Source organism: Parasteatoda tepidariorum, chromosome 6, assembly GCF_982258835.1.
Source record: "Parasteatoda tepidariorum strain Cologne lab strain chromosome 6, Ptep-v5.0, whole genome shotgun sequence".
Classification (NCBI taxonomy): Eukaryota; Metazoa; Arthropoda; class Arachnida; order Araneae; family Theridiidae; genus Parasteatoda; species Parasteatoda tepidariorum.
Genome location: NC_141760.1, coordinates 72,252,739 through 72,396,917, shown reverse-complemented (window position 1 = coordinate 72,396,917; position 144,179 = coordinate 72,252,739). Strand labels below are relative to the sequence as shown.

At 34.2% G+C, this 144,179-nt stretch overlaps 10 protein-coding genes across 13 annotated transcripts; 4 read left to right on the top strand and 6 right to left on the bottom strand.

The window, feature by feature from the left end:
- Window positions 1–2,648: 2,648 nt before the first annotated feature.
- LOC107453613 (uncharacterized) lies at window positions 2,649–7,144 on the bottom strand. The gene is made up of 4 exons (XM_087166880.1): window positions 7,082–7,144; window positions 6,547–6,789; window positions 3,651–6,086; window positions 2,649–3,509 (listed from the first exon to the last, which is right to left on the bottom strand). The coding sequence occupies exons 1-4, from the start codon at window positions 7,142–7,144 to the stop codon at window positions 2,649–2,651; spliced, it is 3,603 nt and encodes a 1,200-aa protein (XP_087023006.1).
- A 3,185-nt stretch (window positions 7,145–10,329) lies between these two features.
- On the bottom strand, window positions 10,330–11,637 carry LOC147808107 (uncharacterized protein F54H12.2-like). The gene has a single exon (XM_087166879.1). It carries the CDS (start codon window positions 11,635–11,637, stop codon window positions 10,330–10,332), a length of 1,308 nt encoding a protein of 435 aa, XP_087023005.1.
- A 27,771-nt stretch (window positions 11,638–39,408) lies between these two features.
- LOC107454342 (protein CLP1 homolog) lies at window positions 39,409–40,641 on the top strand. Its single transcript, XM_016071504.4, has one exon. The coding sequence runs from the start codon at window positions 39,409–39,411 to the stop codon at window positions 40,639–40,641; it is 1,233 nt and encodes a 410-aa protein (XP_015926990.3).
- Window positions 40,642–48,101: 7,460 nt separating this feature from the next.
- On the top strand, window positions 48,102–94,477 carry LOC107454343 (serine/threonine-protein phosphatase PGAM5, mitochondrial). 4 transcript variants are annotated; one of them, XM_016071505.4, is made up of 6 exons: window positions 48,102–48,461; window positions 50,081–50,262; window positions 54,987–55,153; window positions 72,132–72,346; window positions 88,503–88,633; window positions 94,130–94,477. In XM_016071505.4, exons 2-6 carry the CDS (start codon window positions 50,108–50,110, stop codon window positions 94,278–94,280), a joined length of 819 nt encoding a protein of 272 aa, XP_015926991.1. In that variant the 5' UTR covers window positions 48,102–48,461; window positions 50,081–50,107; the 3' UTR covers window positions 94,281–94,477. The 4 variants fall into 4 exon arrangements, with proteins under 4 accessions (XP_015926991.1, XP_015926992.1, XP_071034614.1 ...); XM_016071506.5 differs by having other exon boundaries at window positions 48,453–48,740; XM_071178513.2 differs by having other exon boundaries at window positions 48,453–48,769.
- LOC147808106 (uncharacterized) lies at window positions 63,074–67,986 on the top strand. The gene has a single exon (XM_087166593.1). It carries the CDS (start codon window positions 66,772–66,774, stop codon window positions 67,984–67,986), a length of 1,215 nt encoding a protein of 404 aa, XP_087022719.1. The 5' UTR covers window positions 63,074–66,771.
- LOC122268794 (uncharacterized) lies at window positions 72,849–75,867 on the bottom strand. The gene is made up of 2 exons (XM_087166592.1): window positions 73,194–75,867; window positions 72,849–73,109 (listed from the first exon to the last, which is right to left on the bottom strand). The coding sequence occupies exons 1-2, from the start codon at window positions 74,920–74,922 to the stop codon at window positions 72,889–72,891; spliced, it is 1,950 nt and encodes a 649-aa protein (XP_087022718.1). The 5' UTR covers window positions 74,923–75,867; the 3' UTR covers window positions 72,849–72,888.
- A 1,224-nt stretch (window positions 94,478–95,701) lies between the features above and the next one.
- LOC139425230 (protein FAM200C) lies at window positions 95,702–96,370 on the bottom strand. The gene has a single exon (XM_071179173.1). It carries the CDS (start codon window positions 96,368–96,370, stop codon window positions 95,702–95,704), a length of 669 nt encoding a protein of 222 aa, XP_071035274.1.
- A 22-nt stretch (window positions 96,371–96,392) lies between these two features.
- On the bottom strand, window positions 96,393–96,737 carry LOC139425232 (zinc finger BED domain-containing protein 5). Its single transcript, XM_071179174.2, has one exon. It carries the CDS (start codon window positions 96,735–96,737, stop codon window positions 96,393–96,395), a length of 345 nt encoding a protein of 114 aa, XP_071035275.2.
- Window positions 96,738–116,745: 20,008 nt separating this feature from the next.
- LOC107454337 (uncharacterized) lies at window positions 116,746–117,486 on the bottom strand. Its single transcript, XM_016071498.4, has one exon. The coding sequence runs from the start codon at window positions 117,484–117,486 to the stop codon at window positions 116,746–116,748; it is 741 nt and encodes a 246-aa protein (XP_015926984.4).
- A 648-nt stretch (window positions 117,487–118,134) lies between these two features.
- LOC122268789 (uncharacterized) lies at window positions 118,135–119,063 on the top strand. The gene is made up of 2 exons (XM_043039121.3): window positions 118,135–118,265; window positions 118,492–119,063. The coding sequence occupies exons 1-2, from the start codon at window positions 118,151–118,153 to the stop codon at window positions 119,031–119,033; spliced, it is 657 nt and encodes a 218-aa protein (XP_042895055.2). The 5' UTR covers window positions 118,135–118,150; the 3' UTR covers window positions 119,034–119,063.
- Window positions 119,064–144,179: the final 25,116 nt, after the last annotated feature.

Genomic DNA, 144,179 nt, shown 5'->3' with positions numbered 1-144,179 from the left:
GTGCTTGGATGAGCCCGAAGTTTTAGGGCAAATCCTCTACAGTACCGAATTAAACGACTCGTTCTGATTTTGTGTCTTTCCTGAAAGACACTTTTTTAGTAAATCCGGTGAGGCTAGGTCTGCAAATTTTTAACCTCGTTTTAGGAGTGTATAGCCAAATCATAGATCTTACTCCAAAAATATACAACATTTACTCACTTTACTGTGTAAGAGGAACAATTTTTTTTTCTCAGAGGCATTGAAGCTTTGTCCATGATATATAAAAAAAAGTTTTCAAAATATACGCAGCACAGAAGAAAAAAATATTGTTGCGAAAACGCAACATCTGTCGTTTATCATTCATGGATGAAGTTCATAAGTTTATCATTCATGGCTGGAGAAGCTATTCTTTCAATATTTTCGCCAGACACATTTTTGAGAACACTGCATGTCGTGTGTTGTTTGAATAGTTCATTTAACTGCATGGCATTGTGATCTAAGTTAATATAATTACAATTAACTTTGTTGCGTTTTTGACCGAATTATGACCATTGCGTAAAATCTATTGCTATAGCAGATTTATAGATTCGACCGTTTCGAAACTGATACTCATGAGATATTGTAAAATATTTATCCTCTCGAATTTGGGCGTAGTAGGTATCTCTTTCTTGCTGTTCCGAAGCATCTAATTTCATATTCATGTTAACGATATCCATGAGTGGTACTGACCTCGGAAAAAAAAAATCCTGAACTAAATTCAAGACTTGAAGGCTAAGCGTTCTTTTGACTAATGAATTAATCATATACACTGCTGGCTATTAAAATTGCTACACCAGGAAGGAATGCAAATAACAGAATGATATTTATTGAGCGCAAGTAGGGGAAAAAAGGGGGTTCAGCCGCAGCAGGAGGGGTACAACTCAACATTTCAGATTCGGCTACTGCCGCAGCAGGAGAAATACAACTCAACGAACTATGACGTCAGAGGTTTTTCTGAGAGTGTGAGATCCCTACTGTAGATAAGGTTTTATCTAGAGGGTTGTTTTTATCTCTTCTGTAGAAAGTGAAGGAATTATTTTCATTTTCGGGACTTAGAAATTTTTCGTACCCAAGTGTATTTTATTAAGTTTTCAATATTTAAATTAATATACCAATTATTATTTTCTCATTTAAGCATTATATTTTATTCTATTCCTAATATTTAAATTAATATTTTAAATAAATAATTTTTCTTTATAATGCTTACGATTTACTTTGATTACTAAAATGGAGTGACATTTTTATTAATTACAAATTATATGTTTACCAGTTTTAATCTAAGATTTTTGTTCTTGTCCAATACTCGTGGTCCCATCTAGTGAGTAAAATAAATACTAATTTTATAAAACACATAGGAAAAAAAGTTTTGTACGAGAAATACTCATGCTGCCATCTATTGGAGGAAGTTTCAACACTGTTTCTACGTAACTTTAACAGAATCACTTCTGAAGTAATATATAAATAAAGTGTTTAAACTTAGGATTCGAACCAACAATCTCATATTAACAAAATGTTTTCATGGTACAACGGTTTCAACCGACGCGCTAACCGTTGTGCCATGAACACATACGCATACAACGAGAATATAAGATTTTATAAAAGTGTGAAGGAAATGTTTTCACTCACCCTTTGTAATAGAATATTTTTTTAAGTTTAATTTTCAATTTATTTTAAAATCAAAATGAAAAGGAAGTTAAATTATAAGTTCATCAAAACTATATTTGAAAAGCGTACACTATTAATTTATTTTTACAAGTCGCGTAAAATGAAATATTCGCGTTGAGACTAAGGAGAAAATCTCAAACATCTTTCATTCTATGTAACTTACACAAAAAATATGTTACACTAATATTCAGGGGAGGGCGAGCTTTCAAACATAGGATTCAAACCATCAATTTCTCAACTATAAAAAATTTTGAATAACACAACGTTCTCGATGAGATGCAAACTGTTGAACTAAAAAGAAATATTCATTTTACACGAATAAAAAGTTGTTGTTGTTGTTTTTTTTTTCTATGTCACTGTAGAAAGATTTTCTAACATAATCTCCATGAAAAAAGTATAATAAATTTTAAATTTTACTGCGATACATTTTCAAATTTAATTTATGTATATTATTATGATCTCTTTAGATTAAATATGAAAATCGTTTAAAATTGAAATTAACAAAACTATGATTCAGAGGAAAGATATAAAATAATATTGACAAATACACAAAATAAGATAAAAAAAACAATCTTTATTCAATAAATTTTTAAGAAGATGAACAATATATAATACAAAATTTCCCGCTACACAATAATGTTCTACTTCATTGGAAATTTAAATAGGAACGTATGGAACAATTAACATTCAAATATCGTGAAGATATGCAAATTGTTTTACAATCAATGTGAAAAACTCTCCTTAACATAAATGACGAGAGTGAAAAATTAGAGTACATTTTCATAGTGAGATACATGTAATGACATAAAAGTTAATTGTGCCTTTGGGATTTTTTTCTCTTTCATTTTGAATAAATCAAAACACAATTTTATGTGTAAAAATGAATAAAATTAATTCAATAAATTAATTCAATAAATATATAAATAAAATTAAAAGAGTTAACGTGAATAAAATGTATATCTAAATTAAACATTGTTAATTCTAAAGTGACCGTGTGCAAATGTGTCACATCCATTTTCTAAAATGTAACGCTTATCATCTAGAGGACAAAGGGCTAATTTGTTTGTTGTAACAGAATACAGTTGATGATTTTTTGAGATGATAGTTTTCATTTTCTCTCTAACTCTGGAATTTTCGAAAAGACATTTGATATAACTACTGTGTTTCAGTTTTTTGTTTCGTACGCTCTTCACCACTCCCTTTGCTGCTTTTTTTCCCCCATCTTCACTCAATATAGAGTATAATTTAGAGCGCAGTCCTACAAATTCAACCACTACTACCCCATTTAATTCATCTTTCATTTTCCCGAGAACTTTTTTGTTGACTTCGCTGTGTAAAAAATGATGCTTCGGATAATCAGATGTGTCATAGAGATCGATATTTTCTCTCATGTCGTGGTAAATATCTTCTGTTTCAATGTGATAGCACAACGAATCAGTGTCCGTGAATAATAATTTTGCCTTCTCACCATACTTATTTCTTATATGGTTATAATGAAATTCGTACATAAATATCTTGCTGATATCTAAGACGGTAAATCCCGTGTATACGGGACGGTTTAAAACTAAAGATGTTACATGACGTGAAATAATTACAAGGTTATCATCTATGATATTAAAACTGTTGAAGGAGGGGGAAGCTATTAATTTTAACGCTTTTTTCTTATCTACTACAATGTCGATATTTTCCCGTTGACGCAAATTTTCTAATGTTTTCCCAAACATACTGTTATTCATAAGCTTATAGAAATCTTTATCGAAAGAATTCGTTGCCTTTTTTCGCATCTCTGTGTTGAAATTTATAAATGGCTGTAGCCAAGCTTCTTGCTTAAAAAGTAAAATTTTGTATATTTTTTTCATTTTCAACCCTAATTTTAAATATAATTTTAAGTTTCTATAATGAAGCACATATCTATTTTTATCGCGTAAATTAGGTATTAGTTTCGAAACGTTGGAGGGGTCACTCACACTTAATTCTGATGCTACTCTTTGTGAATAGGGGGAAAGCATGTCTGAAGAAACTTTTAATTGTTCAGGGGCTACAGGTAAATCGCTATGTAAATCATGAATTTCAGTGGGATACTCCAAGTCCACTTCGATAATCATTCCCTCTTCCTGTTCATCCGACATATTCAATATGTCATCTGCACTTAATTCTAAATTTTCACTCCATCGAAAGTCTTTCGTGGGTAGATGACTCATCATCGCAGTACCATAGAGGTTATTTTTATCTAAATATATAATGTAGGAAGAGGGAACGTTAGCGTCGTAACCACCAGTCATGTATTTGTTGTTTGCGCGGGCATATCTATTAGATATCATTGACACACCTCCCCGCACTCCTTTCTCAATAAACAAATGCATTGTAGGATCAGTTAAAAGATGTAATTGCACCTTCGTCATTTTTAAGCATGCATTCCATGCTAAACCGGGGGCGGTGAATACATGCGCAGGATCAATTTCATAATGCGATAGGCATAAACTTCTGAATTTTTCAAAGACATCTGCGAGAAGGAGTGTGTCGGTTTTGACATATAAGTTGTGATAATCTTTTAATGTTTCCATGTTAAAATTTTGAAAAACAGTACGTGCGTGACTATAATCCGATTCGCTCACATCTTCTTCATTTAAACTATTGTAAAAACATTCACGTGGAGGTAATTCGATTTCGTTAAATTTACTCATTGAATTAAAATATTCGTAAGGGTAAACACCCTTGCGTTTTAAAAGAGGGAGTTGATCGGGAGAAAATTGCGAAGATAATACATGGAATTCATCTTCTCCTAAATTCGAGACGAGCTTATCAAGGGAGGCGGGTATGAATTGAAAAGAGTCTAAAAATTGTAAGTGTCCGATCGAGAAAGTAATAAACTGTTCTGCATTAGTACCAATGCACGATATTCGTTTATTTCCGATTTTGCTCATCGTTTTTATTATATGATGACTATCATAACCTTTTAAATTATGAAACACTACGGGTATCTTTTTTGTCAACTTAAAGTTCAAATTACAGCTCGAATGTAAAGCACCGCGATACTTAGATGTTAAATGGCAATGATCTCTTACTCTATCATTTCCTAATACTTCATTACAAACATAGCAATGCGTTGCATTCGAAAAGGCTTCTTCTTCCTCTCTAGTTAATTGCATAGGTTTTTGAACCCTAAGTAAATCTAAAATAAGTTTTTCCTCCCCTAACAAGCTGTGTATGAAATGTTCCGCCGCGTTTTCCCCATGATAAACAACTGGTGGTTTCAAACACTTCCCTTCGTAATCAATGATAACATATGAATATCCGCACGGAATGTGCTGTGCATTAATTTGCGTATTAGACCCTAAATTTGTTGACTTTTGTTCCAAAATGCACTCAAAATCAGCATAAATAATGTACGGAATTTTATGTTGCATATGAAAAGAACTAAATTTTAAAATGCGGTCATTCTCGCTCGGCATCGTTATTTTTTGTATCTTATGCTCCTTACAATATGTTACATGATCATCACGGTTATTTCTAGTATAAAACCGATGAAGGCAAAAATTACAATAAAATGTGGCCGCTCTATGTTCAGTTAGATGTGAAAGTAATCTACTCATATCACAAATGAGGCAAAAATGTTGCTTTTCACCTTTAGATATCAGCAAGAGATTTACATGGTGAACACCGGCTCGGTTAGATGAAAGATGTAATGGGAAAATATCTTTATTTTCACAACCGAAGACATTAATTGAGAGATTATTAATCTTTTCAAACTTAGAAATTTGATTCAATTTCATGGGAAATGTTATCCCGCTTAAAGCTAACTCATTTTCAAATTCGCGATACTTGTTTACTCGATTAGCACTTTTACGGTCACTACAAGGGTGAAGAGCGGCTAGCACTGACCAGAGAAAACATTTGTTGTCACTGTTACGTATGTTTAAAACAGCTTTTTTTTTTACTATTTCAGGGGGAAGTGGGATAAACGAAGAACCATTTAAAGGGATGTATTTCGCTGTATTTAGCTCAAGGTAATTTACCTCATCCAGAGTCCACCCACTGCCCCTGTTCACGAATTCGTCAAAAGATAGAATAATTTTCCCAAAGGCACAATTAATTTGCTCTTCTAAATTGTTAAAATTTAAAGATATTGCGTTGCAACTGCGAAAAAAAGAGGTGGCTATTTCTCGCTCACCGTCCTGGGCGGTTCTTGAAAAAAGAGCTTTGACACAAATATACCACTTCGTACCCGATGCATCAATGTCAGCTTGAAGAATGTGTGATAGGTTGTCTTTTAAGTCATTTAAGAAAAGTAATAAATCGTTTTTCTTACTACTGTAGAGGGTGCGACTCCTGAACGCTCCATCCAATGCACTCCTGTGCAGCTGGGTACTTTCTTCTACTTCCCTCTGTTTAGCCGTAGAAGTCTGTGAAAGAGATAAGATTAGAATATAAGTGAAACTATTGGGAATTAGAGAACTGTTACAAAACACCTTTACTCCTTAATGTAATTTATAGTTTTATTTGCTACTTTATTCAAATGTTATTTGTATATTCCTCTGAATCAATTAGCTTAAAGATCAAACGCTTAAGAAACAGATATCCATTCGTTAATTATTTTATTTAAATTAAATGCAATTCTTTTAAAGAAAAAAAAAATAAGACTTCAAGAAACATTAAAAAGGGATTGAAATGATTTTTTCGCTTCTTCTAACATTAATAAAATTAGCCATATTAATTTACTCATTACAAAACAATAACCTTCTGTTATTTTAATAAAGAAGTAAACATTCTTAAATCACATTATTATATTTAAATATAATCCCTTTTAAAAGAAATGTAATAATATAGTTTTAACTAAAAGAGTGTAAGAATTAACTTACTCACGCTAGGAGAAAACAAAGTCTCTTCATTTAGGATGTCAGACGAAACATTTTTAATAACCTCATCTGCATACGAGTCATCCATGCAATCATCGTCATCATCAGAGGAGGAAACAATTCTCTGCACCCTTCTTGCTCGTTTCTTTCCATTCTTTACGGAATCGTCACTAGTAGAGAAACGTCTCTTCCGTCCACTAGATTGTGTTGTAGAGCTAGGAAACTCTCTGCTGAGTCGAACTAACACCTCCTAAAGTAATAATAATAAATTGTATTAGAATATAATACATAAGATCGTAAAAAAAAAAAAGAAAAAAAAATGTATGTAAAGAAAATTTACATCATTTTACGATTATTTTTTTAAAAAATGTAAACCTATTATATTTTTAAAAAATAAGAAAATAAAGATAACTAATTAGTAAATTAAAATTTAACCTGCTAAATATAAAAAATATTTTCGTCAACATTAATTATGTATAATGCTTTAAAAAAGTGGTCAAATAAAAAATAAATAAAATGAAATTCAAATGAAGGATACTTACTTCTGAGACATCTCTTATTGTCTGATCAGCCTCGGCATCGTCCATAGTCCATTGTTTATCCATAGTTGACCCGCACGCGGCTGGATGGAATGATGAGAACTGACAACGATGTACGAAAAAGTACCCTTTTTATATTGGTGAATAATCGGTGATAGAAAACTAAACAACAACAGAAAAAGAAAATAGTTTCTACGAATTGCAAACAGCACTTTTCTTTACATAACTATCTTCGTCGAGATTTATCTTTAAAAAATTAAAAGCATTCTTAAAAAGATAAAAGCGGGGATGTTTTCATGAAAATAAGAGTGAATACTTGTTTTATGATTCGATAATTCTTCCAGACGAGACAATTTATCGATAAATGAAAACATTTTCTATCGGAAATCGCTTACAGATTATATAACTATGTAAGGTAATGGGAAAATGTTTTAACTCTCACTCCCCTTTCACGGTAATTTCTTATCCCCTCGTAAATACGGCGTTTCAATTCACTCTTTGTCCGCTACCTGTATTATTGCTTACGTTCATTGTCTGAAAAGCTGCGACGACGCTTATTTTTCTCTGGCCATTGTATTTTAAATCTAATGTATCATTGCAAATGGAAAAAGAGATGTTATCCGAAATTGAGATTCCATCACTTAAACATAAGTCTACCGCATTATGTTTGTTTAAAATATTGAAAGTAAAAAGTATTACGTTTATCGCAATAAAACAGCAGAGAGAGATGACTCGACTGTCGAATGGCATAATGGATTCTGCATTAGTGGAGAATGTGTAAGCGATAGTTAAAGGAATGCGATTATCTATCGTATGACGTTGTAACTCGTATTAATTCTCGCAGGATTATAATCACGCCGATTAGACGTGACTATTGCGCGAGCCGGTGCGCGAGAGAGAGACCGCCCGTCCGCCCGCCGCCGCCGCCCCGCTCTCGCCCGTCGCGCGAAAATAACGGGTTCTATAAATTAAAATTTGAATATAATCGAAAAAAAAAAAAAAAGAATGACGCGTAAAATAAAGAAAAAAGTGTGTTTCTTTCAATCATTTTTTATTAATACTTTTTATTGTTTTACATATATTCTGTAACTACATTTGCAACCACTGATATGGTTTTTTCTTTTGAATTTTCTTTAATTTGGGGGCGAGAGAAGAACCTTTTTGCAAAACATAAGACTCATTCTTTATAAAAGTGCGAGGTAAATTAATGTCCTTGATTATTTCGCGAAACTCTTCTTGTCCTGTTATGAAAGTGTTATTCTTCTTTTTTCTCATCATGTTGTTCAATAAATCTACGATATTAGAATTTTTCACGACTTCGCCTTTGTGAACGAGCTCTCCCCGAGGTGTCCAAGATACGACATCGTTGTTTTTCTTTAAAAATTCGAGAACGTTCTTCGTGTTTGAAGTAAACTGCTTTGGCATTGAAGATAGCATTAAACTTTCTATATAATTTTCTTCCTCCTTTATTTCCGGTTTCTCGTCCGGCACTTCATCTGATTGGATTTCTTTATTTGATATGGGAGAATTTAATGAATCTAATTTAATTCTCTTTAACAATACTTGATTATACATTTTTATTTTCTCATCTTCATCCATTTGTGAAAGTAATATTTGCTTCATCTCACGATCTAATTCGCTGAGTTTTTCATCCGGTAGAACATGGCGGGAAACTAGATGTTCGGGTACTAAAATCATCTTCTTAGCATATTCCATTTTTATTCTTAAACTTATTTAGTCAAGTAATTGCTAAGAATACTTATAGCTATAGGTAAGAGACCGTAAAGAAACCCTCCTTTTTGAATGATAAGCTTGCGTTTCTTTTTGAAAGATACTTTTTTGTCGGAGAGTTTTCTCAGTGTATGTTTATGTCGAGCTAACTTTCTTTTCTGATGCGCTGTGATTGGTATATTTCCTTTTAAAGTGTTTAAGCAACACTCGGAGATGCATTTGATTGTTGATTTAGGAAGTTTTTTTAATAACACTTTTAACGATTTTTTTGGACAAATTAATATTAGTCTCAGTCTTTGTACATCCTCCTTTGTAGCAACCATGATGGGGAATGATCACACTCTTTTAAAGACATCACATTTATTTCATTTGATACACGCACATTTCTTCACCTGGTAATATTTTTGTTCGCAAGCGTAAGTTTTCATCCGTTTCAGATCTTAAATCCACCATTAAGTAAGTGAAGGGTTTTTTAGTCGCATCTTCAAAGACTTCGAGAAAAAATTTCAAGTTCCTAGGGTATAACTGTCTCCCTAAATGAGATATCTGACTCACATCTCGTCTAGATTTAAATAGAAACAAATAATGAGAATTTAAGGATATTTCTCTAAATTCTTTTCCTTTATGAAATATGTTCTGACTGACTGTGATAATTGATATATTCATGTGATGCGATCCTCGGGTGTACAAATCAGTGATTCTTTTGTTATTTCCACATTCAGACATTAAATCGTCTAAAATAAATAAAGTATTTTTTCCTAAATAATTATTGAAATTTTCGGGTATCCCTTCTACAAAAGTGACATCTGGAATTTCATCATATAAATCTTGATATATACCGTAAAACCAAACGACTTTATCAATTTTGGGATAGATTAATTCACTATGATATTTTAAAAAATTCTTTAAAAAGTAACTCTTCCCCGAGGAAGTTGGACCGCAAATCAAAGCTGTGAAAGAGGGCTTTAATCTCAGTGACTCCATCACGATAAATGAAAGAACATAGCAGACGTTAAGCTTATTTATACATCAAACTCTTTATTATGAAATATAAAATGGTACATATTCATTATAAAGCTTTTTTTTAACAAAGTTATACACACGTTTATCATTTTGCATAGAATTTAATTGTAGTGAATCAATAATAAATTTCATTGAACGATTTCTACATCGAAAATACAAATAATAGATACAATACTGTCCACATACAGCAGTCGAATCACTTTGAAGAGAGACGTCATTGTAAGTGACGTGCGAGTAATTCTTAAAATAATTACTAATGTAACGATTGAAAAAGTTAGGTGAGTGTCCGTAGGAATCGAAAAATTCTGCTGAGTTAGGTGAGTTCACATAAAATGCCATCCAGTGAGTTCCAGATTTGTAGTGTGGGTCAGTATTAACCACAAATGCAGATGGAAATCTTGTAATTCGTTTAGGAATTCTATCACTCGGATAAACGCCAATAAAAATTCTGTGGGTGGACACATCTTTTTTCAATACTTTCTCTATTTGTAGAACATTCATACTGAGAAATCACATATAACAGAACGACTCTTCGTCACCTCGATAATAGAATTAAACTCGCTATAAACAAATAACGATATAGTTTTAGGAAGAGGTTTTGAAAACTTCAGTTCAATTCTTAAATTTCCCTGACGAATTAAGTTAAGATAACTCCCGTCACATAAGTCTGGAGAGAGATCAAAGGAATACAATGTATATCCTTTTGAAAATTCGTCTCTATTTATGTAAATTCCTTTATTGCTACTTAATCTCTCACTTCCTAAGAGTAAACTGTTGTAAGAACGAATGTACTGATCATCTTCGTAATTCGGAGTTAAAGGTTTGTGACACACAGGATTTCCGTCAACGTAAACACCTATGAAATTCACATCATTGTGTTTAAAATTAAAAGGGTTAGTAGTATAAGTGCCGTTGAATGCGTCGTTATCCACACAGGCTAAAACCAATCTTTTCGGAAGCTGTCCTAGGAAAACGTTGTCTTGAGAAAAGGAAAATGAGCCAGCAGGAATAGAGTACATTTTACATAGTACTCTGTCTATAGGATATTTAGCTGTTGTTTTTTCTAAGGCTTTTGCATGACCTAATAACACACCTGGACTAACTTTAACTTTACGCACAAACAAAGATGCATGCTCGATAGCTATTTGATACTTTGCATTTTCGGGAGATATGAGACAAAACTCCGGTTTATTTCTAATGAGCTTCAGTTTTAGATCAATCATGTTTAATAACAGTCTGTCTTGATAGAAAAGATCGCAATGTAAGTTTCCGATCATTTCTAATACCTTTCCCTTAGCAATCATTGAGGAACGCTTTTTCAATCCTTCGTTTTCTTTTGATGGGTCGGTCTCGTCGAGATGACCAGCGGTATCTTTGTAACAGCATTCAGAGGTTAAAAAACTTTTCTTATAGTCTGAACCATAATTTAATAAAGTTTCGATGTAAGATCTATATGCATAAGTATTACTCGAAGAAGTGATAGTACGATCATTCAACATTACATCCACTTGAGAAAAAAGAGAATGGAAAAATAAATTGCACGGGGAAATTTTCTCATTCTCGGGTAGAGGATTATTATCTTTCAAAACTTTTACTTTAACATACAGTTGTGTAGCACTTAAATCCAAATACTCCTCTGAAGTCCCCGATATATTAAATTCGATTGGGAGGCCATCATGAATGTTCGATATGGGGTGATACTCTGACCACTGTCCTTTTTCTATAGCAGTTTGTGTTGGAGGCTTGAGAAATAAATCAAGTTCCGATTTAACAGAAGGGAAAGAATCATTTCTTATTAAAGCCATGCTAGCTGAAAATATCTGGTGTGCACACTTTGCGATACTTCTTACTACTAGTAGATTTTCGGTTTTTGCGTTTCCTTTTATGCCCTCCAACCATGGTTTTCACTTTATCCGCTGCTTTATTTGTGAGTATTTTAGTCGCCTCCTTTATACGTTGTTTTGAAGCATCCCTTATATCTTTTCCTTGCATATAATCGTTAGCTATGTCAACTCCCGATTTGAGAGCTTGTTTTCCTACGGCCTTTGCTCCTGATTTGAATAAAGGTAAAACCATTCGAAACATACTTTTAAAAATTCCACCTAAACCGCTTCCTTTTTGAAGTGATACTCCTTTATAATAAGATAATCCATTCCCTGCTTGATTTGAGTAATAATCTTCGAAAGATTTTGTACAACAATGGTAGTTTTGATACATTTTGAGAAAAATTTGTTCTATAATGTTTTCAACCGAAAGTGAAGTTTCACTATCAACTTCCCCCTTTCGAATGACACGTAACGTCCTGCGTGAGTTCTTATAACTATTTCGATTGACTCAATATTTTTTCTAGACAAAGGTAAATAGTGCGGTCTTTCAAACTGAGCATGAATCATTTCTCCATCTTTCCCACTCACGGTTAAAATTCGTAAAAGGGGGGCTACTACATCCCCAACCATTTCAGGTTGTATAATATCGGCATAGATATATAACAAGTGTAAATCGACATTAGGATCTGCTACAAAAGGACTCTCAATAGATAGTGTACCTGGAGGTATGACGTTTTCGCCTAACGTTTCATCATGAGGAAAACCTAAACTTTCCGCTAATCCTTTCGATAAACGAAGTGTGGCACCGTTTGTCAGCTGAAGTTTTACTTTTTTCGAGAATTTATTATATCCTAATTTAATTCTTATATTTTTTTCAAACTGATCGATAATTTCATTTACTGAGTCGTAAAAACCACTCGGAATCGAGTTTTTCTTTTTTACACCGTTACCTAAATTATACTCATACGAATTTCCATCTTCCGTTATGTTATTCCACATTCTCGGATAAATTATTTCTACTAAGCCTACTTCCCATTCTCCCAAAAGTTCGAGACGTTTTGGGAGTTTCGTAGAAAAATGGGACATGGTATTGTCGAGAAAAATATGCATGGAAGCATCACTTGGTAGTGTTATGTAGAAACTCATCGTGACAAATGATGAGATTGTAGAATGTGAAATTACTTTTATAAGACGAATAAATCATTAGAGGGAAGCCAAGCATTAAATTTACTGGGATAACCTTTGAATTTAACTAAGTATTCCAACTTATTCTCATGAAATCGTTTTTTTAAGATTTTTTCGACTGGAAACGTTTCAGGGAGAATAACTCTTTGCAATTCTTGGGTATAAAATGTTCCTTTAATTTCTTCACCCATCAAATCTTTAATTTTGTATACTGGGGGGATTCTAGAAATACAATGGTTGATGATGAATATTTCTTCAGACCAATTGTTTTCATAACCTTTCTCGAAAACCATTTTCGACTTTGATATGCGTACAGCTTCCCCAATTTTAAATGTACACTTAAAACGTTTCTGATTAGGCAAGTTTTGATATAAATTATTGAAAACTTGTTTTTCGTTTTCTTTTGTAACTTTAGCAGGCTCCATTTTAATGCTAGTGTGATAGGTGTTATTATAACTCTTCATTATATCTTCTAAAACGTCAATGTACCTAAAAGTGTTTTTAGCAGTGAAATACTTCCAAAGCTTTGTTTTCAAAGTACGATTAAACCTCTCAACAATAGAACTTTTAGTGTGATTGAATGTGAAGAAAAAGTGAACTCCAGCTTTTTTTAAATAGGATTGAAAATTCTTATTAAGAAATTCTTTCCCTTGATCTGTTTGTAATTTTATAGGTTTTCTCTCTTTGAATATTTCTTTAAAGGAAGATATAATGCTAGAGCTGTCCTTTCGTTTCAGTGGGAAAGCCCATGCGTATTTTGAAAAGACGTCGATGCACGTTAAGATATATCGATAGTCATCGTTGAAATTTACAATCCCCTTTAAATCCGCTATGTCCGCCTGAAATTGAATACTCATTCCACTCACCATGACTCTATTTCGTGAAAAATTATTTCTCACACCCTTATGGAGAGTATACGAATTTTGGGTAGATAACCAATTTCTTATCTCTTTACGAGAAACTCTTCCCTTCATCGATCGGTACAAAGCTTCCACCCCACCGAAACTTCCAGGTTGTGCGGGATCATTATGTAAATCGTCCAATTGCATTCTAACACAGCTGAAAAATAAATATGTCACCTTCTGAAAGAGTATATCAAAAATGACAGTAACTTAAAAATGAAAGTAATTTATAAATGAAAACAAAAAATAAATGGAAAAAAAAAATTTATTCAAATTGAAAATTGTCATTAAGAATATACACTTGTTACATACAGAAATAAACAATATGTACATAACTATAAATACATAAAATTTTAAAGAAAATATATTTAAGGTGAGTATACGAACACTATATGTTTAAACAGCGAAATCACTAACATGGAATTATAACTCTACATAAAATTCGAAAGATCTGGATCTGAAGTAATATAAAGTTCTTTTGCATTCCTTATCAAATTTGAAACATTTAATTTCGAAAAAAAATTCTTATTTATGTAGTTAGTAATCAGTGCATTCGTTTCAAGAAAATCATGAGCTAATTGTACTAAGTCAAAGTGTGAGAATATTAAATCACCACATCTTAACAGTTTCAGTTCATGACTTAGCGTCATGCATTCATGACCCAGTTGGTTTTCATAGTTTTCTTCACATCCGAAACAGTTGAAAATAACTTTTATACTCGATGCAATATTCACTCTCACAAGTTCTAGCAAGGAAGTTGTCAGCATTATATCGACATCTGAAGATTCTATTACCGGAAGAGGTGATGGAGGGGGACGTTTCTTTACTTCTTCAAGCACAATGTGAGGGAAGTTATGTTGAAAAAGCAAAGTTGCTATGCTAGCTGAAACTTTTTCTTGAAAGAGCTTGTCAGTTGCGAGTGTGGAAAACTCAGTATCGGAGAGTGTACACATTGACTTTGTAAACTCACGTGTGAAATTTTTTCGAAGGAAATATTTTTGAAAAGTGACATGAGGTCCGATATCCAGATCAGCTTTTGCGATTAGTAGACTGTCTTCAAGAATGAGCACAGGAGCCTCCATCGCTGATTCATTTTCGAATTTCTTTACGAAAGAAAGCCACAAAGAAGGAGTAAGAGTAATTCCCTTTTTGGTTGGGATTAGAGCATTGTTTTCTCCAGTGAGATATTCCCTCAAATGGATCAACACCCGATTAACGTAGAAGGTGACAGCAACATAGTTCACTCCTCCAAGATGGTAGTGATGGTCAGGCAAAATTTTAACACTTTCATCAGAGGTAGATGGTGAAAGGTTACTAGAGGTATCCTCCATCATATCGAAAGAACGTTTCATGGTTAAGAGTGAGAAAATTTCGTGTAACGCTGCTAGGGAAGTTTTCAAAAGTAGAAATGGTAAGCAAACTGCAGAGCTTTTGAAGCTTTCAACAACCAATCAGAAGAGTTTTGGTGCTCAGTAAAATAAAAAAAAAAAAAAAAAATAAAAAAAAAACGAGACGCACTTATCGTCAATTCAATTTCTAAAGTAATGTCAAGAGTTTACTTAACATTCCTCGGTTAATGGTGGAGACGCCAGTATTTTATCAATGTTTTTTTCCTAAAATTTTCTTAATCAAATGAATGTTAGCGAAAAAATGTTAATGGATAATGATTACACTATATCATCAATAACGTAAAAGCACCACCATCAAGTTATGCATACATCATCTTATTTAGCTAAACACGTAGAGTAGACTCCTCAAATGATTATTACATATTTGATGTAATAACTAATTACATATAGAATATATAAAACTTTTTCATCGCTTTTGAATTATTTGACATATCATATTAAATTAACAAAACAGTAATGTCTAAGGAATGGTTCATTTAGAAATTAAATCTACGAAGTTATAAAGCATTAATGTGTAAATAATAATAACAATAACATTATAATAATAACATTAATTTAAATATTGAAAACTTTATAAAATACACTTGGGTACGAAAAATTTCTAAGTCCCGAAAATGAAAATAATTCCTTCACTTTCTACAGAAGAGATAAAAACAACCCTCTAGATAAAACCTTATCTACAGTAGGGATCTCACACTCTCAGAAAAACCTCTGACGTCATAGTTCGTTGAGTTGTATTTCTCCTGCTGCGGCAGTAGCCGAATCTGAAATGTTGAGTTGTACCCCTCCTGCTGCGGCTGAACCCCCTTTTTTCCCCTACTAGCGCATACATTATAGTTGGAAGAACACGTGATTACATTTTCAGGATATTTGGATGTATAGGTCCTGAGGAATCAGTATTTAGAGCAGCCTCCCCGGCAGCAATAACAGCAGTTATTCTCCTGGGCATCGAGTCGAACAGAGATTGGATAGCATGGACAGGTGCAGCATTCCATGCAGCCTCAACATTATGCCACAATTTATCGACCATAGTGACTGACGAGTCGTGGCGTGCCAGTCGTTCGGCAACTATTGACCAGACGTTTTCAATTATTGAGAGACCAAGCCTGCCATTGAGACAGGAGAACGTGCTGTTCAGGGCAACAAGCGAACATATTCTGTGTCAAGGAAGGTCTGGACAGTGCGGGCAACATGCATACCTGCCAACTTTTGATCCGTTCCATTATGTTTTTTCTCAGTGGTAGTGGAATAGAATCAAAATTTCAATTGTAAGCAAAAACTTTGTTGTATTTTAAAAGACTTTAGCTGACCACCGTGGATAATAACGCATATTAATATATATGCTTATTTTTTTTTAAGAATAGTGGTGATCAAAAACATTTAAAAAGTAAGTTTATTAAAGAAAAAAGTAGTATATGTTTACTACCACTTTAAATATAAAAATAAAATTTTACGCCAAATGCGTAAAAGTTGGCAGGTATGAACATGCGGTTGTGCAGAAACGTAGCGAAGATAAGGCAGAGAAACTGGCTCTAACACATCAGAAATGTAACGGCTGCTGTTCCAAGTGCCGGCAATACGAACAAGAGGTGATCGAGACGTGTATCTAATGGCAACCCATACCCTTACTACAGGTGATAGGTCAGTGTGACGATGTCAAATGCAAGCTGCCAATCCGTGTGTGCATCCGTGTTTGGCGTTTGTGTGACGATGTCAAATGCAAGCTGCCAATCCGTGTGTGCATCCGTGTTTGGCGACATCGTGGAGAACGCCCGTTCTCCACGATGTCGCCAAACACGGATGCGGCCATCCTGATGCTGTATACAGAACCTAGATTCGTCTGCAAAGACGACGTCATGACATTCCTGCTTCCAGGCTCGTCGTTGATCACACCAACATGTAATAATTAAAACATGCAATAATTTTGACAAATTTGAACACATTTTGAATTCTCTGAAAATTTAATACACGTAAAATTTAACATTTTCAAGATATTTATTATTTAAAAAAATTTGAGATGGTAACCAGCCGTAATCGCAATAACTAAATGAACAAAAATAAAGATATAACCACCTTGGCAAAATAAAAACCTTTAATAATTATTTTAAACAAATTTTGCGAGCTTTTTTATTCGCAAATTCTTTGATTATTTCGTCAAATTCGATAGTCATTAGCACATCACTTTCAATTGCACATCAGACATAGCCAGTTCAAGCGTAGCTGTCCCATAGCGCTGCGTAATTGATTTTTTATCATTTTAAGCTGAGAAAACGACCGTTCTCCGGTACCATTTGTAATCATCATGAACAAAATAATTCTTAATGCTATTTCAATGCTGGGAAATAAATACAGTAGTTTGACCTTGAGATCGACTTTTAACCAAGTTCCTGGTGCAGTATAGCCATTTCTGGCCCTTGTGCCAATAAAACCCAACCAACCAATGCTGGGAAATATCGATTTTATGTAATGCGGGAAGTTCAAAACTATTTTCTTCTGAATTTAAAAAAATGTTTAAAATGGATTGCCCTGTTACGGTTGGGTATAAAATAAAAAAAGGAATGAAAAGTTGCTAACAAGCAAGTGATAACAATTTAAAAAAGAAAAATAAAAATTAATGGCCGGGTGAAAAAATATAGTGGTACATTTTTGAAGTTGTGTTGCAAATTTTACAACCCAGAAGGAATCTTAATTTTTAAAGTCCCAGAAAATAACAAATATATTCTACAAAAAGACATACCTCCTCTCCATAGAAGCTATCCACACCTATGAAGAAAACAACAACAAAACCAGTCAAAATGAAGTAGTCCAGTTCTTTTTACTAAATCTTTGTTGTTTATTGGAGATTACTAGGCAAACATCTTAAAAATTATCACAGTGAGGCACAACATCTTAAAAATATCATCAATGGCACAACATCTTAAAATATCATCAATGGCACAACATCTTAAAAATGTGGGTACTATTGGTAGCTGGAGACCGAACTATCCCAAGCTAGTGCGTCATAAAGAAGAGTATTCAATCAAAAAGAATTCTTGATAAAAGGATTAAATCATAAAATTTTCAAAAGGGAACAGCTGCCGATATTTTGAGTTTTTTTTTGAAAAGTTAAAACAGCATTACAATAAAGCTAGAAATGGCTGTGAAGGAGTCCATCAATGGCGGTGTCTGGGCAGCGGATGCGTCCCATAAATATCCAACATGTTGATGGCAGCCTATTTCCTTTATTTTTGTCATAAAGTCCCATATAATCATATTAAAAGCAGGAGATACACAATCAGGAATTTACTTAGTAGACATTAAATCAGAGAAAAAAGAAAGCACAGCAGATTGACTTGCCAACATGGCGGTAGACGTGACGCCATACCAAAAGATGTTCTCTTCCTCTAGAAGAAGAGGAAGGGGGAACGTCCTGCCAGGGAGCAGCGTGACGTTGGGGTGATGAAAAGATTCGAATGCCACGAGCATCTCCCGCGCTCTGGCTTTTATAGCAAAAGGGAAAAAAAACCGAGTTGAGTACTCAAGGTACTGAAAGTATGAGTTAAAGAACTAAAATTTTAAGTTGAGATGTATTATCAATATTATTTTTAAGTGTTATTCTCACCTTCAGATTGACGTTGCAAAGCTAAGTTTCAGTCGACTTCAAATTCTCGTGCTACATCAAACGACGCCGACAGCTTTTTCCACGAAAAGGAGTGTCTGAGGAATGTGCAAGGAACTTCCTGGGGAAAATGTCCTCATTGCGCTAACGCGTTAAGGGGCGAGAAGAAAAAGATGAAGAAAAAAATTGTATCATAAAATTATAAATAAAGCCGAAAAAAATAAGTGTTTTGATTAACAAAACAGGATATTTAGAAATTAGGCTGTGACTTAATGTCACATGGATGCATTCATTTAATATGTCATCGTAATCTAAATCATTCTTGTACGTATTTACTAGATTTTTGAGTTTATTGAATTCAATGTTCATTAATCTTCTGTTATACCTTAAGGACATTGGATTTTATAACTCAATTTAATTTTACCTTTTATTTAAACCAAGCACATGGTGCGGTATAGACATTTCTGGCTCTTGCGCCAAAAACACTAAATAACTAACTCAATGTTCATTAAATTACTTAAAAAGTGAAAATTTGCCACTATATTTTCCTACGCTTCTCCACGTTTACTTATTTTAGTTATTAACGAGTCTAAAGAAGGTAGAAATGCCTCCACTTTAAACTTATCACTTCCACTGAATTTCCTTTTCCGGACCATCATGCCTTGTCGATGCAAGTGTTCTTTTAGATGTCGTCACCTAGATGAAGAAAGCTGCTTTACTTTGAACTGTAAAAAGATGTAATATCATTTCTTCTCTTGGGGGGTTGGGGATTCTTCGGAGTTGAAATTCTCCATATGGCTTTTGATGATTCTTTGACTGATCCAGATGCGGTGGTGAACTTTAGAATGAATATTTATTGCGACACAATCTTTTTCTATGGTTGTATTTCGACTTTCCCAGGCGATAAAGTTCCTTTTTTTTTGTTGATTTGACGACCCACTTGCATATTTTTCTATTTACTTCTTTTGCGGTAGGAACTATACGGAATTCAGCTTTTTCACCCCATGCATCGGAACTTGTTGACTTATTTGTTGTTTCTTTTCATCTTCTTTTTCGGAAGGTAATATATATTCCTCTAATCTTTTCCTTGAAGAGAAACGATGGATATGTTCTTTGCTGTTTATTCCTGGGGCCATTATTCCCAAACAAATTACTTGCGACTGCCGGCTTGTCATGTTATGTCTTTAAAGGCTAGATAATTGAAGAGACTTACGCGGCTTCTGTTAAAAAGGCATTTTATTTCGTTAGATGGGGTATTGCACACATTATGCGTGGGATATTTACATCAGGTTTCCCCCTTTGCAGGGATTGTTTGGCGTTGGCCCAGCTTTATCTAGCCATTGAAAATATGAAAAAGACACGCAATTTGGCCTGTCCTGAGCTTTTAAAATGAGATTCTGAGAGGGCGTGGTTGCAAGCATCTTCTTATCTCAATGAAACGTCATTCAATTTATAAAATTTAAAGGTTTTGATTCGCTAAAAGTATCTCGCCACTCTGACGGTGGGAACTTTCTGGGACTATCTTCATTGATGAATTATTGCCGATTAACTTCAGAACATAATCTTTTATCTGGCCTTATCTGGTTCATCTTGACTTTTTATGGCTCTTTGTGAGAGACCGACTTCTACATCTTAAACTTGATAAGAAACATATGTTTTAAGCTTACCAGTTAATATAGAACTCGTATGAGAAATTCTATATTACATCCCCCCTCTCCAAAAAAATTTTATTTCATTATTAAATTTAGAATTTAGGGTAAAATTATGGTTAATTACTTGCAACCCCTTCCATCAGAATTTTCCATAAAGTTATAACAAAATACACATTAGATTATCAGATCTTTTTTTTTTTTTTTAATTTCAATTCTTATTATTATAAGCATCAATTATTCCAGTATACATAAATGATAACGTTCTATCTCGCATACTTTGATTTTCGCAACTTCTCACTTGCTTTGCGTCTCCTGTTGCATATTTTTTCCAGGCTTGTTGATTCTACCTCGAAGCGCTGAACAGGCCTTTTTGCTCGCACTGGCCTGACATTAGCAGCCTGGAGTCGAACATTTGTTGGCGATGTTCTTATTGCTGGCACAGCATCCTCATCATCATTTTCAGAATCAGAATCTTCAATGGATTCCTCTTCTTCATCTTCAACTTCATCATAAGAGTTCACCACGTCAAAAATGTCAGTGGCTACATCCATAACTTCATCAGGAGGGTTGTGTTCTCCATCCATTTCCTGATCAGGTAGTTCAGGGCTTGAAATTACCTCTGGAGATGCAAGTTCTTCAATTGCTCTTTCATTTTGCAGAAGAAAGAGCTGTTCTTGAATCTTTTTTCTTTCTTCTTCCACGGCTTGAACTTTTTTTTCCAGCTCCTCAAAATACTTTTTTAGAATCAATTTCTCTTTGGTCAGGGGAAAACAATTCTTTTTCAGGCATGAATTTTCATCCATCAATTGCTTGACGAGTTCAGCCAAGTCTTTTGCTTCTGTTAGAAGAATATTCTCCTCAACCACACAAATTTCCTCTTCATCTTCCTCATCCACACAGCCAGCTCTATATCTTTGAAGAAACCCAGCTGTTCTTTCTCTTCTTTGCTGGTTGACATACTGCCGAGTGTTTTTTACCCGACTTTTCGGCTTTCCAGTTCCGAGTTTAGCTCTCCTTTTGCGGAGGCGGGGCAGTTTTGGTTCCAAGTAGTTGTTGACTCGGGGCAGTTTTCGCGTCCGCGAAGAAACTGGCCCCTCGTTAACTGTGGTGCACGGGGGGGCAGAGTAGGAGCTCCCCGCCAACATCTGCATACGTGTGCTCCTCGGTTTTCGGGGTCGGACAAGAGGAGGAGTTGCAGGTGAAGCCGAAACTGGCTCTGGAACAGGTTCCGGAACTGATTCAGAATCAGAGTCATCCTCCTCCGACGAGTCCAGAAGGCCGAACAGCTCCCACTGTCGCTGACGCAGCTCTTCGGAATCATCGAAGAAGGTCGCACGCTGTCTTTTCCTCGAAGAAAGTCCAGCTGCCGGAATCCAACTAAGACTGTGGCCAGCTGAACTCGTTTCCTCCTCACTTGATGAGGCCTGACTGCTCCTCAAGGGTCCAGCTGCCAGGTACTTGACACTGGGTCCAGCTGATTTCTCAGCGTCCCTTGTTCTCTTTCGGGACGCGGAAGACACCCCGAATCTTTTTCTCTTCCTCGTCATCTTACTTCTCCCGTTAAGATTTTTAACATTTTTAAGCCAAAGAAGGGCTGCATGATCCGTATGTATTGTAAATTTCTTTCCAAAAAGGTAGTGATGAAATTTATTTAAAGTGTCCACAATAGCGAGACATTCCAGCTCAGTGATAAAATAGTTCTTTTCATGATCTTTTAATGAGCGGAAGTGGAACGCTACGGGATACAGAACACCAGATTCATCACATTGTTTAAGTACAGCTCCAATACCATTTGTACTAGCATCAACAAAAATATGACAATCATGAGAAGGATTAAATATTTTCAATATTAGTTTACTAGTTAAAGCTGATTTAAGAGATTCAAAAGATTTTTGACAATCATCTGTCCATATCCATTTATTATCCTTTTTTAATAAATTATTTAGTGGAGCTCTAATAGATGCATATTTATCTATAAATTTGTTATAAACATTAATGGATCCTAGACATCTTTGCAAGGATTTTACATTTGTAGGAGGTTTTAATTTTTTAATAGCTTCAATATTACTATTATTTGGTGTGACAGTGCCGTTTGTTATCTCATACCCCAAAAAGTCAATTTTTTGTTTTAGAAATGAACATTAAGAAAATTTTAATTTAATATTTTCTTGTCTACATATATCAAAAATTTGTTTAATATGATCTAAATGTTCAGAATAGCTGTTTGAAAAAATAATTATATCGTCAAAATAATTTGCAGCGAATTTAATTTTATGTTTAGTAAGGATTCTACGAATAGTTCTTTGAAAAATGCTTGGGGCGTTTTTCCAACCAAAAGGTAAACGTAACCATTCATATAACCCATTGTGTGTTGCAAATGCTAATTTTTCTGTGTCTTCTGGGTGTATTTGTAAATGCCAATAACCAGAAATCAGGTCTATAGAAGAATAATACGAACTTTGAGCTAATTTATCAATTAGAGATTCCATGAGAGGTAACGGTTCAGCGTCCGACTTTGTCACCTGGTTTAATTTTCTGAAATCTACACATAAACGCGTTTTTTTTATTTTCCTCCTTTTTAAATACTAATGTTCCTGGCGCAGAATATGGAGAAGAACTTTCTTTTATTATATTATGTTTTAATAACTCCTGAATTTGGTTATCGATTTCTTCTTGTTGTTTCGGAGATGTTTTATATGGCCTTAAAGAGATCGGTAAATCCGAAGTCAACCTCACCCGTTGTGGTTCTATTCTAACTTTACCTACATCATATTTATTCTTAGCAAATATGTCCTCATATTCCCTTAGAATTCTGAGTAAATCAGAATTTTTCACATTTTCTATCGATTCAGTTGTTTCGTGAATGACGGTCTGATAATTTGTGTCTCCATTACCAGAATTTATCTCAGAAACATTCGAATTCTTTAGATCTTTTTTAACTCTTTCTTTTTTCTTTTCCGTACAACGATTTTTTCGTTTACGTTATTTGTCATATTTATTTTTGAAATTGATTGTTTAATGTTCCCTTTCTCAGTTTCATTCTCTTTTTGTTTACTGTTACTAACCCTTATTTGCATTGGATTTTCAGTTATTATTTGTAAAGTCAAGTCGCGATTTTCCAGAGGTGAGAAAGTGATCAGTTTTCTGTTTCTCTGGGTAACAATTTGCTTTACACAATTTATAACAATGTGAAAATCACATAAAGATTGTACCCCCAGTATGGCATAGTTTAGATCGTTGTTCAGTACTAGAAACTCAGTCGATCTAACCATATTACCAATTTTTAAATTAAGAGTACACTTTTTTGCAAGTGTTAATTTGCCTTTTGTTTGGATAACATTTATCCCTTTACAACTTCTAACAGGAACATTCAATTTCAATACAATATGCTCGGGTATCAAATTTATTGTTGATCCCGTATCCAAATTTAGCATTAATTTTTGCATGCAACTCGAGTTATCTTTCTTTTCTTTTTTATCCTTTTGTACGGATTGTTCACTTTCTATGTATCCTGACACAAGTAATTGATACTTATTGGTCTTTGATGTTCCAGCTTTATATTCAGTTATAGCCGGATTATTTGAACAGGATTGCCCCCAGTGATATGCTTTTCGTATGCCTATTTTTTCGCAAAATTTACACGGTCTGGGCGGCAAATCTCGCACTTTGTGTGTCGCCTGATTTTCATTATTTTTATAATCACTTAAATGCAGTTTAACCTCCTTTTGCTTTTGTAATTTAGGAGTATTGTAACGTACGTCATTATTATGTATTTTATTTTTTTCTCTATCTATGCACATTTGGTCATATATCCTTAGTTTATTTTTAAAATCATTTAAATTAGTTGATCCATTTAATATAGCTTTATTTTCTACTGTATCGTGTATGCCATTGATGCAATATTTCATTAAGGATTGTTCATCCACATTATTTTGAATTGCAATTTCTTTTAATTTTAAAAAATATTCCTGCACTGATTCGTGCGTATGCTTTTTCCTATTTCTCAAAATTTCATGAATTTCGGCTGAGTTATAGGTAACCATAAATTCAGCGATTAAGGGGTCTAGGTGGTTTTGATTTCATCGAGAAAGCAAAAAATACTATTATGTTCGTTTCCATATAATATATTTAAAACTTGATCTAAGGTTTTGAATTTTTTTCAAGACATTACAAACAATACGAACATTTGTTTTATGAAAAATAATTTAAAAAATATCATAAGAAAATTTGTGAAATTTAATTTTATTTTGAGAAATTTTTTTAAAAAATTTATATACTATAACTCTTGCGCGCACGATTAAAAACATAAAAACCTTGTTAAACACTTGAAACTACTTTTATTGGACGGTCAAATATTTATTAAGAAAATTTAAAAATAAAAATAATTTTTAAAATTAAAAAAAAATTAATTTTTGAATTTTGACCTTTTTTTTTACATTTGACATTAATAAACTACCAAAACATTAACCAATGCTTATAATTTAGGTTCAATTTAAGCAACATATCATAGTGAAGCTTTTCAGCAAGTTTTAGACCTCTATTTTAATTACAATCTGAGTTATTCTGCGCGCAAGGTGAAAAATATCAAAATGAGAAAAACTGATTTAAAGACAAGATTTTAATTAAATAATTTAAAACAAACAATTTAGTCATTAAAATACTTTGAATATAGAGTTTTCAGTTTTTTTGACAAAGAAATCAATTATTTAATACTAAATTTTGATTGTACGTGGTTCTTCAGGATTTAAAAGCATGCTACGAGGCAGTAGTCAGAATTACGTAAACTACCCGTTACACACTATGTACTCACAATATTGGTCTTGATAAATTTTTTTACTAAAACAGATATCCAATAAATATTAATATAAAAAATTCTTAGTAAATATTAAAATACAATATTTATAATTTTTTTAATATTTAAAAAAAAATAATATAAATAGTCAAATATACCTATTTTTAAGTTTTGAATTTGTTTTATGTTAAAAGCTTCCAGCAGCATAACTTACACCTTCCTTACTTGCCAAGCGTTCGTTATCACGAATTGTTTTTCGTCGCTTAGCCTTACGTGCTTCATGAGAGGAAGCCAAAGCTCTTTTTGTTGAATATGTTTTTCTTACTTTATCAACATTCTCCAATTCAAAGCAAGCACTGCTATCAACCTTAAAATCTAAATGTTCGAAAATAGCCGAAAAACACTGGTGGCCATCATTAAAAATACTGACAGCAAGGAATGTTGCGATTTCTGCTATAACTAGTCCAGAACCTATAGTCTTAGGAGAAAACTTCCATATTAGAGAATTCAAAGACTCGTTTGGATTCTGAGTCTTTCCACCTAAACACCGCCTCAGTAACTTAGGATGTGCTAAATCTTTGAAAATAGGTTTTACAATATCTCTGATAGCTTTCGCCACAGGATTTTTATGCTTATATTTACCTACAGTACCATTTTGTTTCGCGGCATTATATTTACACCATGTATCAGTAGTATCTGGACAATATTGATGTTGAGGATCATCGTCGACACTGAATGTATGACCCCAAACAGCCCAAATGGCTCTTTGCATCCCTATGGCATCACCGCTATTTGCTCGGATAGCATTACCATAATACGAAGTAAGTTTTTCAATTAAACTGTCGGTTAACCTGCCTTTACCACCAATTGTTTTCTTGTCGTCTAATAATTTTTTGCCATATGACATTTTCAGCTTCCTTAGCCTTGTGCTCATTCTCTTCTGCACATGACCAACACATTCAACTTTTTGAAGAGGAAATTCTTCACCATATGGGTTGTTTGCACTCAAAGTACTGAAAGTTTTAGCATCTCCAATGTAATTTAGATATTTTACCTCATAAAGCTTTTCAGAGCGCTGAAACATCTTTAGCATACCTTGTACTTCCATCATTCCAGAGGAGCCAGTGTGATTTTTACGACATACCCCTATGTGGCGACAGTACCACTTCTGGTACTCTGGTCCATATTTTTTACCTTTGTATGAATCACACCCTTTACAGAATGAAGACATTATTTCTACGTCTAAAACCTTTCCAGACTCAGAACCAATCAGTGTGCAAACGCCTACCTTCGAAGTGTGTCCCCTTGTCTTCCAGGTGCCATCACCACTGACAGTAGGGCATTTCTCCGAAGCAATTTTTTCCTCATTCGCTGCATTTAACATGCTTTCCGTGGCAACTTCTTTAATAACAGAGGCTAACTTGACATTAATTTCATTGTAGGATTTTCTGTTTAATGAGCATGGAATATTCATAATAGTGCAAAACTTAATTAGATCTTCTAAACCCTTACCAATAGCTCTCATAGCTAACACTGATCTTATGTTGATTTCAGGAGCATTCTTTTTTTTCCCAATCATTGTACAACTATTAAAGGTTGATACACTGCTACAATTGGTACATTTAATTTCTATGTTTGATGATAATCCACGCAATGATTTTTCTTTAAATTCTAACTTTTTATAACATATATTGCAGCAGGAAACATTAGCGATATTGGAAAAAAACATATATAAATCAACAACACGATATCCTTCAAAATCTTCACTGCAATGTAAGAGACTAGAGTCCAAACTAAATTTGGAATTAGATAGCTTCTTACTTGAAGCTGAGGATGTTTTACTTTTATTTACATCGGTAACACGAGGTTTTCTGTCTTTATCAAAAAACTGATTCCCTCCGAACTTCCTTTTCTTTGGGTGTTGTCCAGAACGTCTTTTTTTGGTTGTATCCATTGCAGAATTATTGTAAATTACAATAATAACTCAGTAACAAAATAAGGTAATAGCTAGCAGCTTCAAACGAGTTTCTAACGAAATAACAAACAATGAATTTATTGATAGAAGTGTTGAGATGTAGCCTAAGACATAAGGTTATCACTTTTTTAAAAATAAAATAATAATCACGTGATTAGAATAATTGTTAATGCGCAAGAATGAAATAAAACGCATTAGTAAAAACGAAACTGTGAAAGACTGCAGACGACGTTGAGTGAAGGGGCGTGGCATTTCATGTTTTCAAAAAGTGTGTTTCAGTATTTTTGCTGTAACTCATGAAGTTTTTTGAGTATTTTCTTAAACTTGGTGTCAAAATGCTCAGAATAAAACAGAGTATAACATATATTTTTTTCAAAAAATCGAAAATTTTGATGGGAAAAACCACCTAGACCCCTTAATAATTCTTTCAATTGAGAAAACGAATTAATATTAGGATGGCTACGAAGAAGTATCAACGCATTTTCGCGTAAACACCTTTTTGCATATACAAATTTATGTAAAGGAGATAAATTAAAAAATTTAGCCTGATCTTCAAATACTTCGAACCACCATTTAACATTTTCGTGTTTTCTGCCTTTAAAAGGTGGAACAACTGTTTCAAAATCTGAAAAATCTATCCTAAATTCAATTGCATTTACATTTTGCGTTACATTTGAATTATTTTTTTCTACATTGGCACAAATTTCAGTATTGTTAAAATTATCAGAAGTTTGTATACTTTTAGAATTAACCGAATTCGTCTCCCTATTTATTCCACACTTGCTTTTAATATTATCATGATTATCATTGATATTACACTCATTAATTATTTTTTCTTTCTTATTTTCATATGTAAACTTTTTCAAAAGATTTGTAAACAATAATACAAGTAATAATAAGGACAAAATAAATAATGCAAACAATAAGAGAATATTAACATAATATACCTCAATCTTTTGAACCATTTTAGCTCATTATGTTTTAGAATTTTCCTTTCTTACAATTTATCAACATTTTTTTCTTCTTTTTCCTTTAAAATTAACTTTAATGAAGAGCATAATTTCACGAAATACTTATACATAATATTCAATTAAATAATAAGAAACAAATGTACTTCTTTTTAAAACTAAATGAAAATTCTTATAGAAATTGAATATTTTTTATAAAAATAACTTACCCATTTTGAAGAATGACGTGTTTAGTTGTCATTGCAAATTTATACTTATATATTAAAAGGTTTGACTTAAACATTTTACGTGAAGACACACGCGGAATACTTTTACTACTTCTGGATTTTTGAAGATAATGTTTATATTTGATTCTGAGCATTTGTAAGTCCAGATCCTCCGTCCAGATGTTTTCCATGATTTCGATGCAAGTGTTCTTTTAGATGTCGTCACCTAGATGAAGAAAGCTGCTTTACTTTGAACTGTAAAAAGATATAATATCATTTCTTCTCTTGGGGGGTTGGGGATTCTTCGGAGTTGAAATTCTCCATATGGCTTTTGATGATTCTTTGACTGATCCAGATGCGGTGGTGAACTTTAGAATGAATATTTATTGTGACACAATCTTTTTCTATGGTTGTATTTCGACTTTCCCAGGCGATAAAGTTCCTTTTTTTTTGGTTGATTTGACGACCCACTTGCATATTTTTCTATTTACTTCTTTTGCGGTAGGAACTATACGGAATTCAGCTTTTTCACCCCATGCATCGGAACTTGTTGACTTATTTGTTGTTTCTTTTCATCTTCTTTTTCGGAAGGTAATATATATTCCTCTAATCTTTTCCTTGAAGAGAAACGATGGATATGTTCTTTGCTGTTTATTCCCAAACAAATTACTTGCGACTGCCGGCTTGTCATGTTATGTCTTTAAAGGCTAGATAATTAAAGAGACTTACGCGGCTTCTGTTAAAAAGGCATTTTATTTCGTTAGATGGGGTATTGCACACATTATGCGTGGGATATTTACATCAGGTTTCCCCCTTTGCAGGGATTGTTTGGCGTTGGCCCAGCTTTATCTAGCCATTGAAAATATGAAAAAGACACGCAATTTGGCCTGTCCTGAGCTTTTAAAGTGAGATTCTGAGAGGGCGTGGTTGCAAGCATCTTCTTATCTCAATGAAACGTCATTCAATTTATAAAATTTAAAGGTTTTGATTCGCTAAAAGTATCTCGCCACTCTGACGGTGGGAACTTTCTGGGACTATCTTCATTGATGAATTATTGCCGATTAACTTCAGAACATAATCTTTTATCTGGCCTTATCTGGTTCATCTTGACTTTTTATGGCTCTTTGTGAGAGACCGACTTCTACATCTTAAACTTGATAAGAAACATATGTTTTAAGCTTACCAGTTAATATAGAACTCGTATGAGAAATTCTATATTACATCCCCCCTCTCCAAAAAAATTTTATTTCATTATTAAATTTAGAATTTAGGGTAAAATTATGGTTAATTACTTGCAACCCCTTCCATCAGAATTTTCCATAAAGTTATAACAAAATACACATTAGATTATCAGATCTTTTTTTTTTTTTTTTAATTTCAATTCTTATTATTATAAGCATCAATTATTCCAGTATACATAAATGATAACGTTCTATCTCGCATACTTTGATTTTCGCAACTTCTCACTTGCTTTGCGTCTCCTGTTGCATATTTTTTCCAGGCTTGTTGATTCTACCTCGAAGCGCGGAACAGGCCTTTTTGCTCGCACTGGCCTGACATTAGCAGCCTGGAGTCGAACATTTGTTGGCGATGTTCTTATTGCTGGCACAGCATCCTCATCATCATTTTCAGAATCAGAATCTTCAATGGATTCCTCTTCTTCATCTTCAACTTCATCATAAGAGTTCACCACGTCAAAAATGTCAGTGGCTACATCCATAACTTCATCAAGAGGGTTGTGTTCTCCATCCATTTCCTGATCAGGTAGTTCAGGGCTTGAAATTACCTCTGGAGATGCAAGTTCTTCAATTGCTCTTTCATTTTGCAGAAGAAAGAGCTGTTCTTGAATCTTTTTTCTTTCTTCTTCCACGGCTTGAACTTTTTTTTCCAGCTCCTCAAAAGACTTTTTTAGAATCAATTTCTCTTTGGTCAGGGGAAAACAATTCTTTTTCAGGCATGAATTTTCATCCATCAATTGCTTGACGAGTTCAGCCAAGTCTTTTGCTTCTGTTAGAAGAATATTCTCCTCAACCACACAAATTTCCTCTTCATCTTCCTCATCCACACAGCCAGCTCTATATCTTTGAAGAAACCCAGCTCTTCTTTCTCTTCTTTGCTGGTTGACATACTGCCGAGTGTTTTTTACCCGACTTTTCGGCTTTCCAGTTCCGAGTTTAGCTCTCCTTTTGCGGAGGCGGGGCAGTTTTGGTTCCAAGTAGTTGTTGACTCGGGGCAGTTTTCGCGTCCGCGAAGAAACTGGCCCCTCGTTAACTGTGGTGCACGGGGGGGGCAGAGTAGGAGCTCCCCGCCAACATCTGCATACGTGTGCTCCTCGGTTTTCGGGGTCGGACAAGAGGAGGAGTTGCAGGTGAAGCCGAAACTGGCTCTGGAACAGGTTCCGGAACTGATTCAGAATCAGAGTCATCCTCCTCCGACGAGTCCAGAAGGCCGAACAGCTCCCACTGTCGCTGACGCAGCTCTTCGGAATCATCGAAGAAGGTCGCACGCTGTCTTTTCCTCGAAGAAAGTCCAGCTGCCGGAATCCAACTAAGACTGTGGCCAGCTGAACTCGTTTCCTCCTCACTTGATGAGGCCTGACTGCTCCTCAAGGGTCCAGCTGCCAGGTACTTGACACTGGGTCCAGCTGATTTCTCAGCGTCCCTTGTTCTCTTTCGGGACGCGGAAGACACCCCGAATCTTTTTCTCTTCCTCGTCATCTTACTTCTCCCGTTAAGATTTTTAACATTTTTAAGCCAAAGAAGGGCTGCATGGTCCGTATGTATTGTAAATTTCTTTCCAAAAAGGTAGTGATGAAATTTATTTAAAGTGTCCACAATAGCGAGACATTCCAGCTCAGTGATAAAATAGTTCTTTTCATGATCTTTTAATGAGCGGAAGTGGAACGCTACGGGATACAGAACACCAGATTCATCACATTGTTTAAGTACAGCTCCAATACCATTTGTACTAGCATCAACAAAAATATGACAATCATGAGAAGGATTAAATATTTTTAATATTAGTTTACTAGTTAAAGCTGATTTAAGAGATTCAAAAGATTTTTGACAATCATCTGTCCATATCCATTTATTATCCTTTTTTAATAAATTATTTAGTGGAGCTCTAATAAATGCATATTTATCTATAAATTTGTTATAAACATTAAAGGATCCTAGACATCTTTGCAAGGATTTTACATTTGTAGGAGGTTTTAATTTTTTAATAGCTTCAATATTACTATTATTTGGTGTAACAGTGCCGTTTGTTATCTCATACCCCAAAAAGTCAATTTTTTGTTTTAGAAATGAACATTTAGAAAATTTTAATTTAATATTTTCTTGTCTACATACAGTTAGTCAATAAAGTCTGCGTACAGACTGGTTATTAAATTAAAAAAGCACTTTAAACATCGAAGAAACATTTTAATCAGTATGATTTTTTTTCCTGTAATAGCTACAATTGTAAGCCACAATAAAGAGCAAAAATTAAAGTGCAATATTTTAAAAACTTTTTCAAAAATAAATTTTTACGAAAAAAACACAGCAATACACTCCAATAAAGTCTGCGTACACTTAAGAAAAAAATGAAAAATAAAAGTTTTTATCGTTATTTTAATTTTTTGCTGCGTACCCTTTATTTTTCAAAACAGTTTGAAGACGTCTAGGCATTGACTGGACTAGTTTCTGTGCATCATCTGACGCAAATTTTACCCATTCTTCCTGCAATTGTGCAACGAATTTTCGAATTCGTTTGTCCAATTTTGACCACAAATGTTCAATCAGGTTAAGGTCTGGTGACAGTGGAGGAGTTGGTAATTGTCGCGGAGTGTGATAGAGAAGATATTCCTTCACAATTTTAGCAGTATGTTTAGGGTCGTTGTCTTGTTGGAAAATAAAGGTATTAGAAATGTTTAAATTTCGAGCACTTTCTGGTAGATTTTTCTTCAAAATATCCAAATAAACATACCTGTCCATGACTTTATCAATAATATGCAAATTTCCAACTCCATTGGAAGACATACACCCCATACCATCACTCCAGCAGCTCTATGTTTAACAGTTGGATTTAAATTTCTCAGGTTCAGTTCTGTTCCTGGTTTTCTCAATACAATAGGGTGGCCATTGATTTTAAATATTGTAAATTTACTTTCATATGACGAAATTGCACGGTTCCAATAATCTGCCGTGGAGTTCAAATAAGTTTTTGCAAAAGCAATTCTTTTCATTCGATTCGTTTTAGAAATGTATGGCTTAGACCTAGATTTGCGTCCGTGATAATTTGCCTTTCGCAGTACTTTTCTTACAGTTTCAGGGGGAATTTCCTTATTGCTTGTTAAAAAAATATCTTTTGTTGTACTTACAGCAGAAAGTTAAGGATTTTGTTTAATTCGCAAAAGAATTTTTCTTTCTTCTCTCTGAGTGAGCTTCTTAGGTCTTCCACATCTTGGTTTTACAGCAAGATTTCCAGTATCAAGGTAGTTCTGAATAACTCTTTGCACACTAGAATGAGGACTCCCAACCATTTCACCAATATAGCGAAGAGTTTTACCTTCATCTCTCAATTTTATAATTAACTGTCTTGTAGCTAAAGGAATTTCCTTATTAAGTGACATTTTCGTCAAAGAAAATAGCGCTAACAACTTCCCATTAACTCGAAAGCCTCGTAACCCTCCCATTAACTTGAAAGTGCATTCTCAAGTTTGAAGTTTGAAATTAAGATAAGAAATTCACCACCCCTTCTGGCTTGTACGCAAACTTAATTGGCCTTGATTTTTGTCCAATTATCTTTCAAAAATTAGTGTGCATAAATTATTGGGCATGAAAATATTTCTGTCAAATAATTTTAAAGTTACTAACTGACGTTAAGGATTTAAAATAATAAAATTTCAAAAAACCATTTTTTTCGCCCTTTAAATTCGAGTTTTATATTACTTTCGTTAATGTACGCAGACTTTTGTGACTAACTGTATATCAAAAATTTGTTTAATATGATCTAAATGTTCAGAATAGCTGTTTGAAAAAATAATTATATCGTCAAAATAATTTGCAGCGAATTTAATTTTATGTTTAGTAAGGATTCTACGAATAGTTCTTTGAAAAATGCTTGGGGCGTTTTTCCAACCAAAAGGTAAACGTAACCATTCATATAACCCATTGTGTGTAACATACTGATAGCATGCATCGGAAATGCATGATATGACGAATTTCGAAATCTGGATTATATAAAATGGTATAAAATAGAAACAATATTAATGATAAATATACATATGTACAAATGGGGTCGAACGGGAGCGAGTGTGCGGCGTGAGTTAATGCCCTATTTAGGGCCTGGGAGAGTCGCGTCTATCGAAGGGATGCTGGGGAGCGGTCGCATCTCTAGAATCCCTGCATCTTATTCAGGCTATTTGGTATTTTTTGAGCTGCAGTTTTTGTATTTATTGATTTGGCTAGTATTGCCGTGTCATCGGCATAGAATGCAGTTTGCATGTTTATATCGTTTCTAATAACAGGGAAATCTGACGTGTAAATGAGGAAGAGCACAGGTCCTAGGATTGAGCCCTGTGGCACGCCTGCTTTAATGCTTCTTTTGGTGGAAAGGGCCGAATTTAATTTGATATTAAAAGTCCTGTTTGCAAGGTAATTATCTATTATGTGAATAAGGTCATCTGGGATCTTGTAGTTTATCATTTTATGCATGAGGCCATTATGCCAAACTTTGTCGAATGCTTTTGCAAAGTCGAGCATTACCATTGCAGTAGATTCTTTTTTGTAGAAACCTTGGCTGATAAATTCGATTATCCTTAGGAGTTGCTTAGTTGTGGAGAGTTTATTTCGAAAACCAAATTGTTCATTAGGCAGAAAGTGAGTCTAGTTAGTATAATTTTCTCTAGTACTTTTAAAAGGGTGTTTAGAAGGCTAATTGGTCTATAGTTTTCTGGGTTTAGGTGGTTTTTCCCTTGTTTCGGGAATAGTACTATGATTGCGTTTTTCCATGTAGTTGGGAAATAGCAGTTCGAAATGCAGGCATTAAATATATTGGATATTTGTTTAATTTTGTTGCATGGGAGTTTCTTCAGCATCAGGTTTGTTATCGAGTCTTGCCCGGGGCTTTTTTGTTGTTTAGTTTACTAATTATCTTCCTATTTTCAGACTCATCCGTTGGGTTTGTTGAGTGAGGAATATTTTTATTACTGAAGTAATTTTGGTATTCATTATTTATCGAGGTCTCTGTGGTGATATCTCTGGGGTTGTTATTTGGGGTGAATTGTTCTTCTATAACGTTGGCGAAGATCTCAACTTTATCATTGTCAGTGTAGACTTTTCCGTTTCCTGAATTTAAAGGCATGTTGGTGGTTCTTTTCGTTTTTAGCGATTTGACCATATTCCATGCTGTGTTGTCTTGTGTATTCAGAGTATGTATTTTTTCGTCCCAGGTATCCTGTCTAAACTTTAAGAGATGTTTCTGAATCGTTTTCTGCATTCTGTTGATTTCTGCCTTGGTTTGGGGGTTCGGGTTCCTGTTATAATCCTTTCTCAGTCGATTTTTAATTTTAATTTCTTCCCTGATATTTTTTGGGATGAATTTGTATTCTTCTTTAATTTTAATCTCTTCTGTGGACTCTTGCAATGCATATTGGATGTCCTTAGTTAGTTTCTCTATTTCATTATCGATGTCGTTGATAGAGCTGAGATTATTGTTGATGGAGTTCGAGTGATGGTTAAGAATATTTTCATAAAGTAGCCATTCAGTTTTCTTTTTGGTGATGATTCTGTTTTCTTTGGTATAGCATGTATTTGCTATGACTGGTAGGTGGTCACTGCCAAGTTCGTGCATGACTTCGAGAGTGAAAGGTTGCAGTGAATTTGTTAATAGGATATCACTTGTGTGAGAATGGTACGTTGGCTCTGATGCGGCGTACAGATTAATATTATATTTGTTTATGATGTCATTTAAAATGTGTCCGTTTGCATTATTTTTCCTGCAACCCCATATGGAATTTTTCGAGTTGAGGTCTCCCACAACTATGGAATCAATTTGTGGAGATCTCTGACCACGTCTTCTTCGATAGTGCTTTGGGGGGGGGATTATAGAAACTTGTGATCTTGATCTGTTTATCGTTTTTTAGATTTACAAGGATTGAGATTTCTTCGTGGAGCGGGGTGTCGCTCTTACTGAACAGAACAGGATTATATGTGTTTTTGGCATATATCGCAACTCCGCCGCCTCTGAATGCGGTTCTGTCACATCTGAAAATTTTGTAGTTTGCGATTTTGCATTTATTTGGCTTGTTGTTGTTGTTGTGTTTCGCTTCCATGGTTGTTGTGTTTCGCTTACTGCCATAATATCTATATCGTGCTCGTAGACAAAGTGTTTTAATTCCTTAAATTTCGAATATAGACCGTTCGCATTCCAGAATGCAATTTTTAAGGGCGTGAAGGTGTTTTTATTGTCTTTGTTCATAAAGTCTTCTGAGGGCTTCCTGATGGTTTTTGTCGAGGCCTAGTAGTACAGTCACCAGTCCTTGGGCCTTTTGCAAGAGGTCTTTAAATTCTGCGATAGTTTCATGTGCTTCCTTAAGCTTTGAGTCGGGTAAATATGAAGTTTCGTGGTTTTCTGCCACGGCGGCGGCATATGATTTGTTTTCGAAAACAGTCCTTTTGATAATTGGTTTATTACTGCTCTTGGCGTGCGATTTTTCAGCAATTGCCACTTAGACCGGACATTTTTATACGATGCTGTATGTGTTTGGCCGCAATTTGCGCATTTTAGAGGGTCCTCTTGCTTTCTTGAGCAATTTTGGGTTAGGTGGCCCTCGCCGCACTTGACGCATCTGGGGTCATGGTTGCACCCCGTTTGTGTGTGTTGGAACTTCTGGCATCTGTGGCATTGAGTTGGCCCTTTGCCCCTGCCTCTGTAGTTTTCGACTTTTATTTTCATCCTGTCGAGGAATTCTATCTGATATATGCTTTTATTTTGCTCATTTCTCTTAAGTGTAATTAAGAATAGTGGGATATTTATTTTATTCCCTTCTACCCTCTTCGTAAGCTGGGTTACGTTTCCGGGGAAATTTGATGTTCGCTCATGAGGGCTTTTTGAATGTCCCCGGTGTCGGTTTCTTTACGTAGACCTCTAATGACTACTTTGATCATTTTTTCTTCTGGGAGCATAAAAGTGTGGTATTCGATATCTTTGTCTGAGTCTTTTTTCTTAAGATTTTTGAGGTCTCTGATGATTGACCTGTATGTATCTATAGATTTTGGCTTTATGGTCAGTCTTTCGCCGACGCTTTTCCCTTCGTAGTCAGTAATATTCTGGTTTTTCATTCTTTCGTTGAATGTTTTCCATTCGAAGTCCTTGTCTACAATGACAATTGGCGGAATCTTCGAGTGTTTCTTGGGTTCAGTAAAAGGAACTTGATTGTCCAAATTTGTAGTTTCGAGGTTTTCTTCCTCAGATAGCTCGGAGTCATCGATGTCGATTTTCTTTCTCTTGTTGGCGTTATTGGCCTTTGGGGGGGGGGAGGAAAATTTTCAGTTTCCATGCTATTATTTTCGTCTTCTTCATCCAAGATTTGGAATTTGTTATTGCTAGCAAAATTTAGCTTAGCATTTTGTATCGTTTTCCCTACTTTTTTAATTGGGAATGGGGGAGGGGGGGCATTTTTGATTGCCTTATTTTTGTTATCCTTCGGCCTTTTCATGCCGAGTTCTAATAATCGATCGTTTATGTCTCTATTTTCCTTAGCGATCCTATCCAATCTTATGTTAATCCTCTCATTTTCTGTGATTAGTTTGTTGATATATCCATTTAGGAATCCTATCAGAGTTTTTTGCGATTCGTCGCTTGCCTTTGATTCGAAGTAATTCGTAATTTTATTAGAGTCCTTTCTAAGTTCATTTATATCGCATTCCTTATCGGGGGTGATTAGTAGAAGTTCTAAGGAATCTGATTCCATTCCTAGTTTAACACTAACTTTTCCTACGGTATTGGAAGCGCCGATCGGAATCGCTGCGGGTAGTTGTTGGCCCTCAGAAGGGCCTTTAGCGGACTCAATTTCCGACACTTCCATACTCGAGGAGCCGGGGAATATTAAGTCTGACGAAATTAAATTAGCGTCTAAATTTGAGACATTATCCGAAATTAAAATTTCCGTATCATTAAAGCTCATGTGGAGTCAAGCAGTATCCTACTGGTCCCACCCAGAAGAAAACCAAACACCTCCTAGCAGCTTCGTTGACACCGGGCAGAACAAGTCTTAGGGTTTCCACTGCTAGTCGGTCAATACTTACCCGAGATGCTGGTCACAAAAAAATTAAAAAAGCATAAAAACTCTGGATCAGTAGCAGAAATACTGCAGCGTCCTACTCTCAATTCGGAGCACTGCAGCAATCTGAAGGAAGCGCTGACGCCCTAATGTTAAACTTTGGGCTTCACCTTTTATTTAAACCAAGCACTCGTTTTTTAGACCAAGGTGTTTTCGCTGTAACCAATCACTATTTGTAGAAAGAAAAGCAAAGTACTTTAAAGTGTGTAATGAAGGAATTCTTTCATAATGTATATTTTAAAAAAAGAATTATAAGCTCTAAGTTTATTTATCATAAGTTTGTTCTTTTTTTTTTTTTAATATAATCTATAAAGAATTAGATTCTCGTGGGCCCTCTGAGCGCCCAGGGCCCCCGGGCACTGCCCGGTTGTTCCCCTACGTAAAGACTGTACTGATGACGATAAAAAGTGGGAGGGGCCTATAGACCTCTCTCTACTTCATTTGCACTATGTTGAATATCTCAAATTCGGAAGATTCTAGCTGACTGAGTGTGTCATCGCAAGAAGTATCTATGGGGAGGCCTCTGATAACTGTACGGATCTTTCGTGGTCTTGGGATCGCTTCTTTCTCGTCGCTGATTGGCTGTTCAGTGGGCGGAGCTTCCAACTCAGAGTCCGTAGCTATCGATGTTGGTTTCTCGTTCAGGATGGGTTTCTTCTTTGCCTTTTTCTTTTTGGGTGGAGGATTTTCTTTATTAGTCAAAGGCTCTTTTGAAGGAGTTACCATCTGCTGATCAACTATTTCAGTTGTGGTATCAGGTGTTTTCGTTGGAGTAGAGTCTGATTTACCAATTGATTTCAAGAAGGCTTCATAATCACTTCGGCATCATAATCAGGACTGTTAAAATAACTATATATATCAACATCAGTGCGACTTGGGGTAGACGGTGAAAACCGTTTCCCCCCACGCCCGATTCGAAAAGTATAGACATAATGAAAATAACGTCCTAGTTGAATGAAATCTCTAACTGGATTGAATATCAGAGAAACAAAGTTACTTGTATTTATAGCCTTCTTGGCCTCAAACTTACGTCCAATCAGAATATTCTGATAACATGCGGATGTAGAAGAAAGCTGCTTCAAATGAGTATGACTACAGTTTTTCCTTAGCATTGAAAAAGAAAAATAATAATTTCGAAAATTTTGGTACCCTTTGAAATAAATGATAAATAAAAAATATATATATTTCACCAGAAAAAAAAGTAGGAAAAGACCCCTTTATTTGTACTTTATTAAAAACTTTATTTAAATTATTAATTAAAATATAAATGAGTCGAAAGAATTAATATATTTAAATAAATCAAATATAATGTTAATAAATAATTTAGTTTTTAAAAATTCTATGAAAAATTTTATACGCTTTAAGGAAAAAAGAAATAATGTTCTTTTATTTTTAAATTTTTTGTTGTTGGTAAAACAATGACAACCCATCAAACAATGACAACCCATTACCAATTTCACATACACAGGTAGAAAAGCATAACTTTAGCTATTGTACCGATGAATTAGTTTCCGTAAAGTGGCGCTGTTGTCAACGTCGGCGCGATAGCTCTGAGGATATCTTACCGATAGTCGGTGCAATAGACGCTGCCTAATGTAAATAAACACAGAAATGCGATAATGTAACTGAGGGCTAGATCGTAAAAGTTTCTCTTTCTTAATTTATTTAGTGATGCATGAAAGTATTTATATTCTTGGTAATTATTCTCATTTATTTTTAATCAAATTCAAAACGAAAAATGGCTAGTGTGAGTGATAAAATAATCAGACTCAATGCTTTCCAAGAAGTCAGTGTAAGTGTGTGCAGCCCATCGGAAATTGTGTCAGTTGAACTTATAGATGGTAGTGCTGAAATTTTTGGTGTTGAAATGATTAAAAATGCAGTGAGAACATTTTCTTCCTCTTTTGCTGTGCATACCAGCAGTGGTTGTTCTTTGAAGTTTATTGGTGCTCCAGCTGGAATTAGAACTCAATCCACTAATTCTGTTATCTATGACATTCACAAAAATCTTCAAGATAGTAGGGAAAGAGCATTTAAGGATGGCAAATTAGGGCCTATAGTGTTATTTACTGGCCCAACTGATGTTGGTAAAAGTACAATTACCCGCTCATTGTTAAACTACGCTGTTCGATGCAATACACAGCCCATATTTATAGATTTAGATGTTGGCCAAAGCTCAATATCGTTACCAGGCACTGTAGGTATATTGCCCGTTGACTGTCCTGGTGATCTTGTCAAAGGATATTGCGAACAGAAACTATCTGTTTACTTTTTTGGTCATAAGAGCCCAGGTTTTAATATGTTACTATACTTTGAGCTCATTAATAAACTAAGTGTCACCATGTATAATCGTTTAGAAGTTTCACCGAAGATTTCTTCATCAGGTACCATTATTGATACGTGTGGTTGGATTACTGGACAAGGTTATTTGGCGATACTTCATGCTGCCAGATCTTTCCAGGTTTCAACAGTATTTGTTATAGAAGATCGAGAACTTTATGCTAATCTTAGACAAGAATTGCCTACAGCCACAGTAACATTTTTAAACAAATTAGATGGTGTTACAGTAAGAAGTAAGGCATTTCGAACTAATAAAAGAAAGGAGCTCATTCAGGAATATTTTTATGGTGCTGACAGAATTTTAAACTCTTATTTATTTGAAATAGGATATCGAGATTTTCGCATAATAAGGATATGTAGCACTGTTAATAAAATTAGCCAATATATGTATGATGAACCTCATAAATATCTTGATATTAAAAATGTCCCTCTGGATCATTTAATGATCAATCAAATTTTAGCTATCAGTTATGCTAGTACTGTTGAAGAAGTAATTACAACAAGTGTTTTGGGATTTATCTGTGTGAAAGATATAGATTTTGAAAATCGTATATTAAAGGTTTTGTCTCCTCAACCTGGACCTTTGCCAAATAATCTTCTAATCGCAGGTGATATTTTCTATGAAACCTAGTCAAGTTTGATTGTTTAACTTTTTTACAAAATTTGTAATAATTTATTTTTTTAAAAGAACTGACTAGTTTTTAGAAACAATTTCAATAATATTTATGAAGATGCTAACAATTGTCTTTTCTTTTTAAGTTTTTTCATCTTTAATTTTGAATAAAATTAAATACATTAGTACAATTGAGTGACATCATTTTACAACACGTTTTGAAATTATCTCTTTTTCTTTCTTTTTGAATAAATGTCTTGAATACTTAACTATGTCACTCATACGTTGCAATAGCAGCACAACTCAAAAAATCAAGTTTTGAGATAAGTGGATAAGATAAGTTCGAGAGTTTTAAGATAAGTTCATTGCTAAGCAAAATGCTTTAGTTTGCTTATATAAAGATTATCTTCAAGTTGAATTAAGTGTTGTGCTAGTATTGCTGCTACCTGTTACATTTCTTAGTCAAAAACACATGTTTTTTTAGTTGTGCCACTATTGCAGCCCATGAGCAATGTCTTTGTAGTTACAGCTTCAAGCCCTAAAACCACGAATATAAATCAATTTCTGTTTGAATCGAATCAAAAAGCTTTCGGAATGATTTCACATCACTGGAGTTTTTTAAGGGAGAAATATTCAAAGTTTTATTCATGTGAGTGTCGATTAAAATATCTTTGCGTCCAAATCTATCTTCTGACATTTTAATAGCATTATCATAATTTTCAGCCGTTATAGCAAATCCTTCGACAGTCTGAAGCGCTGTTCCCTACAAATAAAATTTCAAATAATTGAATTTGCTAATTTTATCTAATGAATTATTGCTGTGTATGGCTGATTCGAACGAGTTCCAAAACTAAGCCATTGGCTTATCTCTCCATAGAATTTTTGGGTTGATAATTTCGGTAGATTTATTTGAACTTAATCTTGAAACATATTTTCTAAAGTGTTCTTTAAACTTGAATCGGGTGTGGTTTCGTTTCGAGATGTAGATTGTTTTGTGCTTTCGTTTGGAATCAATAATTGTGAGTTTATTTTCTTTTTTGCTCTAAATTTCCATGTAATTATTCTTTCGCGATAATCCATGGCCGAATTAATGTCCGCATCAAGTTCTTTAGGATCCAGAATTTTTTGTAGTTCACTGTCCAAAGTTTGTAATTCAATTGCTAATTCCGTCAACAATTTTAACAACTCTTCTAAACAATCTGAAACAGTTTCTTTTTTAATTCAGTTTCGATGGTTTTCATTTAATTAGTCGCTGATGTTCTTACAATTCCTCTGCGCTTTTTAAGACGAGCAATTGCGTCGTCAGCCATTGCTTAAGTGTTCTGAATCTGACAAGCTCGTTTTATAAGCAAATACTTTCACTTTCAATTCCTATTCTTTCTCGTTTGCTAACTTATTTTTATTCCTCAAGAAAGGCCAGATCCCGGCAGGGATGCCATTAAATGTAAAATAACCTCTCTTCTTCTCAAACTAATAATAATATTAAGGTAAAAAAGCTTACCTTTCTATAGTTCGTAATTTTCCGGGTTTGACCTAATAACTTCTTGAGGCCGTCTTTCTTCTAATAAGCAATGAAATTCAATAAAACTGAAATAGTTAACATAAAGAATAGGAGTTTAATTAGTTAAAAAAAAGACTATTTACAGAAAAAGTTACAGAGGAAAATGCATAATGAATTTGAATCGGAGCGGTTGCTCTCTTCGACTTCTCCTCGCCTGAATAAATATAGAACTGTTCTAAGCGTAAAGAGTTACGGTTACATTTTATTACTGCTTCGGTGGATCTCCGATTGAGGGAGTGGCTACTTCGTAACATATATGTTGCAAGACAGATGTTCAGCTCCCTTGTCTTTAAATTGGTGATAGTCAACAAATGAACCTAAATTTACTTTTTGTAGAATTTTCACAAATACTTGCAACATTCTTAAAATTTATCAGACTTTAACTAAAGTTCATTCTCTTAGTTTTATTCAATGTCTATAGGATTCTTAGATAAAGGCAATCATCTTATGTTTATTTTTATGTGCTATTGTTATTTTAAATATTCGTTGTGTTATAACAGTGACTTATATCTTATTTTATTCCCATTAGAAACTCAACTTAACCTTATCTTAATTCCATTTGAAAGTACAATAAAAAGTCCTATGCATACCTGCCAACTCTTTTTTTATTCTCTTTTTCAAAGATTTTATTTTCATATTTTAAGTGATAGCAATACTCGGGTTATTCCAATTAACTTTTTGAATTATAATGATAATTATAAATGAGTTTGACCACTACTACATATAAATAAATGAAAACATAATAATCCTTGCGCAAGCGAATTTCAACAGGATCAAAATATAAATATATTTTTGAGTCAGATTGTTTTTGTTTATTGTTTTACAACCACTCTGAAAATCCATTTTCGGAAAGAGTGGAAGTTGGCAGGTATGCCTATGTCTGGAATTATTCTGATTTCAGCGAGTACAGAAAATAGATTTTTCTTCATAACAGGCTTAAAGATAAACATCAAAACATTCGTTATTCAATAAATAAAAAATAGACAATAATGATAATTAATGTCAATTTCATACAAAAATGTTTTAAAAAAACTGTGCAAAATTTCTAAGGCTTGGTGTCCAAATGTCCAAGAATCGAGAAGTTAATCAGTTTCGAAATTACCAACCGGAAAAGATGCTGCCCCATGCCATGCAGTTATCACCAAATTAAAACTTGAGATTGTAATAGATATAGATTAGTGTGTCAATATTAAAGCGAGCAAGAAACCATTCGTAAATATTTCCCCCAACAATCACTTATTTTGGTATTAAGTTAATTTTTACCATTGAGTTGTGGGATTTCAAAACATATAAAACTCCAATTATAGATGTTATTGATTTAAAAAGTAATTTCAGGCAAGTATTAGTGGAAATTGTCAAGCAATTTTTAATCTTCATTCAAAAGCCAGAGATAGAGTTTACGCCGAAGGATTTTTACTAAACAAATATTTTACAGAATATAAGACATCTAACATTACACACCTTGCAGCGATATTCTTAAAGCCGAAATTTATTTCTGGTTATGTCTGTGAATCAAGAAAATGTTGCTGCTATTTCTTTTGTGAAATTCAGTCTGCCATTCAGCAATAGCCATGCTGCTAGTCTCTTTCATCATACCATGAGATTCGGTTCTCCATTCAGCAATAGTCATGCCGCTAGTCCCTTTCTTACTGGGAAATTCAGTCCTTCGTTCAGCAATAGTCACGCTGCTAGTCCCTTACTGTGAAACTCAGTCCCCTGTTCAGCAATAGTCACGCTGCAATTAAATATTAACTATAATTATTAGGCCATAAACCACTTACATTAGTGAATGAATGCATTCAAAGGAATATTTTATTTTTAAAAAATGAAATTCTCAGTCTAAAATGCATTGTAAGGATTTCCTACCACCACTAAATTAAACTATTTTGGTTAGATAGAGAAAGCTGTTTACAGAATGTTTTATCAATCAGATTGTTTCTAAATTTAAGATTCATTTTATAATCTGCGAAAAAAAATTAAAGGGAATTTTATGAAACGATTTTTTGATCCACATAAGTTACTCTTTATAATATAAAGTCTAAGCACACAATGACACGTTATTATTCTTATTGACCAGAAAATTCACAAGTGCAAGAAAAATATGTATAAGTTTTAAAATTTTCTCAATCAAATAAAAAATCTTGTTTCTTTAAAAAACTTTTTAAAAGTCACAGAATAGAATTTATAATTCACCATAACGCCTTTAAAAGTGTAGAAGTTGTAAGGAAAAAAAATTTCAATAAAATAAAGATTAAGATTAGTATTTAAACTGTATAGTTTTTAATTAAAAATTTAAAAGTACATTTTATTTCATGATATTGATTGCCTTGTTTATTGAGTTTCAATTAAAGGCTCTTGAAGAGAATCAGTTTAGACTAATATCCCATTCCTCATTTGTAGAAAATAGTTGGCAAGCCAATTTTCTTAAAATATACCGAGATAATTGTATTGTTTTTCCATTTGCATGGCAGTATTCTCGTGTAAAATAAGAAACTACCATTAACCATCAGTACTGTCAATTTCAATAAAATTATTATGCTTTTGATATTGCGGGGCATAATAAATGTCACGTCCCGAAACCAACTACTTACAAAAGTTGCGTTTTTGTGGACTTGTAGAGAAATCGAGCATTATTAGCAGGGCAAGTAGTGGCCCTTTGCTCCGAGAGGCATAGTCCTAGACCAGTGATTCTCAACCACTGTGCCGCGGCACTTTTGTGGGCCGCCGAATTCTTAAAATGTGCCGCCAAATATTAGAACTGATACAATAAAAATTATAATGCTTTTTTTATTATAAGTAAAGTTTAAACTAAAGAAAAGTGTATAGATATATAATATTATATATATACCTACTTTTTATAATTTTTCTACGCTTTAACCGCGTGAACATCTCTTTGTGGTCGATTGTCTTGTCTCTGACAATCTTAAAATAAGAAGGAAGTGTTTAAATTGTCTTTGACACAAAATTTTAAAAAATGTTGAAATTAGTAGGAAATTTAATGACTATTAAAATTATTAATTAACAAAGGCAATTAATTACATGCTAATTACAAGCTAATTACAAGCTTAATTACAAGCTAAATACTAACTTCCAAGCGAAAATAAAAGCTAATCATTAAAGTAAGCTATGCAATTGATAATTATAAAAACAAATTAACAAAGGATAACTAGCAAAAAAAAAGCTAAGAATTAATAATTAACAAAAAACTAACTAACAAGAAATCACAAAAAATAATAATTAATGTAAAAAAAACTAAGAGTTAATAACTATGGAAAACAAGCTAACAATTAATAACTAGCAAAAAAAACTGTTACTAACTAATAAAAAATTAGTCGAAAGAAATAATTAATCTTCTTTAGCTTTTGTAGTACATATTTTATTTCCCATTCAAAATTATTATCACAAACTATTTAACACAGTGTATTATAGGTAAGTAAACAACTTTTAAACAAATTTTTTTCATTGTGTGCCGTCAAATTTCGAAATCGTTATAAGTGTGCCGCAACAAAAAAAAGGTTGAGAATCACTGTCCTAGACTCTTGAATAAAAAATTATGAAGCATTAAATTCAAAAGCTCTCTTAAATTCGCCTCATATTATCGCATTGTGTCTTACGCATTTTTTTCAACAATTTAACTAGTTTCTATCAGTAACCTTTGCTGAAATGAATTTAAAAATTTAGTAATTCTTTGGTTTTTGTAAAATTTATAGAACCATTTATCCTGCTTGTCTATACATTTTGCTTATAGTAGTGAGAAAAAACATTAAACTATGATTTCCGGAAAGCACAGCAGAGCTGCAATTTAAAACTTGAATGTCAATCAGAAAGCTGCCGGAATTTACAAATAATCTTTGAGCCATTATATTGGCGACTGTTATAATCAGAAAACTATTGAACAGATCAAACTCTTAAATGGGTCTCAAAAGGGTTGAAGTTTCAATTGTAAGATTCCAACTCCTGTAAACATGAAAGCAAGTTAAGAGAAACTGAAAAAGTGATATCATTAACAAAGTGCTGCTTTGTATTAGCTATTTTGATTAAAAGTACTTAAAGTATCGTTATTCAGGATAGCACCTTTACCATCAGTGAAGTTTTCTATTGTTTCAAAACATTTTGCATGTCAAATAAGGAATCGGAACTCTGCAACAAATAGAACTTCATGAAAACATTAATATTGTGTAAATTTTTTTTTTTTTAATGTCATCTAGATGCTTGAAAATAAGTAATATAAAGTTTAAATATGACTGTTACTTGATAATATCGTTAAACTGCAGCAATAATTAAGTTACATTACTGTATTTAAGGTGTTTTGAATAATCAATTTAGTGTTTTGATGCAAGTCCAAAAGCAACTTACAAGAAATTGATTAAAGTTATTTAAATTAATTTATCAAAATCCTGGTTCATGAGGCTTAAAAATTTAGTGAAACTTGTTTCATTTGAAATTTAAATATGTTTTTTTGGAGTTACTAAGACTTTTTTAACGGTTCGAAGCTGAAGATATTTGAATAATCACTTCATACAAAAATTGCTGACATATAAGAATGTAAGTAAACTTACCTGTTAAAACTGAGCAAACAACAGAAGGTCTGTCCTACGAATTCGACTTTGTATAAACTTAAATGTATGGTTCAAGAACGAGCGATCATCATCGAAATTTATCTGGGTGCCTGAGACCTTTGGTCGCCCTTTTCCCATCCATCATGAAATATTATCTTTAAGGTGGCTCTTTCTGGTAATTGGAGTGGAGAAAAAAAATTAAATATTTTGTATATTAGATAAAGTTGCGTCTTTCCAAAAATTAAAAAATAGTAAAAATTTCATTAAATTCTGCAGTGTCATAATTAATAGTCTTTTCAAAAAATTTGGAATTTAGCTTTGCGATATGATAACCTAAAAAATCTATGTTGAGATCGCGATGTATGTTCTTATTTCGGATAAAACCTCTTGCTTGTGTTAATTTTCGGAGTATTTTATTCTGGCATCTTTTGAGTTTCTGGAAGGAGTCATGTGGTCTTCATGACTCCTCGAGCTCCACATGATGTGGAGATGTTACACCAAGCTGAAGATGTATAAGTTAGGTTAGCACGGATCATTGAGATGTAGAGTAAGCGTTTGATTCTGAGTTCTTTTTTAGTGTTCGGAGGAGAGATGTGTGACAGGCTGCTTGTGCTTTGCTTCTAACTGCTTTGACATGATCTTTCCAATTAAATTTACTATTTATGACTAAACCAAATCGGACATACCAGACTGACTCACCTACATTTGTTATTTGGGGAACCTCCTTCCCAATACAACACTTGTGATGTCTTACTTACGATTCATGACATTTTAATCATGTGCCTGAGTTTTAACCAACATCGTCATACATTTTTTATTACATAATATAAATTCGTATATGAAACTTTTTTTCGCAAATTGTCCTATCACTCAAGAAACACTTTTCGTAGCATTGTAACGCCACAGTCAAATGCAACAAATTCTTTCTATGTATTTAAAAAACTAATTATAAAGAAATAATAATTATATGTTATGGCTAACAAGATTTTTGAATGTCGTGAAAAGTTTCGAGACTCTTAATACACTATTTAATCTGTGAAACTATTCTGCGATTTTTAACGTAGAAGAAGGAAGTAAATTCGGCAGGGCCGGATTACCCATTACGCCATAACCTAGGGCCCCCTTAAAATGAATTTTTTGAAAATAAATTTTAAAAAATTAAGAAAAACAATGATTTTTCAAAATGTTATGATTTTTTTTTAGTTCTAATTTAATAAAATAAAGTAAAATTTAATTTATTATTATTTATTTTAATTTTAAATATGCTTTCTTAAATGAAAAGATGTATAAAAACTTTTATATTTGAATAAATAAAAAATATACGAAATAAAAATTTGATCTAAGGGCCCCAAAAATTTGAAGGGCCTAAGGCCCCGCGTTCTGTCTTGATTTTCATATAGATTAAAATCTAAGTTAGGAAACTATACGGAACTGAAAACTACAATTAACATAGATCTAAAAGAAAGCATCATGGAAATTTAAAAAAATATTTTTATTATTTAAAAACAAAAAATATTAAGAAAAGGAAAAATATCTTAGTACATTCCTATACAACTGAGAGGAAGAGGAGAGGAAAGGGAGAAGGGCTTCCGAGTAAATCGATCAAAGTAAAAGTTGAAGTGTTACCTTATCGTATGTCTGGTTCAAAGGGGGTTAAAATAACCGCTAACTGTAACCGATCTACATTGAAAATAAACAAATAAAAATTTGAACGTGCTGTAAGCTTTCCAATTTCTTGTTATTTTTTTTAAAATTATTATTTTATATATTTCAAAACGAAAATTTTCAATGTTGCTTAGTATGAGTTCACATTTAAGCAATTTTAAAATATATAAAAAAAATGTAACCTGGAAATTTAAATTGATACAGCTAGTTCCATCCAATTTAAAATACCACAGTGACATCAAACCATAAGAAATTTCTAAAATAATTTGTATTTTTGCCCTTAATCAGCAATAATTTTCATATGTGTCTAGTATTTACAGTAGATCTTCCATGTAGGATCACTATATTTATTTTGTTTCAAGTGATTACAATGCCCGTTTGAAAAGATATTTTCTTCCTTTTTTTAAAAACAATTATCAATTTTATCTTTTTTTATTTTACGAGTACTCTTATTTTTTCTTTCCTTGTCAAAGGAAACTGTGATAATGACATTGATATATATCTTTTTTGCCATGTCAATTTTTTTGCAGAGTATATTAATCTGACAAATATATTAATATTAATCTTGCAAATGTATATTAATCTGACTTGACGCAGTTAAATAAATGCAGGGAATTTTCCCTTTTCACGTTTTTTAAATCAATTAAATGTATTGTAATTTTCTGTTTAAAGGCAATATGTATCGGAATATTAGTGGTTGATTCAACACCAAATCAACCAATGATCAAAATTTCAAGTCTTTATTTAGTTTTTGTAGCTCATGCTAGTTAGTAGAATGCAGAATGGATGAAAAATATTGGAGTTCAGATTTGAGCCATTGTTTCCGAATTAATATTATTTTTTAGCAATTTTAATTGTTAAGCAACTAATTGAACAATTTGAGTTGGAAGGCTAAATTTTAGACCAGATTCAGTATTCAAATGCCATTTATTAAATATATAACACATCTAAGTTATTAAAAAGTATTTTTTTCTAAAAAATATATATTTAATCTTTTTTTCAGAATAATTTGTGAATGTTAGTTCAAAATTGCGTATGTGCGAATCTTGATAAACAATGTGACATACATATATTGTAATTATATGATTTATGCACTCATTAGACTAAGAAATATATTTTCATTTTATGGTCTGATAGGAATTCCATCTTAAAATTAAACATAAATATTGATAAAAAAGTTAAATGAAAAATTTTTTAGAAAATAAGTTCATTATTTTTCAAAAATTTTTATTTTTTCCCTCAAATTAACATATTTTTGAAAAATATTTGTAATTGGCACCTATGTTATAATAGTTTCCAAGATTTGGAGATAACCTGTCAGTATGTATAACCTGTGAGAGTTACTAAACACAACACAGTGGGGGACCAACATAACTACTTCCAAGCAAACCATAGCATTTTTTTTTTTTAACATTTTAGAAAGTACAAAAACGATTGTGGCATCTTGACAATGGTAGTCATTGTAAATAGGCACTGATAGAAATATCCCTATCTGTTTCAGTATTTTAATCAATTAAAATTTTTTAAAATTGTTTAATTATGTATTTTATTTTTATCAAAACGTATTGAAGAAATTACTCAGCTATAAAGTTACTTTGTATGGTTTTTATATATATATGAGTGTTTATTGTTAATTCAATATATCTTTTTGAGTATTGTTTTAATTTTTTAGGCGGTATGATACATTATAAATTGTGTTATGGCTAGTTATTCTTTTGTTTCTAAGATGTGTTATGGAGTTGCTGGTTGTTGCCTTGCTGGAAGTGTTTTTTATACAATAAAACAAGACGATTTGGCAATGAGAGAAACTAGTGAAGCAAAGAATGTTTGGAAATGGAATTCTAATTGGGATAAGTAAGCTGTATTGCATATAATATTTTACATGGAATTTTTCTTTTAATATTTTTTGTGAAATCTGTCATTTTGTGTTCAGTTCTATGTATTGGGGCATTTACAGTAAAATGTATAATTTTCTATCGTGGAATTTTTAAAAAAAAAAAAATATGCCTGCCATCATCTTCTCAAACAAGGCGTCTTGCAATCCAATACAATAGTGAAGTAGCTCCAGAAAGGGAGAGGGCGCGAAAGTCGTCACAGGAACGAATGTCAGGAAGAGGGGAAATCAAATAGATGCTCCCCAGTCATAGGCGAAGTGTTACAGAGTACACAAATAGGTGAATTGACCAGGTTAATTTTAAATAGTTGGGCCTGCAAGTAGTCATGTCCAGTAATTATTCTAAGACAAGCAACTCCATCGGTCCTGGGAAGTAAGGAAAGAGGAGAGCACTGCTGGCCATCAAGAAGGCTAGCCCAGGATTTTCCATCAGCTAAGTCCCTAAGAGCAGCATTGCTCTCGTGAAATCTTGATCCAGCATCTTTTGTTTTCTGATATGTATTGTCTTGTGTTATCGATTCTATCACAAATGCTATTCTTGTGAAATTAATAATACTTGTTTGGATCGTTTTTGAAACTAGAAAAGTCTTGCATCGATTTTTAAAAATTCTATCAACTTTTTCTTTTTTAGAAAAAAGAAACAGTAACTTTTGTTAATGATGAAAAAAAAGTTGTAGTTGAAGGAAAATGTTTCCAGCGACCAGTGTTGTAAATAAACCTGCGTTTTTTAGGAGTTTTTTTAAAAACTAATTTGAGTATTTATCATTAATTTCATTCTTTATTGTAATAAGCCTTTCTGTATTAACAGAGACCATTGATTTTATAAATTATTACGTTATTTATTTCCATAATTATTAATTCATGTTATTATCAATTCATTTTGCATTGATAAATTAGCTACAAAATTTTTAATGATAGTAATAGGGTTCAATTACCTTTGTAAGATTAAGGCTATTCTGTTTTGGAATAATGTAAATCAAATAAATGTTTTAATGAATAAATGACTTATTTATTTTAATTCAAATGGAAGACTTCAATTTTTAAACATGAAAAATATATTTATGCAACGATGCATTGCATTACTTTTCCAACTATGGTTGTTGTGTCCTATGTTATGTACAGTTCTGGAATAAGCTTTGGTGTTTCAACAACAAGGAATACAACAGCACAAGAATTTTAGAATAAGTATATCACCAGTTGAAAAGTTCTATATTTTAAAAGTTGTTTTCAAACTGTATTTAATAAGACTCACAGGTTTGGAAAATAGTGTTTAAAATTTATTTTCGTAAATAAATTATTTTCCTATTTCATCATGAGCCAAATTAGCAAGGTTACAAAAATTTGTTGCATTCATATTCCGGCGTATAACGTGCACTTTTAATACAAAAAATAACATTTGGAATTACGGGTGCGTGGTATACGCCGAATATAAAAAATTATAGACTGAGAAAAATTAAATGTAGAAAAATACTTTTTTATTTTAAAAAAATAACATACTCTTACCTATATACTTCATTGATTTTCGTTGTTACATAAATAGTTCATTATATTCGTCTTCCGTTATTTCTTCAGGCACATCATCACAATCTGTTTCGTCTTCATCTGTGTTACCCTCATCTTCTGATCCATCCAGATTATTTGAAATGCTGAATTTTTTGAATGATTTTCTAACCACCTCAGGCTTAATTTCATCCCATGCTTTTAATATCCATTCGCACGCTGTTTCCAAACTTGCATGATGCATATGTCTTCCTTTCGTAAAGGTTTTCTTGCCCTCCAAGATCCAAGTGTTCCACTGTTTTTCTTAAATTGACTTTAAATGGTTTGTTTAAGCTGACGTCCAATGGCTGAACTAATGGTGTCAATCTGCACGGAATAACTGCCATTTCGGGTGTTACACTCTTTCAACAATTTTTTTGTATTATCTCTGTAAGGTGGGACCTAAACATGTCCCACACTAAAAGGCTCTTACGCAACCAGGGCGGATTTTCCAGAAATTTTTTACCCACAATTTAACACCATATTCGTCCATCCAGCCTTTTTCGTGGACATGAACAAAAATAAATTTTGGAAAATTACATTTGGGAAAAGTTTTTCTTTTAAAAATAACCATTGGTTTTAGTTTTGTTCTATCCGCTAAGCAGGAATGGGCTACCGTGAAATGAGATTACTCATGTCCCGTTGTTTTTACGTTGACAGAGTTTACTCCCTTTAAATTTTTTTATTACCAATCATGACTGGGATCTCATCCATATTTCCTTTTTGCGAAAGTAAATATTCCTTTTTTTTCTCGCAATTCTATAATATATTTTTGAAAACTTAACAATTTGCTATCCAAGTCTTCGTAGTTTTTGTGATACTTTGGTTTTTTCACGTAGAACTAAATTTTTTCGAGCCATAAGTCGGCTTCACCAACTCACGGTAGCCTTGAAATTTTCACTCTCATGTGGGTTAATCTTTGCCTATTTTAGAGCAAGCAAGCGAACACAGTTTCTTGTTACAATCAAGCCATGTTGCCGATTTTCCCAAACCTAGTTTTCTACATTGTCCTCTAACACTGGCCATTTTGTTAGTCCTGTACCCAATGCACACTTATCCTTAGGCATATCCATTATTTTCTCTTCATATTTCTTCCATTCACGCACCGAGCTTTCCCCAATACCAAAATGTCTCTCCGCAGCCCGATTTCCATTTTCTTTCGCAAATTGAATTACTTTGCATTTAAATCCAGCCCTGTGTTTGCTTCGTTTTATAGGAGCCATGTCTACTACTAAAAACTGCACTGAATTCTTAAAGCTTACAATGTTTACTTTTCAAAGGCAGAGCATCAAATGGTGCGATTGGCAGAAGAGGAATTACGTTTTGTCTCCTGATTTGTGGAATGCTTTTGAGACATACACAATAGACAGCATTCCAGATACCCCTCCCCCCTTACTTCTGGAATGTGGAGAACAACATTCTTGCACACACCTGCACTGCTGAATACAACAATCTCTTTTCTCAGAATTACATTATTACTCTTTCAACTCTACCTTCACACACATGTCAAATTCAATTCTTTTATTTTTGCAAAAGATAGGGAAAAAAAACTTTTTATTTACGATCTTGAAAGATGAGATATTGCACATGTGCAATCCAAATTTTCGTGCGCGTTATACAAAGAGTATATCTTAAAATTGAAAGAAAGTATTGGAAAATTACGGGTGCACGTTATACGTCGGAATATACGCCTCATTTTTGATTTGAAAGAAACAGTCCCAAAAGGAAGAACGCTTATCTTTATGTTACATTTGAGACTTTTTCCTGAGTTCAACTAGGAAAATCTCCTTCTCCGAACAGCAAAGTGATTTTCTCTGAATTTCATTTACTTCTACCAAAAAAAGATTTAAAAAATTGATTTTGAACTGCTGATATGAAGTTGTAGCAATCATATAACTGTCATCGTTTACCAAAGAGCAAAAATTCCAAATTTTGTATAATAACATCTTTAATAGTTCCAACACTAAAAACTTTTCTTCTTTAGAGAGATATAGTTTCATGGTCTTAATCATGAGTAATATTACTGAAATTAGACATTTTGTTAAACCCACATTAAAAAATTTAGGAGTTTTTCTGTAAGTATCCACTGATTTATAAGTTATTTATTTCACTTTTCAGTGGTACATATGGAACCGGCATGCTTCTGTTCATTCAAGCTTTTTAACATATAAAATGTGCTGTTCCATTGTGTTGATACATCTTGAATAAATTTGTAACTTGTGACAAATGAATTGCTGAAGTGACAGTCTTTTTAATTGTTGCAATGAGATCATTTATTAACTTATGTGAAGTTAAATATGTACCTTTTGCTATAAAACCTTATGTTCAATTCAATATGAAGATAAAATATCTGGTACTACTTAATAAAAGTAAAAAATACCACTCTGACCATTATTTGCTATATTAAATTATATAATATTTGCTATAAATAATCCTTTAACCATATTACTCCCCCATATCTTATAACAAGCTGGCTTAATACTACATGATGACGGTGAATAAAATCATAACTTATCCAATGACCTGTCATGCTTACAAAGCTATGATTATTTACAGAGTCTCCAATTCCAATGTCCGAGAGATTTCCAATGTCTGAAGTTAGAGAGAAATTTCCAATACAGTTGCTGCCGTTTACTTTGCTTTGTTATTTTAATTTAAATCATTTTTAACTTTTAAATTTTCAAATTAAAATATTTAATTAGTTTATATTACTAAATAAAATATTTATTATTTAATTCAATTCTGTGAGCATTGCAGTTTCTTTATTGTAAGAATTTGTTTTCGTAAACTTTTGTTTTATATTATCTGATTAAAAAGTTATGTTTTGATATTTGCAAGCATATCACTAAATTGACTGATACTGCTTAGAACACCAATGTTTATATAAAAATTATAATATTTGCTATCAGCATTTTTAATTATGCAAATGTGCATGCGACTATTTGTTGGTTAACCTTCTGTGCCAGTTGTCCTTTACTCAAAACTGTGCACCCTTAATACTCCTTCATCTGTTAAGAGATTAAAGATTTGTACTATGTTTTTACTGCTTCTAAATGTAAAGCCAAGTATTTAAGGTTACTTAATTTTTTAGTTTAAGTTAATTCTTGAGTATTCTTTTTTATTTTAAATTTCAATCATTTTTTAGACGTGAACCTCATTGTTTGATGAAACCTAAGAAAAGATCTAAGCAGCGTGAGGATGAAAAGTTATGCACGCTGACTGCTACAGCTACAAGACACATTTTATTGATACGCCATGGACAGTATGACACAAAAGCTCCTTCGGATAAAGAAATGAAGCTAACATATCTAGGTAATAATTTATCATTATACAGTATAGGACCCCAAATCCGGTACTCGTTGGATCGACGTAATTCTGTATTTCGGAATCTGCCGAATTTCGGATCTCTTTCGGAAATTCCAATATGGCGCCCATATATTATTAAATATGCCAAATGCATGTACTTACCTTTGAATATTCACTATTTTAACGATTAATGATATAAATTTAATAGGACAAAATAAATAAATACTTGTTTTTTTAAATGCAATTACTTTTTATTAATGGATTTAAACATATTACTAACTTTTAATTGTTTTAAATGTTTAGGTTGTTCTTTTAACAAAATTTCCTGAATTTTATATACAGATAAAATGTTATGTTCTTTAAATTAATTCTTTGCTTAACTCTATCATATGTTCAATTGAAATTTTTTCAGTCTCCTCACTATTTTCGTTTTCAGAATCTTCCTCGCTATTTTCTTTGTCGAGAGCTACGTTAATAATTTCTTCGTCTGTCAATTGCAAGGTAATTAGCGTGTTTTCATCAGTTGATAGACAGTCTTCAATTATGTTCTTATCTAGAACATTTTCCATTTTGCTTGAATTGGCATAATCTAAAAGTTCTTGTATCATTTAATTTTTGCTTGAAATCCGAAATTCCTCAAATTCTTGTGTGTTGCTTTCGCCGTCAATGAAAATTGAAGAGGGCCACAATCGATGCCACGCATTGATTAGGGTTTCTTGTTTTACTGAATGTCATGCATTTGCAATGATCCATAAAGCATCTTTTATGTTGAAACTTTTTTGAAAAGTTTGGATGGTACCGCCAGAATTGCAGTTGTTGAGGCAGTTTCGGATGAAATCCCCTTTATAGAAACATTTTAAGGAATTCAAAATTCCTTGGTCCATGGGTTGTATTAAAGATGTGCAGTTTGGGGGTAAAAATATGATCCGTACGTTATCCTTTTCAAGCATCTCAGCGCTTGGTTGAGCTGTACAATTGTCCAACACCAGCAATATTTTGGAATCATCTGGTAAACCTACAGATTTACAGTGAGATTTGGCTGCAGGGAGAAAGTGATCATTAAACCAGTTCGTAAAAATATCCTGGATCATCCAGGCACGTTTGTTGCTCTTATATATAATATCTTGGTATTTTTTAGGGCCCTAGGATTTTTTTTACACTTTTACCCCCCACTGGCAATTTAGACTTATGTGTACCAATCACATTGTTACGTCCAAGAACAGTAATTCGTTCTTTGCAATCTTTCACTCTAGAAGGGGCACTTTCTTCTGGTGCAACATACGTTTTCCTCGAAATGTATTTCCAGAACAACCCAGTTTCGTCGCAATTATAGACTAAATCTGGAGTACCTTTCTTCAGACATAATGTTCGTAAATTCCTCTACAAACAATTCTGCGTTTTGAATATCTGCAGATGCTTTATCACCCAAAATTCTTAAAATTTTAAGTCCATGTCGCTTCTTAAATTTATTAAACCATCGCGAAGAATAATCACATCCAGCTTCCAGTTCTAAGAGTTTATGAAACTCCTTTGCTTGTTCCATTATTATTGTCTGATTTAAAGGAATCCTTTCTGCATGCCTTTGCCTTATCCATCCCATTAAAACTTCATCCAAATCTTTATTTTTGGAACAATGCAAAGTTTTTCAGTCTTTTATAAGTTTAGATGAATCACTTTTTGCATAAAAATCCAAAATTTCAGCCTTTTGTTCTTTTAAGTCTTAAATCGTTGAGCTTCCAACGCCATATTCTTCACAAAGCATTTTAACTGGTGTTCCACTGTCTAACTTTTTTAACACTTCCACTTTCTGCAACAAACTAAGTAACAATTGTTTCTTCCTTGGAGCGAGATCATCATCTAAGTCAATATTAAGCATTTTCTAATTTCAATTTGAAGTAATCATTAAAATATGAATTAAATGATCAATGTAACAAAAAACATTAAAATAAGTATTAAAATTGTTAAAAATAAAACAATCGTACTTTTAAATCAGCATTAAGCGATAAATCTAAACAAATTTTGTGCAAAGAAAAACTTAAATTTATTCAGAAAGCACATATAATCATATATCCAGATATCACATATAAATCCAACGGTTAGAAATCTGAGCTCTCTGTATCGGAGCAAAATAAGTTTCTTAGTTCATTGTTTATTGCCGGGTCATCCCTGTCACTAACACTTTCATCACTTTCGGTTTCATTCCCCCCGGATATGAGTTCAGGTTTCTTGAAACCATTTATTACGGTTTCTTTTTTCACAGCTTTCCACGCTTGTGACACCCATGCGGTGACCTCCTCATAATTTGCCCGCCGCATGTGTCCAAGTTTAGTGTAGGAGTGGATGCCACGCTCTATCCAGTTCTCCCCCCACAGCCGCCTCACTTCTTGTTTGGTCAAGAGGTTGCAGTACCTTTGTTAGGCCGTCGGGGATAATAGCAAGTTCCGTGGACAATTTTTTTTGTGCACAAATCTTTGATAGAGTCCACTTTATGGGAGCGCAGCAAGTCGAGTATCAATAATCCGTGTGGCTGGAAAAAAGCACCTTTCCTCTGATATACCAAATCCAACCACTGCAGCATCATATCCTCGCGCATCCACCCCTTTTCGTTGGCTCTAATTATCACGTTTTGAGGAAAATTACCTTTCAGTATGGTTTTTCCTTTTGAAGATCAACAACGGGGAAGCTTCTTCCCCGTTGTGGAATACCCAAGCACACAGGTGAAGGACATTTTTTCGTGGCCAGTGGTTACTATGACCACGGACTTAGTTCCCATTTCTACCACAATCCTGTTTGGAGGGCAGTCAAAGGAAAGCGGAACCTCATCCATATTTATCATTTGTCTGTGATTAAGTCCACGTTCCTCCATCTTTTTCGATACAAAAGTTAAAAAAGAAGCCTTTTTTTTCAATCCAATCAGTAGGCAATCGTTGACCTACTGTGGCTTTTTGCCTCACAGACAAGTTCTTTCTCTTCATGAATCGGAGGCACAAATTCGAGCCTCCTTTAAAATCTGGAATTCCCATCTGGGAAGCAATTCATTTCGCTTGCATGCGAATTCGAACAGTAGAGAGGGACAACCCTTTGTCCCTCTGTTCCTTTACCCATGCTGCCAGGTTATCCTTCAGCACTGGCCACCCAACAGTGCCATTGCGCCGAAGCACACTTAGTCTTGGGTAGTGTAGACAATATACCCTTTTCTGACTTCCTCCGGATGCACCGTTCATCGACATCCTCGAGCAGCACCCCGATTTCCAATTTCTTCAGCTCTTTTAATTGCCGAGACCTTAAACGCACCCGTATAACTTTTCCTCTTAATGGGAGGCATTTGAAATATATTAAAACATTTAAAACACATTTCTATATTCCCCTTTTCCTCCCCCTACTTTCTCTTCTCAAATTAGACCTCCGAAAACAGCTCTTTTTTATTTACTGACTCCGCCTAGGAGAGTGCAAAATTCTCCCACATTGCTTCTTCTTCACTGACCTTCAGTTGAATGTTAGAAATTCTTCTTGAACAATTTAATTATAAGAATATTCTACGTCATCTCAAGCTCATTGCACCATTCATTCAGCAAGCATTCACATGTTTTTAACAAGCTGTTGAAAAAAAGGGGGAGTGGATGCTTACTGATAAAAACCATAACCAGTGGAAGAGACATAATTCCAGGAAAAAAACTGGCAGGGGAACGTTTGATTCACAGTGAATGTCATCACTGGCACCACCCTGATTTTCTTTATTCGTTCCTTTCTGATTTATTCTTCTCCACTCCATGCCTGTCCCCTGCACTCAACAGCTGTTCCTATGGCAGAAGGGAAAGAGAAACTTTTGTTCTCTATTTCAGATAGCGGTTTCCACAATGTGATTCTAAGAAACATGGGGATGGGGAAATTCCATATGCATTGACCATTCTTTGGAGTAACATTAAGGATGAAAAAATTAATAAAAAGCACCAGTCAGGTGGAAAAAATGATGATGAAATTTCCAGTGGGGCTTCTAAAAGGCAAAATTTTCTATAACAATGCTATATATATATAAAAAAAGGAATGCTGTGTAGGCCGCCCCGTTAGATACACTTTCCTTTTAAATTTTCAAGTTTTAAATCAATAATGCCGTGGCGTGTCTCCGCAAAATTACAGTAGTTTAATTACAATGTAGTTTCATCTGGTGAACTCTTTGAAACTATCCTGTGTTCAAGAAATAAGACTTGACAGTAAACAGCTAAAGAAAACATTTATTAGATTAAACAATCATTTCACATGCCCAGCGTGCTCTCGTTCGATACAGCTAGCAGTTGAAGAAAATACGTGGAAAAAAAGCAATTATCGCATCCATGTCGTCATTTTTATATTCTGAAGATCTGCACCACTTCAGTTCGCTTCACCTATAGTAATCGCTACCGCAGCGACGCCACATACAGCCTAATAGTGTATGCATTATATATATATATATAAACTTATTGGAAATTATGGAAAAAGAATTACATTGAATAAAATTATTTTTCAAAGATGCTTTAGTAGCACCTTTTGAGTAGCACCTTTTGTTTTCATTAAAAATTCTTTCAAAAAATCTCTTTCATAACAATGTCTACCTTCTTTAGATTTATTTATTAACATTGTTTAGAAAGTCTCATCAGACATCCATGAGCAGAACTGGGTCTATTTATTTGCAGAAGTTTATTTTTTTACTGGGTTTATTTTTTTGTCACTTCAGCATTCTTCAATATCTCATCATTTAGAGGAAATCTCTTTACAATATATTCACACAAAGCTATAAAAAACTTCCTGACTTAGGCATACAATTCTTTTCTTTCCTCAATTGGTAACGATTCCAATATACTTAATGTGCGATTGGCCACACGTAGATCACCACCTTTTTTTTTTTTTTTTTTGGACAGTAGGATCCTGAAAAGGGACTTTAATCAACTCAAAATTTTTTAAACCATTACCATCAATAAAGTAAAGAAATATGGTTTTCAATAGATTTGTAAATATTTGCTTCAGATTATGTTTTAGAGGTGAACTTGTTTGCAAAAGTGTATTACTCTTTTGAGGGCTGCGGAGGCAAATAACGTAAAAGAGCAAAATGCCTTATTAATGTTTTAAAATTAAATAAAAATTTTTTTTACAGAATCATTTCTACTTGCTGCTTCACCTGATTTTTTTTTTTTTTTTTTTTTTTTTTTTTTTTAACTCCTGGCTGTTGAGTCTACTTTTCTTTTCTTGGCATTTGAAGGCCCCTGTTGATCTTTTTTCATTGTTCAAATGATTGGATGAGTTTTCTGCTAATTTGGGTGTTTTATTCTGTTTTAGACCAGTAGGTAAACTTTCTTTTTTTACTTCACCGAGAAATAAACTGAGAAGAGGATCCCACTGATCTAAGCATCGACCAAGAGGCAGCCACTGAGTAGGGGCATGTTTTAAAATTTTACTCATTTCAACATCATTGAAATTGTTGAAAGACTTTGAATCTTTCTTTTCCCTTAGAACTGAATTCCATATAGTGAAAGATGTCAATTACTGCCTGGTCATGGGGAAAATTCATTGCAGAAATGTATTTCTGTGCAGCTAAATTAAGATAAAAAGTGCATCCAATAATAATCAATTCATTTTCACATCTTTCAAAAACTTTTGTGCACCATTTTTGACACGGATCATGACAGGTGCATTATCAGCATCAAATGGAATACATTTCTGAAAGGGAAATGTCTAGAGTGCTCAACTTGACCAATACATCATTACCAATATTAACCCAGTACAACCATCTCTTATATTAGTAAATCCTAAAACACAACTCTTGACTTTTTTGAATGAATTAATCAAATTTTTTTTTTATCACTAATGGATGGAGTTTTGAGTCAGTCAGTTGTCCCGTCAATCGCAAAGGCAACGTTTTTCAATTGAATTCTGCAGTTTATTGGCCATTTCATTTACTATAGCAGAGCTCTTAGTTCTGCCACAACTATAATTCTTTTGCTATATCAGAATCAGGAAGCATCTTTTTAAAAAGTTTTCCAGTTTGGTCAGCTGCACTGGTTGGTAAATTATGCTCAACTAAAAAAAGCTGTGAAGATGCACTCAACATTTGTCTTTTTTTATATCGGCTTCTTCATTAATGCTTGTTTGGAAAAAAGAAATCACGTTCTTTGTTGAACAGAAATATTCTTTGTTTTTCTGGTGTTTTGTCGGTTACCACAATGTGCACTGCTAAAGTCATTTTTATGTGCGTTGCAACGTACATCATGTACTCCAAGATTCGATCTAGAAATAAATAGAAATTCAAGTGAATAAGATTCCTTATGGGCTTGTTTGTATTTTTCTCGCACAGCCATAATAAATTAAAAAGATTTATCGAATAATAAAATAAATTTCCTACCATAAATCAACCACTATTTCGTTTTTACACATGCCACTTTCTTTCAACGTTTTCTTTCGCGTCGGCAAACAGGAAGTCGTGTGGTAACGAGAAGTGCTCTCGCAACAGAAGCTGGATTCCTTCCCTCATTGGTAGAAGAGATGCGAAATCCATAACCTAGAGATAAGACATAAATTCTTAATAATTGAAAATAAAATATAATATATAAATGTGTGTTTGCAGAACACTACCTCATCAGGGCACACACTGCCTGCAAACACACAGGAGCCTTTCTATTGTTAGTGGATTTAACGGTGCCCCGAGGCCCCTTCATGAAAAGACAAGGAAAAAAAAACTTTTACCACAAATTAATATCTATAAATTTGAAAAAGAATCACACCTAAAAGGTACAAATTTTAAATCAAAATTTGAATGAAATGTCTCCTTAAAGCACAATATAAATAAATCTAAGCAAAGTAGCAGAGTTTCAGTTAATAAAAGTGACAATATCAAAAATTCTGAATCAGTAAGAGAAAAAAATTCAAGTGCTGACACCTGTGAAGGAATTCCGGAAAAGTAAAACATTTAATCAATGAGCAATAAAAATCCAAGTGCTGCCATCTGCTTTGGAAAATGAAATCCTTAGTGCTCATCGCATAGGCCTGTTTATGCAGGCTTCAATGCGGCCAAACTAATATAAAGTGTTTAAAATATTTTTAATCAAGATATCAAAATTATTGAAATTAAAAGGAAATTTATTTTTCTTCAGACTAATTTTTAAATTCCCAACAGCTGATAAAAAATCTGTTCGGTTGTTACAAATAAATTTAAATCTTAATATTTGACCAAAAACAAAATAAATTAAAAAACTTTTCATTTATCATAAACACCAATAAAAATTTTATTGTTTTTAAGAATTTTAATATCAAGATCCAAAAAATAAGCATGAAAATCTTGTGAATTCACAAGATTTTTGTAGTTTAAAAAAAGAAGTAAGTGGTTCCCATTGTTGTAAAATTCTTGACAGACAACGTCCAATCGACAACCATCAAGTAGCAACATTTTTCATACTTCAGTATTATGCAATTCTTGGAATTTTTTAAGACGCTCCTTGCGCTTTTTACTCTTTTCTAAATAAAAAAATATGTCCGCAATATATTCCTCTATATTTATTGGCAAGCACTTTGCCCCCTTTTCATCTGCCAAGTTTAAGAGATGGCATAGGCATCCTTGCTCAAATAAGTCTGAAATGTCTTTAGTAAAGATTCCTGCCACTCTATTTTTTTCCCCTGTCATCACAGGAGCATTATCCACACCTAAAGCTAAACGATTTGCCAAAGGTATTTCACTAGAAGTTAAAGTATCTAAAATGAGTTTAGATATATTTACTCCAGTGGCATCTCCCTCCAAAACAGGCGCAGATATCAAACATGTCAGTGTTTTCTTTTCATCATAGAAAGTAGCAACAATTGGAAACAATTTGCTGCTTCCCTTGTTGCTTCCATCAGTAGAAATTGAAAACACGTTGCTTTTTAGCAGATCAGTAATTTCCGATTTGTTGGATCTAGCCATTTCCCCAACAATCGCTGTTTTTGTCCTCGCACAGCTATACTCTTTTGCAATCTTGCTATCTGGGAAAATATTCTGCAGTAGGAGACCAACATGGTCGGCAACATTGATGGGAATGTTATGTTCCACAATAAATGATGTAAAGAGCGCGGATCGCGGAATTGTAATTTTTTTTCACAGAAAAATCAATTTTTTTATTTTCTGGTCATATCCTCTGATTATCTACATGTTTCTGTCTTGAAACGTGAGCAGATATGTCACCTTTGCCTTTATGCATGATTGAAAAATCCACAGAACAAAACGTGCAGAAGGCATAATTCATTCCTTTTTTAGAAGCAATGATTCCCGTAAATTCTTCCGAATAAGCTAGGTAGAAAAATGAACGCTCACACATAAAAACAACTCCGATTCGAAGTTGCTGATATTGACATCACTTCACAGTACAACGAAAGTGATCCGAAAATAATTTATGGGAGTGCAGCGAGTCGAGGGTCAATAATCCGTGTGGTTGGAGAAAAACACCTTTGTGCTTCCGATACCCAAGTCCAGCCACTGTAGCATTATATCCTTGCACATACACCCCTTTTCATTTGCTCTAATTATCACGTCTTGAGGAAAATTACCTTTCCGTAAAGTTTTCCTCTTGAAAATTAGCAACAAGGTAAGCTTTTACCCAGTTGCAGAGCATCCTAACACACAGGTAAAGGATATTTTTTCGTGGCTTATGGCCACAGATTTTGTTCCCATTTCTTCTACAGTCATAAATTTGAAACACCAATTTGGTTCTCCTTTGAAATCTAGCAGGCAATCAATTTCACTTGTATGCAAATCCAGACTGTGGAACGGGACAACCCTTTGACTTTAATCCATGCCATCAAACAATGTCATTACACTGAGCATGCTTAGTCTTGGATAGTTGAGATAATATTTCGTTTTCCTACTTCCACCTCTGGATGCACCGTTCATCAACATCGAATTCTCGAGCAGCACCCTGATTAACGATTTCTTCAGCTCTTTTAACTGCTGAGAGCTTAAACGTAGCCGTATAACTTTTCCTCTTAATGAGAGGCATTTGAAATGTATAACTTAAAAACAAGTTACAGTAGAGAACCGATTATCCGGAACAATTAGGACCATCGCTATTCCGGATAACTGATTTTTGCGGTTTTCTGATTCGCTTCAAAACACCTTTTATTTTATTGTTTATCAAACCTAACTTAAAAAAAGTTATTTAGAAATAGTTTTAAAAAGAAGAAAAAACGATTAAGTCACACATTATATATAAGTTTAATAAGATTAAAAGGGAAAAAAAAGTGAAATGAAAAAAAAAATATCAGCATTTTTTTAAAAAAAAAAATCCTCCATTTTCTGTTGACGGAAATTTGGTTATTGTTGCATAAACAACTGCTGAATCTATAAATTAACATAATGTGAGATTCGTCCACAAACGGTTTTTTCTACGTCCCCTTAATGAGTTCTTTCGTCAACTCGATACATGGTTCGTTCGAAATAAAGGCTCCTTGGTTTTCATCTTCCTCATCGATTTCGCCAACTTTGTCGTTGTCTGTGCCGGGATTAAAAACCGTCTGAACTATCACCGCGTCTGACAGTTCATTGACAATCGGAACATTGTTGTCAATGTTAAAACATTCCTCAATTTCAGACTCTGTGAAAATATCATTTTTGATCCACTTCCTACTGTATTCTTAAAGTTCTTTCTGTTAGGCTTTCTCAGTGGAAAGTTTGAAACCTTCGAAAAGCGATTAATCTAGATTGTCTTCGAAAAATATTGATGTAGGAATCAGCTTGCGCCATGCATGCATTAAAATATTGCGAGTTACTGAGTTCCAGGCTTTTGCTTCCTTTATATGTAAAGGAACCATATAGCTTCCTTTATATTGAAGGATTTCTGGAAATCTTGTATTGATTTCCCCTCATTAGATGAATCAATCATTTTTTTAGGAAATCTTCTTTGTAGTGGCACTTGAGGTTTCTTAACACACCTTGATCCAAAGGCTGAATGATGATTTCCTGGAAAAAATGGGCGGAGGGAAAACTTTTGTTTTCAGTGAATGTCATCAACTGGTACCACCCTGATTTTCTTTATTCATTCCTTTCTGATTTATGTTTCTCCACTCCACGCACGTTCCCTACACTCAAAAGCTGATGCTATGGCTGAAGGAAAATAGAGACTTTTGTTCTCTTGCAAATAGCGGTCTCCAGAAAGTGATTCCAGGAAAGAATGGGGAAGTAGGGCGAGGGAAAAATTCCAGGTGCGCTGACCATTCTTTTGAGTAACATTAAGCGTGAAAAAATAAATAAAAAGCACTAGTAACAGGTGAAAAAAATGATGAAATTTCCTTTTTGCTTCTAAAAAGTAAAAATTTCTTAAAGGAAAAAAAAGTAATACTATATACACTACCCCATTAGATACGCCTTCCTACTAAATTTTCAAGTTATAAATCAATAACACGAGGCCTATCTCCGAAATAAATTATTTTTAGCATTTGTGTATTTCATTATGAAGTAGTGAAATTGTGCACAATTAAATATTTTTAATAACTACATTTTTATTGGTCAAAAAATTTTATTTTTCTCCTAGCACAGCTTGTACATTATCCACAACAAATCCTATGAATGCAGTTCCTCTGAGGAACTTCCTATTTATCAAAAACGATTTATAGTTTTTCGTAATTTTTGACTGCATAATCTCTTAAACTTAATGGTTTCTTCTACCTGAAACTACAGGTACATAACATACATGGGAAACCTAAAAAATAACTTAAATGGAAAAGAGAAATGCAGCAACTGACCTACAATAGGTAAAAGTGAATGACACAGAAATTCATCCAAACAACAGCTCCCTAGCAAATCAGTCAAAAAACTAAACCCATAAATTTTGGCCCAAAACTTAATCCCAGAATTTTAGTCTAAACTTTAGTGAGATAAAACGTATCTAAGGAAAGGTTCTATTTATGTGGCCAGCTTTTGTGAAGAACTGGATGTCCCACTCCATCCAATTCTCCCACAACCATCTCACTTCCTGTATAAATATGCCGTTGATTGTAAGATCAAGCAGCTAGAGTTTCTTTGTGAGACCTCCGGGAATTACAGCCAGAGCCCCCTGAGGGGGTTTACCTTCTTTAGGTAAATACAGGGAGTCACGCCCCGGGGTACCCTAGTGATCTATCCTCACTTCCGTTTCCTCTCCCTTTTCTCTTACTTTCTCCTTTCTCTTCCCCCTTGTCGTGGTTGCCAAATTTGCTGGTAAGGGCTTGTCATCTGTGTTTGATTACCACTCTGTTGTGTTGGACATAGATGGGAAGAGACCACCCGCGTGTTTGCCGTGCGTGGAGACCCGTGTCCCTGGAAAAGGGGATCCTGGCAGTTGAGGGGCATCCTGGTACCCCAATACACTGCTTTGGCCCGTGCTTCAGGTAAACGGGAGGTGCATATTGACCTGTGTGCATCAATCGGCTAGTCTCGAATATCATCTGTTGGCTAGGGTCAAGCCCGCCGTCACTTACTGGGCACCTCGTTAAGGGTGGAGGCTGCTTCAGGGGTGGCTTGCGGGCGTATAGCTAGTGGTTAGCATCGGTGTTAAATAGCGGATTGGTGGCAGCACTAATTTGTTATTTGCATCCCCTAAGTTGGACTCCGTGGTGGGTGGTGCCGCTGGTAGCTGAAGTGATTGATATTTTCTATGGCCGAAAATAGTAGGGTGTTCAGTTCCGCACACCACTGCAAAAACAGCGGAACAACCTCAGTACCGTGTGATTACGCTCGATTTTTCTTGGTAGCTCTTACGAATCCGAATGTACCGAATACTTCTTTCAATAAAGTATCTCCATTTCTTATTCACAAGGCTCTTCTTTCTATACTGGGAGATGTCGCCTCTGTGAAAAAATTACGCTCAGGTGACCTCTTAGTTGAAGTCTCCTCGATGACACAGGCCAACATTTTATCTAGTTGTACATCTATGTGTTCATTCAAAATTAATGTCACGCCTCATAAGTCACTAAACACTTCTCGAGGTGTAATATCAGCAGCAGAATTCGAGAACGATGACGAAGAAATGCTTGTTGAAAACCTTGCAGATCAAAATGTCACCGCAGTTCGTAGGATTAAAATTCGGAGGGACGGTCATCTTGTCCCTACCAAACATCTTATCCTAACATTCAATACACCAAAGTTACCATCTTCTGTGAAACTTGCTTGGTATAATTGCCCAGTTCGACCGTACGTGCCAAATCCTTTGAGATGTTTCCAATGTCAAAGATTTGGTCACGCTAAAACATCCTGTCGAAGCAATCCAACCTGTGCCCGTTGCTCTGGCTCTGACCATGACGATGCTTCTTGCGAGTTGCCATCCCTCTGCATTAACTGCAAAGGGGATCATCCTGCATACTCGAGAAGCTGTCCAAAATGGTCACAAGAAAAAGAAATTCAAACTGTTAAGGTAATGCAAAATCTAACTTTCAATGAAGCTCGCCGTATAGTCACCGCCCGTACTCCTCGGTCGGGAGTGTCCTATGCAGCGGCAGCTAAGACTTCCCTGCGTACAGTCAGCACACAAACAGATACTCCACAGCAAACCAACAAGAAACCACTGTTTAATTTCACTGGACCTACCACCCGATCCATATCCATATCTCCGCCACCACAGAAAGCACCTAGAACAACTTCGTCTGAAAGATCTCGGCCTGCTCATAAGCAGTGTTCGAACTTAAAACTCCCCCCTAGTCAAAAACCAGGAATTTCTCGCAAGAAAAAAGACTCTAAATTTAATCAATACTCAAAAAAACCTACTACCAACAATCTTGAACCCATGGAAGATGAAATAAGTCTGCATCCATCGGATGATGAGTCACTATTCAATGACGCTCCGACTGTTATAACTTCAACATCTAAAACATAATGTCAATTTCTTTTATATCATGGAATTGTCGTAGTACGCGCAATAAGAAGTCTGACATCAAAGACATCATTTTAAAATATCATCCTACATGTTTTATGCTTCAAGAAACTCATTTATCTCCTTCTCACAGTTTCAACATTCGAAATTATGCGTGTCATCGAAATGATTACGTTGATGGTAATCGACCTACCGGTGGCGTTGCAATTTTTACCTCCACATGTTTCCCTTCATCTCGCCTTTCGCTATCAACTTCATTACAGGCTATTGCTGTTCAAGTTCACCTTAATATTTTGATTACAGTTTGCTCAATTTATTTACCTCCACACACTTCCATTGCTCAAGCCGATTTAAATTCATTACTTCATCAACTGCCCATTCCATTCATTTTGGTTGGGGATTTTAATGGCCATAGTGAGCTATGGGGTAGCTCTGACTCTAATGCTCGAGGGCGACAAATAGAAAGACTTATCCTAGACAATAACCTATGTTTGCTGAACCAAGGAGAAGACACGTATTTTCATGAACCCACAAGGACCTTTCATTGCATTGATTTGGCCTTCTGTTCACCTATACTTTTACCGTTCTCCCAATTTACTGTCGACGAAGATCTTCATAACAGCGATCATTTCCCAATCATAATTTCGTATTCATCTAGTGTTCCTATCACTACCAGACCCCCAGTTTTTATCTATCATCGTGCGGATTGGATTCTATTCTCGCAACTTGCTGACATTACTGAAGATATGGTGACTGACAACAGTATTCACACAGCGGTTGAAAAAGTAACTTCGGTGATTATGCATGCTGCCGAATCCAGCATACCAAAAACTACTGCATCTCTCCCTCGTCATCGTAAGCCGTGGTGGAATGCTGAATGCGCAGCTGCTCATAAAAAGCAGAAACGTTTGTGGAGCATTTTCCGTCGTTCTCCTACCACTGCTAACCTTTTAGCTTTTAAACATGCCAAAGCCATCGCACGTAAAGTGAGGCGCAAAAGTCAGAAAGACTCCTGGCGCCGTTATGTCTCTTCTATTACAGCTACGACCTCTCCCAGACAAGTCTGGTCGAGAGTCAAACGAGCTAATGGTATTTACCGTGAATTTCATCTTCCGGTGTTTGAGAAAAACGGTACCATATATTCGTCCCCTACTGACATTTGTAATATCCTTGGCGAGGCATTTGCAATGGTTTCTAGACCTGATAGCTACAGTTTAGCGTTCCAAAGCTACAAGCAAAATGCTGAACGGACAACTATTAACTTTCATACGCGACGCAACTTTCATTATAACTGTGATTTTAACTTTACAGAATTGCAGAGAGCACTGTTTCGAGCTAATAACACAAGTCCCGGTCCTGATGGTATCACATATCACATGCTCCGCCACTTAGATCGGACGTCTTTGTCAAATGTCCTTATGCTATTTAATAGAATATGGACTGAACAAGCGTACCCTTCTGGTTGGCGTGAAGCAATTGTGATACCTATTTTAAAACCAGGAAAGGATGCTAAAGATCCAATCAATTATCGACCTATTGCGTTAACCAGCTGTCTTGGTAAAACGTTTGAGCGAATGGCTAACGCACGACTTGTGTACTATATCGAAAAAAATCACGTTATTCCAGATTTTCAGAGTGGTTTCCGTAAGGGACGATCCACAATCGATAACATTGTAGAACTGGAAACGCGAATCCGTAATGCCTTTGTTCGGCGAAATCATCTTGTCTCTGTCTTCTTCGATATTGAGAAAGCTTATGACCGAACTTGGCGTTATGGAATTCTCAAAGCTCTATTTGAAATGGGTCTCTGAGGTCATTTGCCTATTTTCATCAGAAACTTTTTACTGAAGCGCTATTTTTGCGTTAAGATTGGATCCAACTTTTCTCAACGATATATCCAGACTGAAGGTGTCCCCCAAGGCAGTGTTTTGAGTGTCATTTTGTTCATCATTCATATTTCACAAGTTTTACGTGTACTGCCACCTGCTGTCTCTGGCTCTCTTTATGTCGATGATCTGCACATCTCATGTTCAGGATCCGACATGAGAGTCATCGAGCGGCAAATGCAGTTAGCAGTGAACAAGATTTTAGACTGGTGCGACCACAATGGACACACCCTTTCACCTTCTAAAAGCTCATGCATTAATTTTTGTCGTAAACGCACCCTTCATAATGATCCCGGTATCACCATTCGTAACATTGCTATACCTGTTGTGCCACACGCAAAGTTTTTAGGCGTCATTTTCGATAGTAAATTGACTTTCATCCCTCATATCAGACAATTGCGAAAACGATGTGAGCAGAAATTAAATATGCTGCGTGTGCTGTCAAATACGTTTTGGGGAGCGGATCGCATAGCCTTACTGCGTATTTATCAAGCGCTGATTTTATCGCGGCTTGATTATGCATGTGTAGTTTACGGCTCGGCTACAGCTTCTAACCTACGTTACTTAGATACGGTACATCATGCTGCCTTGCGTATTTCTTCTGGAGCATTTCGAACATCCCCAGTTGAAAGTTTATATGTTATTTGTCATCAATTTCCATTAGATTTACGTCGCATGCAACTGTCTCTGATATACTATTATCGTATCATGTCATGTAAATCACATCCTCTGCGCCGTGATGTGATATCATCAGATTTAGAGCGATTGTACGTAAATAGACCTTCACACATTCGTCCATTTTATTTGCGCACTCGCTCACTCACACAGACCTTTGATATCTGCGAACTACCATCTCAGTCAGTTGATCACTTTCTCATACCGCCATGGGTCATCTCACCATATCAATTTATTGCTCCATTTATGTCGTACAGTAAAACCAATGTTACACCCTGCATTTTCCAACAACTCTTCATTGAACATCGTAACGAATATTCTGAATACATACCAATTTTTACAGACGGATCAAAATCTGCTGGATACGTTGGCTGTGGTGTCGTCATTGCTGATGAAACCTATAGCTATAAAATCCCAGCTATTTGCTCAGTCTTCACAGCTGAAGCTTTTGCTATCCTTTTGGCACTGAGACTGATTTCCACGAGGTCTACACGGAGGTATTGTATTTACTCCGATAGTATGAGCGTTTTGCGCCAGTTGGATAACATTCGCAGTGAAAATCATCCAATTTTAGATCTTATTATTCATTTGCTATGTAGTCTCCACAGAAATGGGTTTCATGTAATGTTTTGTTGGGTGCCGAGTCACGTTGGCATTCCTGGAAACGACCTGGCCGATTCTTGTGCAGGTTCTGCCACTGATATCTTTCCATTATCTGTGCCTTTTACGGATGTTAAACTGCATGTTCGAAAATTTATAACATCTTTATGGCAGCAAAGGTGGGATCTCCAAACTCTCAATAAGCTACATAGTGTTAAAACCAATTTGGACCATTTGCCTGTTCTGCATCTGCGTAGTTCAGACGTTAAACTCACTCGACTGCGAATCGGTCACACCCGGTTAACGCATCTTCATTTGCTGTTCGGAGAACCTCCCCCTGAATGCAGTACCTGTAACGTTCCTCTCACAATGCATCATATTTTAATAACGTGTCCATGTTTTAATCAACATCGTTTAAAGTTATTTGGTAGTTCCATTTTATGCATTCAAGATTTGTTGGATGACATTCACCATCCTAACATTTTTGCATTTTTACGTGTCGTTGGCATTTTTAACAGCATATAAAAGTCTTAACACATCTACTGTTTTATACACTCTTGTAAATATCTTACCACCTTTGTACATTTTACCCACTTCGTGCGTTTTATACTGTATTCATACCTTTTATCTGATTTTAATTAGATTATCTTGTCTTAATCACCCACTAGTACTATTTTATCAATTATAATTGTGTTAGAATTAAATTTTGTATGCACTTAGGTTTTTAAATGGATTCACCGTATTGTTTGGCGCAGCATGTCCTCATCTGGACCTTGCGCCACTAAACCCTACATTCAATTCAATTCAAATACAGCCAGAGCTATGTACATTTTGGTGCTGCATTTGTTCTTGAAGGAGTCCAGCTTGTGGGTTGACATAATGTGTTTGTGGGATGTCATAAATGGCAAGGGGCATTCGTTATATATTACAATTCTACTTGATAAATTTATAAATTTTATTTTTTCCAATATAATGTTGTATTTCTAGGACGAGAGCAAGCGCAACTTGTTGGGAAAAGATTGAAAGATCTGAATATTAGTTACGACAAATTGATTAGATCTACTTTAATAAGAGCAATTGAAACATCTGATATTATTCATAAGTTCATCCTCGACGTTCCTTTAGAAACATCAGAGTTATTAGAAGAAGGCTGTCCTATTCCTAATGAACCTCCTAGTGGAAGTTTTCGTTATGAATATGAGGTATGTAAATTATAACTTAGCTAATTTTATATATATAATCTTTGAAAAGATTTGCCTTTATTGGGTAAACACTAGTTTTACAACCTTTTCTCTTGTGTATATGGACTTCAGAGCATTTATCACAGAAAGTGTCAATTTAATAGTCTAATTTACACATTTTAAAAAAATTTATAGGAGAAAGATAATGGTGCATTTCAACTTAAAATTGGATGTTAATACAAGAAAACAACAGGGGTAAGGTGAAGAAAGTCATGTACCCCCTCCCTAGGGGGGTCACTTTTTAAGCTGTTACAGATCTGATGCTTTGCGTTACGGATCTGATGTTGATACATCAGTATTCATTAGAAGTAATATTAAAACTTTTTTATATGTATAAAATGACTTTTATATGTAAAATATTTTTTAAAAAATCAAATTGAATTTTAAAAAATACATTTCTTAAAAAAAAGAAGAAAAAGATTGAGTCATAAAAAAAAAACATGATTGTAAAAACAAAGCAAAATAAACACATTTACTTTATTTCATGATCAATGACTTTTACATTATGAATTTAAAATGTTAATCAATATGTCATCATATTTTTTTTTATTTTGAATAATGAAATGGCGTCTAGAGATCGGTTGTGGTGCATCAGATATTATACACATAATTTCATTTTCAGGAACTGTAAATTTTTCCTCGGGTGATGGCCAATAAAATTTATCTCCAGAACAATGCATAAATGACAGCACAAAACCATCTTCTTGAATTTCTTCTACTGAACCTAGACAAAAGATTTACATATTCATTAATTTAATTAAAGAGCTTTGAATAATTTCACTTAGTTAAAACTTCAATTGAAACTTACCAGGATACCACAAATTGTCATAAATAACAGCTAGCCAATCACCTACAGCTATATTTGTAGATTTCTTTTCAATTTTTTGGTGAAGAACATTTTCTTCAGGAAATGTAAATGTGGCAGGACTTGGTGCAAAATGCTTACAAATTTCATCTCCCATGCAGCTGAAGCAACTGAGTAATCTTAGGGATAAGTCTTTAGGTTTCGTGTGACTCCAAGTAACTTGATGTAATTTCATTGTGTTTGGAATTGGTTCCAATAAAATGTTGACAAAGCTATCTATTTTTTTAATATCTTCCTCTGTAATTTCGAAGATCTTAACTTTCAATTCTTTTTCTCTCAAGACCTTAAGCAGTTCACTGGAGTTTGGTATATCAGATCCACAAGCTACAACATGATCAGCAATATTTTTAATTGATCCACCAACACCATCTGCTGCACCCTTCCCATGCCCAGCTGCCGAGAAATTCCATGTGACCTCCTTAAAAGCAAATGCTGAGGCAAAATAAGTTAGAAGAAAAAAGTTGCATTTGTTTCTGTATTGTGGAGTTGGTCCATCACTTTGAAAGTGTATAGTATCCACACTAGGCAGATATTCCTTTATTAACTTTAATACAGGTTGGAGGTGGGCCCAAATTGCACTTGGATCATGACGGAGGGAGGGTGAAACTGAACAGAAAGATATAACCTGCTCAAGCTTGGATGGATCATAATGACAGTGTTGTACATCATTGTGATACAAAACACCTGTGTGTAATGTAACCTGAGGCTTATTAGAACCAAAGTGCATGATCTGAATCTCCGATCCAAATTTACAAGCATAATTTTGAGAAAAGTCAATTAAAACGATTACTTCATTTGCATTGAGAGAACCTTTTATTTTTTTGACAGCATTAAACTGATGTCTCATGATAAACACGTGCTTCAAAAAAGGTTCAATTTGAATATTTGCTTTACTGATTAACTCTCCAACTGTGCAGACAATTTTATCTTTAATTGTAATTGTAATTACTTTGTCCTTCCCATTCTTATCTTTTATCTTCTCTCTTTTTTTAACCCACTGGTAATAAAATGTCTCATCTTCTTCCTTTAATGAAGTTCCGATTAAGGTTACTGGGAGAGTCTTGTTTTTACACCTACTACAGTTTCTCTCCATACAGTCCTTGTTTTTTTTATCGCAGCAAACTTTGGTGCATAATTCTTCCGCTTGTCTTTCTTTTATAAGTTGGTGGTAATTTAGTTTCATCGAAAGAAATTCAAAATTTGCATGCTTTGTGCATAAACAAGTATCCCTACTGGTTACCTTTGGTTTGAGTATCCAAAAGGGTTTTAATCTGCAAAAAGTTGAATAGCTAATCTTTGTATTATTTCTTTCCAGAAACATTTTATGCAAATTCTGCATTGTGTTTCTTAGGTATCTCTTTTGGTGTTTTACTTTGTTTCTTGTAATGCAGTCTTTTGCACCAGGTGCCATGCAACTATTTATATCCTCCTCCAAAAACTTGTGCACTGATTGTTGCAGTTTAAGTCGTTCTTTTTGATTTCTGTTGGATCGTTTGAAGTAGACGTTTTTCATTTTTAAACCTTTTCTGAACTCTTGGTAAGATATAATATTTTTCAGATGGCCAATCATTCTATATTTCTTAATAATTTTAAGGGAAATTATATGATTGAACATTCGTCTCTCCTTCTCATTTTGACAGGTTTTTTTCTTTTTATCTGACAGGCCTGACATAAGAGCATAACTTAGAAGTAAATTTTTCCTAATAGCAGGTGAAACTTTCTTTCTACCTACAATCTTCTTCACTTGTTTACGAGGGGAAAGGTCCACATTTTTTTTGTTTTGGAGGCGATAAACTTGTTTCCTTAAAGTTTTTATCTTTTTTGTTTATTTTAGTTTTCATTGATTGAATATCTCTTCTCATTTTCATATAAGTACGTTTGGCCACTTTTCTCCCAGCTGGTACCCTTGGGGATCCTTTTCTTCCAAGTGTTGTTGATTCTTTTACTATTTCTTCTTTCTTCATAATTTGTTTTCTTCTGTAGTTGCGAGAGTCTTTTTTCCACTGTCTCCGCTTCATCCGCTTCTGTCTATTTGATAATTCATTTATATTTTGATAACTCCAGCCTCTTTCATTTTTTGTTTGTATTCTCGATCCTTTGCTTTTTTCTCAGCTTTCTTTTCTTCTGTCATTTTTGCTCTGTGTTTTCTAACACGTTCACTAACACGTTTCATCCATTTCTTTTTCACTAAGCTTCTTTTTTGAGATTTTCTTAGACATCTCCACGACAAAGAGTAAGTTTAAACTTCTCTTGACACTGTAAATAGGAAAATATGTATTTCACACAGCTGCTTAACTTTGAAAAAAAAATCAAAAATTTAAATTAAAAAAATTTTTTAAGAATTTTTTTTTTTTTGACAATTACAAAATGTCACTTCAAACCAGTTAATAATGGCAGATTTTTCTTTTCATTGAAAAGGTTTTAAAGATTTTAATATCTGTTAAAATAAAAAAAAAGTTTGGAGGAGGGGGAATAATCAGCCAGGGAGCAGGACAAATTTAGATGATGGGTTTGAAATTTCTGAGCACAATGCAAATTTTTTTTAATAAATTGATCGGAAACGAAATAATAAAATACGATAGTATGTATGCATTGTCTAGTTTAAGAAAAAACATGATTTTAGAGTATAATTTAGACAATGAAATGGATGCAAACGGATTGGAAATTCCTGAATTAAATTTCCGGGAATCGGAAGAAATCGATCAAAAATCGGAGCTGCAGGATAAACCCCAAAATCGAATATGTTCGGTCAAAAAAGGGTTGGAAACAATTCGTCATTCGTACGATTGCGACAAAGCGTAATTTTAGTTTCCTGATGTGTAGTACGTAGAAATCTCTATAACTACGTAATTTCTACGCCAAATGTGTAGCAGTTGGCGTTCGCGGCCCCATTAATGCAACATCAATTTGTCTCAGTTTTTTATTACTTTCTTCCTTGCAAGGTATAAAATATGCAAAAAATACAACCTAATAAGCTAATGTTATTAAAATTTATTGCTACGAACAAAAATATTCGTATAAAAAAGTATATCTTTAGAAAATAAAAAAATTTGAGATTTCGGTAACGCTGGCGTCATTTCGGTAACAAATTGGGCATTTTTAAATGTTACCGATCTGACGAATTTGTAAAGTATTCTTCATTTTACATCGGCAATCTGATTCATCCAAAAGTAAAAACACGTTGTTGTTGTTTTGTAATCAAATACTGTGTATATGATATAAAATAACATTTGAAACGATAAAATTTTCGCATCTCAGGGTGCGTTACCGATCTGATCAACGAAAAAGTACGCATGTAATCAAATTACTTTAAAAAAATCTTACCTGTCATTTCAGGAACAGGAACAGTAATGAAAAATGGCGAATATCTCGGCATCCATCTTGCGTACCTTGTTCCGATCACGTGGTATCTCTGCCGGAAGTAAAGTTTTGAGTCAGAAAATAGCTTTGATATGTTCGTGTTACCGATCTGACAGAGAAACTTTTGCGTCTGTTCGCCAATTACGAGAAGATATTTATAAAAATCGAATAAAATATAAACAGAGCGTTAAAAATGAAATACGTTTTAGTATAACAGTGTTTCAAAACGATATTATAAAATGCACATGATTTGTTTGCATGTTTAAAATCCTTAGGTGGGACATGTTACCGATCTGATATTTGAAACTTTAAAATTTTTTTCTTGTGAGTAAAAAATGATTAAATTAAATGTTTTTTGATGAATTAAGTGCAAAATCATGACTATTTTTTGGAAAAAAATGTTTAGGGGTTTTATTTATCAAAAAAGTAGTGAAATTTAATTTTGGACATAAATTGACACTTTTCATGAGAAATGCTCTTCAGCCAACCTGGAATGAGAGATAATTGGTCAGATGATATGTTTCTGCGATCTCTGTTCTAGTTTTTCAGGCTATTAAACTTAACATCAAATGAACTTTGAGGTTGTTTGTGTAATCAACGTCTAAATGATAATTTGAAACACTATACGTAAATGTAAACAATCGATTAAATTTACTAGTCAAAATTGGTTTAAATTGCGAAATCATTTGTAGAAGGATGAATTGAAGTTAAAAATAATTTGTTAAATTAAAGGGAAACAATACATTAGATTCTTTCTTAACATTTTACCTCATATTGTTATTACTTTAATGCAGTACATACAATTTACTTGGTGCAACATACACACTATTGAGAGAATAACTATCAATGTTTATTAAACTTCAGACTTCAAGGAGAGTTCTACCCACAAAATGTGAAATTGAGAACTGCAGTGGTACTAACAGCACAAAATACTGCAAAACAAAAAATGTGAGAAACTTGCTAATCTCTGAAAATTAAAAAAGAGGAGACTTCTAAATAAGAGGGAAAGGGGGGAAGAAAGGAATTAAGTGTAATGCTCATATATTTATTGCAAAAACTAATGTAGTTAAAGACCATTACCATAGAAATAAGTATATAGTTTTTGAAGAAAGATTTACTTATTCTTAATTAAATATAATATAAGAGTAAATACATAAATATAGTAATAGACTTTTAATTAAATCGTAGCAAACATAATTAACTGGCAAATTTGTTAATAGTAGCAGATTTTGCACTTTTCAAGAAATCCTCATTAAATTTTTGTTTAAAACAGGGTTCTGAATATTTTGATTTAACAGTGATTAGGTTCTCCAAATTTTTTACAGTCATCTCCAAATTTTTAGGTCTAGGTCTAAACTGTGTGTGTGTTTTTGTTTCCAAACTAAAACCTCGCTCACACTCAGGATTGCTGTTTGGTATTGACAACATGAATTTAGACAAACAAATCATATTTATTTTTAAACACAGCACACAATTTTACCCATTTAGATTCAATTCTTTGCTCTGACTCTCAACAGCACCAAAAAAATCCTCCATCTGCAAAGAATTGAATTGTGACTGCAATTCATCTACTACTGTACATTCACCTAAAGATTTCAACAGTCCTGGAAAGCAATCAATAAAAAATTTTACTCTAGAAAAAGATGCTTTGTCAAAGTTTTCCATATTAGCAACTTCCGCATAATTAACAACTTAATCATTTAGAGGAAATTTCTGCTGCATATAGTCACATACTTTGATCACTCAAAGAATCAACAATTTTATTTGTAGTCTGTCCCACAACTAGGCCAACATAATCTTTTTGATTATTCCTTGAATAAAAATTTATCTTGAATGATTTGGAAGATTTCACAGTATTTGGATAAAAGTGTTTTAAAAAGATCATTCATCAATTGCCTTAGGATGTGAATTTTTGTAGATATATGTGACAAAAAGTTTACATATGCCTTGTTAAGGTCAGACGATAAAAACATACAAAGTCTTCCTACTCTGGAAAGAATATTACTTGCTTTAGAATGTTAACCTAAATTTGCATTAGAACATATCCTTTGCTTCCTAGGTGCAGGCTGAATATTATCATTCGTCGTTTTTTTTCTTCTTTTTATCAATAGATTCCAATTCTGATATAGGGGTAGATTACTTTAATTCTGGAATATTATATTCTGATAAGGCAACAGAAGACGATCCTTTTTTTTCTCCTTTAAAAAAAGAAGTTAATGGCTCCCTATGTTGTAATATTCTAGATAAACAACGTTCCAGTGACAACCATCTCGTAGAAACATGTTTTATCACGTTTCTAATTAATTTCTGTGTTATGGAGATCTTGAAACTTTTTAAATTTTTCTTTTCTTTTAATGCTTTTTTTTGCAAATAAAAAAAATATATCAATAATATATTTCTCTATGCGTACAGGAATGCAATTAGCCCCCTTTTCTGCAGCTGAGTTAATTAGATGGCACAAACATCCTTGCAAAAATAACTGATATATCCTTCGTAATTCCTGCTCCATTTCTTCTCCCAACCATAACAGGTGCATTATCAGCACCTAATGCTACGCTGTTTTCCAAAGGAATTTCATTCACTTTTAAAGTATCCAAAACAAGTTTTGCTATATCGCAAATATGTAAATATGTTTCAATAAGGTCAGTAAAAAATTCCCTAATAGGAGACCAACATGATCAGCCACATTTGTGGCGGGTTGTGTTCTATAATAAATGATGTAAACATACATTCAGCCAGATCGTTCTGGATAGTAGGAAAGCCAAGTGTTGTGTTTTCAGTGAGAGTTCTTGACATTCACTGATGTTTTTCTCTCTCAATGTGTTGAGTAATGCCACCTCTTCAATTCACCAAATTCTTCAGTATAGGTCTTGTTGAACAGTGTCCCATATTTTTTATTCTTTTTTCTCCAGTCATTTCAAAGTCAATATTTTCAGTCAAATTAAAAATTAACCAAACACCAGGTGAAATGTGATCAAGATTTTAAGCACATGCACAAACAAAAAATTAATTCACTTCCCAATGCCCGAAATTGATCCTTAATTGTCTTCAGTCTTACACTGTTGAGGAAAGGAACGTTTGTTAATTCAAAAGAACAACTGATCAGAGAACTATGTTTCCAAAGAGAAAGACGAGGCATAAGCAATGACAAATTTGAAGGACTAGTTATGATTGGATGAGAGGTTCACATAACTCATTGAACTTAATAATTTGTATCAGTAGTAATGTTATCGGTTATTAATACTTAGCAATTTTTCTTTCATTTTTCTGCTTTCTAAACTGCATTAAAAAAAATTTTAAACCATTTTTTCAGGGTTGAAGTTGCTAATTCGGTTTGTTATCACGAGGTTTGTTATTCGGTTTGTATTTAATTTTAATGCATAAAAAATCCCTGTCATATTACACTGAACTAAACATAACCATACCCATTACTTAGTCTACCTAATATTATAAAACCAATGATATTTCTTTAAGCGAGGTTGGCTAATGGTAATAGTTGTCCTATCTCAAAATAAATAAATAATAATCTTTAAAATGGAAAGATTTCAATCCAAACAAGACGGATTTTAAGTTTTATTCAATTGTTAATGTTGTGGTATCGTTGTTATTGGCTGTTTTACCAGTAAATTAACTAAGCAGTTTTTAGATCTTATAGTCATTATCAGAGTGTGGGCATAATTTACCCAGCCTCTCTGAATATTATATTTCTTATAGGTTGCAACTTTATCCAAACACTTGCAAGAGAAGTTTCATTAATGTCCATACTTTAAATGGTTACTACCAGATTGTTCCCTGCTCTACAATTACAAAAGAATTTGTGGCAGAAATATGTAAGTTGTTTCAAATAAGTTCAATTTATTTGTGCAAGAAACAACTTTAAGTTAGAACAAAATAATTATTGATGCTCTCATGAAAGTCTATTTTTTTCCGTATGGTCGAGGTGCCAAAAACCTTTAACAATCAAACACATTTTGACCCAGTACATTAAATACAAACAACTTAGACAACAGTACTTCAACCATGAATTTCGAACTTTGCAGGTTTTAATTGGAGATAGTCTTTATAAAATCTTAGGGAAATAGGTTTTTACTCAATGATTTAAATCTCTCCCTTCGTATCCCCTTTGAAGACAGTGTATCATTGGTGAATCTGTCTGCAGTTTTAACTTAGAATTGCAGAATATTTGCAATACATTCTGCAAAAAAAGCAGGTATAGTTTTGTTAAATTTTCAAATTTTTTTTGATGCTTCTACATTTTAGAGAAGAATCATTTTCTTCAAAAAAGGTCTTTTATCATTCCCATTGCTCCGGTGTTCTGTCAACAACAACTAATAGAAACACACTTTAAAGTTTTGTGATTATCTAGGCCACACAGCTTTTGACACTCTTTGAACATTTCAATACGTTATGAATTTTTTTTCAGGTAGTAATAAAAAATTTCAACTGAAAAAATTCCTCTAGTTACCTAAAAAGCTTTTTTAGTGGCCAAATTTATGAGGTGACAAGAACACCTACACATAATTAACTTTAGATTTTTTTTTCCAAAATAAACTTGAGAACACCTTTATGAGCTCCAATCATTGAAGATGCATTATCCGATAAAAAAAGCTGTTCAATTAAAAAATTTTGAAGCTTTTCATCCAATACTCTAGACATGTTTTAGCATCACCATCTAACTTAAACAAGCTCAATAGATGGGGTGTAATTTTTTGAACTGATTCATCATCAAAAAAAAAAAAAAAATCACAATAGGCAAAATTTTTTCAGTATTCATATTGCTACCATCAGTAGTCAGGGCAAATTTTGGAATTTTCTAAATTCCTTTTAGCTCACTGGTCATAATTTCTGCCAGACAATTGATAATTGCTCCCGTCTTAGTCCTAGCTATTTCAGAGTCTGGGAACATCTTCTGAAATAGCAGTCTTGCATGGTCAGATGCTGATACCGGCAAATTGTGTTCAAGTAAAAATGTTGTAAATAATGTGTTCGCACAAATAACGTTATTATCAGATTTTGATATGTTTTGCTGAAGCATTAGCATTATTGAAATGGCGTTTGCAATAGTTGCAGCCGCCACGATTGAAAAATCAAGATTGCATATTATATAAGCATGATTTTCTGATCTCTTAGACCCTTTTAGAACTTGCCATTGTTTAGTATATTCCTCATGGAATGCTTGATTATTGGTTTGCTTCGATGGCATCTTAAAACAATAAACGTTCTCTTAATTCACAACCAAAAACATGCCAGGAATCGCCACTCTCAAAATGTAAACATCGAACGAACTCCACTATGTTGCTTAATCCATAAAAATAAGTTTTGAAAGAATTAGTGCATATGGCTCATTTTCTCCTTACTTTAACGTGTGCTATGACATCATATCACGTGATTATTTCGCACTCTTGTAAGTTCCTTCACAAGAGATAGCTCTGCTGTTCCACTCTTTTGTGCATGCATGGGTTTCTCTAAGCGAGAGGTTTGATTGACTGAATATAGGGTTTAATGGCACAATGTCCAAAGGAGGACATGCTGGCCAAACAATACGCTATAGCAGTTTAGAAGCAAAGGTGAAAGTGCATACAACACTTTCATTCTACAATTATTATTGGTAAAATGGTACAAGTTTATAAAATCAGAAAAAAAAGTATAAAGAATATCAAATTAAAAGGTATGAATACAATATAAAATACAATGAGTAAAATGATACAAAGGTGATTCGATTTTTGCAAACTGAGCAAAATTGTAGATGATTAAAAACATTCATATACTGTTAAAAATGTAAAAATGTTAGGATGGTGAATGTCATTCAATAAATCCTGTATACATGAAATAGAACTCCTAAAAAAGGTAAAACGTTGTTGGTTAAAACATGGGCAAGTTATTAAAATGTGGTGAACTGTGAGCTGAACATTACAAGTATGACATTCAGGAGAATGTTCTCTAAATAGCAAATGAAGGTGTGTTAACCGGGTGTGACCTATTTGCAGACGAGTCTCCATGTGAGAGGAATGTTTTAGTAGTTCGCTATTGAAATTGCTGTTTTCTTAAGTGAGGCAAGTTTTTTTTTAGGGTTTATGAGCATTTTTAAATGCAGCGTATTTCGGGGTTGAGCGGAGCGAGTGAAAATAAAGTTGCAAATCAGAAAAATTTCGGCCAAACTGAAGCAGTTGGCATGCCTGAACTACGATAATCACTAATTATTTTTCACTTCATGTTGTAGTTCAGATGCAGTTTAAAAAGTGTACTTAACTTTCTATGCTTTTTCTTTATTCTGTAGAAGCAAATAAAACATTTTTTGAAAATTAACTAATAGGATTGCACTAATTAAGAGGTATTATGTACACCTCTTAACATGTACATGCTTAAGAGGCATTATGTACAAAATAACTGACACCGTAATTTCCGGTGGATAAGCCGCTCCATCGTACACAAGGTTGGCAAGTTTCTGACAAGGTGGTTAAAACCACTGATAGAAACCAGCTAAAACTGGCATGGCAGAAACCCCTTTCTGCCACATTTGTGGCAGAAATTCAGAAAATGACAAAAGTACGTACTGAGATTGGCATACAATCGATAATTCATAGAAAAAACAATTTGACGTTAAACAAGTACAATTTATTTGCAAAATTATCACCATTCAAAATCAAATATTACATTGTTTGCACTCTGCAGTAATCTATAACAAAAGACAAGTTTTGATGCAGTTTCTAAACCTAAACAATTTCTCAATTTGCTACGCATGAACGAGAAATTTGAGAAGATTCTCTTAAGTCTGAAGTGTTGTTTTATCGCTTTAAATACAAGATAGACTTATTCAGAAGGTTAGCAAATATTTATTCACCATAGCCGTTCTATTTTTCATCCAGACGGTTGCCATCCAACATATAATAAATAATTTATAATCATCTTACTTAATCGATTCATTATCGATTAAGAATAATACTACAAGTCCAGCAGAACTAGCAGGCATTGCCATCAAGGAGCAAGCAAGATTTGTGAAACTTTCATCTATTGCATAGTTTTTAAAACAGGACCAATATGTAGCAGTTGGGGTAGTTGTCAAAACTTGACTGGAAAAATAAGTTTCAGGAAATGGGGCCGATTTGTTTTGCAAAGCTATGACATAAGGTACAAAATCTGGGTTAATATTGATGAGTAAAATTCTATTAATTTGGATTGTTGCCATGCAAATTATGTCTATTTGAAAATAACTCTATTCAGTTATGTTAAGAGTTAAATGATAATAATTACTGAATTTCAGAGTTTAATATAATAAATTAAAATATTTATATTTAATATTTATATTTATTAATACATTACTTTATTCTTTATTTGATATACAGTGGGTGATCGGTTAACGAACACTTTAACGAAAGATTTTTGTGTTCGGATAACGAACACTTTCAGGAAGAAAAAAAATTTCGGAAAATGAACAAAACGAATTCTAACGAACACTTCTCGACTTTAAAAAAAATTTATATGAAACATTTATTATCATTTTGCATACAAAATAAGATCACTGAAAGGAGAAATGTTTAAAGCATGCTTAGTATTGATAATTACTAAATGAAACTTGAATTATAGAGAATGAAGGAGCAACGAAAATCACATCTGCGAAGCAAAGAAGTGCCATCCATGATAAAATGGAAAGGTTGCTTTTAGTTTGGATAAATGAACGGGAAATGAAACGAGATGTAACTAGTATGCCTATCATTCAAGAGAAGGCTAGAGAAATTTGTGAGAACAAACTCCAGGTTCGTCATCCGAGGAGTTAGAATTCAAGGCTACCACTGGCTGGTTTACAAAGTTTAAAAAAAGGTCTGGAATTAGACATGTATTAATGCATGGTGAGTCTGCTAGTGCAGATAAAGAAGCAGCTGAGAAGTACTGTCTCAAATTTCAAGAATTCATTGAAACAGAAGGGTATCGTCCACAACAAATATTTAATTGTGATGAAACTGGTTTGTTTTGGAAGAGCATGCCGAATTGTATCGACATCACGAAAGATGAAAAAAGTGTTCCTGGGCATAAACCTATGACCAATTGACGTTACTTTTGGGAGCTAACGCTAGTGGTGATATGAAGTTAAACCACTTCTCGTTTAGCACTCTGAGAATCCCAGAGCATTCAAAAAAATTCCATAACTAAGAGCAAACTGACAGTAATGTGGGGATCGAATCAGAGGGCATGGGTCACACAGTATCTTTTCAAGGAATGGCTAGTTTGTGCCCCTAGCATCAGGGACTACCTTGATACCAATGATTTGCCGTTGAAAGCACTGCTGCTATTGGGCAATGCACCAGGACATCCAAAGGATCTTGAAGATAATTTGTTGACAGACTTTCCCTGGCTGACAGTTCAGTTTTTACCTCCGAATACGACTTCGCTGATTCAGCCGATGGATCAGGAGGTTATTGCGGCTTTCAAGAAATTGTACACTCGTGCGCTGTTTTGTCGGTGTTTTGAAGCAAGCCAATTCTCCTCAACGATGACTTTAAAAAAGTTTCGGAAAGAAAAATTTGACATTCTGGAACCTATTCGTATCATTCAAAAGGCGCGGTCAGAAATCACACAGCGACAGTTGATTCCTGCTTGGCGGAAGCTGTGTCCATCCTTCGTTCAAGGAGACGGAGGTGATCAGGGAGTCACCTGAAATTTTGACAACTGCTAGAGATCTGGAATTGGAGTTGAATGGCATAGTAGATGACATAGAAGAACTCATAATGGGGACATGAAGATGAACTGACGACAGAAGAACTCCAAGAAATTTTGAATGAAGAACACTAAGAAACACAGCGAAATGTCTGAACAAGAGGAAGACGAAAGAGGACCAATGCCGACATCTACCATTAAAGATCTTTTGAAAGAGAGGGAGGATTTCAGAGCAATGGTCTTAGAACGGCACCCAAACTAAGCTGATGTCAGTAGGTTGAGAAAGAGAGAAAAGCAATCGACATTGGACATGTTCTTCAACGCCCCATAAGCATAAAATGAAAAGGACTGATTAATATGCAAGACTGTATGCATGTATTATTTTTTAAGAAACTTACTAAGAAATTATACATTTTTTAAAATTTAATTTTTTGGATCTCCAAAACGAATTAATCGATTTCACATAGAAGTCTATGGTGAATCGATGATCGGTTAACGAACAATTCGGATAGCGAACATAATCTTGGAACGGATTATGTTCGTTAACCGATCACCCACTGTACTGCACTCTTTATATTTCATGTAAACAAAATAATGTATATTTACAAACAATGAATTAAAATGGAGTTACATTTTTCAGTGTACTGAAACAAAATGTCATTAAGCAATTACTAGAACTAATATAGACGTTGTTTTAGTTTCTGCCAGTTTTTACCGGTTATAACCAGTGCCTGTCGATTCAGGTCGTACAGGCCGTATCCGCGAAAAACATCGATAGAAATTTCACTTATCGTTGTACAGACCGCTTTTCCATTTTTTATTCATTGCCAACAATAAAGTATGAAACATCACTAGATTTACTCAATTACAATGAAGTATTTCCTAAAAATTTGGTTATGATTCACTGTTCAAATGCATAATTTAAGTTTGAAATGCATTAAAAGTTATTCATAGTTAAAAGAAATAAATATCTTTATAAATGCGGAACTGTGAGCACAACATCGATTCTCATTAGGTATCACGTGTGAAAATACATTAAAAAAAAATTTATATCTTTAAAAACAAAATCTATACTATATCTATATCAGAAAACGGTTAATATGGATCACTCTTTTTTATATATATCTATACACTTATTATAAAAAGAAAGAATTTAAAGTGATGCTTACAGTAATTTCCGGTAAATAGGCCGCACCTGCAAAAAACATTGCTAAAAATGTAAACTTTCATCTTATAGGCCGCACCGTCATAAAGGCCGCACTTTCGTTTTTTCGATTGATCGTCGATTTTTATCAAATATCACATGCGTGAAAATACACGTAAAAAATAGTAATCTTTAAAACATAAATTCTATACTTGGAAAACAGTTATTCATAAATCTTTTTTTTTTATGTATACTCATTATATTATCATCATTTTTATATATACTTATCACAAAAAGAAAGAATTGAGAATGATACTTACTTACAGAAGAAACATGTATAACCAATTAAAATCATAAGTTGAGGATGTGTGTACGATAAAAAATAAACTTATCACAAAATAAATCAGCATTTCTTTATTTATACTTTTCAAATATTTTTGAGCATATATTTATTCAAAACCATCGAAATCTGATTCTTCACTGTCTGAACCAAACAAACGTTGTAATTCATGATCTAGTTCATTTTCTATATCACCTTCTTCATCCGACATTAAGGAAGTAACATTTTTTAAGCAAAAATCCAGTCCTGCATCCTTAAAACCGGACGTTTTAGTGGTTTCGTCAGCCCTTTCCCAGGCGTTAGACACCCACCCGGCAATTTCTTCTTAAGATGCACGGTGCATTTTCCACTTTTAGTAAAAGTATGCAATCCATTGCTCATCCATTTTCCCCACTGACTATGAATTTCTACCTTAAATTAATGATTAACCTCTAAATCAAGGGGTTGTAATTTTTTCGTCAAGCCAGCAGGAATTATGGTGAGTGATGCGTTTACTTTTCACAGATTCGAGACGGTGGGAAGTCATTGAATCCATTAGAAGCAAACCTTTGCTTCGAAAAAAAGTCCCAGGTCGTCTTCTCCACACCAGATTGAGCCAATCTACCATAATTTCACACATCCAACCTTTTTCATTTGCTTTCACAATTATGTTGGGGGGGGGAATTGCCTTTTGGTATTGTTTTGCTCTTAAAAATAATCATCAGGCTTAGTTTTTCCCCATCTGCTGTACAGGCTAATACGCAAGTAAACAATGTTTTTTCATTCCCAGTAGTCATTATTGGAACACTCTTTGTTCCCGTTTTGTCAACAGTTCTGCTAGCAGAACAATCAAATGTCAAAGGTGTTTCATCCAAGTTTATAATTTGAGAGGGAGAAAATTTTTCCACATCAATGAGGTGTTTTACAAATTTCAAGAAGTCATTTTTTTTCTCCTCCCAATTTTCTGGAAGTTTTTGTCCAGCTGTGGTGTTTGTTCTGACAGATATCTTTTTTCTCTTCATAAAACGATAGCACCAGCTTGGGCCACCTTTAAAACCCTGAATGTCCAGCTGGTTCGCAATTAATTTTGCTTGCAAACGAATTTTGATTGTAGACACTGGAAATCCTTTCTCTCGCTGTTCTTCAATCCCTTTCGCTAAATCATTTTCCAATTGAGGAAATTTTACTACTCCAGACCTTCTTGCACGATTTTGCTGGGGTAACTTCGCAATTATATCTTTATTGGCTAGCCATCTGCAAACACATTTTTCATCGACTTCAAAATCTCGTGCAGCAGCTCTGTTACCGATTTGTTCCGCTCTAGCAACAACTTTTAATTTAAAAGCTGAAGTGTAGCTTTTACGATGTTTTGAAGACTATAGTATTAGCTATCGTTCGTTCTTTTCAAAAGTTAACTTCAACAAGAAATGCAAATTCCTAAGTGTGAGTTTTATGCACATTGTTCTTCTATCCAATTAGCTAAATCCTTTCCCAATTGTGGAAATTTAACTACTCCAGATCTTCTAGCACAATTTTGTTAAGGTAACATTGAAATAATTTGAATAAAATCTGAAACTCAAAAAGCAGAAGAATGCAAAGATTGAACTCGTAGTAACCTGTGGCCACCACACTAGAATGCGCCTTTGACTAGCAAAAATCAGTTATTTATTATGTTTTGTTACACTAAAAGTTTCTGTTTATTTCAACTTTTAGTATGATGGTTACAAACTGTTATAAAAATATAAGTCGTCATTATTTATTGTTCAACTTATTTTAGAGTTTCCAAGATGGTGCTAGAATTGAAGCTGCATTTAGAAAATATTTCCATCGTGCCGATCCAGGCCAGAAATCTGACAGTTATGAAATAATAGTCTGCCATGCTAATGTTATAAGGTATTTTGTTTGTAGGTAAGAACATTTATGTATATATTTTTTAATTACTACTACACAATTATCATTGATAAGAAATTTTTATGACTGTTACAATTTTAAAGTTGTTTTAAAACTTTAAAAACCCTTAAAACTGGTTGTAGTAATATTTTTGAACTTCATTGGATGGATGTTGACATTTAAGTTGTTTTATATGAATAATAATAATAATTACAATTTCAAGGCTTTTTTAAAGGAGAGACTTGTTTCTCTATGTTAAAATGCCTTCAGATCCCTCTTTTTTTTTTTTTTTTTTTCATTTTTGGTTGTAGTCTTCATAATACAATCAATGGCAACTATGACAAAAAAAATTCAGATAATAGGCATCCCTGTCTTATTCCTGCTTGAATGTCAAAGGAGTAGTCTGTAAGATTTCCATCTACCTCAATGTGTACTTAGTTCCATCATAAAGGCCCTCAAATGATATTAATAAATTTTTCTGGAATTTTATAGAGCGATTGAATCAAAAGCCTTTCGGAAGTCAATAAAATTTAGCTATCAAGCTGAATTCCTTTCTAAGCTTTTATCTGTTATATTCCTTTTCAATTATATTCCAAAATACAAAAATTTGCTATGTTTTGTTTCCAGAACAAAAACCAGCTTGTTCTACTTGTAAATGTACTTCGATTTCAGATTTTTAGACTTTACAAAATATCCTTTCAAGTATCGAGTGGAGAGTTAGGCCTCTCCATTTCTCTCATCTTGTGAGGTTTTTCTTTTTTGGTAATTCAACAAAGATTGCCTCTTTCGATTGATTTAGTACTTTTTCATACTTCCAGAGGATATTTACGAGCTTTTCTATGCATATGGAGCTGGTTTCAAGGTTAGTTTTCAGAAGTTAAGGAGCAATGCAATCGTTTCCTGCAGCTTTCTTCAGTTTTGTTGGCCTCAGGGTTTTCTTACTCTTTGCCAGCATTGGTTACTGGGAAGAGGAAACCCTTCATTCAACTCTCCTCCTTTATTTGGGTTTAGGACCTGCAGGATCCGAAGATCCATACAAGGGCGGAGTTACAGTAGGATGTAGAAGTGATAAAAATCTTTCAATATATGGAGTTAAATAAGTTATTAGAATAAAATATACAAACTTAATATCTAGAGCTGGTTTGTTAATAATTTAATGCAATTAATTTGATTTTTGATTAAGAAAAACTTTATAAATGTTTAATCAAAATTAAATTAATATTAAAACTATATTATAACAATATTTTAGAAGCCTAACTACCTAAAACAATTTTTCATAATACATAGCAACCATTATGAAACAAATGCATGATTGAAATTTAAAGACTAGATGAAATAGATAATTTAAAGAATACTTTAACTATTAAAACCATAATTCATTCGCATCCGTTTCAATTCGCAAACCATAATTTTCATTTAAAATTGTGATTTCTTTTTTTTCTTTTGAATTTTAAAATGACAAAATAAATATTTAATCTACATATATTTATATTAAAATATTCATTTTTAATCCCATATCAAAATAGATAAGTTACGCTAAAAAAAATTATAAAAAAAAATCTATGTACTTATTGGAATTTTTTTCCACAAAATTTCTTTATTGAAAATCTGATAATGTCAAAGGTACTATAAAAGTATTGTAGGCCTAGAAGTGACTGTGAGCAAAAATATAATAGGAAATATAGGAAGTCATTTAAGAAATTATAGGAATTTTATATAAGTATTTTGAAAATAGTATAAGAATCCCTAATATTTTGTTTAAAAAATATAGGTTCTAAATTTGCATTGAACATTTTTTATATATGTGTTATTCAAGAACATTTCTACAAAGCCTTATCTTGGCTTTAAAACTTAATGATTTATTAGATAATCTAACTGAGGAAAAAAGTATACTGATTATAGCCAAATTGTTTGACAGGTTGGAATATATTCCTTAATATATTTGAGTAAACAGTAGACTTGTATCAGAATATAGTGTTATACATTTTAAAATAATAATTATATAGATAATTAACAAAGTAATTAGATTTTTAAAAATTTTTGAGAACCAGCAAAATATTTCAAATATTTCTAGAAAATCTGAATAAAAACAATTAAGTACACAACATCAGAGTTAAGAAAAAAAGTAATAATGTTGGTAATATTATATGAATATTTTTCTCCTCATCTTTGCAACACGTGAGCTAATGAATACAGCGAATCGAATTAAAATTTCGAATTGAGTATATACAAATATGAATATAATGCACTAGAATATACTAAGAGGGAATAACTCAGTTAGAATCAATACATATGCGTATTATTGTTATTTATTAGCTTCTGCAAGCTTTTCAGTTAATATTTTAACCTGATTAGTTGTGAATTCTATGAATGCAGAAGCAATTCTCATTTCATTAAAGTTTTTAGTTTTCAGTGCTTTTTGTTGGCGAGCATTACCCTCCTGCAGTAAATTCTGGGAAAGACTCCATTCATCTTTTAAGGATTTCACAATTATGCAACTTTTCTTTTGCATCTTTTGTTTTTTCCGCAATTGTTCCGATTCTGATAGCAATCGTTTTTTTGTGTCTATCTTAACTTGAACAGCTTCTTTCTCTTCTTTATATGCTGAATGTGCTGTTGTTACAGAGTTTAATAATGAGAAAGTTATAGGAATGTTTAAAATGTTGTTTTCATGCCTCCAAACTGCATCTTAGGCCAATAATTACTTTTTCAGACAAACTAGATCTTTTTTTGGTGATAAAATTGCATTGTTGACTAAGAATCCTCTCTCAACATCTGCAGTGCCATGTGAAAGAGAGAGGCAGGATCTTACCAACAAAGATACGTTTTTGTACACCAGTGTATTTGTCAGTTAGTTTGAGCATTTTGGCCCAATAACTGTCCACTCTTTCATACTTAACAGCAGAATTTTAAGAGTGAGTGAGAGAAGTGAACTGATCACAAAGTTTGTCGATGTCTCTTCCAAATGATAAGTTTGCCATTCTCTGACACTTGTGTCAACTTCCTTATCTGTAAGATGAAGAGGTTTCGTTTTTTTGCACAATCTCGTTACAGCACTGTCAGTGTAGTCTTTCCTCATGATAGGGTGCAACTCTTCCGCATCCTTTAAGAAATGCAATTAGTAGAAAAGTTTTAGAAGCAATGATTAAAAACATCAGAAGTTTTAGGAGTCATTTCAGGAGTGTAATGCGGAAAAGAAAAAAAAACTTACATTTGCTATACATGCTGGTTTTATAAATCTAGACAAAATATTGCTTAATAATAAGTTCTCTAATATCTATGAATTAATGGAGCTTGCTGCAACATCATTGTATTACATGAATTGAATTGATATTGTGAATGCGATAAAAACTTTTATAAGCAGTTATAAATACCAATATCACATAAAAACGCAAAAATGTTAGGATGATGAATGTCAACCAACAAATCCTGTAGGCATAAAATGGTACTCCCAAAAAAGGTAAAACGTTGTGGGTTAAAACATGGACAAATTATTAAAATGTGATGAATGGTTAGAGGAATGTTACATGTATTGCATTGAGGAGGAGGCTCTCCAAATAGTAAATGAAGATGTGTTAGCCGAGTGTGAACGATTTGCAGTCGAGTAAGCTTAACATCTGCACTACGCAGGCGCAGCACAGGCAAATGGTCCAAATTGGTTTAAACATTATGTAGCTTATTGAGAGTTTGGTTATCCCACCTTTGCTGTCATAAAGATGTTATAATTAGCTTAACATCCATGAAAGGCACAGATAATGGCAAGAGATTAGTGGCAGACCATGCACAAGAATCAGCCAGGTCGTTTCCTGGTATGCCAACGTGACTTGGCACCCAACAAAACATTTCATAAAACCCATTTCTCTGATCAGCAGGTGAATAATAAAATCTAAAATTTGATGACATGATTCAAACAATGGAATAATAGACTGTAAAAAGCAAAGGTAGAGTTGAGTTGATTTATCTTCAAAAATATTCTTCAATTGTATGAAAGTTTCTGAAGAGCCATGATCTTCCTCACAAAAAAAATTTCTTTAAGGCATCCCACTTCTCTAAAATACGATTGCCCATTGGTGACTGCCCCTAAAATACCTAAAAGCCCATTGCTAGCCACCTCGTAGCCCCATATTTGAGAACCTTGCTGTTTTCGAGGTTACACAGTTCTTCGCAGAACTTTAAAAGCTGAATTCTCTTTGCGCTTTTCTTTAAATAGTAGTACACATCTGTCAAAACAATTTTTTTCTGGGAACATGCGTTTAAATAACGGACCTCCGTGGTCAGCAACTGATTAAGGTAGATTGTGCTGAATTAAAAAATTCACAAAGAGAGTTTCCGCTTTTATAACATATAATTTATGCTTTTTACTGGAGGAGAGAGAACTGGCGTGAAAGAGGTGCGGAATACGATTATGTGACGTCATCGGAGGGAAAATAGAAATTAGCTATCAGGTTTATTTTCCGGAAATCCTCCAGAAATTACGGGGTAATTACCAAGTATGCAAATGGGGAGATTTTCTCGTATAAATTTTGTCAATATTACAAGGAATTTTTTAAATTCAAATCTGAGACGCTTATGGTCTGGTTCCTTAAGCTTAAAACTGTCCCTTTGGCAGGTACTCTTACGTTAATGTCTTGAAGTTTCAAGTTTGCCGCATCATCAATGCTAATGTCGTATAAAGGCAAGCCAGCTTTCTTTCACAAATTTGATCATAATATTTTGTAACAATTCATTGGTTCTGTTGTATAAAAGATGCATCAGAGATCCTTCTGTTTAAAAAAGTGCTAAATAGGAATCCAAAATTGGAATCATATCAGAAACAAATTCAATAACCGCTAATTATGCAGAATCTTTTAACTCCTTGAATTACTCTGAATCACCAGCTAATGCTTTTTCCCATTAGAATGTTGCAGTAGTTGGGAAATTCGACTATTCGAAAATTGCACACAACTGTTACACAGATTACTGTATACCCAGCTTTACCTTCTTGACTCCAATTACTTAGTAAAGCTCCATTTTTATCGATAACTTCAAGCCATGAGAGCTGAAATTTAGTTTTTCCAGTAGACATTTTTCTGAAGGAAAAGTACAGAAAATTAATAGTTAATACAGACATATCAAAAAGTTTTAAATAGCAAAATCTGTTTAAACTGATTTCGATATAATTAGGAAATTCATTTACTAACTAAAAGGTGACTTTTTTTAAACCAGTTACAATAACCTTAGGTAATAACTTAATGAAATTTATTTTTTAGAGCCCTCTACCCTATTTTTTGAAACTTAAAGTAAAATATAATATATTACTTAAAGTAAACTTAAGTAAAATACTGACTTACAGTAAAATATAATATATTATTTCGCTTTCAGTATTTAAAATCAAGTAACAAAAATATATAAATTTGAGGGGAAAAAAACTTTTAAGAATCTTTTTTTTCCCTTGTAAATTTTGTTAGAAAAGTAAAAAGTGCTCTGTTAGGCTTATATAATTAAATAATTATTAAAATTTTGTTTTGTTTTCAGATTGCTTCAGGTTCCACCAGAGGCATGGTTACGGTTTTCTTTGCATCATTGTAGCATTACGTGGACAACTATCTTTCCTAATGGCAATGTTGCAGTTAAATCTTATGGTGATGCAGGTTTCTTGCCTGCAGATAAAATGACTCGGAGTTGATAAAAGTTATAAAATATATTTTGTTAAAATGCAAATTTTTAAACATTTTGTGTACAATTTCAATAAAATTGTGCTTAAGCTTTAGTGTTAAAACATAATAATTATGAGAAAAGTAATTATTACTTAAATATACATTATGCTATATGATGCTTAATTGTTATAAATTGTGTACTATCAATAAATATATTTTATTTTAAGCCTTTAGTTTTGCTGAACTAGCTGATAAAAATGTTTAATTGTCACAAAATTATTCTGAAATAGAATAATTTCATTTTTTTTTTTAAAATTAGGGGCGATAGTGACTTAGTAACAAAATCCCTGAAAGTGAAGGATGAAATATAAAGAAACCCTGAAAGTCACTATAGTGCAAACCCTGTTGTATTTAAAATTGGTACGATTTCAAATGAAAATAACATGTAAAAGAAACATATAAAAACATAAATCTGATTATATACCTATACTCTTGACTGGTACAAATATAAATCCAAAGAGCTTGAAATTGTTTTAACTATAAATGTTGAAATATCAGTCACGTAAAGGCTATTTATTAATTCTGTGTTAGAACACACATAAAAAAAGGTCAATGAAATGAACCTGTTTATAAATGCTCATAGCTTATTTTAATTCATCTGTATAAATATTTTCAACAAACAAAAAAGCTAAATAAATATATCCATATCCTATTATTATTATTTCCTACTTTTGTTTGCTTTATTTTATTTTTATTGTCCTGTGGCATTTTTCTCCTCCGCTGGTTACCCTCGTTGTCCAGAATATTTTCTGCCACTAGAGATGACTCCTGCGCTTCTGAATGGCTGGTTGAGGGACCAGGAGTAGCACTCTTGGATCTAAGTACTTGATTGTAGCTTCTCCAGCTACTCAATAAATTTCGTCCAAAATTACCTTGCATAGGTTCATGAACTGGATCTTTAGTTCTTTAGTTAGTATCCTTTCGGTTCTTGTTTGAAAGAACGGGTCAGCCTGGAGATCGCAGAACTCTAATTGTAGGTTGGCCGGTTGTTCTTCAATGCTTGCGGTGGCTGGATTACTAAACAGAACTACGTCATTCTTGATGCTCTGAAAATCTCGTGTTGAATTCATCAATAATTGTCTGCAATTCAGGGCAAAATTCAGAAAAATCCAGCTTACACTGACGCTAAACGACTGCAGCTGGCGAAGTGAGATAAGTTATTTTTCCCGTACTTGCATGGAAAATTTTCAGCTTGTTTCTAAACCCATTGCACCGACTGCGAACGATTCAAACATTTGAGGAACAAACTTTTTGGCAGCTTTTATCCTAATCTTCAATCTTTACTTGGTGACCCTATACATCACAACCTTTTAAAGTTTATCAAAACTATTGGATTATATTCTCTGCTTTAAAATAATACAGTAGTCTGACCTAGAGACCGACTTTTAACCTAGTGCCTGGCGCAGTATAGCCATTTCTGGCTCTTGTGCCAATAAAATCCAACTAACCAACTAAACCCATTGCTGTGTGCCATTAGGTCAGACACCAGTTGGCCTCTTTCTTGTAGTTTTAAGTTTACATGGTTAAGGTGGCCAGTAATATCAGTTAGAAATGCTAGGTGACGTGAAAAATCCATGCTTAAAAGTTTTTCTTCAAGGTTTTCTGATGGAAAAAAGTGGTGAAGGAAAAGAGAGGAGTTTCTGGCACTAAACCACCTAACTTGATTGTACGTAAGCAGGTCTCCGTATTCTGCTTCAATTTCCTCCAAAAAGTTGCGGAACTGCCGCCGATGCATAAGAGCCCTGTTGCCGCCTCTGATCATGTCGATGACTTTCAAAACTTTTTTGAGGGTTTCAGTTTGCTTCACCGATTTCCCGCATAAAGCATGCTGGTGAATGTTGCAATAAAATGAATGAATGATGAAAATGGAATGAAGTGCAGGGCATTTCATTCCATTTTCTCTCAAACATCCAATCAATCCTATCTTTGTTCCTACCATTGTCTTTGCACCGTCTGTAGCTAGGACGGAACACTTTTCAAAACCTCCGACACTGTTGACCGCTTTCATCACTGCTTCAAATATGTCCCTACCCTTTGTTGTGGAGTGAAGAGAACACATGGTAAGGAGCTCCTCTTTGATTTCAATCTTCTTTAGCAGTGCCAATGAAAATCAAGAGTTGACTAACGTCCGACAGATCTGTACTCTCGTCGATATACAAGGAGAAATAGCAGCATTTTTCAATCTCGCAGGTCAATTTCTGTTGTATTTGGTCACCCATTTCGGCAACTCTTCGTTGGACGGTCTGATGAGAAGCTGGAACTGAGTCAAAATGCTTAGCCATTTTGCTATCACCAAACGCTTTTGCCATTTCTACAGCACACTTTTTAACAACGACGCCATCAGTGTAAGGTTTTTTCGCTTTAGCAAGCTTAAGTGAAATTGCATGCAAAGCATTGTACTGATCAGATTTTACTTGAGTAAACATCCCAGTTTGTTTTTATAGTTTTGATTTCAGTTCTGAAACTATCAGAGATCTTGCTTCTCCTTCGTATTTACTGTGGTTCCCTTCGCGAAGATTCGCTTAATGCCTTTTGACATTATATTCTTTGCACACAGCTAGCATACAAATCAAGCACTGGAGTTTGTCCTTTCTATTCGTGATTAAATATTGGGTTTCCCAGCCGTCCTGGAACAATTCAGTTCTCATAGTCACCAATATTCTGAGTATATGCCTATTTTTACTGACGGTTCAAAATCTCTTGGATATGTAGGCTGTGGTGTCATAATCGTTGATGACACGTATAGCTACAGGATCCCAGATATTTGTTCTGTTTTCACTGCTGAAGCAGTTGCCATTCTTTTGGCATTGCGGCTGATTTCATCACGCTCTGAACGAAAATATTTTATATACTCTGATAGTATGAACGTATTGAAGCAGTTAGAAAAGTTTCGCAGTAATACTCATCCAATTTTATGCTCCATCAATCATTTATTAATCACCCTTCATAAGAAAGGATTTGACATTTTATTTTGTTGGATACCAAGTCACGTCGGTATAACAGGAAATGAGTTGGCTGACTCTGCCTTAACAATTTCTGTACCATACTCGATATTAAATTACATATTCGGCAGATTATCGTATCTCTTTGGCAATAACATTGGGATCTTCAAACTCAAAATAAACTATATAATATAAAATCTGATCTCAATCATATACCAGTATTGCGTCGACGTATTGCAGATGTAAAGCTTACTCGTCTCAGAATCGGCCACACTCGATTCACCCATCTTCACCTATTATTTGGAGAACCTCCAAATGCGACACTTGTAACGTTTTACTTACACTTCATCCCGTTTTAACTATTTGTCCCTGTTTTAACCAACATCGTATTACCTTTTTTAATAGCACTATTTTATGTATGAAGGATTTGTTAGGTGAAATTCATCATCCTAACATTTTCGCATTTCTGCGAGCTATTGGTATTTTATATTGTATATAGAAGGTTTTATCTGATTTTATTCACTCCTATTTATCCATTCACCGTTTTACCTTATATAAATACACCTTTTATTGGATTTTAGTGACTTTTAAATAAATTCGTCTCCTTATTGACGGTTTTATTACCTTTATGTATTTTATAGAAATAAAAATGTGCTAAGCATTTTACGTTTTAAGCTGCATTAACGAACTGTTTGGCGCAGCATATCCTCTTTTGGATCTTGTGCCATTAAACTCTACAATCAATCAATCAACCGTCCTGGAACACTCGCTTCTCACTGGCTATCTTCCGTTTCTTACTCATCGTTACAATCATCGAATATTCACAATCAACAATAAAATTAGTTTTCACACGTTCCCCAAAAAATATAGCTACGGTACAAGAGAGGTTAACTTCATATCCAAAATCTGCAAGCTTATCTGAGAACCTAACATTCATCACAACCAGTCAGATCAAGATCATCAATGGAAGGGAGCGGAGAGTTGACGAGTGCAAGCTCTCAATTTCTTTTTCAAAATCAACAAAGGCCGCATCGGTCTTTATTTTTAACCAATTGCGGGTAGGTTTTGCTTATCTGAAATGTTTCTCTCTTCCCTCCTTGTCTCCCCGCCTGGTATTGCCAACGCGAGGCACTACTATTTCTATACAACGTTTCCACGTTGTTCACCTTAAGTTGGCACTGCAGGGCAGGGAAGGGAATGTAATACTCCGCCTTTGAAAAGTAGTTCTTCGCTATTTTTGAATTAATTGCGGAATTAATTAGAAGTTTTTCATGTTTAAATGTATTTAACTTATAAATAACTTCTCAGTGAAGCGAATGTACAAAGAAGGTGTTTCAGTTTGGAGCTGAATTTAGTTCAAGGCAAGGAAATTGCTGCTTTGGCTATGTTTTTACACTGATCAGCCAACTCTTTCCATTATCCTTGCCTTTGCTTAAGTGTCCTATCTCTTGCGTAGTTCTTATTTGTTCTTTTGTTTTGTTAGTTATTAATTGTTAATCAATTGTTTTTACAATGTTAATCTACAATTTGTTGTTTTTTACTAGTTATTTATTGTTAGCTCGTTTCTTATAGTTATAAATTTTTTTTTTGCATTGCTAATTTTTTGTTGTTAGATTTTTTTCTTTTTTTGTTGCTAATTACTAAATGTTAGCATGTTTTTTTGTTATATTATTTTGTTACTTATTAATCGATAGCTTTTTTTCTTTTGTAAGTTATTAATCTTTAGCTTGCTTAAATATATTTCAGCAAGCAAATATATTTCAGAAAAAAATTACTTTTATAGTAAAAAAAAACTATAAATAAAAAATTCACATTTTTTCAGTAAAAAAAAAAGAACAGTAAATATTAAAAAAACATAGGTATGATACTTTTTAATGATCAATGATTTTCTGCCTATGTTGACTTCCCCCCTCCCCTCACAATACACCAAAGTGGGATAAATTAATGTAAATTAATCTACAAAAAAAAAGTTGCATATAAATATATAAAACAAAGTATTTATGAGCATCTTTGCATTTTTTTTTTACTTAGATTTAAGCAAAAAAAAATATTAAATACGATTTTTTTTTGTTATCATACCACAGACAACATATATTAAAATTCAATTAAATTTTCAATTCCTCGGAATCATTAAATAGATTCAGATCTGTTAGAGACCAATGTCCGTGTGCAAGAGTAGTAATGCCATCATTGTTAATAAAACGTTTATCATCATGAAATGATAAGGCAAGTTTGTTAAGTTTTATTGATTGAAGTGTGTGACATTTGGATCGAATTAAGTTCATGTCGGTATATTTTAGTTTTCTATTGAACAAACAGTCTTTATAATCTTCGAAAGAAATTTTATTTTTTAAAGCTTGCTTTTTGATTCCCTTTAATCTCTTAACTATGTTTTGCTTTGTTTTATATATGTACATTTTAGACTTTAACCCGATAAATTCGGTCATAATGTTTCCGCTGTTTTCATCCTTCATTTTTCCTACTACTTTTTTGTTAACAATTGGTAAATTATAAATATTATTTACATCATAGCCTGAAGTATCATATAAGTTTAAGTTATCTTTCATGTCGTTATAAAAATCATCGGTCTTTATTTCATATATGAAGGAATCAGTATCAGTGTACAAAAGTTTTACTTTTGAGCCATAAAGTTGCTTCATATGCTCATAGTGGAAGGAATACATCAGTACTTTTGAAAGGTCTAAAATTGCCATCCTCACCTGTATTGGTTTTAAAAATTTTATTTTTGTTTTTTTTAGATGAATTGCCATTAAATCAGTAGAAAATATCGTGCGACGATCAAAATTTGATTTTGCAATTAGTTTCCGCGCCTGTTCTTCTGTTGAACATAAACGTATATTTACTCTTCTTCGTACATTTTCCATCGTCTTTCCAAAAATGCTATTGTTCATAAGTTTATAATAATCTTTTTGGAAGTCATTTACAGCTTCAGTTCGCAATTTAGTATTATAGTCGATGTAATTTTTAAGCCAGGGTGATTCAAAAAAGGTTCACCGCGTTTTAAAATTTTTTCAAACTAACCCTAATTTTAAATAATGGAGAACATATTTTCTTTTTGGTTCTAAAGTAGTTAAAAGTCTAGGTTGTTTACAATTGGGTGGGGGCTTATTTTCAGGGGCAAGTGGAAAGTCTGAATGATCGTCATGTAAATCAGAAGGGTATTCTACATCTACTTTCAAAATATAGCCAAATTCTGATTCATCGGATAAGTTTAAGCTATCTTGCTCATTTAAAACAACATTACTCCAAACAAAATCTTTTAGGGGAAGGTATTTACTCATCGCATAACCATACAGGTTATTGGCATCGAGATATATTAAATATTTTGTTTCTTGATCGACATTATAAGTAGACATGTATTTGTTATTAGCCATAGAATAACGATTAGAGCATTGACTAATACCGCCTCTAACACCTTTTTCTATGAAAAGAAGCATGTCGTAGTCAGTTAACAACTCTATCGATACTTTGGTAAAATAAAGCATAGCATCCCACGATAGAGCGGGGGAGGTATGATACCACGACGGATCTAATTTATACGTTTTTAAACAAAGTTCGCGAAATGTCTCAAAAACATCTGCGAGCAAAACAACATTTGTCTTAACGTATAAGTCGCAATATTCACCAAAATTTTTAAGTTGGAATTGTTTAAAGACGTTTATTGCATGTTCATAATCCTTTTCGCTTATCTCTTCCTCATTTAGTTCGTTATAAAATTTTTCTCGTGCAGGTAAACATGTTTCCTTACACTTTGAAAAATCATCGAAGAAATCGTACGGGAAAACGCCTTTTCTTAGTAGTAAATCAATTTTATCTGAGGGAAAATTTACGGACATATGATAAAATTGATCCTTATTTAAATTACAAACTAGTTTATCAAGGCTAGTAGACATAAATTTAAATGAATCTAAGAAACGGTTAAAAATTTTGGGGTTTTCATATACAAATTACACTGATTGCAACAGGCTCCATTAAATTTTTGAGTCACGTGATTGTGATCACGAACTTTTTTATTTATACCTGTAAACGATTGATTGCAAGCGTAGCAATTACGTGCGTTATTAAATTGTCTTTGTTCGACTTCAGTTAAAGGTTTTAAGGGCTTTGGGTTACTATAAATCTGTTCGATTTTTTGGGCTTCACACCTAATCATCTCAATAAACATTTTAGAAGCATCCTCCCCTCTATAGACAACAGGATCTTGATAGTATTGCCCATCACAAGTTATATAATAACAAAAACTTACGGGAACATGCTTTTGATAAGCATTCGTAAAGGATGATTTAGGATCAGGGGTACAGCTATCCAATTTCATAGTCACACATTCAAAATCGGCATATACTACAAAAGGTATTTTCAAACAATGATTAAAATTTCTGAAACTCAAAAACTTACCTTCTGCGGACGGCATTACTACTCTCGCTGGACTTCTATCATCACAAATTTCCTTGTGAAGTTGGAGTTTGCTATCTAGTTGAAACCCTGTTAGACACCTTCTACAAATATGTGTCTTGTGTTGATGCTTACTTAATTGTTTCGAAACAAGACGTGATAAGTTTTTTACCCAACAATAGTGCCCATAATCTTCCTTTTTTAAATAGAGTAAGTCAACATGTCTTTCGCACACTAAGTCACTCACTAGAAGAGGAAATATTTTAAAATCCTCTTCAAAAAAAAAATACACATTTATCGCAATATTGTTCTTTTGCGAAAATTTCTTAGCCTCGTTTAGAGGTGTTGGGAAGGATATGCCTTCAAAGTTTAATTTGTTAACGTGTGAAACATAGCTGGATGTTTTGTTCGCATGGTTAATAGCGGGATAGAGAGCAGAAAGACTGGCCCACCTGAAGCATTGGGCGTCATCTTTGTTGAGAACATTGATGATTGCTTTGGTTTCGGCAAACTGCTTCGGCAACTATATAAAATATCTAGGTTCGTTTCCTGAAATACTTCATTATTTGGAGTTTTAAACTCTACGTTCTTAATTTGTTTTCCAGAATAGGTTTCTTTAGCATAAATACAGTGTATCCATTTGCTAACTTTCAAAACTTTATGGATTCTACGCTCATTTTGAAAAATTATTATACTTTCTTCTTTTTTAAGAGTAAAAAATCTTTTATACCCAGGGATCTATCGTCGTTCATGAGTTCGAAAGTTTTGTACGCTTTTTTGAAAGCGCTTTTAGTCTCTTTTGGAAGAGCAATTACATTTTCAGAATTATCTAAGATTTCATCACATGTTGTAGCGGAAGAAACACTATTAGTCTCTTTTGGAAGTTTGAGAAGAACGTTTTTAACAGACGAACTTCCACAGTCCGTTTTAGGAACATCAGATGTAGATGGATCTGTTTTTTCCCTCTTGCTGGAGATAATTACGTCCTCTGTTTTTCTTTTCTTTGCAGATTCTCTTTCCAATTTTCGAGCACAATTACCATTGCTCAAATGATTTGCTAAATTATCCCGACTGGTGAATGTTGTGCTACATAATTCACATACAATTTTTTCTGATGACTGCACAGAGTCCCTATGTCTTTTTAAATCACTTGCTCGGATAAACTTTTTATTACAATCTATGCATTGATGATGATATTTTTTATTATGCACTTGCAAAATATGGCGCTTTAAATTGGAAATTAGTTTCGTTCAATTAGAAAATTATAAGAACAGTAAATATTTTAAATCATAAGTATGATCTTTTTCATGATCAATGACCTCGGCTTGATCAAGAATGGTAGTCTCGGATGCTTCTTGATACCATAAAATTTCGAAAAAAGAAATATGCTGAATAAGAATTTGGCGGGCCGCACAATATGTGTTGGCGTGCCGCCAGTTGGACAGCCTTAATCTTCATTATTTTGAAAAATATTTCCATCAATTGGATAAAGAGCATTCACTTGCGATCTAATAACTGATTCGCGGGCTTGCTTGTGCGTCTGAGATTTTGAATGATTTTTTTAAAGACTTTAAACCTTCATTTGCATACTTGATAGAGGTGTTGCAGCAAATACAGAAACACTTTCCAGCTTCATCGATCTTTTGCACCAACACCAAACTTTTCGTTGCCTTCATCCACTTGAGCCAACCATTCCCACCGGAATTTGTTTTTTGTTACCTTTATCAAGCTCGGTGACATCATCGTTTTCCGAAAGATCTTTAATTTCTATTTTTTTTCACAAGAACATATAAAATAAACTTATATCACAAAAAGTTATTAGAATAATTTCATTTTTTTTTAAAATTTACAAAGCAGACACAATATTGGGATAACAGCTGCTTACTTGTACAGTTGCTTGGAAAAATGGCTGTTGTAAAGTAATAATTACCTTAACAAAACTCAACTATCAGCTGATTACGAATTAACTGCAACAAAAAAACGATATTATAAAACAATTTGCTTTTGATTAGAAGGATTCAGTCATGCCATTTATTGGGAAAAAGACTAATCTCAAACAAAGTGGCATGTGCCATCAGTGAAAGAACGTGTCCGTTCGATTATGCCATTGGAAATAGGTTGATGAAGTGCTTTATTTATTGTTTGCTTACCGATGCACGTAGCCAGTTTTTAGATCGTATTGAAGTGAATGTAGAGTTCAATGGCACAAGATCCAATTGAGGACATGCTGCGCCATATAATAAGTGAATTCGCGTTAACTCAAATCTGATAGGACTGACAAAAAACTTCAACCTATCGGAAGTTCGACTTACCGTTAGTTTCGCTTTTGGACTTTCAAAATATTGTCGGATTATTTAATTAATACTTATTAATTACAAATCTTCTAAATGCTTACAATATTTAAGAAAAAACTATAAAGTATAATATAATAACTTACTTTATTATTTTTACTACATTTTACGTTTTTTTGAAGTAATCCGTCACTTGACGTTGAGGTAATCCTTTTTGAATCTCTAGAAATCTTCAATTTTCTGCAGGTGCACAAACATAGAATTATCAATTCTTTCTCGACTCTCTAGAAACTTTTGAAGAAATTCAAGAGATGCACGCCGCTTCAAGTATGTTTGGGACTATCGTTTCTGAACCTTCTTCCTCAGCAGCACTTTCGTCATTTTCTTCTGTGATCTGTATAAATTCTTCGTCGGAAATATCACCACAAAAAGCAATGTTTTCATCGAAGTTTATGAAATCGGAGTTCTCAATTACTTCATCTTGAAGCTCTTCTATCACAAGTTCACTCTGTGTTTCTTTAAAAAAACCACACTTTCGGAAACAGTTTCTTATTGTCGTTTCGCTAACATCATTATTCCAAGCACTGGAAAGTAGCCTCATGGCTTCAAGAAATATTGTTTTCAATATCGTTTATCATTTTTCTGACAAGCCTTTTACGATAAAACTGTTTGAAGCACTTTATGATACCCTGATCCATCGGCTGCAACTTTGCTGTTGTGTTTGGTGGGAGAAACTGCAAGTTTACTGCTTTCAAATTAGGTAGATCACTATGCGCTGTGCATTTATCCATAGAGAGTATCACTTTTCTTTTTTCAGCGAAGAATTTTCGATCCAATTTTCTTACATAGTCTTTAAATAAAGTTGATGTCATGCAAGACTTTTTGTTAGACTTGTAATCCAAAGGATACGTTTTTACATTCTTGAAACATCGGGGATTTCGGTATTTTCCGATAACAAGTAAGGGCGATTTCTCTGTCCCAGACGCATTTCCTCCAACTAGGACAGTCAAACGTTCCTTGCTCATTTTACCCCCTGAGCAGTTTTCATCCTTAAACATCACAGTCTTATTTGGAAGACATTTAAAAAATAAACTCATTTCATCAATATTGAAAACATCATTTTCACTGTATCCTTGAAGTAAATTTGGTAACGTTTCGTTTAACCACTGTTCACATACTTCAAGAGGGACAGCTTTAGCTTCAAGATGCAGAGTGCGAAAGACAATATTGTGTCTGCTCTTGAATTTTTCTAGCCACCCAGCACTAGCCTGAAAATTGTCTATTTTTAACAGTTTAGCAAAATCTATCGCTTTCTCACGCAGCAAAACACCACTTATGGGAATAGCATTTTCTCGATTTCTGTACTGCTGAAACCATTTCAGAAGAGCTGATTCCACCTGGGGAAAGACACACATTTTCATTCTTTTAGACAGCGGGTTCGTAGATTCATATCGTTTAAGGATATTTTCTCTTTTAATATCGTAGAAAGGGTATTCGGGGGAATTCCATACTTCAACGCTTTATCTTTCTTCATGTTTGGATTTCTATCTACATCATTAATAAGATAAGAATCTAAGATCTTCCAAGTTGAAAGTTTTTAATTTTCGCTTCGACGTCTTCAGAGGTAAACACTTTGTGCATTACATGTAATAGAAAGCGGACAGTAATGGTTTGATTTAACATTTATTAGACAAAACTTAATAAAACAAATGAACTATGTACACGAAAAAATTATTATGACTGCTGCAATAGCAGTAAACAATGAAAGGTAGCTCATGAGAGAGCTCACAAGTGAACTTCCTTGTTCGAAGTTCTTGAGTGAACGAATGCTTGCCTCTCTGACAGAGATGCAAAGTGGAGTGGGGGGCGCAATAAGGGTAAAACGCGTAGGCGTATATTTTTGAGATCTAACACACTTCTTCCACACAATCTCTAACAGCAAATCATAAGCTTAAAGTTTGTTCAAACCAGAAAAAAGTTTACTCATTCCCCACAGGTGTTATCCCTTTATCTCACACTGAAAACTTGTTCTGTCCCGAAAACAAATTTATCATTCCCCACAGGTGTTACTAATCCCTTTCTCTCACTCTGACTGAACTTGTTCTATCTGACCAGTTGAGTCTATTGTGTGTGTGTTGCAAAGAAAGGGGCAAGATATCAGCTCCTAGGATTTTGTTCTTGCTTTAAAGATCCAGTAATCTTTTTTTTAAAAAAATCGAGTTAAAGGCAGTAAAATTCGAGTAATCGAGAATAATTAACATGAAACTGAAGATAAAAGGGTCGAAACCTCATAAGAAAATCGAGTTTTTGTAATATTCGAGTTATCGTACTTCGAGTTATAGTGAATTGACTGTATATTTAAACATGTCAGAAAATAAAGTGCATATTTAATTTCTAAAATACATTAAACATTGATAAAATGATATAGAAACAATAAACGGCAATAATGGAATAAAATCAGGTCGAAGTTACAATTAAGTCAAATTTTGTAAGACAGGTAAAATGGTGTAAAAGTAAGAATATACTTCTAAAAGTGAATAAAGTCATGAATAGAATAAAACTTATACACAATAGCACGTAAAAACGTTAGGATGATGAGAGTCATCTAACAAATCTTCCATTAATAAAATAGAACTACCGAAAAAAGTAAGACGTCTGTTAAAAGACGGGCAAAGGATTAAAGTAAAACATTACAAGTGTTGCATTGAAGAGGTTCCCCAAATAACAAATAAAGATGGATCAGTCTTGTATGGCCAATTCGGAGCCGGGTAAGTTTAACATCTGCACTTTGGAGACGTGACAAGGCAAAGGATTCAGATCGAGTTTGACAGCGGGTAATAGACGGTGAGCTGAAACTCAGAAAGCTTTTAAAAATCAACTTTCGTTAACCAAACCTAATAACTACATATTTATAATGTTTCTAGTTTCGAAACTTAATTATTTCAAAAATTCATTAATGTTTACCTAAAAACACCTGCACATAATTATAGAGTAAACTTAATAATTAGGAACTACATCGAGATAGCCGAATCACTTACGCTTAGAATGCAGATCACTTCCCAAAGTTTAAACCCGTTCGTCGATTGCGCGTTCGTAAACCTTACCAATGCACTGCAATTGCGTTTTTTTTAGCAAAATACTCGAAAATATTTACCGGGTGGTGGTTCAAATGTTCTTTTACCAGATTTGACACCTCTCTTGGGAATGCTTACTTTTGCACTGAAATTGTTCTGCTGGATTATAATACCATTCGTGTGATGAGTGGTATCATGACCACTTTGGGTCTCCTCAAGAAAATCAGTATTGTCCCATACTATTGTGGTGAATTGTTTTTCGATACCAATAGGCAGATTGTTATATTGATCTTGTTGGATTTCTGCAAGAGCAGTATCATACTCCAATACAGATGTATGGGATATGCAATGTCCTAGTCCACTCACAAGATTTGTTAATTTTGCAGACCCTGTGATATGACGAATAGACATGGCCAGAGAAGAATGCTTCGGCGTTGGCTTCCGCCTTTGGAAGATAAATATATTATGTCTTGGGCAATGCTTAGTATTTTTTTTTTTTTTTTAAGTTCAGGAATTTGATTCGTTTTAACATCATCGGTCTCTCCAGAACCACAGGCAAGAAAATTAAATAATAAAACTGGTATCATCTTCATTAAATTAGATTCATCTAAATCTACTGCAGTAGGCGGCCAAACGCAATTTATTGATCGTGAGTTTTTTCTAATTTTTGATAAGTATATAGCAGATTTGTAAAGATTTTGTCTTGCTTCATCTTCAAAGTAGTAATCACTTTGTGATACTTCTATGTTATCCATTTCGAAGATGAAGTTTCAGTGGAATTGTTATTTACAACTTTAATCAGAGGCTGATTATCCGAATGGTAAAGAACAGGTTTCATCGAACTTCACATTTCTACTAAGAAAGAACTTGTTTTCTTCTATATTCCATAATTTGTAACCCTTTACACCTTCAGGGTATCCAATAAAAACACACTCCTGAGAACGCTTATCCAATTTACTTCTCAGTTGAGTTTTATCAAGCTTTGCAAATACTCTACACCCAAAAACCCTCAAGTGGTCAGTTTTAACCAGCTTCTTAGTCCATAGATTTTCTGGTATCTGTCCCTGCAAGGCTTTGGATGGACATTTGTTTCTTAAATAGCAGGCAGTGGTTATAGCGTCTGCCCACAAATCATTTGGAATGCCAGAGTCGATCAAGAGACATCTAGTCATGTCAAACAGGGAGTGATTCATTTTTTCTGCTATTCCATTTTGCTCCGGAGTTCGAGGAACAGTCAGCTGTCTCACAATTCCATTTTCAGTTAGAAAATCATCAAATGCTTGACTTAAATATTCTCCACCATTGTCGCTTCGTAAGGTAGAAATCTTTTGTCCATGAAAATTTTCAACGCTGCTTTTATACTCAATGAATTTCTCATAAACTTGGTCTTTTGATTTCATTGGCTTGACGACAGTATATCTGGAAAAATCATCTATAAAGGTGACAATGTACTTAGAACCTCCTCTGGAAGTAGGTGTAATTGGTCCAGACACATCACTATGTACCAACTGTAGTGGTCTAGAAGCTCTTTCAGATTCTTCTTTTGGAAAAGGAATTTTTTTCATTTTTCCCAAAACACAAGTAGAACAAATTTCACTCTCCATAGGTGCTTCTTCAGTTCTTATATGCTTTTCCTCAGATATACTACCATTCACTAGTTTCTTGACTGCATTAATATGCAAATGTCCTAGTCGTCTATGCATAAGCTCTTCATGTTTGGATATAAATGCTTTACCTGTTTGTTTTTCTTCAATTTTATAAAGTCTACCACATCTGTAAGCAGTGAGAATAGCTCTCTTTTGTTTAGGATCTTTGATGATGGCTTTTCCCCCTTCAAAAGAAACAGTCATCCCCATTTCTTCGATTCTGCCAACTGATAAGAGATTTCCTTCAAGCTGGGGAACATAAAGCACATTCGGCAAATGAATATTTTCCTTACCACACCTCATTGAGGGCTGCAAAAAAATATCACCTGACCCACAAACTTCCATTTTCTCAGCATTTGCGGTTTCAACCTTAGATCTTAATGGCAATAATTCCATGAATTTTTCTTTGTGTGAACACATGTGTTCAGTGGCACCACTGTCCAGAATCCAGATTGTTGAATCTTCAGCTTTAAAATTATTTGTTAATAAGGCAAAGTTCGTTTTTAAATCTATAGCAGTCTTGGCACTACTTTGATTTCTTTGTTGAGCTTCGTCACAATTTTTGGAGATGTGACCCCATTCTCCACAGCTAAAACACCTGACAGTTTTCTTCCAATTTGAAGCTGTTTCATTGTTTCTTTTCGTTGCCCATTTTTTTCACAGTGTTTGTCTGCATCGGTCTTTTTTGAGTGTAGTTTTTTGTGTGAAGTGCACGTTCTTCCTGCTCTTCAGCAATGGGCACATTTCTATATATTCTTTTTCCTTCGACTAAGAGTCTAGACTTCACAATGGTTGTTGTCAAGTTATCTTCGTCCTTTTCTAAGTTCAGGATTAAGCTTTCATATGATTTTGGCAGGCCTATTAACATGACAAGGGCAACTTCTCTGTCGGTGAAAGCGTAATCACCACTCGACAATTTTCGGTGTATTTCAATCAATCTGGTCAAATATGATTGAATTGCTTCACCTGGCTTCAAGGAAATGTTGAAGAAATCCTTCATCAGCTGCAAAACATGCAGCAATCCAAATTTACTGTGCATATCTTTCAACACAACCCATGCGTCCCTCGCCTTGGCGCAGTCGCCGATATCATCCAAAAACGTGTCTTCTACTATCAAAAACATTAGGGTTAATGCCTCGTCATTCTTTTTTGTTTCACTTTTGGACATCTCTGTAAGGCCGTAGCCGGGTTCCACTGCCTCCCAGCATTTCTTCTGCACCATCAGTGCGCGAGCACGTATTGCCCATGCATGGTAATTCTCACCATTTAACTTCTTCAATTTGTAATCTTCCATGGTGACGATTAGTGCTATTCTACTGCCTATCTTCTTACATCCGAATTTCTAATGTTTACTTACACAGAGCTTCGTGCTGATAACGTGATGAAAAAAAAAATTTAGAGTCATTATTACTAATAGAAATGATAAGCAATTAACACTGAGTAAAAAGAACACGCTGCAAGTTTACATCTTTATTTTGATCTGGTATGTTGCCAACTAAAAAAAATATACGAAAAATGAACTTAAGTAAACTATAAATGAAAAAGAGTAGCTTATAGCTTTCATGCTCGGATATTGATTTCTATCACAAGGTCTGACAAGTTTTTTTGCTTTGGTTTCACAAAAATCAGCTGAGGATAATCCTTCATCAGCCATCGTTTTAATTGTCGAATTACTAATTGCAGAATTTTCATTCAACAATGTCGATTCTCTCTTCATAATAAGTTCAGCAGGACTCCATTCTCTATTGAGTCTTTGTTTCTTAAACTTTTTGTGTACGACAGAAAGCAACTTTTGTGATATTTCAGTTCCTTAGCAATACAGTCTTCATCACGGATTTTGCACAAAAGGATTTCATCACTTTTTAATATAGCTGATTTAATCAATGCATCACTAGCATTATAAGTCTGGCACAATGCAAGATTTTCTTTTTTTCTCTTTCTGTCAAATGTATACACATAATTGTCTTTTTCACAAATTACACAAGAATTGGGAAAAAGTGAAGCATATGCGCCACAGGCAGAACGTTTCAAACGCTTTTGTTTGAAATTATTTTCATCTGGCTTTATCTTTGCTTAGCTTTTTCAACTCTGCTCTTGTTTGTAAAACGCATGTAGCATTTCCTATGATAACAAATTGTAGGACCATCTTCTTTTAGCAAATTGTCTAATTGAAAAGCCACAATCTGCTCTACACCGTCTAAATTAATCCACTGCTGAGAAAAATCTATGATTCTATTTAAACTTAAGTCGCTACTTACTATCAATTTCTCGCTATCTGACACATTCGATGCTACAAGTTTTAAAACTTGCCATACTTAACTTTAATCAAGTTAAATTATAGTAAATTATAATAGTAGAGTAAAAAGTTAAATTATAGTAAATAAAGTTTAAAAATATATATCTTATGTCAAATATCTTGTATCAAATCAGTTGTTAGTTTACAATTTTTTTGGCTACCGAATGCGCAATAATACAATATTTTTAAAATTTGTTTATAATCTAAAATACGTAACTGAAATGTGATAAAGTTTTTTGCATATTAATTTCTATTTTTAATATGTTCTTAATTGATCTTATAGATTAAAATGCATTTTCCTATATTTGAAAATTAAAAAGCGCAACCTACCGGTGGAAACAAACCTCGCCTAACAATGAATTAGTAATAAGGTCAACATTAAATAGTTCTAATTCTTTCTCATTTTATAAAATAAATGTGCAACTTGAATGTGGGAGACACTATGATTTTAAAACTTTGGTTCAATGAAAAATATGACTTTAAAAAGTTTAGGTAGTTACCGAAGTTCCGAAACTTAGGTAGTTACCGAAAGTTTCGAATTCAAAAATCGGCCCACGGTCTAATTTTCATGCACCCACGCAGACTTTCCGTTGCATAGATCTGTCACTTACAATTTTACCTTTCGATCGATGATGACTTTCATAACAGTGACCACTTTCCTATCATTATTTCTTATTCGGCAACTGTTAATATCACTCCGAGACCCCCTGTTTTCATACATCATCGGACTGATTGGAGTCTTTTCAACCAGCTTGCAGATATCACTGAAGATATAGTAGCAGAGCAGCTAACAATATAAATGACGCAATTGAGAATTCAATTTCAGTCATAATGCATGCTGCTGAAGTTAGCATACCAAAATCATCTACCTCTCTTCCTCGTCACCGCAGACCTTGGTGGAATGCCAAATGCTCTGCTGCTCATAAAGAGAAGCAGAGATTGTGGAACATGTTTCGTTGCTATCCAACAAGCGCTAATTTTGTGGCTTTTAAACGAGCTAGAGCTTTCTCTCGTAGGACAAGGCGCTAAAGTCAAAGGGAGTTTTGGAAGTGTTACGTTTCATCTACCACATCTACAACGTCTCCCAGACAAGTCTGGTCGAGAGTTACAAAGGCGAATGGTATGTACCGTGAATTCCATTTTCCGGTGTTTGAAAGAAACGGTACTACATACTCAGATTCTGTAGACGTGAGTAACATCCTAGGTGAAGCTTTCGCTGCGGTCTTCAGTCCTGACAGTCACAGTCGAGTTTTTCAATTCCATAAATAAACTAAATTTTGAGACTCGACAGCAATTGTAGTATAATCAAGCATTTACTTCTACAGAATTACAACGAGCACTCGCTAAAGGCTCCCAATACAAGTCCTGGCCTTGATTGTATTACATATGGCATGCTACGCCGCTTAAATACTGTCTCCTTGGGCAACATTCTCGAGCTTTTCAACCGAATATAGGTTTCATCCTACTAATTGGCTTGAGACAATTGTCAAACTCATCTTGAAACCAGGTAAAGATCTGACTAATTCCATAAATTATCATCACCCTATTGCGCTGACGAGTTGCTTCTGCAAAACTCTCAAGTCCATAGTAAATTCTCGACTCTTTTATTATCTAGAAAAGAAACATCTAATCCCTGACTTCTAAAGTGGATTTTGCAAGTGCAGATCGACTATCGATAACATTGTTGCGCTTGCGCTGTAAATAACTGTGAAACCATATCTAACACAACTTTTTTAACATCCTCATTCCCGGCAATTTGAGATTTTACCAATCTATAGGACTTGCCTGATTGACAATATTAGGGTTGAAAAGGAACTCATGAAAGAGCTCTAACTTAGCCTGATATTTGATAATAACAGGCATTATTGGTTGTGAGTATTTTTCATTTATGAAAATTAAACTTTCTGTCTTCATCAGGGGTCAAGTTAATTCCAGCATAACGGGGATCTTACAAATTTGCTAGAAAATGTGGTGGGCCTAACGCCTGACTAAAGCGATTTGAAAATTTTGCTGAACACGGTTTATCAAGACTCTCTTCTTTTAGATCTCTTTCCAAATATCAACAGCTCTCGAAATGGTGCAATCTTTCTGTTGCATTTTATCTAGAGCTGCAAAAATGGGTTTTAAACGCCTTAAAAGATCTTCAGCATTTTGTTTGATTCCAAGGTTGGTAACTTTTTATGAGCATTATCATCAATATCTTTGTGATTTTCTTCGCTAACTTTAACAATGATTGACTAGTTCTTCAAATTAGCCGAAATACAGTCAGCCATTGTATTCTAAAATAACTTCTGAAGGCATCATTAATTTCAATCCCCCAGCTTCTCTACACTTTGCATTTCCCAAATGGATTTTTCCTAAAATATTTCATTTAATGTAATATTTGTCCTTTTATAATCGAAGTATTTATATCTTCTGCAAGAAGATTTAGCAAATGGGCAGAGCAGCCATATGTGATCAGATTTAAATTAGGATCACCTTGAATGTTATTCCACATACCCTTCACATTGGAAGCATTAGTGACAATGCTCCGAACGACACATTTAAATTCTTTTTTGCATTTTATAATAGAACTTTTAGTAACTTCTACTAAGTACTCTGATGTGTACGGACAGCCTGTTGTATCAATAGTATCCACTAAATAATTTTCACCTTTCTCAGTGGTTACAACAGCACAGAGTATTGGTTCATTGTGGACATTTGACCATCCATCTATGCTTAAGTTCGCAATTTATTCATTTAGTTATTGCTTTCTCTTGGTTATAGAATCTAGTTATGCAACACCTATTTTTACTTCATTAGGAGCAGTATACCTTGGTCTCAAAGCAGAAATCATTTTTTTAAACTGAGGTTGTTGAACATGATGAAAGGCAGAGTTGGTTGCATAAATATACTTATATGGTTTGCTTCGCAAACCAAATTCGCTTCGCTCGCTACTAACTTAGGTACATTGCAAATGCACAAAATTCTAAGAATTCAAAACAATCATTCAAATCCATGTAACAACTTTAAAAAAAAAATAAACTAGATCTTTTTAGTAAATACTAAGTCATTAAAATAAATTTGATTCAAATAAATGACATGTAATTCGTTAAACCTATTAGAAATGTGCTATAGTATAAAATCTTAAGATAAAATTTCTAAAACTGATATCTCTTTAAAAAGGTTAAAATTTTAGCTGAAATTAAATCTCTTAAAAATTGAAATAAGTGAATTGCAATGGAAAAACCTGCATAAACAAAACATTATGTTTTTAAAAGATAATAACCATGAACGATTCACAAACTTTGTTAAAAACATAAGTATAAGTCTTAGAACTTTGACATACAAAAGAAAAACTTGCAGAAACTAAACATTAATTTGCAATAAATACTTAATACGAACAAATACTGAGAAAGATTAAGGGCTTTGTTAATAACAAAAAAATAATTACTATTAAAGATTAAGAACTTCCTTAAACACACAATTATAAATTTCTGGACTTGGACCTATCACTGTTAGGCTGTCAAATGATCTAACCCTAGAGAGGCCAACATAAAGTTGCCCATGACTAAAAACTGGTTTAGTCAAAACTAAACTGATTCTTTCAAAAGTCTGGCCTTGTGACTTATTTATAGTCATTGAGAAAGTCAGACGTACTGGGAACTGTTTTCTTTTAAAAGAAAATGGCATGTTGTTGTCTGATGGAATCAAAGGTATCCTAGGAATAAAAAATGTTTCAGTTTCTTTAGCATCAAATAATCGAGCTTCAATTATATTCTTTCTAAGGTTCGTAACAATTAATCTAGTTCCATTACACAGTCCTTTAGAGGGTATCAAATTATAGAAATGGCATAATTATGGCACCTCTTTTAATTTTTAGTTTATGGGGAGGTATTCCTGTGGGAGTGATAACCTTGGTTGGTTGGATTTTATTGGCACAAGAGCCAGAAATGGCTATGCTGCGCCTGACACTAGGTTATAAGTCGGTCTCTAAGTCAAACTACTGTATTATTTTAAAGCAGAGAATATAGTCCTGTAGTTTTGATAAACTTTAAAAGGTTGTGATGTATAGGGTCATCAAGTAAAGCTGTTAAAAAGTTTGTTCCTCAAATGTTTGAATTGTTCGCAGTCTGTTAAAATATGTTTAATAGTATTGTTTACACGAGATAGAGAACAACTAGGTGCAGGTTCAGATTTTAGTAAATGCATGTGAGTAAAACGGGAATGACCAATGCGCAGTTTATTAATAATAATCTGGGTTTTGCGATCAATATCTATTGTTTTGAAGTTGTCAAGATTAGGATAAATTTCGTGCTGTTTATTATTAATTTGCTTATTCCAGTGTTCTTTCCAAATCTGGTGTTCTGAAGCTTTACATATTCGTTCAAAATCAAGAGATGTTATAAGGTTATTGCTTACATTTTTAGAGGTTTTAGCTGTAATATCTGCAAAGTCGTTTCCGCGTATGCCAACATGTGATGGTATCCAACAAAAGTAATGTGGAACCCTCCAACGCACAATTTTGTAAAGCAATTTTGAATTTGACAAATCATGGGGTTTCGCCCGTTGTGAGGAATACTTGATATAAAACTGCGAGAGTCAGTATAAATTATCCACTTGTGATGAGCTTGGTCGGAGATAAAATTAAGAGATAGCAAAATAGCGTAGCATTCTGCGGTAAAAATTGATGAGTCTTGGTGCAATGGTTCAGATATAGTACAATGTTCAATAACCACACCAGAACCAACATGGCTATCATGTTTTGAACCATCGATAAAAATTGGTTTAAAATCACTTTAATAATTACGATGTTCATAAAATTTTTGGATATAAACACTAGAGCTGGTGTCAGATTTTTTGAAATTATTTTAAATATCTATGGCACACATCGAGACATCAATCCAAGGTGCGATAGTCTCTATATTAGTAAAAGCTGCGAAATTGAAAATATTAAAATCATCGAAAATATTAATGATTATTATCCCAAATGAATCATTTGTGCCAGTCAAAATTGCTCTACCCTAAAGTCGTTGAGGTGTAACTGTTCTAAAATCAATGTCAGAATATAACTGTTTAATAGGATCTTAGATTGCTGGACAACAAATTTCTGGCAACATAAGCACTTCTCCATCCTTGCAATTGCCAACACTTAATAACCAATTTGCAAATTCCTTTTCACTTGTAAATGCACGCATGTTTTGGGTCAAAATTAAAACTTGCAACTTAGCCCAAAGTGGATGTTTCTTTAAGCAGCTGGCAACTCTCAGAGAGCGGTAACCTTTAGGAATCACTGGCAGCACTTGGCGAAAATCACCAACCAACAGCACAACTTTCCCGCCAAATGGTTGTAAACAATTCATGATGTCTTGTAGAAGTCTATCCACAGCTAAGAAAGCATGCACATGAGTCACGAGAGCTTCGTCCCATATAATCAGCTTGGAGTCGAACAGTAAAGTAGACTCTTGAGATGGAAGATTTAAATTACATGTGGGCGTATCATTTAGGATTATAGAAATTTTAAATGTCGAATGAGCAGTTCTCCCTCCACTTGAGAGTAGCTGCAATTCCTGTTGACGCTACAGGAATAACTGCATCCCCTTTGCCACGAATTATATGTAGCAAAGTGGAATAGATAAAAGTTTTAAATGTGCCTACAGGGCCAGCGAAGAAACACAGTTTTTGAGGTTTATTTTCGTAAATTGCACTTAACACTTTATCCACTACAGCACGTTGCTGCACATTTAGCTTTTCAAAATTATTCTGGCCGGCTGTATGTTCTCGAATCACATCTTAGACTGGTAAACATTGTCGAATTTCAGATAAGGTGACTTCTGGAAGGTTAACTTTCTGTAAAGTAAATCCATAAACTACTAACATTTCACTAATTTCAGCAAGAGCATACTGTACTGCTGTTTCTTCAGAGTATTGGAGTGCAAAATCTTCACTAAGATCCCTATGCTCTCTCCAAAGTTCAGGAATGTTTTCAATTTCTCCGAATCCGCAGATAACATCAAAGAGCATTCGCAAATGGCGCGGCATACGTATTTGTGAAGCTTCACACAAAGTATTATGGCAGTGTTCATCTCCTTCAAGAAAACCAAGTTTTCTACATGCTTGTTGATAGCTGGCACAGAGATTTCCATTAACGGTTTTTAAATCATCAAAGCTAATTGCACCAGATTTCCTTAATAACAGCATTCGCAAATAAAAACGTTCACTGTCTTGAATACTGACAACAGGCATCCTGCCAATAATTTGATCCCCGCCTCTTTGCCGTCTTTTCCATCTATTACTTTTATCAAAAACGTAATAATGTGGCATATCAGAATAGTAATAACTGCAAGCTTCCACATCAGTTTTATGAATCTCAAACCATGCTGTCAAAGTTGTGTTTCTAGTAGAGGCTCGAGCGACAGCTTCAACTTCATGCCCGCTATGATAAACAATTTGTTGTTGATTTGGTAAATGAACAGCTAAACGCATAACACTGTGCGACTTATCAGACATCTGAAATTCATTCAGTCGCCACATCGATGGTTTATAAAGATACCGGCACAAGTGCAAAAAATGACTTTTTGAGTATTTGGTATCAAAATATTTGTAATTTTATGCTCTATTTTACTAGGATAACGACAGTTTTGTAACTTCAAAAATGTACCTCCTGGAGGCACTAGTGTCTTTAGTGTTTTTAATTTTACGCGCGATTTGGAGCCTATACCAGCAGCCGATAGTGACGCTTTGTCCGTTGTGTCAGTCGTTCGCAAAACATTGATGGGAGAAGTCACGCAGCTGGTGAGTAAATTTAACTAATGGTTGTTGTGTCATTATCTTTTTAAAGTCTCTCTGTATATTGATATTGTTTTTATGCTAAACCGACACTTCTTGCAAATATGTCATTATACGTTTCAATTTCCCCCTTACTATTAACATTGCTTTTATGCTACAAAGACATTTCATGCAGTTTAGTCGCTATCGACATTAGCCAGAGTGCGTCAGTGGCACAATAGTTTATCTAACAGTCGCACATAGTGCTTATAGGTCAATTTCTTATTAATGGCAGATAATATTTTGGCCATAGTTTTAAAAGCTAAGCGGCCTTCTTTTCAAAATCTAAACCTGTCCTAATTATATTTGCCTAAATAGTTATTGAAACCAACAAATTGCTTTCCCCTTTTTCATTGTAGGTAAGATAATAATGAGTAATCGAACTAGACTGATAGTAAAATTGGCGAGACAACAGTTTCTACTGGATGAAGAGCATGATGTGTGGGAGGTTTTATCTAATAATGCAGCAGCCTCGGCATATCAAAGTAAGTACAATTTATTTATTAGCGTAATATAAATGGATAATCATTTTTTTCCTATTTACACCTACCTATATTAAACGATTAAGCTTGGCAGGTAGTTTTTTCTCATCAAGTATCATCAGACACAATAAAGGGGTTTCTAAAAGTGTCTGTACGAATATTATGTGGGTGTGTGTATAATATGTAGGGTACCTAGTGATGATTTCATTCCAGTATTTTAATTTTTTAGGGACTGCAGACTGGGTTGCTGACATTCCGGAACCTCTGCAATTAACTCCCGTAGCAGTTCAGGAAGCTGAAATGGGACCAGAACTGACTTACACTGAACTGATGCCAGTTGATACTGAAAATTATAAAAGTGATCTTTTGTTACCTAATGGAAATCATGAGACTGACACTGTAGCTTTTCCTGGAATTCATCAAGAGACTGAACCTGTAGCTGTAGCTTGTGCTCCAGGTAATCACCAGACTGATGAAGACTGTAATAGTAATAATTTTGAGGTTTCTCGTAATAATGAGACTGAATCGATACCTTCCACTGGACATCAGGTGCATTTAGGACTTCACCAGTTGAAAGTCTGTATGTGTTATGTTCGGAACCCTCTCTTCATTTCCGTCGCTCTAAACTGTCATTGGATTATTATTTTAAAATTAAATCGAAGTCACTTCATCCACTATACTCTTGTGTCGTTCATCCACAATACACCACTCACTTCTCCTCGCGTCCATCTTATATACCTTCGTTTGGGATTAGAATCACCAATATTTTAAATGATTTTAACATTTTAGATATTGAGGTTTTTACTAACACAGGCATCATCCCTCCGTGGATTGATGTTTCAGTATGCGTGTTAGACGTTTTTAATAATTTTAAAAAATCTGACACTAGCTCAAGTGTTTTCACTCAAACATTTTATGAACATCGACATAAATATATCGATTTTAAACCAATTTTTACTGACGGATCAAAACACGATAATCATGTTGGTTGTGGTGTTGTTACCGAAAATTCTACTGTATCTGAGCAACTGCTTCCTGATTCGTCAGTCTTTACTGCCGAATGTTATGCTATTTTACTAGCCCTTAACTATATTTTTGACCAAACTTATCTAAAGTGGATAATATATACTGACTCACGTAGTTTTATAGCAAGTATTCCAGACATCGGTCTAAACCCAATCATACTCAAAATCCAAAAATACATCGCTCGACTATATGACAGAGGTTTCAATATTTATTTTTGTTGGATACCATCCCATGTCGGTATACACGGGAATGAATGTGCTGATGTAGTTGCAAAAAGTACTCATAACATAAGCAGGAATGTTTTAGCACCATTGGACATCAAGCGAATTTGTAAATTATCAGTTTATCAAGCCTGGAAAGAACACTGGAATACACAAAATGATAATAAATTACATGGAATTTTCCCTTCTATTGATAACAATAAAATAATGCCCATTGACCGTAAAACTCATGTTTTAATAAACAGGCTACGCATTGGCCACTCACGATATACCCATATGCACTTATTGAAAAACGAACCTGCACCTGTTTGTTCATGCTGTCAAGTTGCTATCACCATTAAGCATATTTTTACTGTCTGCAGACGATTCAAATACTTGAGAAAATTTTTTTTTGGCAGTTTTAACCCTGATCTTCAATCTTTACTTGGTGACCCTATACATCACAATCTTTTAAAATTTATCAAAGTCATAGGACTTTATTCTCTGCTTTAAAAAATAACACCGTAGTTTAACCTAGTGCCTGGCGCAGTATAGCCATTTCTGGCTCTTGCGCCAATAAAATCCAACCAACCTTCCACTGGAAATCAAGAGACTGAAAATAGAAATGATGAATGTTTGGCGACTCCTGATCCTGAGAAATTACCCAAGGAATCTGTACAAATGGCGAAAAATAAGAAAAGGAAGGGACAAGGTAACCAACAAGCAATAGCGAAGAAACGTAGGAATCTCGGTCTTGATTATATTTCTTCAAAGACTAAAAAAACTGTACAAAAAAGATACGTCAAACCATCATGTGGCGAAAAATGCCCATTAAAATGCTCTGAGAAATTTGATGATTGTCAGAATCAACTCCTCTTCGAAGCTTACTGGGCTATGGGAAATTTACAAGCTCAACGAGCATTCATCAATAACCACACGTCTTTGATAAATCCGAAGTACCGCAGGGTAGTGCAAGGTCGCAAAATAGAAAGGTCGCTTAATCACATGTATTTTTTAAACAATAATTGTGGAGGAGAAAAAATCAGAGTTTGTAAAGTATTCTTTTTATGTACCCTTGATATAACAACAAGATGCTTAAGAACAACGTTTAGTAATGTTGACAGTAAAACGGGAGTTTTGAAAGGAGAAAAAAGTGGACAAAAAATACCCTCAAGGAAAAATTTGCTATCCGAAGAGGACATAGAAAATGTGCGTAAGCACATCAACAACATACCAAGGGTCGAAAGTCACTACTGTAGAAAGGATAGCAGCAGAGAGTACATAGAAGGCGGTAAAACAGTTGCTGATCTTCACAGAGATTACGAAATGGAACAACAATCCTTAGGAAGAAAAGTGCTGCCATACCACCAATATTATAAAATTTTCCAGAGTTTCAATATAAGCTTTTACAAGCCGAAAAAGGACCAGTGTGATACATGTATCACTTACAAAAATATTCCAGAAGAAAAAAGAAAAGATTTTCAAATCGAATATGAAAATCATATTTTAGAAAAAGACCTTGCTAGGCTAGAAAAAGAAACGGACAAAAAAGGCAACTTCAGGCAACTTTGCCATTTCCACGAGGGGAAATATCCTCTTTTTATTATGTGTCGAAATTCACTATGTATGATTTGACTGTTTGCAACATAAAAAACATGGAGACGTGTTGCTATACATGGACGGAAGCTGATGGAATGAGAGGATCGTGTGAAATTGCTTCTTGCCTTCTGAAATATTTAGAAAGCTTGAAGGAGTACTCATTACAAATAAAAAAGCCTCTAGACATCATATTCTACTCTGACAACTGCTCTGGGCAGCAGAAAAATCAATTTGTCCGTCGAATGTATTCCTATGCATTAAAAAAATACGATCACTTATCAAGCATCACACACAAGTTTTTAGTAACAGGCCATACTCAGAATGAAGGGGACTCAGTGCATGCATGCATTGAGAAATCTATAAAAAGGGCACTAGAAGCAGGCCCTATTTATATACCCCAACAGTACAACCAACTAATCAGAACTGCAAGAAGAAGAAATCCCTATAAGGTTAATGAACTTGTGTTTAAGGACTTTAAGAATTTCAAAAAACTACCAGCGGTGAAACTGTATACTTTTAAAAGTAGCCTGGCATGCATGATAAAAATGAAGAAAAACAAGCCAAGCACAATTTTCTTCAAAAACAACTATGGGTCAGTCGAATGGGAGGAGGAAAATTGGCGTCCATCGAATGCAGCTAAGAAGGAAGATGTTGGCCTACCAAATCTCTACAAAAAAAAACTGAAAGTTAAGGATGATAAGAAATTCACCATCATCCAACTAGTGGATAAAGGAGTAATTCCAGAATCATACCGAGTTTTTTTTATGAAAATATGTAAAACTTGTCATTTTTGTTCCTAACGTTACCTAATTACCATTTTTTATTTATTTTGTTCCTAACGTTACCTAAGTACCATTTATTTGTTCTAATAATAATTTATTTCTTGTTCTAACAACAGTTATTTGTTAGTTAGTTTAACATTTATTTGTTCTAATAATATCATTTAATAATATTTATTTATTTAATAAAAATTTAAATTAAAAAAGATTTGAATTTTTTTAATTTGCCTACTTAAATAACATGGAATACACCGGTACTAGATAAAACTTGCCTCACTTACAGGGCAAAACTTTAAATCTTATAATGACACATCTGCAAATATTTTCAAAATTTAAAGGTTTATATGAAATTTGTTTCATTTTCCTCGTAGATAATGTAGAAATATAGGTAAGTGCAAAACATTATACAGATTGAATGAAAACTGAATGAATAGGAGCATTTTTACCAGGAGAGTTTTCATTAATAACTTTAAATGAATCAAATCTCAAAACTATAAATTTGCAGATGCGCCGGTATCTTTATAAACCATCGACATAGCCTCGGGTGCACTAACATAGAGGCCATCAAGAAAAGTCATACTTTTATTATGATCTACAGAATCGTTGTTAATTTGAAGTTTAATTGATGCAGCATTATGGCCTTTATACACATATTTGTAAAGATACTTCACACTTTTAACTGATGCACAAACCTCAACATTTAGGTGGGCATTAAATTTTTTCGACTACCAATGGTTATAAGGAACAACTCATCGATTTTCAAATTATCCTATTTTGATAGGCTCAATAATACTTCTTCTGTAGACAGGATAACCATCAATATTTTCTTGGGTTGTCTCTTAAAAATCTCTTGGAAAACTCTTGGTACACAAACCATCTCTCATACACGGTGAATTTTGATTCAGAGTGCTACAGGGACCATGGATCATGCCCTTGGAAATAATTTCAAAAAGTCTAGGGTTAAGAGTTCTAGCTGGCAATTCTGCACTCACAAATTTGCCAATATCATCCTTTGTCCGAATTTTGGAAGCAGAATCTAATGTCAATAATATATGTGCATGCGGCAAGCCTCATTTTTGAAATTCAATAACATAGATGAATGATGCAACAATACCAAAAATTTTCCGATTTATAATGTCATCAAGAAGTTCTGTCAATTTGATTTTGAAGACTCTAACAACAATATCAGGTCTATGTTCAGGACGCTGGCAACCCAGTAATGCATTCCAAATTTTAGGCCATGCCGGATTGCATGTAAAAGTTATGAAAAGATCTGGCCTACCAAATTTTCTCACAATTGTCATTGCACCCTGGTAATTTTGTTGCATGGAGCGAGGAGATCCTTGAAAAGTGGAAGGTAATATTATCAACTTTCCCAGCTTCTTGTTATTTGAGTATGCCTCATTTTGAAAACCGTCCAGCAGACCTTGATACAATTCTATTCTTAAATTTGTTTGATTAATTCGCAAATAGTTCAATCTCGATCCTTCAGTTTTGACACATGCATCAACAACAAACTGCTGAAAAAGTTTCCCACTACAATGAAGAAGACTGAAACTGTGTCTAATTGCAAATCTGTAGGCATAGTATTGTAGCTGAGTAACTCTGTTACGTTTGGCAGTGCTGCGCTCTTCCACGTGACTCATTCCAACATGCCAACCACTCTCTCCCCTAGGAAAAAGTAGAGGATAAACCATTGGATCTGTACAATGATTCATAGGAGAAATGGTTTTACACACACCTTCAACTGGATAGATGCACAAATCTCGAGTGGGCCTGTCTGATCGTTGTTTAATGGAATTGTAGCTACGTGAGACCTAGTCCTACGCGCTATTGGAGGGGTTGAATTACCTGGTGCCACAGAGACCTCTTCAGGATCATACACATCCCTGTAACCAAAATTCGTTATTGGAGCCAATTGGTTTTGAAAGGAGGCACTCTGGCCAAATTTAAAATTTCCCACTTCAATTAAAAATACATCGCGTTGTTTTAGTTTAGTTTCATTCCCCCCGAACAGTGCATGGATCACTCTCTCCTTCCTAAGAGGCCACGCCTTAAGCAGATGCATAATATTTTCGCTGGTATAACTGCTTTGGCTCCCAGTGTCAATTGCGCATCGAATAATTTTCTCACGACCTTAACATCTAATGAAAACGAAAAGAGTTTGTAAATATACTGTTTCGTTTAGAAAAGAGAACTTTCTTATGAAATACTTTTTTGGTCATTAATTTTAAATTTAGTACACATTATATCAAAATGGTTATTTTTACAATTAGAACATTTTAAATGATTTTTTTCATCACAAAATTTACTTATATGATTAGCTTTTTTCAAACATGAAAAACAAGCACCCTTTTTTAATAATATTTGTTGTTTTTCTGGTAATGACATTTTCTTCGAGGAAAATTTTTTTTCACTGGGGTGTGATCTCTCACAGAAAATACAATTTGGAATTCGCTTAGTTGAATTATCGAAGTTTACCAGAGATGCTGCTGTTGCCGAGTCGGCCAATCTTTCTTACGGTGACTCGGGTGTATGTGTGTGTGGGGGGGGGCGAAACCAGTTCGAGCTAGCACTGCCATTTCTTCTCCTTTCACTTCTAGACGAAGAAAATTCATCAAATGTTCCAAAGATCGGTCTTCCTTTTTAGTGGAGTCGTGGTTTCGACTCCTCTCCCATGCAATCAGTACCTCTTCTGGTAGGCAACTTTCAACTAAGGGTGTCAAGAAGTCCTCATATTTTTCTTGGGTTCTTCCCAAGCTTTCAAATGATCTTGCCTTCAAGTTCATCGTAGAGGGATGGCAAATCAGTTTTTGCTCTTTCTGTTGCTGCGTTCCTCTGGACTAAATTTAACAAATCGCTTGCATGTATTTGTACCAGCAAATCCTTGCGCCCAAAACGCTCTTTCAGTTGTTTAATAGCCTTAGAGTAATTAGCCGCCGTTGCAAGAAAACTAAGAATCAGACGTTCTGCTTTCGATTTTGGTTCCATGGATTGTAGCAAGTACTGCATTTTATATTCGTCTGCAATAGTTTTGTCATCGTGAATTTTCTGGAACTGACTCTAAAAAGTTAAGTAATCTTTTGCTTCACTTGAGAGTTTTTTTAGTTCTATTTTAGGGGGTTTATATTTCTCGTTTCCTTGTCAGTCGGCAGCACGGATAGTTGTTCTTCCAAATTTATTTGAGCACATCGATTTAAGAACGTGTCTCGGTAATTCTCAGACTCTTCAAAATCTTCATCATATTCATTTTCTGTCTTTTCACTCTGCAAAAGCTGCTACGAGATAGCATTTTGACTAACTTCAAGTCTTTGGAACTTATCATTAAGTTGAAGCTTTAAAATCGATAGAGCTTTTAAATCTTTTACTTCTTAGGCTAATTCCGTTTCGATTTTCTTCACGGTGTGAGTGAAGGCAATTTTCCAGTCCTTTTCTTTGTGTTTTCAAAGCATTTAATTCCATTTTCAATTCGAAATTAAAGCTAGTTCAGATTCATAAATCGGAAGTTCACAAATCAAATTTTCAGTAATGTAAGTTCAAAATCCATCAAATCGAAATTCAAGATCGTAACAAAAAATCAGTTCAAAATTCTGTCAAATCAAAAGTCAAGATTTTAAAAAAAAAAAAAAAATCAGTTTCGAATTTTAATCAAATTTCATTTCGAATTCCATTCCAATAAGCACCAGTGTCCTGCCGAGGGTACCCAAAACTAAATTGGACTAAAATTTTAAAAGAGACTGATAAAATTCTTTGGAAATTCATTCACCCAACTGCCGCTTGGTGGGGCAGCTGATTCGTATGGTAAAGGAACTGTTAAAACGCACTTTGAGTAAATCTGTATTATCCTATGAAGAACTCTATAGTTTAACTTGTGATTGTGAATCCGTAATGAATTGTAGACCTTAAACTTATGTATCAGAAGATTCGCAGGAGTTGATCCCTCTCACACCTGCCATGTTTCTTACAGAGAACCAGAGTTCCTATGTTGAGCATATTGATGAATTAAATTCATTAAGTCTTAATAAAAGAATAAAATATAGAAGTAAATTATTAAAAGACCTACGACAGCACTTTAGAGAGGAATATCTTGGGCAGCTGGTGCAGAAACATAATGAGAAACGATCTCGTGAGCCCAGTGTAGGAGAAATAGTCTTGATAGGAGATGATAAAAAAAACGTCTATTTTGGCCCTTGGCTAAAATTATTGAGTTGATTCCAGAACATGATGGGAAGATTCGCACTGTTTAACTCAAGACCCAGCATGAATCAATTTTACGTCCAATTCAACGAATCTTCCCACTAGAAATTCAGGCGGATGAAAAGAGAATAAATACTATGGAATTTTATAAAAGGAAAATGCTTTAATTACAATAATTTTGGAAGCCTAATGAAAATTCGAATTACATCATATCTAATCAAAATATACAACTATTGTAGAGTTGAGTTGTAGGCTGCTGATACTTCAACAACCTCCCACCTTGCAATTCAGGTGATTGCAACATTTTATAAGTTTAGTCTATTGGGAATTTTAACACGTCGACCAATTCTAGTGACGAAATCTGTTACTAATTTGGTGGGAAATTTATCATCTTCATTAGAATCGGGGTCATCTACAGCTTCAGGTTGCAGAGGTCTAGATATTTCAGAACTACCAATTTCCAAGGAATATAATTTCTGAAATGGTCTCAATTTCTCTCCTTCAGCTGTTCTTACTTTGGCGTACCTTGAATGACCATCTGCACCAGGGAGAACTTCAACTATGATTCCTAAAGGCCAGTTTATGCGTTTAGAATTTATTTCAAGAAGAGCCACATCTCCAATATTCAAACCAATATTCGCCACTTGTATAATCCTCCTGTTACGGACGCCACTTGTTAAAAGTTTCGAAATACTATGGAATTTTATAAAAGGAAAACGCTTCAATTACGATATTTAAAATAATTTTGGAAACCTAATGAAAATTCGAATTACAACATATCTAATCAAAATATACAACTATTGTAGAGTTGATTTGTAGGCTGCTGATGCTTCAATAATTGCAGATAAGACACAGGTTGTAGAGGAATCGAATTCTGGCGCTGAATGTAAAATCAAAGGTGGTTCAGCACCTGATAAGACGGTAATGCAGCGATATACTTCCTCTGGAAGATGTGTAAGAACCCCCAAAAATCTTGATTTGTTTAATAATGTATTTTATGAGCTTGAGACTCACTCTGAGTTTCAACAGGGGGAGGATGTTGTGAAATGAATTGAAGTGAGGAAAGAGTTGGCGATGCGCGCCTCTGTGCTTGGCGTCAGATTTTTGTCATTCAATGTTATGATTCCGTCGGAGAAGTAAGCTCTGACTTCGGAGCTGTTTATTTTTGTTGAATAAATGTTCTTTTGTGTTTAGAAGGACTATGTGTTATTTTATTTCCAATGCACCCAGCATCTGGTAGATGGAGCCCAAGAACTGACTGGAATTCTCCTTCGGTTTTTAACACGTCCCTTTGCCCTTTCCCAATAGAGACCTCTTAGATATGCCAGTCATCTTCCACAATATGAGGAAAAGAACATTCGCAAACCCTATAAAAATAAAAAAATTTTAAAAACACAAAGTAGCTTTCGAATTTCAATTCTATTGAAAATAAAGTTAAAATCAGTTCCGTAACGTTTTTTGTAAAGTGCTAATTTTTATAAAAACAAAATATTTGTTTTACTTTTTCATAAGTTGTAATTAAAGATTTTTTTAAATTTTTTTTTTCGTGTAACGTGTTTTTTTTTTCGTCGGTATTTTTCAACTAGAGGGTGAGTTCAATCAAGTTATTCATTTGTGAATAATTTAAATTCTTAATGTTTTTTTTTGATTATGTACAATTATTATTTGATTTAATAATTATTTGATATTTTTTGTGCCCCCACTCTAATTCGAAATGTACGATGAAAATTTTGTTTCATATCGCTGGTTCAAAGTTAGAACGACACTCACTTCTCATTCAAATAACATGAGAAGTGAGAGCAGAAGTGTCGTTTTAACTTTGAACCAGCGATATGGATTCTGTTGCATGAAGGATGGTACGGAAAAGCCCCAATGTTTTCTGTGTGGAAAAGTTTTAGCAAACGCAAGTATGAAACCAGCAAAATTGATAGAGCATCTCAAATCTCTTAATCCTGAAAACGCATCTAAAGATCTAGAATTTTTTACTAAGAAGAAAGCCCAGTTTTCGAAATCTGGAACATTAACCAAGCTTGGATGTGGTATTTCACAAAAAGCACTGGTTGAGGCATCTTTCAAAGTTGCATATCGTATTGCCAAGAGCAAAAAACCGCATACTATTGAAGAAACGTTATGGTTAAATTAGTTTGTGGACAGGAACAGAGAAAAAAAATTTGACGCTATTCCATTGTCCAATGATGTGATACATTCAAGAATAGTTGAAATTTCTTGCAATATCTTGAAACAGATCATCGATGAATTGAAAGCATCGCCTTTTCCCTTTAGTATGCAACTGGATGAAACTACAAACATCTTGAATTGAAGTCAATTTCTTGTTTTTGTTCGTTACGAGAGAAATTCTTTAGAATTTATTTCAGATTCAAAGAGGAGTTCTTAATTTTTGAGTCTCTCTTGCAAACTACAAAGGCAGTTGATAGTTTAAGCCAGGGCTTCTTAAACTTTTTTATATAGCGACCCCCTTCAAGCTTAGGAAATTTTAAACGACCCCCTCCTCCATATAATGAAATATATATTAACCGTAGATGTCGATGTAATATCGCACTATTTTACAATGTAAATAAAATAAGGATTAAAGAATACGTACCCATTCATTTCACATATATATAATTGGAAACGTTGACGGGATATCGGTCGTAATAAAACACAATAAATAGAATGACATAAAACTATATATATATTTATTCAATAGAAAAAATAAACTTTTGTAACAATTCTTTTAATAAAAACATATTATTAACATCAAACAATATTAATGTGACGGATGTGATTGTTTATTTTTACACGAATAATTAAATTTAGGCTCAATTTGAGTTAGTGCAGATCGTAATAAATTTTCAACGTTTATTAAAGTTGAACGGTATTTTGATTTTATGTAAGTTAATGTGGAAAAGGCTGATTCACATAAATATGTTGTTCAAAATGGCAGTAATTTGTTCATTGCCATTTCCGATAGTAGGGGATATTCTGATTTGATTTCTATCCAAAATTCATGCACAGGCACTTGAGAAAATCTAAGTCGCAAGGTAGTATCACTTGTTAATTCGGCAAATTCTTCTTGTGCTTTTAAGTTTAAAAAATTAATTTCTTCCATTTCAATTGAAAATGGATTGCAAATCCATTGTTGTGTATCGATATCATTGGGAAAATACCTATGCATGTAAACTTCCATATCCTTCAAATGATTAACTATAATTTTTGTTATAGGAGTATCTTTTTTTGAAATATTGTTACTAATTATATACTCGTCAGTAAATGGAAACATTTCGAGCGATCCACTTTCCACTCTGTTCTTCCATATAAGAATTTTTTTAACAAAGGCCTCAAGTTTATTTTTTAACATAAACATATTAACGCAGACTCCCTGCATTGATAAATTCATATCATTGATTTTATCAAAAATATCTGCCAAATAGCATAGCTTGAGAAGCCATAAATTATCTTGAAAATAATCGGCCAAATTAGAATTTTGCTCTGTTAGAAATATAAGAACTTCATCTTTTAAAGTTAATAATCGTTTCAAACTTCGACCTCTTGATAGCCACCTAACTTCAGCATGTAGCAATAAACTTGTATAATCCGAATCCATATCAATGCACAAATTTTTAAACAATCGACTATTAAGTGCTCGACTTTTAATAAAGTTAATGATTTTGACTGCATCAAAAAACACAGTGTTTAATTCTGGTGCAATTTTTTTAACAACAAGTGCCTCTCGGTGAATCATACAATGTGTAAATGTAATATGATCATTTCCAGCTTTAACAAATGCTGTAAAACCAAGATCTTGTCCGGTCATTGCTGCAGCACCGTCCGTGCACACACCAACACAATTTTTCCAATTTAATCCTTCTTTTCCAAAAAACTCATTTACTTTTTTATTTATATCTTTTCCACGAGTATGACCTTCCAGAGGACGACAAAACAGTATATCTTCATGAATGCTTCCCTCATAAATATATCTTACAAAAAGTAACAACTGTGCCATTTTTGAAATGTCTGTCGACTCGTCCAGTTGTATTGCAAACTTTGAGCTGTCTTTAAGCCTCATAAGAAGCTGTTGAAATTGATCATTGCTAATGTCTGAAATTCTTTTGGACACAGTGTCATTTGATAATGGAATTTTACTAATTTCAGCAGCATACTGTTTTCCATGAACAATTTCAGACATTCTTATAGCTGCAGGTAGTAAAAGTTGCTCTCCAATAGTAAAAGGCTTTTTCGTTTTTGCTATCAAATACGAAACTTCATACGATGCCAATAGATATTTATCATTCAAAGTAACATACTTCTCCAAAGTGTTCTTTTCTTTATTTGATGTTTGCAAAAGACGCTCAAAATATTCTATTGGCTTTTTTGATAACGTTGCATGTTTAGTATTCAAATGTCGTTGCAGTTTTGACGGTTTCATGCTTTCTGCAGCTAAAACTTTTTTTCAAATTAAGCACACTGGTTGTTCTTCATTGTTGTGAGAAGAGCATGTGAAGCCATACTGCAAATATGATTCGTCATATTTTCTTTTTTTTTGTTTTGCTAGAAGTCGGATTTGAAGCACTGCAACTTGGTTGTGACGGCGTGGCAGACTTATTAGTTGGAATTTTAATTAGCCATTTATCCATGATGGTTAAATAATAATAAATAATTAAACAAAATGTAGTTGAACTTTAACGTAATAATTAAGAACACCAACTGAAAATTACACAGTAAATACACACATGTCACTACGAAGACAAAGCTGAGTCCAAACTGAAGTACAAACAGAAAAATAACTACACTCGAATCTTTACCAGTGCAATGACAACAAATTACGATCAGATCAACCCCGACGCATGGCGTGTTCAAAGTGTGCAGCGCACAAAGGCACCGTATCATAAAGACGCCGAAAAAGAAGCTTTCATTTAATTTTTTTTATTATTCTTTTATAAAAATAATATGCCGATTCGCCTAGCCTAGCTTGATTATGCTTCCGTATTGTATGTGTAAGTTGTAAGGCGACGCGGCGTCTGGGTACTTATAATCACTAAGTTATCTTGCAAACACTGACGCCGGCGGCCAGACATCAATGTCGAACGTTCAGTTGAAAATCGAGGAGCGCGTTGTATTTATTATTTTAAATGCTACTTCCATATTTTCATTTATAGGCCCTACATAACAGTTTTGCATTGCCACTTTTTTCAAAAAATAGTTATAATAAAACTACAATAGTATTTTGTATGATTTTTATTTGTATTTATATTTGTACGTAGTGTGTATACTAATTTTAAAATTTTATTTATAATGATTGAAAAGTATCAGATCTTTGCGACCCCCTTTCAGTAGTCTCGCGACCCACAGTTTAAGAAGCCCTGGTTTAAGCAATGTTAAATATTTTCTTGTCCAAACACGACTTCGACTGGAAAGAAAAACTTCATTCACTTTGTACAGATGGAGCTGTGATGCTTGGCAATAAATCTACTTTGTACCTGATGGTAAAAAAAAGAGGTTCCTAATGTTCTTGTAACTCATTGTTTTTTACATGGACATGCACAGGCTACAAAAACTCTTCCAACCAGCTTAAAAGAAGTATTATCAATAGTTATAAAAATTGTGAATTTTATTAGAAGTAGAGTTCTTAATCATCGTCTTTTTAAAACACTGCATGAGGTCACCACACGGAAGTGCGCTGGCTGTCACGAAGGCTGGTTTTGAAACGAATTTTCATGTTGAAGACAGAAGCATCACTTTTTCTAGAAGAAAAAGATAACCTTAATACAGTAGAGTCTCGAAAGTTCGAGTCTCAGAAGTCCAAGGTTCCGCTTAATTCGAGGTGCCTAATTTTCCCCTCTAGAAACCAAAAGCGCTCTTCCCATTTCCTCTCGCAACCGAAAGAATGCAGTTGTTATTTTTCGTTTCTTCCTGGAAAGAATTTCAGTAACCCACCACCTTTTGTTCTCTTTGTTTTGGAAGGTGGCTAGGTAGGGATTGGTTTGAAAGGAATTTTCAAACCAGATCTACAAGAGTTTTATTCTTCCAAGTTCAATTGTACTAGTAGCTTAGATGCTAGTTAGGGACTCAATACACGTGCTTGATCCTTATCATTTTGGAAACTTATTGCTCTTGAAAGTGTTGCGTTAAGGTGCCTGCTGTGAAAATGAGTGGAAAAACTAAGAGAAAATTTGTATCTATGATAACTAAATTGAACGCTATAACAAATTAGATGCAGGTGAAACAATAAAAGGTGTTGCTACCGATTTGGGTGTTGGAGAGGTAACAGTTGGTGACTGGCGTCGCAATCGAATAAAAATTGAGCAATTTTTGTTCACAGAAGTGCAATGAGACTCCAGGAGAAAAAAGAAAATTTATGAGAACATCAGACTATGAAAAAACTAGCAAGGCTTTATTTCTTTGGTTTACTCAACAGCGTAGCAAAGGTACTCCTATAAGTGGCCCTATTCTTCAGGAAAAAGCTGTGTTTTTCAGAAATCAGTTCAAAGAAGGTGAAGAAGATTTCGCAGCAAGCGTTGGTTGGTTAGACCGTTGGAAAAAACGATATGGTGTACGTTAACTAAATATTTGCGGTGAAATACTCTCGGCAGATACGTCAGCTGTGCAGGCATTTCAAAAACGGATTGAAGACATTATATTGACGGAAAAGCTCACACCTGACCAGTTATATAACTGTGACGAAACAGGTTTGAACTTTAAGATGCTGCCCTCAAAATCCCTTGCTCCAAAAGAGGAAAATTCAGCTCCAGGTCACAAAAAACGGAAGGAACGATTAACCATTTTAGCATGCGCCAATGCATCTGGAAATCATAAAATGAAACTGACTGTGATTTGGAAATCTGCCAAACCTAGAACCTTTGAAAAACATCACTAAAGAAGCCTTACCAGTACATTACATAAATCAGAAAAGTGCATGGATGAATTGAGAAATTTTCAAACAATGGTTTCTAGAACATTTTGTTCTAGAAACACGGAATGTATTGAGAAAAAAAATTTGCCTTGCAAAGCAATTTTGTTTATTAGATAACGCTCCATCTCATCCTGACGATGATGAGCTACGTTGTGGTGAAATCCGTGCTATATTTTTTCCTGCCAATGTTACAAGTTTGATTCAGTCAATGAATCAGGGCGTATTGGAAAATTTAAAGAAAAAATATCGACACCGTTTGTTACAACATTTAGTTCAGTCTGATGATGAAAGTGTTGCGGATGTTTTGAGAGATGTTGTCTACTGGATAGCAGATTCTTGGGAAGAAGTTCAACCTACGACAGTAATTAAATCGTGAACTAAGTTTCTACCTGAATTGGTTACGCCTATTGAGAAAATTAATGATGATGATAGTGAAACAATTGTTTTGAAAGATTTGGTGAAGGAATTACCAGGCTGCGAAAACTCTAATGCAGTTAGTTGATCTAAATGAATGGCTAAGTAGTGACGACAAGCTGGAAATAACAGACTCAAGTATTATAGAAATGATGGAAGATGAGGAAGAATATGAAACAGAAGAAAACGACTCTCCGTTATCAGGAAAAAAAATCTCATAGTGAAGGTTCTGCAGCCTTAGAACTAGCCTTAAAATATGTAGAACAGCAAACTGAAGCCACCTCTGCAGATGTTTTGCTTTTGAAGCGTTGGCTGACTATCGCATCAACAAAGAGAAGTAATATACTGAAGCAACAAAAAATTGACAATTTTTTTAAATTGTGAAGAATCTTTTACGTCATTATATTAAAGAATAATTAATTTTAAGGTAATATGTTCATTTTATTTAATTTCATTTGTAGTTGTTAAAAAGTTTCTACTTTTTCGGAAAATTCGAGTTTTCAGTAATCCGAGGTAGTGTCAGCCCCAATTATCTCGGATTTTCGAGACTGAACTAAAAAAAAAAAAAAAAAAAAAAAAAAGATTTTTCACGCATAATCTGGCTTACCTGGCAGATACTTTTAACCACATGAACGATATAAGTCTTTCAATTCAAGGATCTGATATCACCATTATGGATGCAACTGAGAAACTACAAGCATTCTTACTGAAATAAAATTAAAATTCAAAAAACTGAATCATCACTTTGAAAAAATAAAATTCAAAATAGGATGTATGCAAACTTTCAAATATTGGACGAAGTGCTTTCTGAAAAAGGATCTCGGCAAGATAATTTGTTACTGAATAACTTGAAAAACGAAATCTGAACACTTGGAAGTACTTCAAGTTTCATTTAAAAAATATTTCAATTTGGATGAGATAAGTATAAAAGATGAGTTTTGGATTCGTAATCCTTTTCTTTGTGATATTGACTGTATCGGTGTTATGAACCTTGCCAAAGATGAGCGTATTGATTTTAGAACAAAGTCCTTACTAAAGATGGATGGATTTTTATTCAAAAACACTCGGAGAGTTCTGCCCCTGAGGGGGTTTACCTTCTTCAGGTAAATACAGGGAGTCACGCCCCGGGGTACCCTAGTGATCTATCCTCCCTTCCGTTTCCTCTCCCTTTTCTCCTACTTTCTCCTTTCTCTTCCCCCTTGTCGTGGTTGCCGAATTTACTGGTAAGGGCTTTTTGTCTGTGTTCGATTACCACCCTGTTGTGTCGAACCCAGATGGGAAGAGACCACCCGCGTGTTTGCCGTGCGTGGAGACCCGTGTCCCTGGAAAAGGGGATCCTGGCAGTTGAGGGGCATCTTGGTACCCCAATACACTGCTTTGGCCCGTGCTTCAGGTAAACGGGAGGTGCATATTGGCCTGTGTGCATCAATCGGCTGGTCACAATCGCCATCTGTTTCTAGGGTCAAGACCGGGGTCACCTACTGGGCACTTCGTTATGGGTGGAGGCTGCCTCAGGGGTGACTCAAGGTCGTATAACTATTGGTCAGCATCGATGTTAAGTAACAGATTCCACTCTGTTACTTGCATCCCCTTGGTTGGACTCCGTGGTGGGTGATGCCGCTGGTAGTCGAAATGATTTTTTTATTTTCTATGGCTGAAAGTAGCAAGGTGTTCAGTTCCGCACACCAAAACAAAAACAGCGGAACAATCTCCTCACCGTTTGAATACGCTCGATTTTACATAATAACGCTCACGAACCCTGAAGTACCCAACACTTCATTTACAAAAGTCTCGCCATTTCTAAATCACAAGGCTCTTCTCTCAGTACTGGGAGAAGTAGCCTCGGTGAAAAAGTTACGCTCGGGTGACCTTTTAGTTGAGGTCTCCCAAAAACAAGCTACTATTCTATCTAATTGTACCAACATATGCTCCTTCAATGTGACAGTATCGCCTCATAAGACTCTTAACACCTCTCGAGGTGTCATATCACAATCTGAATTCCTCGATGATGCAGAGGAAACAATTGTGGAAAATTTAACAGACCAACATGTTACTGCTGTCCGTAGGATCAAGATTAGGAGGGATGGGAAACTCATCCCAACTAAACATCTGATCCTTACTTTTGACACACCGAAATTACCATCTTCGGTTAAGCTTGCCTGGCATAACTGCCCTGTACGACCATATGTGCCAAACCCATTAAGGTGCTTTCAGTGCCAAAGGTTTGGACACTCTAAAGTATCTTGTCGTAGCAAGCCCATTTGTTCTCGATGCTCTGGATCTGACCATGATGACGCTACCTGTGAGTTGCCAACCCTCTGCATTAACTGCAAGGGTGCTCACCCTGCATACTCCAGGAGTTGTCCAAAATGGTCCCAAGAGAAAGAGATACAAAGTGTCAAAGTATTGCAAAACGTGACTTTCAATGAAGCCCGCCGAATAGTAACCGCCCGCACTCCTCGTCCGGGTGTATCCTATTCTGCGGCTGCCAAGACCTCATTTTGCTCTGTCAGTACGCAAACGGACCTTCCACCTTTGCCTTCTACCTCTCATCATCAGACAAAGACTACAGTCCAAAAACCAAAGTTCAATTTTAATGCACCATCAACATCAAATAGAACAACATCTCCTCCTCCTAAGAAAACTTCTAAAATTGATAACGCGGAAAAAGTCCGACCATTCCCCAAACAGCTACCAACAACAAAAATACCTCAAACTAAAAAACCTGGCATAACTCGGAAGAAAAAAGACCCAAAATACGTCAATCAACCCACTTCTTCTTCTCAGAAGATGGATTTAGACGTAGAATTATCTCTTCATTCTTCCGACGATGAATTTTTACCAGACTAACCGAAAACTTTTGACGTTCAAACACAACTAAATCCTTTCATTTCATAATGTCAATAAATTTTATTTCATGGAACTGCCGTGGCCTTAGAAACAAGCTCTCTGATATTAAAGATATCATCTGTAAATATCAACCTGCATGCTTTGCACTGCAGGAAACTCTTTTAACGTCATCTCATAATTTTAAATTGCGCAACTATTCATGCTCCCGTCATGATTTCGATGGTGGAAATCATCCTCATGGCGGTGTTGCAATTTTAACTTGTAATGCATTTCCATCTTCGAATCTTACTTTATCAACCTCATTACAGGCTACCATAGTTCAAATTCACGTCAATGTTCTCATTACAGTCTGCTCTGTCTATCTACCTCCTCATGCATCCATCTCTCAAACAGATTTGAACTCACTGATAGTTCAGTTACCTTCGCCTTTTATTTTGCTCGGAGATTTTAATGGTCATAGTGAATTGTGGGGTAGTTCCGCCACCAATGACCGGGGACGTAAAATTGAACAACTCATCCATGACCATAATCTCTGTTTGCTTAATCAAGGCGAAGAAACTTACTTTCATACTCCGACACGAACTTTTCATTCCATTGATTTAGCTTTATGTTCACCATCTCTCTTACCTTTTCTAAACTTTTCAGTAAGTAATGATCTTCATAACAGCGATCATTTCCCTCTCATAATTTCATATTCTGCTTCAGTTCCCATGAACCCAAGGCCCTCAACTTTTATATACCATCGTGCTAATTGGTCTCTATTTGCTCAGCTTGCTCAGATCACGGTTGATATGGTCACACAAGATACTATAAGTGTAGCTGTTGATCGTGTTACGTCTGCAATTCTTGAAGCGGCAGAAGAAAGTATTCCTAAGTCGTCAAGTTCGCTTCCTCGCCACCGCAAGCCGTGGTGGAATGAGGATTGTGCAGCTGCTTATAAAGAGCAGAGACGCTTATGGAACATCTTCCGCCGCTACCCTAACACTGCCAACCTTTTAGCTTTTAAACGGGCTAAAGCAATGGCACGAAAGGTCCGGCGCAATAGTCAGAAAAATTCTTGGTCCCGTTACGTCTCTTCCATAACATCTTCTACTTCTCCCAGACAAGTCTGGTCGAGAGTCAAGAGAGCTAATGGCATATACCATGAATCTTACCTTCCGGTATTCGAGAAAAATGGCACCACTTACTCTTCTCCTGCCGATGTCTGTAATATGCTTGGTGAGACATTTGCTGCTGTCTCTAGTTTAGAGAGTTACAGTCCAGCATTTCAACAACATAAGCAGATCGTCGAAAGGAATAAAATCAACTTTAATACTCGCCGCCTCTTCTCTTATAACAGCAATTTTAATTTTGTAGAATTGCAGCGAGCACTTTACCAGTCTCGCAATACAAGCCCTGGTCCTGATGGCATCACATATCACATGCTCCGCCACTTAGATCGGACGTCGTTGTTGAATGTCCTCATTCTGTTCAATAGAATATGGACGGAACAAACGTACCCATCTGGTTGGCGTGAAGCAAGTGTGATACCCATCTTAAAACCAGGTAAAGACTCGAAAGACCCTGTTAACTATCGCCCTATAGCCTTAACCAGCTGTATTGGAAAAACATTTGAACGGATGGTTAACTCTCGCTTGGTATACTACCTAGAAAAAAATCACCTTATACCAGACTTCCAGAGTGGTTTTCGTAAGGGAAGATCCACGATTGATAACATCGTTGCTCTAGAGTCACGAATTCGTAACGCCTTTGTCCGACGTAACCATTTTGTCTCTATCTTTTTCGATATTGAGAAGGCTTACGATCGGACTTGGCGATACGGAATTTTGAAGACACTTTACGACATGGGACTTCGTGGAAACTTACCCATCTTCCTCAAAAACTTTCTGTCGAAGCGGTACTTTCGAGTAAAACTGGGCACTACATTTTCCGATCCCTTCATCCAGGCTGAAGGCGTTCCACAAGGCAGTGTTTTAAGTGTTATACTTTTTATTATTCATGTCACGCTCATCTTAAACGTATTACCACCTTCCGTATTTGGTTCACTGTATGTTGACGATCTGAACGTGTCATGTACAGGATCTGACATGCGCGTTATTGAGCGTCAACTGCAGTTGACTGTGAATAAAATCGTTCAATGGTGTGAACAAAATGGTCATAGTCTTTCACCTTGCAAAAGCTCTTGCATACATTTTTGTAGGTTACGCAGAATGCATCATGATCCAGTTATATCTATTCACAACGTCACCATACCCGTTGTATCTGAATTAAAGTTTTTAGGTGTCATATTTGATCAGAAACTCACTTTCAAGAATCATATTTTACATCTAAGAACACGGTGTGAGAAGACTTTGAATATATTACGCGTTTTGTCGAATACCTTTTGGGGTGCGGATCGTATCGCCTTACTCAGACTGTACAAAGCGTTAATACTATCACGTATAGATTACGCTTGTGCAGTCTATGGTACTGCTACTGCTTCCACGTTAAGACGTTTGGATACAGTACATCATACGGCTTTACGTATATGTAGTGGCGCATTCCGCACCTCACCAGTAGAGAGTTTATATGTCATTTGTCACCAATCATCTCTCGATTTTCGTCGCATGCAATTGTCTTTAGCGTATTACTATCGTGTGAAATCCAGCAAATCTCACCCTCTAAAACACGATGTCCTTCCATCAAGCTTGGAACGATTGTATGACGCCAAACCTTCATATGTCCGTCCATTTCATGCTCGCGTGCGTTCTCTCATACAAACATTTAACATCTGTGAGGTGCCAACACAATCAATAGATCATCTTCTCATACCACCATGGATCATCTCACCATATCAGTTTTATTCCCTTTTTAAGTTGTACAGTAAATCTAATGTTGCATCCATCATTTATCAACAAATATTCAATTCTCATCGCCACCAGTATTTTGAGTATATGCCTGTATATACTGACGGATCAAAATCGACGGAATACGTAGGCTGTGGTGTCATCATCGCTGATGATACTTATAGCTACAAGATCCCAGATATTTGTTCCGTCTTCACTGCGGAAGCTGTTGCCATCCTTTTGGCATTGCGGCTGATTTCTTCACGCTCCGAACGAAAGTATTTTATATACTCCGATAGTAAGAGTGTTTTGAACCAGTTAGAAAATTTTCGCAGTGATACTCACCCAATCTTATGCTTCATTAATCATTTATTAATCGCTCTTCACAAGAAGGGATTTAATATTTCATTTTGCTGGATACCGAGTCACGTCGGTATCCCAGGGAATGAGTTGGCTGATTCTGCAGCACGATCTGCAACTACTGAATTAACAATAACTGTACCATTCTCAGACATTAAACTACATGTTCGACAGCTCATCTCGTCCCTTTGGCAACAGCATTGGGACCTTCAAACTCAAAATAAACTTCATAACATCAAACCATATATAGACCCCTTACCTGTATTACGTTTACGTAATGCAGATGTAAAGCTTAATCGTCTCAGAATCGGCCACACTCGACTCACGCATCTTCATCTGTTGTTTGGAGAATCTCCTCCCAAATGCGACTCTTGCAATACTTTACTTACGGTTCATCACATTTTAACCATTTGTCCTTGTTTTAACCAACATCGTCTTACCTTTTTTAATAGCACGATTTTATGTATGAAGGATTTGTTAGATGATATTCATCATCCTAACATTTTCGCATTTCTGCGAGCTATTGGTATTTTATATTGTATATAACTGTTTTATCTGATTTTATTCACCCTTATTTCCTACCCATGAACCGTTTTACCTTTTCTGTGTATTTAATAGAATTACGCTTTTATCGATTTTATGAACTTTTAAAAATACGTGTCTTGAGATAAACAATTTTATTCGTTTCATTTATTTTATGACAATGAAACTATTGTGTGCAATTTACCATTAGATCTAACTCAACAAATTGTTTGGCGCAGCATATCCTCCTTTGGATCTTGTGCCATAAAACTTCTACATTCAATCAATCAATCGGAGAGTTCTGATCTGTGAGAGAAGCCTACCCATTGCTTGTAAAGCGAGCTATGGCTGCTATAATTCCGTTTGCTACAGTGTATCTTTGCGAAGCGGAATTTCCCACACTTGTGACAAAAACAAAACAGCGAAATCGTTTGAATGTTGCTTTGTCGAAAAAGATTCTCAATTCAATTTATTAATCAAGGAGAAGCAGCAACAACCTTCACATTAAAAATTTTAACTTCAAAAATGTTGTATACTTTTAGATTAATAAAATTAAATGTTTTCTAATAGATGTTTTTTGCAATTATTTTTTCCACGGAGGGGGGGCGGTCCATGACTTGTTAAAAAAATTTTAAAAAGGGTTCATTATACCGAAAAGGTTAAGAAACACTGATTTATGCATAGTGGGTAATACCATTTTTTTCCTTGTAGAAAAGAACAATATGTTTGCATGAGATTTTCAAACAAGTCTACTCTATTCTTATACGAAACAACACATGATGGTATGTCTACGTTCTCCTCGTGTCTTCAAAATTGGTACTAATCAAACACTACTCTATTCTCATTCCAATGAACAGCTGCAATTTCATCTCTTGAGTCTCGAATGCTTCACGATCTATCTTCCCCAACATTTTAGCTAATTTTGAAGGAAATTTTTTTCCCATTCTATTTTCTCTAACGGTTTCTGTAGCGAAGAAGATTTAACTTTTTAGGCTAAAGAAAATATCATAAGATGTGAAAAAGTTGTCCATATACATTTTATGCTCTGCTAGAGTTTCCACTATTGATAGCAAATTTTCAATAACCATTTGATATGACTTTTTTTCTTTCTTCTTGTTAGACTCTACATCTTTCTTTTCTCCTTCATATGGTATTATATGAAAAGCACCGAAAGCATCCAGAGCTTGTATCCAAATTTCACGGGTTTCTTTTTCCTATGCATTTTGCAATCGCGTTTTCCGAAAAGAAATTCCGAAAAATCTTTTTTCCATTGAACAAACTATAGCCAAAGGTTTTAAGTTTAAAGCCTCAAGAACTGAATTTGTTTTTATTGGAAATGGAAATGTGCGGTTAAAGGGTGTCTGCACAGCTAATGGCCTATATGCTTTAGAACTGAGAGTCCAAGCACCTGTTGTCTCTGCAAATGTTTGCATTGCTACAAGAAATGACTTGCAATTGTGGCACGAAAGGTTGTGTCACCAGAATAAAGCACATGTTAAGGAGATTCTAAATAGACCATGATATTAAAGTTGCATGTAAAAATGAACTGAGTGAAGGATGTTGCTTTGGAAAACAATGCAGGAAGCCGTTTAGAACTAGGGAACACCCAACAAAAGCAGGAGAATTGATACATGCTGATGTAATTGGACACATGCATGATAAATCTCTTGGTAATTCAAAATATTTTGTGTTTTTTAAAGATAACTTTTCAAAGTATCGCAGAGTGTACATCTTACAAGCAATAAATGAACTAACCAAGAGTTTTCAAAATTTCATGAATGAAGCCAAAAATGCAGGGCATAAAATCCAAGATTCTTGAAAATGAAGGAGTGACCTCACATATCTATGGCTTATGCACCAGAGCAGAATGTTGCTGCTGTATGTGAGAATCGTACACTTTTGGAAAGTGCACGTACTATGCTACACTCAAAAAATCTTCCCTTAAAACTGTGGGCTGAGGCTATAAATACAGCTGTACATGTTCTAAAAAAACTGAGTTTTCATCTGGGAAAAGTCGAAAAGTCCATATGAACTATGGTTTAACAAGAAAGTTCCTAGTATCAATCATGTAAAAGTTTCCGGGACAGAATATTTTGTTCACGCACCCAAGCAAAACAGAAAGAAATGGGTATCTCAAAGGTATATTTGTTGGATATTGTGGAGAAAAAGATAGTTATAGAATATATCTTGAAGAACAAGACGAAGTTATACTGAGTAGAGATGTTATTTTCCGAAATGAAAAGATACTCCTAGTGGGTACTAATTATTCTTGTGTTGAGGATATTTAACAATTTGTAGAGGTAAGCAATTAGGTAAGAGGTATTTTGAAGAAGATCTTGTTCCTGAAAAGGTTGAAGTAGTTAGTAACTTTATTGATAGTGTAAGCATCGTTGATTGATTGAATGTAAGGTTTAATGGCACAAAGCTCAAATTAGAACATGCTGCTCCAAACAATAACAGTTTACAATAGCGGTATAACAGTTTAAAAGCAATGGTCAAGGTGTATACAGCATTTTCGTTGTACAATTTTTTTTTCATAAAATGGTACAAGTTTATTAAACCAGATAAAAGGTATAAATAAAGTCAGATAAAAGGGTTTGAATACAATATAAAATACAATGAGTGAAATGATACGATGTTTGCAAACTGAATAAAATTGTAGTTGCTTAAAACAATCAAATATTGTAAAAAATACCAACAGCACGTAAAAAAGCAAAAATGTTAGGATGATGAATGTCATTCAATAAATCCTGTATGCCTAAAATTGAACTCCCTAAAAACGGTGAAACGTTGTCGTTTAAAATATGGGCAGATTATTAAAATGGGGTGAGTTGTGAGCGGAACATTAAAAGCATGGCATTGAGAAGAAGGTTCTCCAAATAGCAAATGAAGGTGTGTTAACCGGGTGTGACCTATTCGCGGACGAGTAAGTTTAACGTATGCTCGATGCAAATGCAACAGAGGTAACTGGTCTTAATCTGTTTTAATATTATGTAGTTTATTGTAGTGTTGGCAACCCCATCCAACCCAGTGCATGTTTACATTCTCTGTGGTCACGCTGTTGTGTGCAGTTGTTTTATGTTCACGTCCTTTTTATTTGTGACTGATGTTTCATAATTAATAACAACCAAGTATTTCTTTATCTATAAAATTCTTAGTACACTTCGTTCGATAGGTTATATTCCCAGCGATTAATATGCTATTATAAGCTATTTGTGAACCGATATCGTTGTTAGGCCTAACTTAGTGATAACATTGACTGTGTATTTTGTTTTGATTCTTTATCTACGTTAATGTTTCCCAAATTTATCGCTGGTTCAAAATTAAAACGACACTTCTGCAATCATTTCTCATTCAAACAACACTGATTATGTTTTCAGGAGTGTCGTTTTAATTTTGAACCGGCGTTACCCTTTCTATATTTTTCGTAACGCTGTGTACCACTAATAAATGAATGTTTTTTTTTTTAAACAATATGTTTATTTTTTATTTTTGGTTCAAAGTTTTGTTAATAAGTTTATTTGCATCAGTGAGAAGGATGATCTTGTTTTTGCTGTGATAACAGTTCATCATAATTCGGTCCTCTTGTGGTCAATTTTAGTCTGAGATGCGATTCCACGTCCAATAATCTATTTCTTTTTTTCGACTTAATCTTCACGAATGCTGAAAAAGCGACTTCACATAAAAAGAAGTTGGAAAAGGCAAAATATATTTCACAACTTTTTCTGTTAAAATTGGATACATATTTTCATTTTCAGCAAGAATGATGTTAAAGTACACTCATGTTTATTTTTCAAGAATCCGTCTGAAGCCAATTCCAATAATTGCTGTTCTTCAGCCTGCGGCAATCTTTAAGGCATGGCTACTGTATTAATATTATACGAATATCTAATCCATTCAATATTTTTTTTAACGGGAGAAATAGTTTTTCAAGTTCGCATGCAAACTCTCTTAGTTTTTCAAGTTCGCATGCAATCTCTCTAAATGCTGTGTTATGCATTTCAGAGTATGAGCATCAATTGTAGTAGCGGAACTTGTTATAAACTCATGAAGAAAGGGAAACGAATCTATTTTATTTCTCCATTACTAACTCTTCTTTGCCATAAATGTAATTTTGCGATGGCAGCGTATATTTTATCATGCACATGAAACAATGTAATTTCTTTACCTTGTAAAGATAAATTCAAGCAATTTTAAACTGAAAATATGTCAGCTAAATATGACAGTTTACTGAA

Excerpts from the sequence above, each read along its gene's own strand:
- LOC107453613 (XM_087166880.1), bottom strand. The coding sequence starts at position 7,144 with ATGGATAAACAATGGACTATGGACGATGCCGAGGCTGATCAGACAATA. Across the intron at positions 6,790-7,081 it reads CAATAAGAGATGTCTCAGAA|GAGGTGTTAGTTCGACTCAG; the intron begins GTAAGTATCCTT and ends TTATTACTTTAG. Across the intron at positions 6,087-6,546 it reads AGACTTTGTTTTCTCCTAGC|ACTTCTACGGCTAAACAGAG; the intron begins GTGAGTAAGTTA and ends TCTCTTTCACAG.
- LOC147808107 (XM_087166879.1), bottom strand. The coding sequence starts at position 11,637 with ATGGCTTTAATAAGAAATGATTCTTTCCCTTCTGTTAAATCGGAACTT.
- LOC107454342 (XM_016071504.4), top strand. The coding sequence starts at position 39,409 with ATGGCTAGTGTGAGTGATAAAATAATCAGACTCAATGCTTTCCAAGAA.
- LOC107454343 (XM_016071505.4), top strand. The coding sequence starts at position 50,108 with ATGGCTAGTTATTCTTTTGTTTCTAAGATGTGTTATGGAGTTGCTGGT. Across the intron at positions 55,154-72,131 it reads AATGAAGCTAACATATCTAG|GACGAGAGCAAGCGCAACTT; the intron begins GTAATAATTTAT and ends TTGTATTTCTAG. Across the intron at positions 72,347-88,502 it reads GTTTTCGTTATGAATATGAG|AGTTTCCAAGATGGTGCTAG; the intron begins GTATGTAAATTA and ends AACTTATTTTAG.
- LOC147808106 (XM_087166593.1), top strand. The coding sequence starts at position 66,772 with ATGGCCGAAAATAGTAGGGTGTTCAGTTCCGCACACCACTGCAAAAAC.
- LOC122268794 (XM_087166592.1), bottom strand. The coding sequence starts at position 74,922 with ATGTCAGGCCTGTCAGATAAAAAGAAAAAAACCTGTCAAAATGAGAAG. Across the intron at positions 73,110-73,193 it reads TGACAATTTGTGGTATCCTG|GTTCAGTAGAAGAAATTCAA; the intron begins GTAAGTTTCAAT and ends TCTTTTGTCTAG.
- LOC139425230 (XM_071179173.1), bottom strand. The coding sequence starts at position 96,370 with ATGTGTTCTCTTCACTCCACAACAAAGGGTAGGGACATATTTGAAGCA.
- LOC139425232 (XM_071179174.2), bottom strand. The coding sequence starts at position 96,737 with ATGTTTACTCAAGTAAAATCTGATCAGTACAATGCTTTGCATGCAATT.
- LOC107454337 (XM_016071498.4), bottom strand. The coding sequence starts at position 117,486 with ATGTGGCGACTGAATGAATTTCAGATGTCTGATAAGTCGCACAGTGTT.
- LOC122268789 (XM_043039121.3), top strand. The coding sequence starts at position 118,151 with ATGAGTAATCGAACTAGACTGATAGTAAAATTGGCGAGACAACAGTTT. Across the intron at positions 118,266-118,491 it reads AGCAGCCTCGGCATATCAAA|GGACTGCAGACTGGGTTGCT; the intron begins GTAAGTACAATT and ends TTAATTTTTTAG.